This window comes from Larimichthys crocea, chromosome XXIV (assembly GCF_000972845.2).
Source record: "Larimichthys crocea isolate SSNF chromosome XXIV, L_crocea_2.0, whole genome shotgun sequence".
Taxonomy (NCBI): Eukaryota; Metazoa; Chordata; class Actinopteri; family Sciaenidae; genus Larimichthys; species Larimichthys crocea.
The window spans coordinates 12,376,849-12,521,027 of NC_040034.1; the positions used below are offsets into that span (position 1 = coordinate 12,376,849).

The following is a 144,179-nucleotide window of genomic DNA, read 5'->3' on the forward strand; positions in this document are numbered from 1 at the left end:
TAAACCTTAATGTTTGTGTAGTCTTAAACAACACAAACATTTGTACTTCATGAATCCTCTCTGATGGTGAGTGTCTTTAAAAAAATGTAGGTAGTTGAAATAGTAAAGTGAATTTGGTTTAATGTCTTTAAAGTCTGTGTAAAGTAAGAATAAATATTAAGTGTTATTAACCTTCATGACATGACTAACTTTGAAACACTCGAGATGAATTCATGTCTATCTCTCAGGGTGACCTCAGCGTGTCATCGAGCCATCCTTTAGGACCGCCCAGAAAAACCTGGACTGGAAACTGGTCAAAAACTGGTTTGAACCTCTGACTCCATGTTTAAGTAATATATTGTTCAAAGTCTTTTCTCGTGTTTTCAGCAACTATTTTCCAACATTATTAATGTATTTTGCAAGAAATCTCAGAATTGCCTTTACACAGACTTTAAAAAAAAGGCATATCTGAAATCTTCCCAGCAACAAGGTATGCACTTTCTTTAATGATGAGAAGATACCTTTTTAGTGAAATGAACTGAATATCATCAGCTACACGCTGCATGTCTTTTCAGACACTTAAAAGCCTTATTTAAGAGAAGAATCGCATTTAGTAGAATGAGATTTGCCAATTAACGTGAGTTATATGTCTGCAATAATCCGTCTGAGAAGGCTTTATGTGATCATGTTGGCCAGGGATGACATTTATAAATGCTGTGTGTGCACACTCGTCTAAATGGATGCCTCACACAAGACATCCTGCCACGGAAATCAGTCAAAGTGTTGAGACAGAGAGCAACCCACCCCTTCCCCCACATCCGGCTACGTCCGTCGCTGCAGCTTGACCGGGGGGAGTCCAGCAGCACCGCGGACTCTTCCAACACCAGTAATATACACCTGATTGATACGAGCAGCACGATAGTTGAGCTTTGTAATTAAACAAAAAGAAGCTTTTGATAAATACTTTGGTGGTTTCTTTAAGACATATGCCCCTGAACAAGCTGACAAGTATTGACTGTGTAGTGTTTTAAGGAGAGCTTCTTGCCGTTGCCTTATCCGTCAGTCCGTGTTTTGGTGCCAAGGCATTGACAGGGAAAGAAGACGCATCGGTTCAGATATAGTTCCATTAGTATCACAAGGGGAAACACCTCACCTGCCTCTCTGGTAATTAGCAGTCACCATAATGACACCTCAGCCAGACTGTATGCCCCAAAATGATTTTCCAATGGCCAGGAAGTGGAGGAATGGCTTCCGTGCAGCCAGTCAATTGCCCTGTTACAGTTAAGGAATCCAGCAGGCTGGTACTACTCATATTTCATCCCAGGTAAAGATTACCTGTCAGGCCCATGGGAGATGTATTGATCTGTTTTCCTTTTCCGCCAGCAATCACCTGACAAAGGCACCTAGGAGGCGAGTGAATGAGTGATGCCTGGTCTGTCTGCTCCAGCGTGGTGGCTTCTAGTGTCCACTGATGGGTGGAGAGGTGATGAGGAAGAGAAAGAGATAATGCAGTCATAAACTCTGTTTGAACCTCTTCTGTATGCATGCAGGGCAGCCCCCTTGGTCCCCCGGGTCACAGGTCAGTGGGGAATTTGCCTTTTTTCCTTTTTTTGGGTCCTTTCTTGTCAGTGGCATTTGTTCTTGCGGTGTAGTGTGTAGTGATGATAGAAACATATGCAAACGAGGCTCTCTGGTTCCTGCTGACAAATGCATGTTGCGTGTCACCGTAGTTCAACTCACTTTGGGTTTCAAAAGTGATCTGGTTTGATCTGGGCACCCTTCTCTCAATGAAATCCAACCTTGTGTGGTCAGGATTTCCTGCGACTGTCAGTGTGGCGATGCTGCACTTGCAACGATCAATATATTTTACATTATCTCATGTTTTTGTGGCAGCTAAAAGTATTTATATATTAGCCTTGTTCAATGGAATGTCAGACTTGATATTATCGAAGTCATGCATTTAAAGTGATTGCACTGTATAATGTGTAGTATTTATGTGATGCGTAATTATAGGTCCATTAATTGAGGATTTAGGTCTGGGGACATTAAATACATAAATTCAATTTCATGATAGATAGTAGAGTAGATATGTCTCTCTAATTTTTTTACTGTCGTATTTTTTAATTTCATTTACAAGGATTTAAATGTATCTCCCTGATATCAGGGCTCTTAGGCAGCTATCCACATTTGATACGTAGTACAAACAGCATCTTATCTCATAGGCTGTTATCTTATATTTAATAGCAGTGGAGGCATGCCTAATTGCTTTGCAAATGATCTAAAGAGGATTACTCCTCCCTTAGAAAGCCTGCACGGTGTCACTAGATGTTAAGAGAGACATTACAATGGTAAAATTCAATCAAACCTGCAGTGCAGCGCTCATGCACATGCAATGGCTCTGTTTTGTAGGATCATCACATAATGTTGTGTCAAAATAACTGTCAGTATGAGGTTGCTTTAAAATAAACTCTGTGTGAACATGATTATGTACTATTGTGGATAAGAAGCTGTTTAAAGATGTTGTTGTTCTACTTAGGTCATTTGTGTATTTTCAGTTATATAAATAGGTTTTTAAGACGATGTGATGTCTCGCTTTCATTTCATAGGTCATGTTATAATCATTCCTCCATGCCATGAGTATTTATAGAATAAACTGCAGTATGTATTTATTTCAAATGCTGAATTTGTGTGCAATAAATGAGTGACCATGAATGAAATACTGACTTATCTATGCATATTTTTCCTTTTATTTGGTAGTATTATGGTTTATATATATAGGCAGGAAATACTGGTAGAGAGATGGAGTGATTACGTGCAACGAAGGCTGGTGTCAAACTGGCAATGTACCTAAACACTAAGACGACTGGAAGTATTTATTTTTTAAATCTAAAACTATTTTTTAAGACGTGCTGTTGCATGCATATTATTATGCAAATAGTTAGTTAATCAATTAGTACAAATTAATCATCACACATGTTGATTCTTGATCAATCATAGTTCAAAGTCATGGTTTGAGGCTTTTAGGCACTGTGGTGCCTTGAGCTTAATGCAAACTTCAGTGTGCTGGCATGTTCACAATGCTATCGTGCTGATATTAACTTTTGCCATCTTCCCCATCTTTGTTTAGACTTCAAACATTTACAAACTGTTGGAAAATGGAAATGTCTTTAGTTTGGTGCTGAGGGGAACATCTCTGTGCCAAATTTTTAGCAATTCAGCCTCTAGTTGATCCGATAGTTGTTAAGTTATTTCAGTTTGGTATGTCCGACCAACCAACAGGACGACATTCCCATCCATAGAGCTGCCACTGGAGTAACACAGGCCCCGCAAGATTTGACAGTGGTCCTGTTAAATACAAATGTTAGTGTGGCGAACAGAGAAAATACTCCCTCGACCGATGGAGATTATCAGTAGATCCCCCACTGTTAATCTTGGGGCTGGATGCCGAAGACGGCGGTAGTCACTTTGCTGCGTGTTGAGAGTCAGAGCAATTCTCTCCGCTCACCGGTGGTCCACGGTTACAAATCACATCATCAGCTGTCTGAGCACCCACAGCCACCTCTTCTCCACCAGATTGATGGTGAAATGGAGGAAAAATCAATGGCTTCCTCTCGTCAGAAAGAGCCAGCTCTGTCATGTTTGGGAGTTTGATGTTACCCTCTCTTACTCTCTCTCCGCTATGGGAAATTGAAAGCTGAGTTTGAACAAGCTGACAGACGTGAACAGACTGGGGTCTCTCAAGTCAATATAATGACCGATTTCAATCTGGTGCTTTACACGTGAGGTTATCAGTTCTGCCATTAAAAAAAAAACACACTTCTAAACCACTGGAGAAGATCGCGATGATCAGGCTGAGTTTCTATAAAATGATAGTTAGTCTTCAAACTGACTCGTGAGCTCCTGTGTAGGTGACCCTGTGAGTAACAGCAGTCAGTTTTCTTACTAGTCACCCCCTCAGGAGTCCCCCCTCCATCACTTCATCCTTATCATCACTATGACACACTGCAACTGTGAAGCAAGGTTTCCATTCACTGCTTGCTCTGAAATGAGCAAGAATCACTGAGCTTTTTCACTCCGACACATACCCCTCCTCACCCCCTCCACCACCTAATGGGAAATTCAAATATCACATATCAGCTGAATGCAATATTCACTTAGCGAGAGATAACACTCTGCTTGATGTGTCTCATGTATCCGGTTCAGAACAGGCACGGCTCAGTCTCCGACACCAGATCTCACTGTGAAACTTGGTGTATAAATTCTATCTGAAGCTCGTGTGCAGCTTGTTCACTTTGTGCTTTATTGGCGTGCATGTGTTGGTCCTCTTGTGTATTTGAGAGAGAGCAGATTCCAGGGCATCTGTGCTTGTCCTGCCTACTCCTCCTGTGTCTTTACACCAGCACCATCCCTTTTCATTTCTGCTGGCATTCTAATCAGAGCGTTACGAGCTTCAGCGGGTGAAGTACGCAGAAAGTTGTGTTTTCTGACAGCCAATAAAAACCGTATAATCTCCCTGATTCAAGTGGCCCATTTAAAAAAAAATACTAACTAGTGCTATCACTCAGACCACCCCCTTCCCTTTTTCTTTAATGCCCTTTTTTATTTAATATATAGCCCATGAAAAATGAGAGACTCCCGCTTCGCCGTGTAGATATTTTGTTGCTGATGATGCGAGACGAATTTCCATCACAGCTTTGTTTCCAGCGGGTGAGCGGATAATCTTTTACAGCGCAGGGAGGGAGGGCACCACTCCCATCAATCTCCAGGGCTTATAGCTACCGCATGGTTGCCTTACCTGACCAGAACGCCTGCACGGCACCACACTGGTGGCCCACTCAGGGTCAGGAGCCACCAGGAGGACGTGGCCACACCGGAAGATCGCTTACGGAGCAGCCCTTCTTAACCTGCACAACAGTGCTTCACTTCTGTTCCATTATTCCTGTCATTGTTATTATGTCATTTTTCTAACAAGCCGGTCACGTCTGAGAGAGCAGCATTGCCTTCCTGCTGACAGCCCTGTGAAAGTATGTTTGCAGCGACGGCCTCAGCTGCTCCTTTTGTCAACACAAAGCCGCTCCAGAGGCTTCACCCCTCCGTGCTTCTCAGCCATGTGCATTATGTGTTGTAAAGCAAAAGGTTTCAGTTTTAGTTGTGGCATCATGCCCAGGCAGCCTCTTGAGAAGGGCCCCTGGTGGCCCCGTGCTGGTGTAGTGGCTGGCAGGCGTGCAGCTAGCTGCTCTCTGCACCCCGCTGCCCTGGCAATGCACAGCTTCTCCCGTTGAGACGCTGCCGCTCTGATTGACAATAATGGGAAGTGGCAGAATCGATGGGAGACAAGAGAGGGGTGCGCGTGAAATTCTCCTGGAGCTTCCAGTCACAGACCAGGAGCTCAGGCACCACTCACCTGTCATCCCCCCAGCACCAGGAATAGGGCCTGTGACAGCAGGAGCAAGCTGAAGAGAAAGATGCTGTGGTCGTCATCGCCACTGACAGCCTGGAAACGGTGCCTCTTCTGCACACTTAAGACAACATATATGTCTCATTACCCGCCCGACCGAGGCACCACACTGCTCCATGGGATTCCTGTCAGAGTAATATGCAAAAGTGGCAAACATCTTTATCTACAGAGAAGAATCATTCTTATCTCAAAGTGAGACAAGATAAAATTATCCAACACAGGAACAGGAGATGTAGAATATCTGAAAGGAGTGGATGGCAAGACCTCTAATGAGCCATTTAAGTAAGTGCTTTCAAAAAGTATCTCATTTCAAGGATTAAAATAGCAGTTCACCTTGTTCTTCGGCACAGGATGTTTGTGTGTGTGTGTGTGTGTGTGTGTGTGTCTGTCTTTTGGTGTGTGTGCTGCAGCAGCGGATGGAGGGCATGTGTCGTGACAGGAGGGGCACTCCATTCTCTAATTGATCGGCAAAAGATGCACATGAAGAAGACGTTAAAGCAAAATGAAGTCATAACAGTGGATTGAGACATTTATTAAGTCAGACGAAAGGCCCTCAGAAACGTTGAGATTGTTTATTGATTTTTGTGTTTTGGCTGGCTGCGCAGGAGTAATCGCTCGTGCTGCTGCCACGGAGGCTACGGGGCTCGAGTGCAGCCAAATGTTCAGGTGGAGGCGCTGACTTCCTCCTAAAGGAGGCAACTTTAAGCAGTAGAACACAGAGCCTTCATTACAGCTGCAGTTGTTCCATCATTTATATAAGAGGTCCTGACCCGATACGCCGTCAGTCAGTTAGCTGAGAATGACGTGTATTGCTGATATGTTGGCTGGTGCTAATAGTAGTGTGTACTTGACTTATAGAGTGGCAAAGTGTTCCCACATGAGATGTACTGTACATGCACATTTCTTGTCGTATTGACTGCTTTTGTTTTCTTTATAGCCTCAAAAACACCTTTAATGCCGAATAAATATTGCAATTATTGTTGTTTATTTATATAAATGTATCAATACTTTATACTTCTGTCTCACAATCAAAAGGTATAATGCAGACTGTGCCTCGGTGGAGAGCATTAAGTGATTGCTACCCGACTGAAAAAGAAAATGCAAACACAAAATCATTTTTTGTCAATTGGATAAATGTGTAGTCAATAAAAACACAAAAATTTATTATTTCCACGATCTAATAACAATTTAATTTGTTTATCAGGATAAAATCATTATGTTTTTTTGTGTTTTTACATGTAAGATTTTTTTGTAGATGTCACTTTGGGATCTAGAAAATCATCAGAAAATCACTATTTTGGAACATTTTATAGGCCGAATGAATAAACTGATTGTCAAATAATTGACACATTATTTGATAATGCCAATTAATAGTTGCAGCCTAACTGTAAACCACAGTTCCTATAAGTTTTCTCTGTCTGCCTGGAAAGGAAATAAAAATGATTTCACTGCTTCACAACTGTCCCACTCTACACATGTGCCTGTGTGCGTGTGTGTGTGTGTGTGTGTGTGTGCGCGCTGAGGGGTGCTGGTGAGTGTTAGGTAGAGTTCAACCGTACTGGTGACATCAATCTGCCTGTTCTTTATTAGACGGAGCAGTGAGGTGTAACTGACTGCATTGTCCACAGATGGACTGGGGCCCATAGCACACGGGACCCTGGTCAGCCACCCTGACAATACAATCAATAACCACACACTCATTATGGGAGCCCTGCCTGCCTTCTCCTGCCTTCCTGCCCCGTGGAGCCTCCCACCATGCTTCACCCTATCCTTAACTCTGTCCTCCCTTTTCAGTCTCTATTTCAATCTTCCTATGTCCTCCATGTAATCTATCCTTTTTCCTCCATGTGTTACATTTGAGTCCGTATGGCATATTGTTTTATATTACATTATTATATATTATACATTATATCAGAAGATGAAACAGGAACGGACACAGGCTGCGTTATTCAGTACAGATGTCCCAGGTCCAGCTACTCAGGCTGCGTTATTCAGTAGTCAGGCTGGACAGTTGAGGATGACAGTAATCCAGCATGGAGCCTGGGGCCTATAAATGGTAATGCCCTCCACTTGCCTTCCTCATAAAGCATAATAAAAGGACGTTATAAATCCTACCAATTAGCTGCGTCCATCAGTCGCCTTAATTGGAGTGTCGTGACTGGCTAGGGGATGACCTTGTGTGCCAGAGAGCCAAGACAGACGAGAGGGCCAGGGGGAGATCTATGTGGATGTTGAGGACTTGGGCTTCTTTAAATCAACTATATCTAACAGGTCATACTGTAGTTAAGGGTCGAACCATATGGCGGTAAAACGTTTATGCTGACTGGCCGTGTTGGTGTCATCAGTTTAAATGTGTAGGTTTTTTTTTATGTGTATGAATATGCTTCAGGCTAAAAGCTGGTAATAGTTATGAATTTATAATGAAAATAATATTTTTAGGAACGAGTGGACTGAGATGACTATGAAACAAAATGACAAAAATACTGTAGTAAACTATTTACCACTTATACTGGTGTCTGATTATTGCACCTGTATTCAAGTTAGTTGCACAACAAAGGTGTCACTTCTCCCGTTGCTACTGTACACGAATGTCGTTTCAAATAGTTTATGGGCATATAAGACGGATCTATACCTTTAGAAGCACAGACATTGCTTTGATCAGTAAACACAGGTGTTCTGGGTTCAATAGGCTCCACTCATCCTGTAGTGCAGCGCTTGTTCTTTCTTACCCTCAGCGCAGCAGTTAAATCTACCCTCCATCCTCCTGTGGGCCTAGGCCACCACAACTTTCCTCTCAACACCTCAGTCAAGCGCTCTCTGTGGCCACTCAAACCTGAGACCTTAGCTTCCGCTCTTGTTCTGAACATCCACTATCTCATGACACTATTTTCCCCTGAGAGGAAACACTGAACCCGTTTGTCTGTGAAGAGCTCCATGTGCAGACGCTGATGTGTCCTTACACTGCGCTTTCTCTCTCCGCTCCCGTCCCTCCACCTTGGGATTAGGCACTAAAGACCAGTTAACCAAGCGGCTGTTGGAGAAGAGTTTCTCTCCGGCTGACTGAGGGTTGCCGACAGTTGTTTCCTTTCTCTCTTACCGTCCAGAGATAATTCAGTCAACAGGCTTTGAACTTCAGATAAGGGAGGAAGAGGATGATCCCGGGGATGGGCCTGCTCTATATGGGGCAGGGGCAAAAAAAAGTAGAAGGGCAGTGCAGGCAGAGGGAGGGAGGCAGGGGCAGGTGTATGGGAACTGGAGAGGGCCAAGTAAGACAAGACCTGAGACGGACGCAGCTGTCCAAGTTACAGTACACTCACACAGTTTTAAATTGATGTAGATTTTTGTGCTCTCACATGAAAACTTCACTAACTTCACTGCTAGCAGCTATAGCAATCCATTATCACACCAAGTTTGCATTGTCCTGCATACATTTAATGATCACAAGGCACACATCCTTTTTAAACAGACTATGAAACACACAAACAATATCTGAAAAATGATCAGAACCTGAGTTGGCTCTATGAGATATTAATCTAAAATGTGGCATGTTCTGCCAGCGAGGCTTCCTTAATAACCTATCGCATCTCCTGTGACTGCCCATGTCTGAGTGCTGCCCCACATCATCCTGTTCTTTTCCGTCCTGTGTTTTATGAATGCAAAAAAGATGGGGGGAGAGGAAATTAATTTCCAATAAACGCTTGACAGAGTGGCTTTTGTTTTGTCTTGGGCACGTGGTTTTGCATACCTGCCAGGTGTTGTGCATCGTGAACCCCCCCGGGCCTCGTGCTCTGTGGCAAGGTGCACGATGAAAGGCCTCGGGTGGCCCATCAAAGGGCCCATTGAGATCCGGCCACGAACAGGACAGAGGGCCACAGTGTGGACGGTGGAAATTTGACACCCTCTGACAGAAGCTCCATACAGCCCACTCAGGGCCACGCTGACAGCCTTGTTCGCAGGAGATCAGGCGCTCTCTCATTCACTTCTACTGACTCACTACCTGCTGACCCCAGGCTAGAGAGACAGAGAAAGAGATGTTTACAATCAGGGAGAGATGACCTGAAAAGTCCATGGTTACATAGATTATCTTAAGCCTTACAATGTTGTTTATCTTGCATAAAACCACTGATGATCCTTACAGAGTTTTTGAGCGATAAGATGAAAATCTTAGGGAGAACAATTTTTGGAAAAATATATATAATAAATAAAAAGATCAATTGTATTAGAAGCAAAACAATTACAAGCTTTTATTAAAAACACTTACTTTGTTTTTTTTATTAAGTCTATTTTATGAAAGACCTTGACATGTGATTGGACTCATGTGATTTGCTATTTCATACTACAACACAAATTGTCAACACTATGTATTAATCCCCCTCCTATTCTGCAGTTACCAAACAGGAAATTAATATATTTATACAGTTTTATTTTGACAGGGCAATACTTGCCAGACAATTACTCCAGCACTGTATAAATACAGTTTTTATTTTACTTGAGTATTTCATTCGAATTCTACTCTACTACTTTATTAACAGCTCTAGTTACTAGCTTCTTGGCAGCCTCATGTTATTATTCAAAATATAAAACAAGGGATATCCTATTATACTGTAGATTAAAGGTCCAGTGTGTAAGATTTAGAGGGCTTTATTTACAAAATATGGCAGAAATGGAACATGATACACAAATGTTTTCATTAGTGTATAATCACCTGAACATATAAAGTGCTATGTTTTTGTCACCTTAGAATGAGTGTAAATATGCCTCTTAACCATTTTAAAGTCAAGCTTGGCTTGGTTTGTCGTGTCTTTCTGAGCTAGAAATGATGATGATTGGATGAGTACGTGGTGGCCCCAAGCATTCTAAAAACATTTAAGCGAGAAATAGTCAATACAGGAACAAATATTTGATCAGCATTTCCTAGTTTGGCAGTGCCTGGTGAGCCTGGTGTGTTAGATGGATGAACATGTGAATGACTTATCCATCACGAGGTAGCCACGTTCTAAAGTACACCTTGCTTAATCATCAATTTTTTGGTAATTTACAAAATGAATATCATGTTGTATGGAACAAATCAGGTGAGAGGTCATGTTCTCATAAGACTCTATGAGAGAGTCTGTCGTATGGTGTGTGTTCTGCAAACTACAAGAACAGCGCAGTGAGAAAATTACTTAAAGCTTTCCAGACGTCTTTGTTCAACTGAGGTTTGTCACTAACGCATTTACACGCTCATTTCAAAGTTGAGGATCTTTCAGCAGAATGATCTTATTAACCAAGCACCTCCTGAATGTCATTCCTACACAGATAAAAAAAGAAGTGCATTTTAATGAAGTGTAATATAATTTTAACTGTGAGTCTCTCAAATTAGCAGTGGCTGGGTCACGACTGGGCTGCTGCTCTCATCGATGCCCTCAAATAAGCCTCACCTGTCGGGCATTAAAAGAACATGCAGGGTCTTCAATCATCAGCAAGTGAGCAGTGGACAGGTCCCTGTCCTCCAGTCCACAACTACAGGTATTAATAGATACAGGCAGAGACATGACAGACTGATCAACTAATGCAGCACCTGTATGTGTTCTTTTTTTTAAAGTCAGCTTTATAGAAATATAAAGTTGGTTTTGTGCAGTAGATAAAGCGTAACATTGCTTCAGAATATATCAGTTGTTTGCTTTCTAGTTAATCTTCATCCATATGAGGTGAGTAAAACAAATGAATTCAATTTATCAACCCCTCAGTTCTCGTAAATAATGTGTACATTCAAACCCCCAACTTGATTGCACCATCCTAGCCATTCAAGCTCATCACCTTTAAAAGACACAGCCTTAAATAATAAGAGTTGTTCGTGTTGACACCCTGGCTAGTGTTTGTTGCTCAGTAATATATTGCATCGGCAGAGCAGAGCAGTTGTCTGTGCTCTGCACCTGCACCAGCCATTCAGCCTGAAGTCTATAAATCCTAGCGCTGCGAGGAATCACAGAGCTGAAATGTTCCACGGCCTGCTCACTGGACCTTGTGGTTGCCTCTTCTGTCACCTTACACCATGTGAACTTTCAGATATGTGTTTTTTTTTTTTCTCAGCGCATATATGTTTGTCTGTGTGCACTGGAACCTTTGCATGTGGCGGCACTTTGATTAGCTGCCCTCGTCGCACGAGTAAATTCCACCCGTGATCTCCCCTCCTCAACCTTCTTCTATGCCACCCCCAACCCCCAACACCACGTGCCACTGGGCTGTGCATATACAAATCACTACGGCCTTGTTAGCATAGTTTAGTGAAGATGTCAGCTTTACGAGGGCCAGGATGCTTGCTATGCGTGTCAGGGACAGCAGGGGAGGGGCTGACCCACAAGGGGAGTACAGCGGGGCATACAAGCCCTGCACTGTAAATTTAGGTCTGAGGTATGGGAGCTGTGAAATGACAGGCTCTGGACCTCTGTGGAACAGTGTGAACCCACGCCGCATTGTGTGATTTAACAGGGACACAGCAGAGCAGGCAAAATTGAAACCGAGAGAATAATTCTCGCATCAAATAATAAAAAAAAAGCTCCCTGTTTTCTGATATATCATAAATAATAATTTGATCATATATTACTGAAGAAGCCTTTTCCTGTGCTCATAATCAAAGCGACGATAAATGGACATTTGCTCATGAGTATTGTTTTGTGTGTGCATGTGTGTGTGTGTGTGCGGGGGGGTGCTGGCGTCATTAGATTGTTAATCTCATTTCCTTTCTGATGATTGAAAATGGAGAGAGGCTCTGAGTTTATCAGGCAGATAAATGGACGGCCCATCCTCTGAGAAGATCTAATCTGTCATGCGTCAAGGCTTGGGTTCACCTGCCGCCGGATAATAACCATGTCGAAGGGCACTGATGATTTAGGAGAGCCCGGCTCTTTGTTTGCCTTTGCAAACACCTGATGGTTTCATTAATTAACTGGCCACAATTAGCAGCCCACGTTAAGCCAGGTAGACTCCTTCAAGAGAAATATGAGATATTAAAAAGCAGGGAGGAACTCCATTAGAGCTGACCTTTTCTGTGAAATTACTGATATTTGAGATTTAATTCAGAATTCAATGAAAACTTCATTTTTATTCTTATAGCTGAGACCCTTTCTGTCTCCAGTCTGAAATGGGGTCTCCTGCAGCCTGCAGGTCGTTAATTATGATCTTTATAAATTAAATTAAGAGGATGTCACTGCTTGATTTTTTTTTATCTTCCTTTCCTACAGGTTAAAGGGTAGATAAGATATTTATCACCTCTTGACTGATCTCTTACATATTAATTATAAAACGCAGCAAATTCCCAGTTGGTTTTCTGTTATAGTCTGCTTTCAGTTAGCAAGTAAACATTTTTTTATACATTACCAAATGTATTGTGAATATCCTTGTGAGTTCATTGGAACAAATGGTCTTTTTTCATTTTAACGCTAAAAACAATTCCAGCTATTCACCTGATAGTTGGATAAAATATTCAGTGACTGGAGCTGCCTTTGACATGTGACAGATATGGACCCTGGGACAGAAAAGACAATGTAATTCTGAGGGTATCCGTCCTGATAAAAATGCCTTTGGCAAGATGAAGCGCAGTGTATTGTTACCCAGTAATGTTTTAAGATGTGTAATACTCCAGATGATTTTATACTCGCTGAAGGGGAACGGAGAGTACCGTCCTTCCTCTATCCTCTGTCGATATATACATCACGTTTCTATGTTTTGCTCTCTTTTCCATCTCGCTGTCTTTCACATAGTTTTAAACCCAAACACACTAAAGCACAGACGACACTCATCTCTCTAAGTCTCCCATTCCTTTGACTCAGGGCCACTCCAGCTGCCTGCTCTCATCTTATCGCTTCCTCTCACTCTCTTTCTCCCTCTCTCTCACACACACACACACACTTGCATACACAAAAAGACACACACACACACACACACAGTCACTGCCACCCGCATGCATTTATTTATTCGTTATATTTCCTAATTCAGTTTGACGAATGAGTGACAGCTTGACACTTCATTCGGCAAGATTAATAGAACGACACAATATTTACGTGGCAGAGACAGCCAATTATCCCACCATCTATCATCCAGATTATCTTTCTGATTGAAAACTACTCGTCCATGTAATCGGAATTATTTGGAATTAGAAGGGAATTTATGGCTTCTTGTGTCACTTTTCCTGGACGGTGGTAAATTAGAAATATTAGATACATAAAGAGAGTATAGGAAATGGGATAAATAGAGACCCGGAATCAATGTCACACATTTCCATTTTACTTTTTGCCAGTGTGGGTGCCCCCGAATGAACCCCATTTTTGCCTCAACGTTTTACAGGTTATCCTCACAAATTATTAACATATACAGTAGGTTATATATTCAGTTGATAATACTGTATTATTCAAACGTAAGAAGAGTTGTCACAATATTTATCCATTGACAACAGCGTTTTCTTTGCAAAAGGATGTAGATATGTTTGGTTTTGATCAGAAAGCAGAATTAAATGTTCAACTTTCAAGACAGTAATGGATAGATCTTATCAGCTGAGATAGCCTTGTGTGTATTGATCTCTGGCTATGTTTTTAAATGTCCATCTCACTCAAGGCAGAGCCGACATTAGTTTACTCCTTCAACCTCTGTCCTTCAACCTCTGTTGATTAATTCTCCTGACTCGTTCTATCTCACCCTACAATACTTTGTATTCGATTTTCATACATCACCTTTTGGGAGCATTCTCTCCTCAAACTTTCATCACTTGATTAATTTTCCTAATCTTTTGGCTCTGCTTAATGTCTTTGAGTATCTACTTTTCATACACAAACCACATCGTCATTCTACTTTTAATGAAAATCAAAAGAACAGAAACAAATGAAGTGTCCCGGCAGACTGTATAGGTATGCGATGTGGTTGTCAGGCTGTTGTCAGATCAATTGTGACACAATGGATGGACAGGGTTGACAGTAAAGCTGCAGGAATCAATATGCTGCACTTCTGCAGAATCTGAAACTTGTTTTTAAACAGCTATATCGTAAATTAAAATAGACTTATAATGTAATCTGCTGCCAAAGTGGTCAATAGCTGAACCAAAAATAAATGTACCTAATATTTGTTATGGTACATGAATTGACTGAGCATTTTTCACTGTAGGTCTTTAGTAATGAAATTTGGAAAGTGACGTTTCATCCATTTAGTAAATCCTGGCAGTCTAAAAGCCAAGCACTCAGTCATTTCTTGTTTTAGAAATGGTGAAAATTGCCACATATAACAATGTTGCTGGGGTTTGATTTTATTGGCCAGAGTGCGTTCAGACTTGTAAATGGGATTATGCTGTCCGAATATAGTGCCTCAACAACTAGCTTGTTTATTTTTATCCTCTTATTAGGGGAGTTGAATCTTTAAAGGGTGCCAAAATTATCCTGCAAATCGCTGACAGGGAAAAATGAAAGGTCTCTAACGGTTATTATAAGCAATCTGTCTGCATTGAAGCACAATGTGACTGCTGCGCTTGCGATACCAACGAGGTGACCTCAGTGAGATGGGGAGGAGAGACATGTTGAAAGTCAGACACACCGTCTGGATGGGACCACCAGGAATATACACACACCTCGCACGCCGCGTTTCCACTCTCAAAAGGACACTCAACAGTGGACTGTATACGTATTCATATGACTGCATGATACAATATATCCGTTAAACCTTTGTGTGGTACTTTGTCTGAATATTTTGCATATGTAGTTAACAGTGTGTGGGACAGTACACTACATTAAGAATCTTTATAATTGTGAGACAAGCTGTATTCTAAACATAAAATTCCTCTTATGTTTGGTCAGTTCAAGGATGTAGTGACCCAACTATGGATGTACTTGTTTTTCCCAATATTGTTAATAGATTAAAATTCAAATGGTTTACAAGGGAGTCAGGTGGAAACAATTTCTTTGTTTCCACAAGGGACCAGACAGAAAAAGTTTTAATACTTTTATAATATTTTTACAATGAACCAAACACAGGAATTTGTCGAGTTGTCACAAAGGAAAAGGTTGCAGGTAATTCACTTATCCTTCCACAGTCTGACTATCCATTTCACGAAGATGCTCTTTTTCAATTTTTTTTTATTTTTTTATCATTGATGGCTGCAGGCTGCCGGAGGAGTTGGTATTTTGGATATATCTCATGAGTTAGCAGAGCCAGATCACTCTGCTGGTTGACTCCTTGGACCCCAGGGAGCAAATTAACAGTATCGAGCTCTTAGCTTCCCTGTAACCTTTCCTCATCCTGACTGACATTTGTGTTTTCCTTTGCCTTGGGCCTGGGCGTATGGCAGCCTGTGAGAGGATACAGAGATGTTGCATATGTTAAAGCAACTGACTGCATGTGTTAGTGTAGGGTTACGTCTGCGTGTAATGTCTATGCATGTGTATGTGTGAGCCAGTCCAGCTGTTGTGTGGGGGCTTCCTCTGTGAAACTGAAACTCTGTGCAGGAGGCAGCTACAGCGGAGGGGTCGCGACCTCAGAACATGGCACAGATTCACAACACTGACTGGGACGTATCCAGAGACACGCTGATGAAAACAACAGGCTCTGAAGAGAGCTGGTATATTGTTCTCGAGTTGAGAAATCTTGTCATGGTCTTGTCACATTATCATTACACTGCAGCTGGTACTCTGTGTCAGTATGTGATGCATTTCTTCCAGTTATCTTTTATCGCGAGTAGCCTTTTTATACTTATATTTGACATTTGACAGCTATGGTTGATAAGTAATGTGAAGTTAGTTTTCCACACTAAACATGACCATCTACTCTAATATGCCATTCTATATCGTAAACAGTAAGTGAAATAGATCTAGCTCTACCATAATCAGCCATAACAATAAAATGCTTCCCATACATCTGTAATAATAACCCCAAAATATAATACAATAATATAAATCTGACAGGATCCTCTTTGCTGCATAAGGAGTACTTTTTTAAAAGTGTACACTTACATTACTGCTCAAGTAAAAGAACTGAATACTTTGAAGACATCTACCTGCTGTGGACAAAAACATCTATTCAACAAAAACTTATTCTGAAGGTCAAACACAGCCGAGTATGTTTTCTGTGTCTTTTATACAACATAGTTTGTTAAAGCAGCTACAAGCAACTTTCATTTTGTGTTGATTCTGGCGACCCCTGTGGACAAAAGCCATAATGTTTCCACCACATTGTTTTGTCTAAATACGTGGGGAATCCAGTTAAATACGCCCCGGTGGCAGGCATTGCTGTGCATAACTATATAGAAGAAGCCAATCCTCCTGCTGATGCTCTTGTTTATTTATATAAGTCATATAGAGGTATCACTATTAAACTAAAACAGTTTTCAACCAGTTAAAAATCCTTGTGATACCTTTAAATATACAGTATCATGTTTGCAGTTTGTCTGCATTTGTTTTGTTTTTTTCTTTTCCCCTTAAACTATATTTCAGTTGCTTGTATTTACATTGGTGTTAAACTATAAAACTTAGACAATAGTGAAAACCAACAGCCTGGGAAAAATACTATTTTTTGAATCAGAATCTCTTAATGCCCGCGACTGGGTGATAAAACTGCATTTAAACAAGTGTAATTTAACTTTAGAGGAGTGAAGGGGACACTGTGGATTTTAGTTCCCAGGCCAGCTGAAGTGGTGTGGGAGAAGAGGGATGGAAATACGGTTGGTTATATGAACCTTACAGTGGAGCTGTCATGGTGCTAATGGAGGAAGTGGAGCAGAGGGTCAGGAGTCCTCAGCACCTGTGTGGAAGATTAATGACCACAGAGCCATGGGAGGGAAAGACAGACAGAAACAGAGAGAAACTCTGAAACAGGCCTCAGCCTATCTGACTAACTCGAAGGTCAGACCTGCTTGACCTTTGCCAGGGAGCTACGATATTAACTATGTCTGTGCACTACTGTTACAAGTGTTAGTCTTAGAAAATTCTATAAATATAATTCAACAGATATCAAAACTTGCCTTTCTGCATGCAAAGTCTATGACAGAGCAGTGAGATTCATATTCAGCACAAGCTGTTGTCCCTTTAGCTACTCTCAGGCAGTGATGACAGTAGACCTTTATGATTACCTCAGTAGCATGTAGCGACACAGAAAAGAGATATCATCATTATCTCGACACAAAGGCGGCCCTCACATTGTTAAAACAATTTGCTGCTTGCTAATGTAGGCTGTCAGAGCAGCACACGGGTCTAGTTCCAAGAGTTAAGTTGTAGGGGCTTTTTTTCTCCCTCCCTGCCTGCCTGCCTGGGGAATCGCGGCGGGTACGAGGCTCATTTCCTCATCAAACACAGGACGAGTGATTTGGAATATTTATGAGGCTCCCAATTTAAGTTAAACATTTAACAAAAAAGCATCCGATTAAAATGAGACTGCAGAAAGGGTTAAAGTCCCTGTGGGCAGCCAAGGCTAAAAATTAAACATGGGAATGCTGGAGATGAATTAAAGTAGCAGGTATAACACAGATTGCAGCTCAGTGGCATTACTGTATAGAAGCAGTGGTGATATGGTATATGTTGAAACAAGCTTTTCATTGACTGTGACTAGAATACTAATTAGGTATGAAGAGATAATGCTTTGATAAAGTGACTGTGAGATCATTTTTGAATAATTTGCATACTAATGTGAGAATTTCATATAAATGAGACATCACGTACTGAATAACAACACCAAAAAAAATCTATATTTATTTATCTATTTCACAATTTATGAATTAAATTGTGTGAAAACAAGAAATTACAGTGTCAGATTATCATTATGTGATATGGTTCAGTTATAAATGAGTTAATATTTCTCAGTCATATCAATCAAATATGGATAAATTATAACTCTTTTCTCCAATAGTACCATCCCAATACTGATATCAGAGCTAGTAACCCCTGCTTAGGTCAGAGGGCGCATGTAACACAATGCCATATTGACTTTATTGATAATCCATGGCTCCCTTTCATGCTTTCCCTCCTATCTTATAGTCTCTGTAGCAGCAGATCAGTAAGCTGCTGAGAAGGAGGGGTCAGCCAGCTCCTGCTCTGTTCAGTGACTCTTTCTACTTCCTGTTTAATCACCGGTCCCTCAGGGATATTCTGCCATCCATCTATCACACCCAGAAAAAGTTCAGGAGCTCCATATTACTGAGAGATGAAGGACTTGGGTCAGGTGTAAGGGCGTATATGTGTGTCTACCGTATGTGTCCGAACACTGGTTTGTATGAAAAAAACATTGTATATATATATATATATTAGGGCTGTCAATCGATTAAAAAAAATTAACTAATTAATCGCAAAAATTTCTGTAATTAATCGCGATTAATCGCGATTAATCTATCAATAAATGTATCAATAAATTAAATGCATTTTTCTGAGACTGAAGCTTATAATGAATATTTATTTATGTAAAATGATCAAATTAATGTAGAATAAACTCAGATAAAGTATATGAAATTCATTCATGTTATTGGCTTAAGGTGCACATATGCACAGTGCAAACAGAAAAAAGCCAGAATGAGGAAATATACTGAGGAGTGCCACACTCCTGTAGTGTAGACTGGGTGTTTTGCTTTGAGGTGATATGTTAAAGTCGTGTTACTTCTGTGGAATTTAAATTCGGCTTTGCAAACTGTGCAAATTGCCTTGTTTTTGTCCAACGAGCCGTCGGGCAACTTTTTAAAATGAAATGTTCCCCCTAAAAGTCCGTCCTTATCCATCTTTCCGCCATAGACTCTCCTTTAGTTAGGATAGATCATAGACATATACATAGACGCCTCATTGAGCAGGTTGGTCCGTTGCTGCAATACGTTACGCCATATTGGATGTGGCAGATCTGACCATAAACTAAAACAAGCAGGGCCGGTTTTAGCTATGGGCAATGTGGGCGACCGCCCAGGGCGCAGTCTCCGTGAGGGCTTTAAGTTAATGCCTCTTCCATTCACACACACACTAATATATCTGGGAAACAAAGCTCTACTTTGCCACTTCCAAAATGGCGGCGATGTCGACGTACAATTCAGCGCTCAAAAAGGTTATTACCACGCCACCGGAAGTAAACAAAACCGCGTTAATTTCGTTAATTTTTTTTTTACACGTTAATTTTGACAGCACTAATATATATATATGCACAGTGCACTCTTCTGTATATGCAATATGTTTATTTGAAGCTCCACCTAGTAGATTATCTTATTTTTACACAAAGGCTGGAAACGGGGAAACAGCTAGCATGGCTCTGTACAAAGGTAAAAAAAAAAAAAGCTCTACCAGCTACTCTAAATTTTACAAATTAATACATTTTAGCAAATTTTTGTTTAATTCGTACAAAAATTAGTGTTAAACAAGTTGCAGATTTCTGAGGTGGATTATTTCTTGTCTGGGAACAGACACACACTGGCCACAGTGGTGGCCTGGCAACATCATTCTTACGACGTGACTCTTGGCTAAGCTACAGTAAGCGGGCGCTGGCTGTCGCTTCACATTACAGACATGAGACTGATATTTAATTCTGTTTCCTATCACCTTTCTGAACCTGATAGCAAGGTAAGCTTCTTCTTCTGCTAGTTTGTTCTGACTGACATGTTTACATGATTTACATTGCCTGCTCATGTTTGTTTGTTGTTCCCACATAATTCCGCCCATTTAACTTTACTACCAATATTATGTACTTACCTTCTGCAATGCCCACTGAACAGCTTGATAACCACAGTGATCCTGTAAATAAACTAAATCAACATTAATACCTGTTTTATTATTGTCAAGGAAGTTCTGGTAAACTGTTCAATGACTCAGGAAGCGGAAGCATGGCTTGACCCAGGCTGTGTTCAGTCGGGTGGAGAACTGCTGACCTGGACCGGGGATATTGTTGGACGGTGGAAAGAGCACTTTGAGGAACTCCTGAACTCAATCAGTAAGTCCTCGATGGAGGAGGCAGAGCCTGAAGAGGTATGGACGAGAGAAGGCCTTGGTAGTTAGAAAGCTCTTTGGTGGCAAGGCGCCAGGTGTGGATGAGATTCACCCTGAGATGCTGAAGGCTTTGGAAATTGTTGGGCTGTCAAGGCTGACACACCTTTTCAGTTACATGTGGAGGACGGGTACAGTACCTGTGGAGTGGCAGACCGAGGTGGTGGTCCCCATTTCCAATAAAGTGGACCCGAGGGTCTGTTCAAATTATCGGGATATCACACAGAAATTTATTCTAGGGTGCTGGAAAGGAGGCTCCAACCAATTATTGAACCCCAGATTCAGGAGGAGCAATCCGGATTCCATCCTGGCCATGGAACAACAGACCAGCTCTTTACCAGAGTGAGAGCTGTGTCTGTATTCTTGGCACAAAGTCAAATACATTCTCAGTGGGTGTTGTTCTCCACCAAGACTGCATGACTGAATGATGTGGTTCTTTTGGCGGCATCGGACTGTGAGTTAGCACACACTGGAGTGATTTGCAGCCAAGTCTGAAGCAGCTGAGATGAGAGTCAGCACCTCCAAGTCTGAAGCCATGGTTCTCTGCTGGAGAACAGTGGAATGCTTCCTCCGGGTTGGGAGCCAGTTGCTGCCCCAAGTGAAGGAGTTCAAGCATCTCAGGGTCTTGTTCACGGTTGATGGAAAAATGGTGCGGCATCTGCAGTACTGCAGATGTTGTACTGGACCGTTGTGGGAAAGATTTTCCAGTCCATCTATGTTCCAACCCTCACCTATAGTCACGAGCTTTGGGTAGTGACTAAAAGAATGAGATCATGGATACAAGTGGGCGAAATGAGCGTCCTCCACTGGGTGGCTGGGCTCAGCCTTAAAGATAGGGTAAGGAACTCGGACATCCAGAGGGAGCTCGCAGGTGTTCTGGGCACGTCAACTGGAAGCAGACCTCGGGGCAGACCCAGAACCCGCTGGAGGGTCTATATAGCCTATCTAGCCTAGGAACACCTCAGGATCCCCCAGGAGGAACTGGAATGCGCTACTGGGGAGAAGGATGTCTGGAGTGCCCTGCTAAACCTGCTGCCACCACAACCCGACCCTGTATAAGCGGAAAGAAATGGATGGATGGATAGATGGATGGATGGATGGATGGATGGATGGATGGGTGTTTTTTTGAATGCATCCCTGCAGAGGAGGACTGCTGTTTGTTTATGTTTTCAGTGGCAGCCCCGAGGGAAGTGACTCATGCCTCAACCACTGAGACACTGCCTGAGGCCATCATATGTTGCCCTCCAAGCTCTTCCCCAATGCAATCTACATCCACTGGTGTGTGTGGGTGTGTATTCATACAAGATTTAGCAAATTAGAGATGAGATGCAGAGCAGCACACACGTTCTATCTATGTATGTGAATTTTTAAAAAATTATTTCAGGCAATCTCTGGCATGAATGTCATTTTGTGGCAAATTTTCTGTTAAAAAATGACTTTACATGGAAGACCAAAGGTGAATTTTCCCAGACAAACGTTCACCTACTGACATTCTTGTACAGTACAGTAAGCAGTCAGTGTTAACAAAAAAGCAGAACAAAACACTAGACACCAGACTTGTAAACATTTCCAGGGTTGACTGCCATGGTGAAAAAACATTTCAACAGTACAGCTCACACAATGACACAATAAGTTTTTTTATTTTGGCGGCATTGGCATTGTGACATAATAACTAGGTCTTAAAGCATGAATAAGATGTTTTGGGTGAGACAGAGTTGTGATGTCTAATGAAATGGTTGTGACATTTGCACTTTTTGCACAGTTTAGAGAATATTAGCCAAAGCGAAAACAAACAAAATGTATCTAATTTAATTAGATTTATTTATTATTATAATTATTATTTATTTAGTTTGTGTTTATGTGCCTGAATTCAAAGAAGCTGTATCCCTTGAGCAGATTAGATTGTTTACTAACATACACGTTCATAACAAAACACAGAAACCTTCTTTAGCTCTGCAAATGCTAATTACTGACAGTCAGTTAACACCTGTTAGTGCCAGGCATTAAGAAAATGTATCACCGTGTCTGATTTATTATAATATCTCCTTTGTTGATGCAAATGGTTTTTCACTATTATCTTGTAGCCTGGAATGAAGGTCTTCCAAAGGCAGCCCCCCTATAGTGGCGGTGTGATCTCATTTTCTCAGCGCTGAAGCAAACCGCTTGCCTCCCTCTGATCCACCTGGCAGGAGGGAAGTTTGGACTGAGACAGGCTGGCCAGCCCACTGACCTCTGGGTAAAATCTCCTGCTGTGCTGGGCAGGCAGCCGGTGTGGGCCAACGATGGGGCACGAATGACTGAAGCAATAGGGCTGTGATTAGCTGACATGGCGGCTGGGTTTTGCAAGCTGTCCTATTCTTGGGCGTGGGTGGGCAAAGGGGCAGAGCAGCTAAAATGGGAATGAAGGTATTGATCCTGCTGCTGTTATGAGAATGACACGCACAAGCTAATTTTTACAGGAGGGGGAACACATTGCTGGCGAAGGCAAACTGTCTGTGACGTAGATAAGCTCCTAAAGGGTAGATGCACCCAGTCGATGGGAGAAAGATACGGCGTTGTTTTAAAGGAATAGTTCACCATTTTGTAAAATACACTTATTTGCTTTCTTGCCCAGAGTTACAGATGAAGATGTGTACCACGCTCATATTTGTATAGTAAATAAGTAGCTAGACCCAGCAGCCGTTTTGTCTTGTTATTGTTTCTGTCCAAAAACTGAACTGTAAAAATAAAGTTGTAGTTGTACAGCAGGATGTGGTATTGCCTGGCAACCTCACATATTATAGTCAAGAAAGGTAAACCCCCTAAAATCACCATGTGTCGTTCTTAGAGATTTACAGATTTAGTTAGTTTTTTGGACACAGCTGTTTCCCCTTTGGTTGGCTGGTTGCTGGTGGTAGCTTCATATTTACCTCAGACAGACTTGACAGCGGTATCAATCTTCTCGTTGACAGAGAAGGCAGTGTAGTTACACATTGCAACACCATTCCAAGCAAGGAGAAACTATAGTGGCCAGGAAGCATGCAAAATGTGAAACACCCTGTCTAGAGCCAGTGTTTAGTTTGTCCATTTAGGCTACTGTAGAAACATTGCATGGAAGCAGACCTGCAGGGTCTGTAGATATAAATCTAAAAATATAAATACATTTTTATTTTTAGGTGATTATACACTAATGAAAACATAGTTATATATATTTTGTTCAATTTCTGCCCTATAGAGACCCCTGGAACTTTAAGTATAAAATATTTGCAATATGTTCACAGTGTTAAATAAAGCAAAGGTTTAATTGTTCTTTGGGGGATCACTATTCAGTATTAGCACAATGACAATGAATTTATGTAATTATGTAATCATTTTTACAGCCGTGATGTATGAGTGATGACTAGATGGGCAATAAGATCACTGCCACAGTGCTACAAAGCTGTCCTCTGCCATCTCCCCTCCCTCCTCGCTGCCCTTTAGTGCCCATGGGAAGTGAGCTGGTCCTATTGGAATGCTGCAGCCTGCCAACAGCCAGTTCAGAGGAGGCTTATTCTCACTCACGCCACTCACTGAACTCCTCCACTCTTTTTGCATAAAGTAATTGCTGTCAGGGAGTGTGCACTGCAGAGAGTTGCTTGGGTTCCACAAGCACAGAGGCTGAGATTAGGGAATAAAAGAGCGAAGTCAGTGCTACTTAGGCACTCCCAGATCCTGCGTCTGTCATTGTGCTGCCGTGGATGAAGGCTGACAGTGATGAATATTGGCCAAAAGTTGGTATTCCACATGATGATTTTCCCTAATGAGAATTGATGAATGCGGGAGGGTGGGACTCAGGATTGTGTGATGAGAGGAGGGACCACTCATTAGAAGCCAGTCATGCTGAGCTGAGCGGCTTTAAGGTGGGCAAGACTGCTGGGCTGAATATGCCACTCCAGCAGCACTTGAAAAAACATCAGCTGATCATTGATCAATACTGCCTCACACAGAAGAGTGTCAAATGAGATATATCCATAAGAGGGGACAAAAATCAATAAGTAAACTCCTCCCTGTGCACAAACAGCATTTAGCATTACTGTCCACATAGCAGAGTGTTTATTAGTCGTGTGTCAGCTTCCACATATGTTATCACAGATCTATAGCAATCTCTGAATCCATATGCATGAAGCTGTGGTAAACACCTGGGTGTGGGACAGTCACAGGCCACTGCTGTCCCAGCTGCAGCCACATCAGCCGGGGAAGGGGAGCAGGGCCGCTGGTCTAGCAGATGGCAGTGTGGGTTTTGAAAAGCCATGGCCCTGAACGAGCCTCAGGCAGCCCCAGAGGCCAGCGCTCAGCCAAAGCTCCACATGTGGCAAGCCAGGAAGGACATTAAGTGGATAATAGTTAATAGTGAACCAGGTCATTTACTATCATGTGCGTACTTTATGGAGCAAAACCACTAGTGTGTGCAGAAGGGGCCGTGGCTGAGAGAAGGTTTAACTTTTAGATGCAGATAAAAGTGCTAAATGATCGCGCAAAGCCATTTGCAGACTGTCACATTCTTGGATAAACATTGTGCAATACTTCAGGTGCTTTAATAGCTTGCTGTTGGGTTGATGAGAAAGCATATTAGTGCAAATGTTGTTCTTTCAGTCATATGACTGACCACAGAATATGGCCTTGCTCATTTCAACATTTTCCACCCTAGATGTTATTGCCCCTCTCCTTTACAGGGCCCAGGGCCATGTGATGTGTCACTCCATTATGGTTAAGTATAGATGAAGAGATAGCCTCTTTAATATCCAGGAGCTCATTTCACAGTGGCTGGCAGGTCACAGCATGATGACAGCTAAACAAGCCAGTCTACAGGATGGAACATAAGCCACACAGAGCATGTGGACTGAGGCCTGCACTCTCCTGAGTGTACAGAGGATACACTCAAGATGGATTGTTTTTAAGATACAGTTAGTTGTGCGTTTAGTAATTTGCCCTGTTAAACATGTCTGAATTAAGAAAAATGCAGTTTTTAAAGGCAGCACCAGGCAGAACATTTTGAGTTTCTTTGTCTGTAACTTCACTGTTAAGAGCAGTCTGTTTTTTCTTCTTTAGTCACAGTGATGGACTTTGTCATTGGCAGATGCAAAGCAGGGATATCTGGGGACACATAATAGGATTTCCTTGTCTACATTGTATTTTCTACTAAAGTGAATTAGGACATCTCTTTTCTTCACGTGGTGAAATAATGTAACCAATAGGTGCATTCAAAACCATTTAACCACTTTGTGCTGTATTCATAATTGGATTTTAACTGCAGGTTCCTTCAAACATCTAGCCATCACCATCTCCAATATTGGATTTTTCAAATACTTCTATTCATGAGGCCCTCTCTTTATTCCCTTCCTGTTGAAACGACATGGTTTTTAATCAGCCAATGCACAAAATGTCTAACTGCACTGGAGTCATTAAACCTGTCTCTACACAGACACATGCACACATCCCACTGACTGCATAGCCCATTAGAGAGATGGAAGATTATGGCCTAAATGAAGCTATTAGTTACGCAAACCTAATGATCATCTTATTTGTATGTATAACTCTGATGCAATCCCCTTGCTCAATTCAAATATGTCTTCCCTCAGATGATTTTGGAGGAATTGAGTAAAAACAACAGCAGCATCAACAACAAAAACAACATCAGGACCCATAATGAAAGGAGCGGAGGCAAAGGCACTCAGGCGATTGCATCCATTACCCCTCTCCACTATATGGACCCCTTCATAGGGATTACCCCTGGTTCCAGAGAGGTTGATTATTAGACGCTCGCAAAGGTTTCGTTTGAATCGCCCCAGTTAAACGAGAAATTGCAGGCTGAGGAGAGAGGCTAATAACAGTTATTAACCCCGTGCGGGCGGCGGTGTAAAAGAGCGCCACAATAACGAGGTGCACCACCAAGGTTTGAGGCGCAGCGCAGCTAGCACACCCCCGAGGAGAAGCTAACTTATTAAAATAATGAATTAGCCGACCAGATTACTGCAGCCTGCGGCAAAGGCAATTATCCCCCTCCAAATCCCTGGACAGGGCTCCCTAGCGCCACCATAAAACAAGTGCTCAGAAAGCGGGAGCCCTCCGCTCCACACAAATGAATAGTCTGTTAATTAGGATCTCTCCCGCTGCGGGTAGCCTTCCCACTGCCATAACAGAAACCACTTCCACGACAGGGAGAGGAGGAGGGGAAACAGTAATGGAAGGATACTGAGCGGGTGTGAATGCAAAAGATAGTGAAATGTGTAAAAGAGTGATGAGCGAAAGTGAGCGCGAAAAAAGTGAGACTGCGAATAGTTTCAGTCGTGTGAACAAATGCATAGAATGACAGCGCAAGAGCTCGTCTGATTGATGGCGAGACAGCAGGAATCGCTGGTGGCCCTAACTGAAAGCTGTGTGTGAGGCCTCTTTGGAAACAAACAGGGAGTCAATCCCAGCCCAGAGCTGTGTTCTCTGCTGAGCATTTGACGGCTTTATTGTACAAGGTCAGGTCTAGTGAGCTGAAGTGGCTTGAGAATCAGTGCTTTCCTTCAGTAAATAAACCCAGGCAACAGTAATTCTAGGGCCAAACTGTGCACTGCCTTTAAATCCTTTAAACATTTTTAAATAAAAACTAATGAAGATCACCTACAGAAGCTAGGAACCCCTTTAAAGAGTTAAACCCTACCGTAGTAGGGGTTATCGGTCCTGGCGTGAAGAAACAGTCAGACAAGGATGGAAGTGAAGTAGGCCAGTGGCCACCCTGAAAAAGAGCCTGCTGTACTTCATGACATATATACAGCCTCTAATGGTTATAAATACTAAAGTATCACATGGTTGACATCATGAACCAAATCTGGCCACCTTCTGCGATCACCTTCCAACTCCACATCAGTAGAAATCACAAAGTTTTGAAGGCTGGACTCACCTTGTCCTGCATAGCTACACTTACACAGAGTGGGGAGATAACTGTCAAAGTGGAAACTGTGCCAAAGGGATAACTGCTACACATATTGTAGTTCAGCTCCCTATTTACCGTAGAGGTTTTATTGTGCATTCAGTTACAACGTCTGTGTGAAAGATTATATACATGATCAGATTCATCTGGTTTCTACCAAACTGCTTCTTCCACTGCACGTACGTTCATTTTTTATTTTCAGTGTGAATACTGCTCACTCCCTTTAGATTTGTGTGTTTTCTTTGGGAATGTTACATCCTGTTTTGCATTAAACAAAACTGGTTTGTCATGGAAATATTATCTTCCATAATTTCAGGTACCCCTGGGTATAATATGCCACTTTAAATGAGAAAATATTACATTACAGTGATGTGAATTGTTTTTTTCCATACAGCACTGAATTTACTGTATGTATAAATGTACATACAGTCATTTAAAAAAATGAAAAATTAATAGTTTGTTAAGCATACTCTTTAAAGCGTGATTTGCTCCCAAGAGGAGGATTATATAGTTACACAGATATGCAAGGCACGAAACAAGACATTATGCCAGTGTACTGTATGAATATGCCTGCAAGGCTTGACATGAATGCAATTTCATGTAATTTGAATGCCTTTCATGAGGCAAGGACTCTTTTGAACTGTCTTAAAAAGCTCATCCACCGTGGTAGCTGCCAGTGGCCCTGGGTACAGAGGAGTCATGTCGACAGGCCCAATTAATGATGGGGCGTCTGAGAGTGAATGAATGAGGAGCTTTGAGAGGATTCCTCCACCTTAAATCCCCCTGTGCTGCTGCTCCCAGACTGCCTGTGAAGACAATCAAACGGCAGCAACCCCCTCCTATTTATCACTTTAAGACATTAGCCAGACATGGGCCTGAATATTAACCAGCTCCTTTTCCAGGAGAGTTCCTCACCAAAGGCTGCGTGTGGCAACATACATTTTTAATCACAGGGGAAAACGAAGCCTCTCAATCGCTCTCATCTATTACTGTGTGCTTAACTCTCCGCATTTTTTTCTCCAGGGCTCTCCAAACAGGAAACAAGCTATCATTGTTGCTGCTGAGATTTTTGCTTTAATTTGTATATTGTTTAACAACATTGCTACAATCATGATTTTATGCTCAGTTTCTATCTGTGGGTTCTTGGTGGATCCCTGTGAGTCCTTATCTGGTACAAATTGTTTGCAAAGCACAATCCAACTCTCTCAGTGACTATCGTGACTATGCTGACAAAGTTCATTTCCCTGAGTTGACTGTGTGTCTTCCTGCGTAGGACAACTGGGCTGAGGCAGTGGAGCGTGAGCCAAGGCCTCCACAGCTTAATTGGAGTCATGTTCTCCAGAGCCTGGAGCTGCTCCTCTCCCTGCACCGGTCTCTCTGGTGCTGGGCCTGTGGTGGGAGCAGGAAGGGTAGGGCACGGGTACCAAGCATGCAGGGAGATGATCTGTTCACCCCATCCTCTCCCTCTGGGTCCCCCCACTGTGACACATGGCACCCTGGTAACAAGGTCACTCCACTATTGTGGCACCACAGGGGGAGATGGCCTTATTATCAAGAGGGAAGACATTCTTAAGAAGAATCTAAAGGAGAATCTGATCTCCAATCACATTTACTCACACAAGACAAGGTTTTTTATATCCAGGAGGTTTCTTACTAAGTTTTTCAAGGGTAGAAATCTTTATTTAAAGACTTTTATTTTGAAATACTTTCTTTTGCTGCATTGTGTAAGTTTAACTTAATAAAACAGTTATACAACTCACAATACATTTAATTAGATTTTAACAATAATTACAGAGCATATATACGTGCTGCAGTGCATATGAAGCAACTAATGTTGTCATTTTCATTATGTATGTGTCATTTGGTGGTTTTACTAATCTTATGCACTAATGATAAGGCATAATACTACCAGAACTCTTCAAAACGTGAATCATTATTCTCTAAAATAGGATTTTTATAAGACAAGCAGGGCACTAGATTTTTGGTTGAAAGTTAAAAAGCTTTCTTAGCAATTTTTAGTGTCCCATTTGTTTAGGTAACCATTTATTAATCACTGTTTAGTGAGGAAATTACAGAAATCAGTTAAAAGAGGTACACCATGCATGGGCTGGCAATGCACTGCCAGCATTTATCAATCTCAATTTCTTTCACAGTGTTAGAAAGTGAAAACTAAGGAAAGTCATTTTGTGCCCAATGAAAGTTTTCCTTTGGAAATTTTGCCTTCCATTAAGAATCGAATTAAGCACCGGACCAGTGCTTTCTAGAAAGTCCAACCCCCTCGAAATACACACACTCACACACTTCTAATTTGTGATTTATTATGTTCTTGATGTATTAGGAGCATTGGTGTGCTGTTGAGTGAGCGGTGGTTTATCCACTCCAGAATGTGTAGAGAATGTGTGTGTGCATTTTCCAGTGCATATGTGTCACAGGGAGGGGGGAGATGACGAGCGTGTAACCATCATTCACTGCTGTGGGTCAGCCCTCATACGTGACAGCAGGTGACCAGTGTCAGGAAAGGTCACAGGCCTGCAGTCTGCACTCTATCCCAGTTTACAGAGCTTAAAAAATTCTACAGACAACCAGGCAAGATTTGACTCTATAAGACAGATATTTACAGGTTGGAGTGGAGCTCACTTAGCTGGAGACCTCTTTGCCTGGTGCGTTCTCTCTGTCCCACTCTCCTCTCTCACTATTTCACTTTCTTTATTGTACCTTTGTCTCCAGCAGCACGTAGCCTTTCTTCCTGGCTCGTCTGTCTGCATGGACCCTGATGACAGTGAGGTCTGGAGGCAGTGTTTTTGAACATCTTTCAGCCTGGCTACTCTCTGTGGGAGTCCTCTGACTTGAAGGTACTACCTTATTTGTCTAATGCGTGACGCACATTTGACATTCACCTGTGTGTGTGTGTGTGTGTGCATGCCTCTGTGTATGTATGTGTGTTTGTCTAGACCTTATTCTTGTGTTCACAGGCCCATTAGTTAAATAGATAAAATGCATTGTTGCTCTTTCATCTCTGTATGGCCTGAGGGGTGTTTTTCCTTGATTGCATTACAATCACAGTAAGCGTTCCCTCATTAGTGGTGAGCATGTTTTGATTTCTTATTTTAGACAGGGAATTTCACAAACACACATGTATACAAATGCAAATATTTTTAAATATTCTGAGTGCAAGTAGCTAGATTTTAGTTTTCCTAGGTAAAATATTGTGTTGTTTTGGTTTTATTTATCAGGGAGGATAAAATCTGCCGGATGAAGATTAGCTATGAAGTTTTACGTGGGAAACCTTTGTACTAGCCCCTACATTGTGGGAAAAGGGCATTGATAGGAAGGCAGATAGAGCTGATCAATAGGTAGTGCAGTTTTCTCCCCAGGCCTTCTTTCATATCTCTCTCTTGTTTGTGTTTTGAAGGGGTCGGGGGTAGGGTCTGGTAAAGTGGTGGTGTGGGCGGTCTTCTGCCCCTTTATCAATCAGGATTTTAATTACACACGTCTAGGGCGACAGCTAGATTAGAAACCAATCGACGCTATCAGCCACAAAATCTAATTACTGTTTATTGACAGATAAGGGCAGGCCCCCTTCACTTTTCCAAATAAGATAAACCTCCCCCCTCGTACACAATGAAGAGCGGTGCATACTGTCCATGAAAGACTCTATGATAAGTAAACCCACACTGCTGAATTCCTCCATGCTTATGGACAGACGTTACCTCTATGGCCTTCTCTGTTATAGATGACACAGGATCAGCGTGAGGGAGCCAAATTACACCTCTCCTTTAAACTGCATAAGCTTTGTAATAGTAGAAGCCCTATTGCCAAATTTTAGAGCTCATCTCTGTAACCTTTAACCCCATATTTCATAAAGTCGAGTTACTCTTTTTTTTTTTGTAAGTTACTCATAAATCAATGGGGTCTTAATGATGAGTAATGAGTGACCCTTAACCCTGCCGAACACACACAGGTGAACCAGCCCCTCTCCTGCAGACGCACGTCTCCCCAGAGGACAGTCCATCCTCGCCCCTCACTCTGAGCCAGAAAAGCTGCCCCCAACAACCTCCTCAGCCTCACCCATATCAGCCATAGTTTTACAGCCTCCGTCACCGCGCAATGCACTTTGCCTTTAAAGCCGAGAATCTGCCTCAGGTAAATATGGAGTAAATGATTGGATTATTGTTCTTTCATTTGGCTGTGTAGTAATGGCTGGATTATAAACATTGCAGAGTATAGATTTCCTGTCAGATCCTATGAATCAGACATCCTTATCTCATTTCCAGACTGCCGCTCCAGCAAGCGCTGCCATCTCCCAGCCAGGGAGTCTGGGAGAGCGTGGGGAAGCCGTAGACGTGCGCGCGCGCGCACACACACACACACACACACACACACACATACACACACACAGACACACACACACACACACACACACACAGACATAAACATAAACAGACAGACAACCAGACAAGCACACGCATATGGGTTAGAGGGAAAGAGAGAGAGAGAAAGAGAGACAGAGACACTGTTGTCACCCAGCACAGCACAGGCACTCCAAAGTCCATTCGAAGATTTCAAAAACCACTTAGGTCCCCTGTCCATATTTGTTAAGCAAGTAAATCTAAGGGCTACGGCGCACTGAATTCAAAGAGAGAGAAGAGACAGCGATGTAGAGAGCATGAGAGAGAGAGGGGGAAAGGGAGAAAGATGTCTCCTAAATGAAATTTAGGCAAGGGTGGGTGGGTTGGTGGTTGACAGCAGGTGGAGGGAGCGAGGCTTTGGACCCTCTGATTTGGTTTGAATCACGCAAAGAAAAATGTTTGGGTTTGAATTATGCTGCATTTTTGACCAGGACTGGAGATTGATGCCTGATTCATCTGACGCTTGGACATCATATCAGTAGATGTGTCTGCTATGTTTCATGTTTTTCTCTCTCTGCCTGCCTCTTCCTCTTCACTGAATTTCTTTTCACTGGATTACCAACAGTGCAATTGAGTTAGGGAGTTGTGTGGACCAGTAACTGTTGTACGAGCATGCTTTTGTTGGAACCCATCAAAACTCACCGCAGAACTATGGAAAGTCAACAACACGCCAAAAACAAAAATGTAGAGTACATGTATACAACTACATTAAAGGTAACACTGACTCTAAAGCAACAAACAACAAAGAAAAATGTGAACCAGTGTGTGTTGAGAGAGCTTAACTTGTCATGCACCCATTTCAGTCAAGCCATCAATGTACAACAGAGGACAGTAGAAACTATGAGAGAAATTTGCTTTTAAAGGCCACAGTGATGTTGGCCATTATCATAATTTATTTGATGGTGACATTCAGAAAACCATAAGAAAAGAATGAAATTACATTTTATGGGGACAATCAGTTGATTTGAATACTCAAATATATGAATATGTTTTTGTGGATAATATTTCACTGGCAGAGACAAGTACTCTTCTTTTAGGTGAACCGAAATTGATTCAGATTTGAAGTCCGGCTGCAGCTAACAATGACATTTATTATCAATTATTCTGCCGCATTTTGGTTAACTGGCACAATAAAAAAAATGGTCAATAAAATGTCACAAAGTAGTCAAAAATATCTTTTACGATTCCTGAAGCCCAAAGAGGCGTTTTCAGATTGCTTGTTTTGCACGACCAACAGCCTAAAACGTATAGAAGTTTAAAATTCTATAAGGCGAGGAAAGGCCGATCCTCATATTTTTCGAAGCTACAGGATGCTTGAAATGTTTGTATAAAAACTTGATTGGTGATTTAACAATTATTATAACAGCTGCCTACTGATTTTCAGTTGATCCAATAACAGATTCATGGACAAATTGTTTCAACTGTAGTTTAGACAAAACTCCATGGCATTCTTCTATTTAAAAGCACTGAAGCAATATTGGGTTGGGATCACCCAGTACTAAAGTGTAGAAAACCAGAAAAACAGAATGGTTGTCCTGATCCAGTCACCCAACAGTAACACCAATAAAAATAACACAGACACTGGGTCAAAACATCCTGTAGGTCCTGGGTAAAGTTAACCCAGTATTGTGTTGGTCCACGCTGGGTACAATCTGAACCCATTTCCTTTTTTAGTGTGTGACAATATCTCAATGACATTACATATTATAGCCATACATCTTATGGCTCCTACTTTTAAGAGAGAATTGTTTATGTTCGCCGATAAAAAATCACATGTGAATTCATAAATTGAGTGATATTCTCCTTCACAGTCTGGATAATCTTTCTGTGGGTTGTTGAGAGCCGCTCACTGGTAGTTAATACACCTAACAGAGGGAACTGAACAGGACCGCTGTTGTCATTCCTTAGTGCTGAAGCGCTGTGCCATTACATTTATAGATTTTCTCTTTGATGGGATAATTTGGTCTTTATATCTCTCACAAATGAAGTGATCCTCAGTGCTCCTTGTGCAGCTCAATGTGCAGGTCCCATTTTCAAATACAGTTAATTGCATTCGAAAGAATCAATGATACTTTGACGGTGACAATATCATTCTTTTAATGTCACTTAATTTCCTCAGTGAAATGATTACATCAATAGCCTGGAACCCATTTCTATCTTTCAGCATGAATTAATCTATTAAGGACAATAATTACACGTTTGTAATGGATAGGTTTTGTGCTCAGAAGTAAATGCAGTCGAGTCTCCATTGTGCGCCTGGTTGTTGGCACTGTCCTGACTGTCATTCATTCAGTTTATGAATTACACTATCACCCTGGGAAAATAAATAAATAAAAGGTACCTCTGCTGCAGCTCCTTAGTGGCCTTGTTGTGAGATAGCCCTCCCTCTAGTGGAGATGATAGAGTTGGTTACTGCTGTCAGCTGGCTTCATGCTCTGGTCCACAGCTGAGGCAGTCAGTCAATGATGGAGAATGTAAAATGTGTGGCTGAAAACCTTTCACAAGACAGGATACAAACAGAAAATATATCAACATTTCAAATTTTTTACATCACATTTCTTAAATTAAAAAGGCTCCAGAAGTTGTCAGATTAGGTGGACTGCTAGTAAGATGTATCTTTACATTTTTTTTTACATGTTGATATTTCTTCCATATGTGATGTTTTGCCATAATACTGACAGGGGATCCCAGAATAAGGCCAGAGGATCTTCAGAGGTCATGCAGAAAGGTTAGACAAGTTTATTTTCAGTCTTATGTATAATACATGCATTGATCTTTGTTTGTTTTTCATATTATAGTATCTCACTTTCAGAAAACTACATACCAAACTCCATTAGAGAATATACATGTATTTAAATAACCCCTAAAAAAATGAAATCAAATTGAGTGAGTGAAGTTTGTGGACGCCTTTGTTATATGATACAGCGACTGTGATCTCTGCTACAGACGCAACACTGCTATTGTCCTGTTATTTATTCATCAATTGTGGAAACCAGCCGACTGCCGAGTGGCGTTCAACCTTTTCACGTCTGCTGTCACCTGCCGTTTTTCTCTCAGGTGAAAATGTACCCAACACATCTCGCATTCACGCACACGAGCGAGCAGAGAGGCAAAATAAACCAAAATAAGAGCCCCTGACAGACTTCAAACAGCTGGAGAGTGAAATTAGTGAGTTTCCTTACCGGATGTGGTGCCTAGAGAAATTCACGGAGTAGTAAAATAAAATAATAACAGTTGCATAATACGCTTAAAATGTTTTTTATGTTTGTTTTGTTTTTTAACAAACGCAACCTAACAAAAAAAAAGTGGGAGTCAAAGTCACAATACATTTACATTTCTAACTTTCCCCCCCTCTCTTGAATCACGTTTGACCCCGCTCACCCGGAGCTCCTGCTGCCGGTGGAGGTGTTTGGTTTAGCCACAGGGCGCGCAGCCGGAGGAGGAGTTGATAGTGTGGCTGTGGTGTGTGACAGTTAAACGGCGCGCTCAGACACACAGAGCCACACCACCAGCACCGCCACAACCTGGAGACACGACCACGACTACTGTGCGCTGTGCTCAGCCGGGGATGTGACATGACTTGTCCGAGTAAGGTACACTACATATTCATCACCGTATCACATTCGACATACATTGTTTTGTTTTAGTTTTTTTTTTCTTTCCCAGTTTGTGTACTTTAAAAATATATATATATATATCTAATGCTATTTTAAATGTAGCATCGACGCACCTGTGGCTGCTGTAAATTGCATCAGTGTGCACGCGCGGTTTAGCTCTAATTGAGGCATGTAAAGTGCACGCGGACGTGCTTACACTGTACCTTGTCCTCTGGGAATAGTGACTGAATTACGTTATTGATTTGACCATTACTGTATGCATGAAAAGGTTAAATATGGCGACTTTATGAGGCCTGGCTGTCTGTTTATTTCCAGAGAAATTCTGAAAATTGTTGCATTTTTTATTTGTTAAATCTTTGCAAAGGTGCAATTTAAAGCTGTTTAAGAGCTGTTATGCTCTCTTACTCTCTCTCTCCCGGGCTAAACTTGTTTACATCACCAGACTTGAATGATATTTTGTGTAACAGTGACATTTAATCAATTAGAAAGTTGATTAAAGCAACATTATCAGACCATCATGACGCTTCATGTTGTTCTGTAGAAGGTCAGCACTGTGTAATGTTTATTTCATGACACTAATAGATCAAACTAAACAGCATTCAGTTCACTTTAGGTGAACAGTCTGTGACCTACTGTAACTTAAGTCTTACTCACTGTTTTCTCCTTTTTTTCATTGCACCACCCACACATGCACTACATGTAAACAAACAGACTCCCACATACACACGTGAGCTGCACATAGCGAATGATTGCAGATATGTGTGATGCCTCAAATCTCAATCATTTAAGCAAACAAAAAAAAAATCCACTTGTCATATACTCAACACAGTCCTTCTCCTGGTTGTCATACTCTGCTAACTTTGTCATGCCACATGTGATCAAGCGTTTGCCTAGTGAAGCTCTATTCTTTATTTGTATCTGATCCCTTCCTGTCAAATCAACTGTCACATGCCGTGAGTTTTTTTTGTTTTTTTCTTCATAACAGAGCTGATAAGAAGCAACGATAGCAGCAGCAGGGCTTTCATAGCTCACACTACGTGACAAAAGTCTGTGTGGTGTCAGTCGAAAAATCTTGGGAGGCCGAAGGAAAAATATGCAGAAATGTGATTTATCAAGTGAAGGCAGTTATCAACATGAAAGACAGTCCACAGGTTAGATACCAGGATAATACTGCAGTCTGTCACAAGTCTTGACTTAAACCATGCTGGATCAGCTGTTTGTACTGCTAGAATATGTTTTGTGTTTTTGCGCAGTCATAATTGAGTTTTTTTTTTTTTTTGACAGCTCTAAGCTATTCTTGAAATATTTTAAAAGAAGTTTACACCCCATGCGAGTTAGATTGGAGCACCGCAACATGAATAAATAGCTAAAAATATGGATTTAAAAATGTATTATAATTCTAATCAATAATAGAGTACAGTGTATACTGTGTCTTGTTTGTGCTTTGTGAGATGTACAAATATGGACAGGTATTTTCTTGTTTGTCCTGTATTTTGTTTAGGCTTATTGAAGTCTAAGAACTGTGTTTGATAGGGATTTTCTTCCTCTTTAAGGAATTAAACTGACAGGTGTTTGATTTGGCATCAATCTTAATTGGATTTTCATTTATTTAGTCATTTGTTTTTGTCAGAAAAAGAGACCAGATGCTGTGTGATCTATGGAGGCACTATTGCTGCACATCAATAGGCCTGTGATGATCAATAGGGATTGCGTGATGTTTTTGCATTGATTATAGAAACGTGAGCCGATGAATGGAACTGGATTCCTCTCCAAGGGTTATACAGTTCCTGTTCAGTAGACATAACTGGAGAGCAACAGAGCGACCTAACGCACCTTTTTTCATGAATCTGTTGGTGGATCTCGATTCCTCCTCGCTCACTCTTATTTTTACTGAAGTAACTGAAGAGCGTTGTCAGGCACCTTGTGAGTTTTAAAGAAGCTGCTGTTTCTTTCTGCTTGACTTAGCCAAGTGTCAGCCATTGCCGGACTGCTCATTTCTCCAATAAGATGCCATGGTAAGCTCTGTTCTTATAATGTGGGGATACAGTAACATGGAGACCCTCACTGACTGTGAAATGGTATCTGCATTCTCAGCATTCTTACTGAGCTTGATCAACAGTGAAACACAGGCGGTTCTAAAGCTGGGGTTAGAGAAAACAGAGCTGGATTTTCCGCTGCTTTAGAAGCTGATGGGCGTCCAGAATATGAGTTATGGCTTGAGATCATCTCTCACAGGTGGTGAAAGGTTTCACAATGGTACCTCACATGTAACACCGGCAAATGGAGGTAGCGACACAGCTCAATAAATACATTTACTGTCCTTAGTGGTTTGAAAGCTATTGCTTTTTGAAAGTGAAGTGCTGCAGATGCACTCGACTGCTTGTTGGAGTTCCTATAGTGTGGCTTAGGCTAGTGTCAGATTTTACTTTATGGAGTGTTATATAACTGTACATTTTAATATCTTAAAAATGCACAGAGTGGATTACCACTAAGTTTTTTTTTTCGTGATAGTTAAGTTCTGAAATGCCAGCTGCTTGGTAAAGTCGTCTGTCGCTGTCGGGTGAATGCTTTGACTCTGTTTGATTGCAGTGCATATTAATGCAAGCATGCAAACAAGATGTAGAGAAAAAAATTGCAAATTCATAAACAAAATGTTAATACACATGTAAATGTTGCATTTTCTAAAAGTCAGTACAGAAATATTTAAATCAAGCTTTCTCAAATATTTCTTAAATATTCCACAAATGCAAGGTGCACACACTGATAACCCAAACTCTTACTTTTATTTATCATCTTCATTCATGCTTAGATTGGAGTTCTGACCATCCACATTTTCACAACTCTTTTTATTTAACCCAGACACAAACTTTGCTTGTTCACTGTTCTCCTGGCTGAATCTCTGTTGTTCATGTGATAGGTTGTTTTGTCTATGTGTGTGTGAGCCATGTGTGTGTGTGTGTGTGTGTGTTGTACTTCTGCATAGCGGAGTGTGCGAGCGAGTGAGCGTTTGGATCCCTCCTCCTCGGTGCTCCGCCGGCCCCTCTGTCGCTTTAAGTCCTGCCCCTCGGAGCCAGCCAACAGCAGCTGTTCCATATTCATCAAGCCCTTGAGTCTTAAAGAGCCCTATCCCGACCATGGAAAGAGTCATTCCTCTCACTCGCGCTCTCATGCTCTCTCCATCTTAGCGCTCATCCCGCTGCTGCCTGCGCTTCTCTCTCTCTCACTCACCCCCCTTTACCTCTCTTGTCTATCTGTCCCTCCCCCCTTCACTCTCTCACTCTCTCTCTCTCTCTGTCATACACACACACACATTCACTTACATACACTCAGACACTTTCTCTCTCTCTCTGGCTCCCTCTCTCCCACACATATATACATAAACACACACACACACACACACATACACAACACACATGCTCACGCACACACGCGCCCACTCAATCCATCAGAGTCCAACATACCTGTGCAGGCTGGGGGGAGCGGTGCTGGAGGGGGTTTTTCGGCAGCGTTGTCTCTGAGGGTGCTGTGCTATCATTTGGGGGAAGAAGCGGGTCTCAATTGTTTTCTCTTTCCTCTTCCTCTCATTCCTGGAATGCTAAAACTGGACTGATGGACATTTCAGAACTTTGTCTTCCAGACCCTCTCAGCTATCATAACCAGTAGGTGCACCTTGTTTCTTGATTTCCTTCTTTCACGTTTCCCTTTTAACTCCTCTGTTGTGATGCAGTTTTTATTTCTTCACTGTCTTTCTTTTCCCCTTTTTCCTCTCTTCTTTTTTTTTTTTTACCCTTGCTCTTTTAACAGTGTCTGCTCTAGTTTTGTTTCTTGAACCCTACAAGTCTAGGCAGTGAACTTTTTCTTGTTTTCTTTTCTTTCTTGTTAACAGTGATGTACTTTCCCTCTCACACCTACTCACACTCTTAAACATGCACTTTCTCTTGTTCATTGTTTTAAGGGCTCTTAAATCATATAGGACTTGACAGTGTAGAGCAACAGGGCAGGTGGAACTGTGTATGTGTGTAGATTTATTGTGTGAGCACATCATGTATGCCAGTCTTTATAAATTTCATTCAGAGCATGGCTGATTGATTAAGCTTAGCCTCTCTGCAAAGTGCGTATTTTTTTTTCCCCCCCTAAAGAATTTGGGGTACCTGTCCAGTTGGGTTAGGAGGTTGTTTGCTGATGGCTTTGTTCTTAGATCAGGCCGCCTAGGGAGAGTGAGAATAATATTTTAAGGAGATGAGATTAACGTGAATCCGTGGAATTGGAGGGGATAAATTACACACTGTAATATTTGTAGCCAGAGAAAGACGAATGAAAGGACCCTGTAACCTCAGTGAGCTGGCAGGTCTGTCCCAGCCAGCGGCACGCGAGGCAAGCTGCTGTCTCAACAGCTCCTGGCTGCTGGGACAGTCTGAGCTCACAATACCTACCACACTTTCACTTTGTAAATCCTTAGATAACTTACATGCATACAAAATAAACTTCTTAAGTTGTAAAGAATATTTATTTTTTGTTTTATTTTTTTTATTGGAAACAGTTTTATGGTACAATATTAATGTATTTACTTCCCACACGTCCATGTTAATGTATGAAAAACACAGACTGAAACGTTGGCCTCGTGTAAAGATTTGTTTTAATTTCTAGATAATTTTGATATCAATCTTTATTATATCACATATTATACAATGTTTTCAGATATTAATGGTAAAGTAGTATATTATAAAAATGTGGTGACCAATCTTACAGTTGACTGAGACATCAGTGCATTTAAACTTTCATGCATTTTTAATATTTTTTATTTTTATCTGTTTCTTTAAAAACATCCAGTTTAAATTGTGCATTCTTATCATTTGCCCAGATTGAGTTTTCTTGTAACTTTTCATATACTGAACGTTATTTAATTATATCATAATTCAGGAGTTTATTTAATTTGTTAGATTTAAAGAATTGCAAGCACTGAAAATTCTTAACAGAAAACACGTCAGTGTAAAGTTAGAGAGCTGAATCCTGTTAGTGTTTATTGCCTTACTCGACTTCTTTAGTCTGAGCTTTAATCACTGCAAATCCAAAAAGTAATTCTAGGAAACATATTAATATCTTAGACATACGTGCAATAATCTCCTTTGTTTTTCTACTAAAATGGATTTTTCAATTTCAGTTCTCTCTCAGATAGACCTTAACACAAAATTACTCAAACAACAGTAACAGAGAAGATATTTCTTTAACACATCAGGTATCATACCTTCAAGTGTATTTATTATATTTTTTTATTGTAGCATTCCATGAAGGTATTCATAAAATTTAAAGGCAAAACTGCTGTAATTGATGTTTAGTTTTTAAACAGATCTTTACACCACCCCACTACAAATGTGTATTTCAAAATGTTAATATTTGATTATCTTTAAGTCTGATGAGACGTTTTTCATTTTCAAATTATCTTTCTTATACTCTCAAACTCATCATTTACATTGCAACATGGAAAAACATTTCAATTATGTTTGTTTAAAATGTTTTCACTTGACTTTATTTGACTTTGTCTTCTTTTTGGTAATCTGGAAAAAAACAGAAATGTATTTTTAATTTTATTTTACACTCAAATGTCAGTGTATTAGATGTAAAAATATGAAGCTCCTAAATATGTACACACAAAATATGTTTCAGTAATATATTGCAAATGTTTATTTCTTGTTTTTTCCTTGATAACTTGTTGCAGCTACATTATTACAAATTGCAATGTTATTAGAGATTTAACGTTAGTGTGTACTGATTTGCAATGTGTGTATAATAAAAGAAAATACTGATTAATATTTAATGACACTCAACGCAAGAAAGCAGTTTTTGTTACACAAGAAAGCATTTTTGTGCCCCATGTCCATAATATATTCATGTGAATACATTTTAAATAACAGTGAAAAGTGTATTTGCCCTTTCAGAGCTGAGTTGTGTTTCATGTAAAAATAACTTCACCGACTTATTGTAAATTTGTTTAAAATTAGTTTTTATAGATGTAGTAGTTTTTTTTTCTCCCTCCTGAGCTTTACATCTGTCACAATAACATTTTTTTTCCTGGTTACATGTCCACCTACCAACAGTTAGTTATTTGTGAGATCTCACGTTGGCCTACGTGTGCTGCTCATTTTGGTTCAGCAGTGGCTCTCTGCTGCTGATTGTACAGCGGTATTTGCAACCCCTCACTGTGGGCAGGATGTGCCCGTGATGCTTGGGTGAGAGGATTAGTGGGACGTATGTGCTCCATGTAATTAGCACAGCACTGTTGTGGAATCACTGTAGTAATACACTCTATAGATTGACCCGAGGGCATCGCCACTGCCTGGGAATTAGATGGAAACAGTTTTGCCTTCAGAATAGAGAGGCACGTTCCTCTTGTGTCTTTGCACACTGGAGATATTTACAAATGTGGGTTTAGGGATGTTATTATCGCAGGTTATACTGAAAGTTTCATTCTCTGTGATGTGCATTTGCTCCAAATTGGCATTTCTATTGTTTGCAGCCCACTATACGACACAACCTGTTATTTACTCTTGCTTTGCATTTTACTTTTGACTTGTTTGAGTCCAAATATTCTCCTGACTTGCGCGGTGGGACGAGCCACTTACTGTATGAGTCTGACAGGCTTGTTGTTGATCTTGTGTTGCAGTAGCAGTTCGCGCCACTCAGAAGTCAGCCAATACTGAGCGTTGTCAGTGTGAGTTCCTCGGTGCTTGCTAGAAAACACACACAGTCTGAGCGGCAGTGAATTGAGATGTGACTTCTTTCTGCTTCTAAATGTTCCATCAACACCCTCGCTTTCCTTAAGCCCTGGCAGAGCCACTGCTATAAACTAACTAGTCTATCCAATTTCCCTTCATGAAATTAATGTATTTTTTAGAGAAACAGAAAGAAGTTAGCACACAATGATGAATTAGATTTCAATTTATTTGACTTCATTCCCAGCTTGCTGCATTAGAGCCTGCAAACACCCATCTGTAGCAGTCCGTCCGCCTGATTCTTATTAGGTTTCAGAAAACAAGGCGAGGGAATTGCATTAGTGTATCTTAAGTTAAAAGCTCTTTGCTCTTTGACCAAGTGTTTCATTGTTATTGGGTTAATCAGATTTTTGCTGTCTTCATGGAGATGCTATCGCAGGCTAGAGGCAGTGGTGGGTAACCAAAGCAGCCGTGCACAGACACTATCCAGATGGGATCAGCTTACGGTAATTTGGTTTCGGAATACATTACCAGAAGAGGCTTCTGGCCGAGAATGGCCACCCCGCTATGAGCCAGGAGCTGGTGGCCTCTGTAGCTGCAGCGTCCAGCCCCAGCTGACCGGCCAACCCACCTGTCCCACTCCCATACCCACCCTCCTCATCTCCCGGAGTTTTTAGGAGGTGTTGGGATATGTGCCTTTAAAAGAAAACCTAATGTTTTAAAATTCAGTTTGTCACCCAATTCTAAATACTTCTTCCTTGTACCAACAGGGCTTTGTTGTCCAATTCATTAGAGAGATTCCTGAGTCCACTGGCCACGCTGGAGCCCTCTCATTTCTGGTATCTAGTATCATTACCTTCACTGTAAATATGTCACTCAGCTCAGGCTGAGCGGGGGGGAGGGTGGAGCATGTTGTCCCTCTCCAGGCCAAATGGGGATGCAGAGTATATTGACACTCTGGATGTTCACTGTTCTGTAGCTTCAGAGGTATTCAGGTTCATACTTGTTAACGCTTAGGGTGGCTTTTAAGGAGCTGCCACATTAAACTCACCCATTCATTTGTAGTGGTGCTTTATCCCCAGGCTATTAATTGGGAAATTAAGAGTAACAAAAGCATATCCAGATTTGTTCTGTTCTGAAACCTGACCTCGTCTTTTTTTATATTTATTCATCTGGATTCCAGTGCACTCTGTTTAATAATGTGTATCTATATAAATCAGTGTAAAAATATTGTAAGTGAACTTTTTCTGTATAGTGTATTACATTGTATATGTCATATTATTGGTCAATTTAGGAAGCTGTTGCCATGTTATTATAACATGCTGTCTCTTGAGACCCCATCTGATGTTTGGCCTTTACACCTCTCACTGATTAGCTACCATGCCTCTTTGGCTATTTCACAACATCCACCCGCACAGAAGCCGCCAACCGTCACACACCGCATGCGTTCCTCCTGATTTCTCATCCATTGTAACCTTGGACACCTCCACCGCAGTGTGAGAATCTGTTTAAAAATAACCAGGTCCATTAGTCTAGAAGGATAATACTAGCCTACGTGGGCTCTCATGCCCTTGTGGCAAGCAGAGTGCTATCACTGACACGGTGCGTCAGCACTTCTTCCTGTTGCTCCAACATTGAAGGGCTCCTCCTCATTTGCACACACATGCACGCATGCATGTAGGCACGCACACACACCATTTAGATCACAGAAGTTGGGAAAAATAACTGAGTCATTAAAATAACTGTTAATATAGACACACTTGAAAAAATACTGAAAACAGGAGAGTGGTTAATTAGTTTGAAGTTTTCTGTGTTTGTTAAGTTTGCCATGTTTCATACGACGATTAGCATGTGTGTCCTCTGTGATATTAATGCTTCTTATAATGCTGCTGCTTTTCAGCTGATCCACCTTAAATGTAGTGGAGAGAAAATTCTAGGTCCACTAATTCACACTTGGTAAGAAAACGTGATGTAAGGTGGGTAACTATATGGGTGTTTATCAGTGAAGGCTATTGGTATTGAACGGCCAGTTGTTTGAAGGTTATGTTTCGGAGCAGTAATTGAAATGCAAAATAACATTAGGATCGATGCTTAGCTTTGTTTATTTATGAAATCAATATTGAAACCGTCCGTCACAGTTGCAGCTCTGATTCCCACTGACAGCTTCACCAAGTCTCCTCTGCATGGCCCGGTGAGCCTTGCATCCATTACAGCTTTTAGACACCAAGCACTTTTTTTTTTCTTTCTCATCAGTCTTTGGAAAGCTGTGATTAAATGTTAAAACACACAGGGCACGGCTTGATGACATGTTGAAAACTATTAAATTAAAAAGTTCAATGCAGTTTGCACACTACAGTAGCTATTTTGTTATGGGTGTGCTTTCCAGAGAGAGAGAGTGAGAGTGAGAGAGAGAGAGGGTACCACTATTGCTCCTCCCTGATTTGCCCAAGGGAAGTCAAGAGATGTGACCAACAAGCCATTAACATGGCACTGTGCAAAAAGCCAGACACCATAGACCTACTTTTTCTGTGCTGAACAGGAATTTCTATTGACGTATTTGTTTCTCTTGACCCAGGTCAAATATGCTCATATTACAAAAATGGCACACAAAAAAAACAACAGTAGTTTTTAAAAAAACATTTTGGCTTTTAAATTATGTTATAAGAGATTTAGAAGAGCAGGATGAATCGACAAACTTAACAATATAATTAATAAATATTTGGCAGTGTGAAATATAATACAAATATAGAAAATATAAATCATTTTCCAAAGGCCTGAAACACAGAATTAGCAATGCTCTTACAGTATATAACTCCTATAACATTAATGCACACCCTCACCCATTTCACTTTTTGGAAATATTATTTGAATTAATTATTTAAAAAAATAAACACAGTTTTCCTGTGCTGCTTTGACTTTGACAAATCTTTTCAGTGATCCGAGTAAAATAATATGTCCGTTACACAAAACGTTATATTGTAATTCGATCATTTGGTCTGATGAGTGACAGATCTGTTAGTGTAAAAGACTGTTTGATTCTCGTCTCCCTACAAATGATCAAATTATACAACTGTTTGTACTTGACTGTTGGTCACAAAACATGTGCACATTAAAATGCCTGCTTATGAGACCGCCCTTACAGCACTAAGTGCAATCGAATGGTCACACTGAGTGGCTGGCTGTTGAACCTGCCACTTTGAGAGTCCCTCCCTCCCAGTACGTCCGGTGACACCAGACGTGGGAATGTTGAAATGTATGTTTAGATTGCCCCCTGAAGGAGACACATTAATTCAGGAAATATCCCCAAAGTTTAATTATTCCTGAATGGTGTGGTGGTGGACACTACCGTATAAATCAGTTAGACCCACCCGCCTTTTTATTACCAGCACTATTTATGGGGAATGTGTGGCAGCTGGTTGAGATGAGCCTGTAAAAAGCTAGAGGCTATTGCTATGACTGTGTCTGCTGCTGTGGCAGACAGTCACAGCAGCAGTGGTTTGAGCAGTGTCAGTTCAGTTTAGAACAGTTTGAATCGTGTGCTACAAGCAACAATTTAAACGTGAGAAATCAATTTACATTTTTTGACATGATGATCATGTTTTATAATGCACGTTATTTTAATCTTCCCTATGTACCCGGATTACACACTGACTGTGAACCCGTACAAACATTTACACGTCTGATTGCGTCAAAATCATTCTGGACACCTGATAAACCTGCTAATTTTGGCCTGTTAATTCTGCCCTGTGTATGTGTGTGCATGTGTATTTGTCTGTTTATATTTGGCTCTTCTTATGAAGAGGACAATTTATGATGGCAGCAGGATGGGCTCTTTGTTTTAAACAGGTAGAGCCCCCCCACCCCACCCCACCCCCAAACAAGGACGGCCTATCACAGGAAGATTAATGAAGTAATTTCATGCATGACTCTATGCCTCCGTCCTCCTGTACGCACAGTCACTGTGTCTAAACCTGTGATTTACACTGGACTTGTGTTAAATAGCCTTAACCCTTTATAATAATATTTCTTTCTGTTTGTGATACACACACTGCAAAAAAAAAAGAAAAGAAAAAAAAAAGCATGCAACACAATCAAAAATATCCTTCATCTTTCTGATGAAATTAACCAGCATCTTGGATTTCATTTCTCTGACTGTTTGTGCCATAAATATCCTGACGGTGAACACATGACTTGCACTCATTTTACATTTTTTTTCTCAAGTTTCCATCATTCATATTTTATAATCCCCCCTCTTTATTTTACATAAGGAACCCTACTGAGAGTACGTGAGAGGTGTGCTGTGGTTGATATCTGGTGGCTTTCCACATAATTTATGGCAGTTAAACAAAAGCTTGACTTTTGTAGCATAACAGAAATTATATTAGTCTAGACAGGTCAGTTATTTGGGAGCATTTTACCAAGTTTCTTTTTGTTTAGTTTTTTTATAGGAGTGTTTAAATTCTGGTCTTTTCCTCTGACTTTATTGTTTCACTATATTATCATATTACACATGTAAATTCAAATAAATGACTGAGAATCACAGGGTGACTCATGACATACTGTCATGATACGCTGATGATGGCTTGTTGATGCAAGCAAATCTGTGCTAAATAATATCTTGCGAAACATTTATTTACGACTCATGACAGCATCTGTGTAACTGAGAAGGAAACCATGCAGTTCCGCTAAATGTCAGCTCTTCAAAAAGCAGAAATCAAACATATAGTGTATTTATTTCCGTGTATTAGAGTTGTGTAGCTAAAACATGATGAATAAATGTGTCTTTTTAGTAACGCTTTCACATGTTCCGTCATTCAAAAGAGAAAAACAATTCTATGCCTCTAGTAACTATGTCTCAGTATTTCAGGAGAGTGTATTGTGATATTGGCGCCAGTGTATCAGTAACGTATCACACAACACCAGGTTGTGTCTGATGTCATTAACCACACCAGTCTTCTTGTGGCGAGCTTTGGAGGGGACTTTTAATATATAAAACATTGTTTTTTAAGGGTGCCAGCAGGGGACCTTTTCTAGAGAATTACTTTTTCTAGTTATTATGAGCCATTGTAATTTTATGTTGTTAAATTACACCATGGCCATGGCACATAATGGAGGTAATAGAAACTAATCTTTTCTAATGAAAAGGCAGAATTAGAAATTTGATCCCAAATGTACTGCATGGCAGACTAGACTTATCACTGAAATTCTTTTTTACATACAGTATGGTGAGCTGTCCAAATCTGCAGGGAGCTTCCCCAAGTGGGTTCACATGGACGATGGTTAACTCTTCACTCTCCACAGTAGGAGGAAGTTTAGACAAGCGACAACTCTCTCACATCCCCCACTGACAGTAGCTCTATCATTAGCCATTTGCGTCTCTCAACATCCTGAACTCAGCCCCTTATAAGAACTAGATCTGCCCAGTGCGGCCCAGACAGTTTACGTCAGACAAACGGCAGTGCCTGTATCACAAGAGGCCCTCTCTTTCCTGCCAGCAGCATCTCTAGAACAGGAAGGAGCAAGAAGGGGGATCAATAGATGTGATCTGCTTCTTGGCCAGCGCTATCTTGTGGTGCCGCTGGAGCATGGGGCTCATGTTGTCGTAGTGGAGTGAGCTCATGGCTTTATAAAGACTACAGTGACATCGCTGTGGAGCGGCTAAATATAATCCTCTTCTGGAGACTGAAAAACTTAATTGCCCAGGCCACAGAGCAGCACAGTCCCCCCAGTGGTAACCCTGCACGAGCCCCTATCCTACGGACTATTGATCCGGGGCCCTCGCTTTCCACTGGTACGATAAACACAGCTCTCTCTCTGTCCCTTCTCTCCCTTCCCCTCATGTATCGCTTACTTTGTCTTTTCCTGTTTTTCTGTCTTCTCGACTTCCCTTTTGTTTGCCTCCATAGATCTGCACATCATAAATCTTTGTCAGCTTCTCCTGAGTGTCTGGCATATCCGATAATAAAGTGGCCCCTCCCCTCCCTTCAGGTCCACCCCCTCTGCTTCCTCCTCTCTCTGCCAGAACAGGACTAATGAATGAGAAACTCCAAAATTAGGGGCCTCTCCCTCATAGATTAGAATAGGTCCCTATGGAGTGCCGGGCTTGCCTCCAACCAAACCACAGCCGTCAACCAACCCCCCCCACCCCCCCCCCCGCCGTATTTCCATCTTTCATATTCTGTCTGCAACGCAAACACACACTCAGACCTATGAGCACTTAAGCACAGACACACATGCGCATCGCCCCAAGAGTCTTTTGGCCCCTTATTCCCCTGATGGTCATTAACCTGGAGCCAGTTAGACAGGAAGGCATCCTCCATATTTCAACTAACTGTGTTTTGGAATCTCCATTCCCCTCCTTTCTCCCAAAGGGCCTCCCCAACCCCTCCCTGAGCCCCAGTCCTTTTTCATTTACATTTTCCCCTGCGAGAACACACACCGAGCACCCTAGGTGGCATACACATTACGCCATGTATTGCTGCGATTTTAGTGGGGCTCCGCAGAATTTCAGCGTGGCGTTCACTCTCCCAAAAAATGAATCCCAGGCTGTGTGTTGGAGCGGTAAGAGGTGGCAGTGGCCCCTGGAGGAGAGGTCAGCGTGGCAGCTGCCAGTGGGTTCTGGCTGTGGCGGGAGGCTGAGCTGGGCTGAGAGGAGGTCTGTCAGGAGCTAATTGAGTTCGTCCTACCAGCGCTGACTCTGGGGCCAGTGGCTTATCAGGCCACATCGCCTGGGGCCCTCCAGACAGATCTGCCCCTACCGGGGCATCTGATATCACCATCACCCTGCCTGCAGATGTCAACCCCCACCTCCACCACCCACCCCTTCCCCTCCACTTACCCAGTCTGATCAGGTAGCAAGGATGTGACACCAGGGATGAGGGTAGCAAATGTTAGAAAATTGTGTTTTTGGCATCTGGTGGCCTTGAGAGCGAAAAGGACATTAAGCATTTACTCACTGTTTGAGCTGAGCGTCTAGCACGGCTTTGTGCTTGTGATTTACACATGAAACACGAAGAGAGCTGTAGTCACCCAGAGAACAGAGGAGGATGTCACTATCCTCCTGAAGTGAGCAGGAAGCTCTCAGCAGGAATACTTACAAATTGACTCAATTAGATCCTGAATGTACTGCGTTCTTACGACAGTGTCATCCGATGTTCAGAGTTTCGCTTGCAGGCGAGGGGAAGCGTCGAGACGTTAGAGAGCGAGCACTCCTCGGTTCTCCTCTCGGAAGTGGAGGAACAGCGAGTGCGAGACGAGCTGCCAGATCATTAGGCCAGCTAATCCTGGTCACAGCAGCACCAGTGGAATGATATTAGGGATCTGAAATGCTGTTAGGGGGGCCAGGTGGAATCAGATTAAAACCAAACTGCGCAGTGTGCGTTTGCGGGCCCATAACCCACTACTCAGCATGAATTTTGATCGGTACAAAGGGAACAAAAGGAGGGAGAACAGAGAGAGAAAAAGAGAGAGGGAGAGATACTGTATCTTAGACGAGCACTGCTCCTTTGGGCAGCCAGGCAGCAGAATTTGAAATGCTCTTACCTTGAGGAAGGAAGGAAGACAGGACTATAGATTTTATAACATCAAGCCTCAGTTAGTTCAGCAGACCCTTTCCTGTCTGCTCTCTGTGTAGCATACAAGCTAATTAGCACCTGCCCCACATATTGAATTATTTATTACAACTATTGCTGCTGTCAAACTATTTAATGTTCATAATTCATTTTCCCATACAATGGTATTTATAGATTTAAATTGGACCTGTCCCATTAGAGATTACTAATATTTATAGAAATATTTTAGACTGTTTGATTAATACGCCAGGTTCAAGTGGTTAGTATTCCCTCAGTATCATTAATCAATATATGCAGGCTTGTTAAAAACATAAGCATAGCAGTGGTATAATGTGTCATAGCAGAATGAGTTAAGGGTATTCTAGCCAGCACATTTATTATAAATGACCACATTGAGCTGGAGGGGAAACAGTTAAGACACTTATGCAATTATGCTAAGTGTCACCCTGAAGATGGCCTTTGAACCAGGGTTAAGCTTACTCTGAATTTGTGAAATAAAAGCTAAATGGAGTCATCTTGTGCTCCTGCGTTTTAATATATAGCCTTTAATAAGCCAAGTGCAGGTGCCCTATCACACAGGTGCACATATCCATCTGAAACAGAGAACATAAAGCAGATGAACACAGAGCCGTGCATTAATTTATGGGGATGCAATCTGCATTCATTATCAAGAGCGGCAAGTTCTATTTTAGAAAGGCATGAAATGGATTCACTTTTTCAATTTCTGTCTGCAAGGACGTTTAAGAGTACAAGTGGATCATTTTTTAAACAGCAAATCTGAATAACCACCCACAATGCACAGTACCGGCAGTATTAAATGTAATTTTTTGCACTGTTTAAATTAGAAATACAAGAAATACTGTAATTTAGACGGCATATTCTCTATCACAGTCGTAGTTGTGTATCAGTTGTGCATAGCGAAGGCTTTATATTGCAAGAAGAATTCCAGGAGTGCTCAGGCAAAAGGCTTATTTCACAAGGTCAACGGTTTTAACAGGGGGCATTTTTTATTATTTATTTTAGCAGTTAACCTTTTTGTGAATTTCCAGAAGTGGTAGGCACCTGGAGCTCCGATGAATATACATGACAGCAGGGAGGGAAACCTGGGAATGAGATTTAATTTGACATGCTGACCCCCATCTCCACGGGCCCAGGAAGCCAGGGTGAGAAAATCAGGTTGACCTACTGACCCCTGGGCCTGAACTCCTCCGTAACCCACCCTCACAATTAAATCAGCCCGAGAGAGCAAGAGGCAGTCCGGCCGGCCGATAGGGGACACAGTGGAGGCCTCTCGTTTCCTGTTTCCTCTGAAGCACCCCGAGACAGACAGCAGTGATCGTCCAATCAGGCAGATACAGCCCAGTAGGGAACACCCCCCTCTCCCTGTGCTGATGGTAAACTGACATGTCAAATATGTAAACATTACCATTAGTTGGCAATATGCTAATGGAACTAATGTGCTAAGGCACAACTTGGGCTGTCGAGCTGCCACTCACAAGGAGCCCCTGTGTCTGAATTTGCATAAGCCATGCAAGGCTCAATTTTGTTAATGCAGGCAAGTGCAGGTGACCTTTCACCCCTTCCATGGTACCTAATGCAAAGGGGTGTGTGTGTATGTAAGTGTGTGACCTCGCCTTGACCCTAAGAGGTCACTGTGTCTACAATGCATCCCCAATACATTGAGTTATCCATCTCCTCGACCAGACCACTTCTTTAGTTCACTGTATTTTCTGGAGCAAAATAGTGAGTTTAAGTTTTTTTTTCCCACCGTTTTTCTCCCCATGCAATTTCAAGTTAAAGGTTATAGAGCAGGACTGAAATAGATTTTATCACCAAGGAAGGCTTCAGAGTGCATTTTGTGGCCACAGCCAAAAGGCTGCACTTTAGTCTGCACACGTTACCGCATCATATTGCATGTAGTCCAAAATACAGTTATTAGTCAGACAGTGAAAAAGTCAATATCTTGCCATCATGTTTCCTTTTGGTTGACTGCTGACTCGAGGAGACAAGCCAAGGTCCACTCTACTCTCTAAACTATGGAGATGCTCCTGACTTGATGTGCTGTGTTTGTGCGCACTTGTGTGTTAAGTTATTTGAGTGCTCTCTCCCTCTCTCTATCCCTATCCGTCTCCCTCTTTTACTTTCTTCTTGTCTGTTGTGTGTTTGTATTGGTTTGGCACGTGTGCAGCAGTGTGTGGATGTGCGTGTTGTAGTTGTGTGTATTTGTACACGGAAGCGCTTTCATGTGTGCGTGGCCAATGAACCACTTAAGATGGCCTCTGATTCACTGGTATCTGGGCAAGGTTAGGACACATTGTGGTATAGAGAACATAAAATTGGAAAGACGTACCAACCACAGACACAGCAAAAGTAGATATACAATACATTTAAATGTTTGGCTGATTAATTCTGACTGTTTGACCACAACAAACATACCTAATGTCTCATCTCCTATTGTTTCTGCCTCTTGTTGTCTTTATGTAGAAATGTATTTTTCAATTTATCTTCTCTAGAAGCGCATTTGAACTGTGTAGTCTAATACAAGGCTTATCTTTCAGCAATTAAATTACTGTGTATTCATTAACTCCATAAAGTTTACCATGTCTAGTTAAATGAAACAAACAATTGTCTTGTAATCAGCATGAATTTGCCACACAATCATATGTTGTACTTAATATCAATCAAGTATTTTGGTGTTTAGCCATTATCTCACTCAACTGGTTGATGACATTAATTTCTACTCTCTGAAGACCTCTGCTAATCATCTTCCTCTTCTCCTCCTCCCTTTCCCATCACCCCTCTCCCCAAATCCCCAACTCTCTTACCTCATACTTCCCCCAGGCTGCTGAATAGAATGGCCGCTGATGACCGGCACCTACCCTCCAGTTGTGGGTCCTACATCAAGACGGAGCCATCCAGTCCTTCCTCGGTCATCGACACGGTCAGCCACCACAGCCCAAGCGGCAACTCAGATGCCAGCGGTGGCTATGTCAGCGCCATGAATAGCCACTCCAACGGTCTGGACTCTCCACCTATGTTCACCCCCAGCGGGCTTGGAGCCGGCACCTGCCGCAAGCGCTATGACGACTGCTCCAGCACCATCATGGAGGACTCGTCCATAAAGTGCGAATACATGTTGAACTCCCTCCCCAAGAGGCTGTGCCTGGTCTGTGGAGATATAGCCTCGGGGTATCACTATGGGGTGGCCTCTTGTGAGGCCTGCAAAGCCTTTTTTAAAAGGACAATACAAGGTATTTTTTCTCCTCTCACCTCCTCCCCCGACAAACACTCAATACTTACTTCATCCCATGACGCCGCATCACCAGACATAAAAACACCCTCCATACAAGATACCTTTGGCCTCATAACAACACTGACATACTCACATACTCAGCCCATGCGATTTACTATGTAAAAAAAAATCCACTGGAGTGTGAAAGATGTTTCTCTCCCTCCTGAGACCAGCAACCTCCATAGAAATAATCTTTGCTTTTGATATCATCACAGTGTTACCACTATAGGATAAAAAATGCAGTTATTTACTGATCATGAAATAACTGTGCAATTTTAAAATGTTGATTTTCAAAAAAAAAAATAGAAATCAGAAGAAAATTTTGACGGGACAGATCAATAGTGCAGGTATGATTACATCATCTGTCATGGTTGATGGTGTATGGTGGACATGACATCATCACTCAGGGGTCAGATCTGGTGGAGTTGAGGGGCTGTTTGCCCAGATGCCTTGGGGGGCTCAGAGAACGTGGTCTATTATTCCTGTCCTGTTTTGTGTTTGTGTGTGTGTGCGTGCCAGGGTACTAGGGTGCTACTGGCTATCTGCAAGGCATGATGTATCACAGCTTTTCATTAGAGAGGCAATGAAAGGCCCCCCACTGTGAAACTGTGCGCTCCGCTCCAGATTAATCAGGAAGACGGAGATATTGTTGAGCCTGGAAAAAAAAAAGAATCTGCACAACAGGCACAGCTGCCCAGGTCTAAGCTCTGTCGGCTTAGCAGTGCAATAAATGCAGTGGAAAAACGAGATAAAATGGGCAAAATGAGCCAAAGGGTTGGAGTGAAATGAGATGAATAAGAGTGGGAGAAAAACAAGAATTTGACATTTAAACTAAATGAGTCTGACATCTTTTATCCATTGCTTTGAGTACATTTTCATCAACAAATGATTGCAGGCATTATATGGAGAGCAGGCTGTCTGTCTGGATGATAGGTGTTGATTTTGGACCTTACAGCCCTATCAGCTTTAGACAGTCTATGTACCTTTTGCAGGCAAACAAAAGCATTAGGCCAAATCCTCTTGTTTACCCATGCTGCCATCAGCAATCCCGTCTATTGACAAAAGATGAACATTTTCTCTCAAGTAACATAACTGGGCTTTTGTCCCCTCACTAAAAGTACACTGACGGCAACACAATGAAACAGAAAAGAGGCATCAGAGAAGAAAGAGATGTCTTAAGTGGAGCAATGGCCCAAACAATTAAGAGAAAGGTACATGGAAAAAAAAATGAAAGCCCCTCTTCCCCCCCCCTCACTTTGCATTGTCGATTTGAAATCCCTCTCTTTCTCTTCTTGGAGGGCTGCCTGTAATGGAGCTAATCTGCCGTCGTTTGTCCGAGCCACAGGAGTTTTGTCAATAACAATCAGCGTTTGGAAAGTGTAATTAAGGCCGAGGCTTTTCATTAGGAAGAAGGGAGGGGGCCGTCTCCAGGGACAGGCATGCCAATTAGAAACTCAGGCACGCGTCGCCGGGTAATTTCAGGGAAAGGAGGGGAAAAAAACCCAGGACTTCTTTAGATTGGAGAGGGACCCTGCTGCTCTTTCAGAGGAGAGGAGGAGAGGCTTAATGGCATAATAATCAGACAGGGGTCCCAGGCAGAGAAGGCAGGAGGACGCGGGGACTTTTTGGGGGAGGTGAAATCCTTCCGAAATGATAGAAGAAACACATGCAGGATTGCTGGAGGAAAATGGAGGCAGTAAATAGCAGGATGTAGAGCCCTTGAAAGAACGAGAGGGTGCCGTTGATGAGAACTGATTAATTAAAGGAATAACGAGGCAGTCAAGGGTGGAGTGTGAGACGGCCCTCTCTAATGAGAGGAAAACAAAGGAGCTGTCTTTTCCAGCCCTTTATCACATTGTTCTATAGCACTTAGGGCAAACAACACGCTAAGTTAATGTTAACCATGTACATGACAGTTTCTTTATCACCTTGTGCTCACCTTGTGTAAGTCTGTGTATTTTCTGGTGATAGAGCAGCTAAGTCTTGATAGAAAACTTGTAATTCATTTAAAAATATATTACAATATACTCTTTCAATCTAGTTGCATTTAAAACATTTATTCACTGTGTAATATACTTTCTATGTTTCACTTCCCACCCTGGCCTCCACTTCTTCAGCTCATGCCCTTACCTTTTCAACAAAAGCGGATGGAAAATTCATCTTCTGTCACCTGTTCATCCAATGAAAAGCCCCTTGAACTCTTACGCGGAGATAGTTACATTAGTCAAGGCCGGGCCCAAATTAATGTCAACCTGGATCTCCATCCATCCCAGAAATACCCCTGTTCTCATTGCTCTCTAATCATACCTCCATTCCTGCACCTCACGTGCCCCACCAATCAAAAACATAAATCTCTTATTGAACCGTGTTTTCTTCCCATTTTGAACCCAAGTGTAAAATTGCTTGAAAACCAACTGAACTCAGTGGCCCTCTTTTATATGAAGTAATAGACCTTGACAGTAAGCCTGTAAAAGTCAGTTTAGATTTTGATGAGAAATACCTGCCATTTTACTGTAATTTACTTACAAGACCTGACTTTCCCCTCTGTGCCCTGGCATGGGTCCTGAAAAGCCATAAAATAGATTGAGACAGATACTTATCAAGCGAAGAAGGAGGGAAATCTTTTTCTTCTCCCTTCACTCTGTAATGTTATTGGTAACCATACCATAACCTCTCTAAAGACAGATAAACCCGAGCATGGCCCTCGGGTTAAAGGGGTTTCCGCCAGTATGCTTCATTTCTGAAAGTGAAACTGGCCATAGCCTGGATTTCCAGGCATCATCTCTGAATGACAAGGTTACTGTAAAACATTTATTAGGTGAGCCCCTTTTAAAGACAATGTTTCAATCTAAATGTAACTCGAAATTTCCATTTAAATTAAGTTAAATACATATATCTGTTTTCTTTTACTCACTTATCTTGTTCAGAGTCACAAAGTCAGTTAAATCCAGTTCATTTCAGTTTATTTCACATCAGACAGTTTAGTTACATTCAGGTGATCATAGTTTATTCAACCCTCGAGGGGAAAGTTGACATAAATGAAATAAGAAACGACTAAAAGACTGCCACAAACAATGTCATTCATAAACATAAAGACGCAACGACGCAATAGAAATAAAAATAATGAGGACACCCTGTAGTAATAATACCTATTCTGTTCAAAGTAAAACGTTAAATGCATAAGATATAAATATATATTATTACATTTGTATTAATGAACTGTCCAATTAACCATATAAATTACAGTTATATTTTACTATAAATTATTACACTTTTGTTTGTTTATTTACATTTGGAACGTGCCTTTCATTTTAAAATTTCTTGGATAATTTTCTAGATTACTTAAGAGGTGGTAGGCATGTTTTTTCAGTAGGTCCTACTTTATGTACACGGACACTGAAGCCGTCCCTCTCCTAAATATAAACCAAACGTAGAGATGAAAAATTAGTTAATCCACCCTTCTCTCTGCAATGAGCTACGAGAAGCCCCCTTTGACAGAACATCAGACGCACAGAGAGGACTTGACAGGACAGGTGGACCGAGCAGTGTGTGAGCATATGTTTGTTTTAGGTTCTGGAGTGTGTGATATCAAAGGGCTAACTCTCTTAGTTAGCCACCAGGTGCGGTTTATGCACATGTCATGGCACCCCTGAGAAGGGGAAGGGCGGGGAGGAGGAAAGAAAAGTACCGCCATAAACAAAGCGTCCTCAGGGAAACACAGGGGCAACTGTGCTGTGCGAGGAAACCTGCAACACAGCACGTATATTTGCTTTGTTTTTGAATAGTGAATAAAGTGAGAATATTCCACCAGATTTGTAATCAAAAACATGTTTGTTTTTTCAATGTATTTAGTACTTTACATCCCAGAAAATTGCTGATTGGTTAGTGTATAATGGGAACGCAAACCAAAAAGACCTCCATGAATTGATTTCAGCACAGGGTGGCACTGATTGCCTCCCCCCAGCATATGGGAAATGGATAGGATTATTATGGTCTGGTTCTGCTATGACAACAGAGAAAACAGACTGCGAAAAAGACAATCAGAGCTCATCAGCCGCTTCCCTCACACCTTTATTTACCCCAATCCCAAAGAGATGAAGAGAATTAGCATAATGATTTCTAACCCAGATATAAGGCCGAATTTCTAATTATTTATAACATCTTGGGACCCTCCACTTGATCTGTCCAATAATGTTAACATAATTGCATAAGTTGTCAAAGGATGTTGGAGGGCTAGTGGAGGAACGCCAATGGAATATTACACAGCTTTCTGTCTCTCTGTACAGAAATATGAAGCGAGGGTCAGAGCTGTGGAGCAGCTACACGATGTTGGCATGCAATCCTAATGTGTTTGTGTGTTTTGTCCATCAGTAAAAAAAAAAGCTTCATCTGTTAAAGGGCTTCTTGTACAGTATGTGTGTATTTACTAGATTCAACAGAAAGCATATTTACTGACATATTATTTACTTACATGTATTTTAGTGGATTATAGAAAATGCTGAGGTAATTCTAATGATTAAATTAGATTTTACTACTCAACAATTTATTTCACTTTACCGACAAAGACATAAACCCTAGGTTAAAAGAAAAGTTTAAAAAAAATACCAATGTCAAAAGCTTTAAAGCCGAAAGCCCATTCAAAATGAAGATGATTCAAATTCCTAGACCATTATATTGAAACCCTTTATTGAAAACCCCTGAATACAGTAAAATGTAGGGAATCAGACAGAAGCGGAGGAATTGCCTCACATATCCTGCCCTTTCTTTTGCTAATGCTAGAGTAGAGCAGAACCGGCTCTTTTATTGTGTAGCAATGAAACTCTTTTTCATTGCTCCGTCCTGGAATCAGACGCTGCAGTTGAATAATACATAAGGCCTCTTGCCTGTACACTATGTAAATAGTCAACAATGGCAACAGTGGTAACAACAGGTTTGGGTCTGCAGGAGTATTATGTAAAGTGGTCAGGGGCAGCATGTCTGGCTCTCTAGCCTGCTATTGAGGCAGTGGCAGACCCCTCTGAGTGCAGAGGGACATGGCCTGCGCCCGGGGCCCGGAGGGGACACGCGCAGAATTAATGAGGCCAATTTAGTGTTGGACCAGGGTGGCATCTACTGATGGGTCCTCAAGGACTAATGTAGCTTTACCTCCACCCCCCACCCTTTACCTCATACCCTAGCTCAGCTTCTCCTCCTGCCATGGCCCTCACTGCTTGGACGGTCCTGTAATCGCTGGAGAACACCTGAACTACCTGCACACTGCAAAAATGGATTCTGTAGGAACATGGTACATGCCTGCCTTGGAATGATGAAAATGAAAAGATGATTTATTATAGACCATCTGATAGCACAGAGAATACACACTACATCAATAGCAGCGCCAAATTATTTACCATTAGGTTCTCTTTAGTGCCTGCTGAAATGCTTCCGCCTCATGTTATACCCAATATTTATTTTCATAAACCTTTTGTATTAAATGATAATTCATTCATCAGTGATCATCAATCATCTGATTGTATTCTTCTTCTCCTCAGGTAACATAGAATACAGCTGTCCCGCCACAAATGAGTGTGAGATCACAAAACGGAGACGCAAATCATGTCAGGCTTGTCGCTTCATGAAATGCCTCAAAGTGGGGATGCTCAAAGAAGGTAAGAAGAGTAAGAACATTTTTTTATTATTCTACACACACAGATACACATACTGTACGTATTTTGATTTTTAACTTTCATAAACATTCACAAGTAAAGACTGCGAAATTGATCAGATAAAGGAGCTGCAAGTGGAATATCACATTACACACAAGATATTTACACGATAGTTGTTACGCTAAGTCCTAGACTTCATCAGCAACGAGTCCCACAGTATTTCTCTTCTAAAAGCCCAGAGTAAGAGATGCATACAATACAAGTGGTTGGCTTAGACAACAGTTCCCAGCCCCCTTGTCCTCCCCCTAGATACATAGCAGTAAATAATGTGCAGTTGAGCTGGGGACAGAAATATGCTGAATAGGTTGATCCTGCCGTCTGAGTAATAGAAATGTAACAGTATTCCGCCTGGAAAGGCTCAGGCCGGGTCCCTGAGCACACACTCGGCACAGTCTCAGCTCTCCTCGGCATATTGATCCACTAAATGTTTTCCGAACATCTCAGCTCTCTTCCTGTGGATGGTTTTTTTAAAGTCACACCAGCAGGGAATTCAGTGACAATTAAACATGCTTCCGATGGATTTGTCTGGCCGGGTTTCTCCCCCACCCCCCTCTCTCTCTCTATCACCACTGACTGAGCCCACTCTGAGGGTTGGCTGCTCTTCCGGGGGAGACACCTATCCTTTCTCTGTTACCCCATTGCATTAGTGGATGCATTCTCACTGGCCTCTCTTTTTCTCACTTGTTGGTTGCTCTAAAAAGGCCACACAAAATTAATAATGAAAGATGCGTGGCTTGGGGAGTAGCTCAGGGACTCTGTAAGGAAACGTGTTTTCCTCAAGTGTTGATGAGTATGGGTCAGGTAGCACTTGTGTTGTGTAAAGTATTATTGTCCCTTATGGTTATACAGCAGTATAAATACACTATAAATGACTTCTTAGAGCACCATTGCTGTTCTGTTTCTAAGTAGAGGTCTTTGTTACATTTTATTCCCCCTTCCCTCTTTACTCACAATATATTCAATAAAAAATATCTTTAAAAAATCTTCCACTTCTAAGTTCTCTATCGAACTCTGTGCAGTATATACAGTACATATATCCTGCCATTATTCCTCCCATTATTCGTTGGAGAGTGGGATTTATGGATGCATATATATCCAGTCGCCACTTGAAGCCAGAGCCATAGCCCGTATGGATCTCCACACAGTAACAGAATCCCCTGGACTGCATGCAGCCAGATAAAGCCTCAGTGCCAGAAAGACAGAGTAATCGCATTACTATCTGATGAAAAATTTATGCCAATATATCATCTTGGAGAATAAAAGACTACAAAAATATGTAGCCGTGGCTATAAATGAATGACCAGTGTCAGGTCAGAGTAAAAAGAGTGTAAAACTCAAATATGCAGACTTCGGCTAAGCCTGAGATACTAATGCATACTTCTGTGTATTCAGCACATTCCCAGAATAAGAATGACCCTCTTCTTTTACTTAGCGGCTGTCATCATCACACTGCAACTATTGTCACAGACGTATTGAAATCTTGCGCAGGTGTTGTCGTAGATCCCTCTCAAATAACTGGTTTCGGTCACAATAAACATTAATAAACACATTTGCCATGATTAACAGAGACGTGAAGTGCATTTTGTGTAAGCTCTGCCTTGAGGCCCAGCACTTTAAAGTGTCACCAAAATGAAATGGAAAGAGAGACATGTGGTCTGTGTCCACTGTAAGCTCCATGAAGCCACCGGCTCAACGCAATGCTCGGGCCCAGGGTGTGGAGATGGCCACCACTCATGTGACTGAGGTTACCACTTACTTTCATTACTGCAGAAAGGTCACATTGTGTCTCAATGGAAACTCACCTAATTATAACTTTACAGCTCCTACAAAGTACAGTGCTGCCCCCCAATGAAACAGAAGATTAAATCCACCACTGTCTCTGAAAGAATAACAATATTAGACATCCTTTGAGTAAATTAAGCTTAGATGTTTATACTCACAGTAGTAAAATTTATAGGATATCAGTATCTACTGAGCAAGCACAAAAGCTACAATCAGACCAATCATATCTGAGCGTGGTAAGGCATAATGAAAATGGTCTTTGAAGATCAGCAGTCCGATTACAGTAGACCTACCTAAACCCCGTGTTGAGTCGCTGTACTTTCCCTTGACTGTATAAAGGAGGAAGTGATCAATAGAAGAATCAAATGTCAGGGGCAACAGGTTTTTCCTCTGATCAATGAAAACGGATCAGAGCTTAGAGCAGGAGAGAAGACAAGATACTATTGAGAGATTACATTGACATCATTCAGTAGCAGTTGCTCTCTGCACAGACTTCCTCACTCTCTAACACACAGATTCTTCCACATACACACCAGTGCAGAAAACCCCTTTATTCTGTGATGTTACATTTAATTTTATTTTTATCTACACATTTGCAACGCCGACCAAAGACAATAGGTGTTTTGTTCCGTGGTCGTCACTGTGTATACGTGCTGTGTGCGAAGGTAGAAAGTATCCTGTCTTATTGTGAGAGAACACTGTGACAGTCATGAACATTTGCTGAACAAAGGAGCAAAGTGTGTCTGTGTTGATATACAATACACCTCACATTGTGCAGCAGACTGGCATGCAGAGAACAACCACATCCCACAATAGCCCCATCATAGTCACATACAGAACATACACACAAACCACATTCAACTCAACTGTACAGTCCGTGAAATACTAGACATGTAAATGTCCACATGCCTTGCTGGACAACAAATACAGCTTTCAAGACACAGTAATGACAGGAGTAATAATAAAGCTTTTGCTGACATAAAAAGATACTGTAATTTAGATCAATCTAAAGTGTAGTTTAAGTACTATTTGGGCTTTTCAATTAGCATTACAAGCAGAGATCTCAGGTCACAAGGGATATTGTAACTAACCTGTAAATGGAGTATATGTCACTATGGCAGCTCCTGGGGTCAGCAGATGGGGAGGGGGGCAATGCGTGACAATTTTTCCGCTACCCTCGCTCATCACCACTCATGATTAAAAATGCTGCAACACACTTACAAGTATGCAAAGCTGGCAACAGGGGCCCTTTGAAATAGTGCTGACGGCAGTTTAGCGGGGCGGCTTCCTTGAAAGGCAAGGTTCACCATGCCTTGCCATGTGGCCTTCTGATTTTCCCAGCTAAAATAGGGTCCGCCTAAGCCCCCCTTGGCATTGCCAACCATCCCAGACATCCTGACACTTTCCCCAGAGAGAGACACCCAGAACAGGTGAGGGACTCAAAATAAGGGCCCCTACCAGGGCCGGCCACACAAAGTGAGTGAAGACAGGCCCTTTTGTAGGAGTGTGCTCTGAAGGGGATTATTATTGTTTTTGGAGAGAAAGAAGAGCCCTAGGTCAGCTGGCCCAAACCCCCACCCTGAGGCCTGCGTTAATCCGTGCACAAATGCCAGCCGCCTTGGCCAAAAGCCCTTTCCCCCTGCACCCTGCTTTGAAGAGATGATACCCGAGCTCACCCACTGCTACCCTCGCTGCACTGTAGTGGGCCATAAAACAGTGAGATGACTTTGGATGAGATGGTACTCAACTCTCTTCACACATTTATAACACACCTACTGTTTACTTTGGAAGGAGTACAACAGACTGATCAGAGTCAGACCACTTAAAGTTTCGGGTGCCACCAAAGAGACATATGAACCTCACAAAGGCCCCCATAAAGTCCTGATCATAGTGCCCGACAGCATGAGTGAATGAATCCGTCTAGCTGCTCTTAATCACTCTCTCTTCCTCTCTGCCTGTATCTGGCCCTGTTGGACAGTAAAATGAGACAGGTTAGTGCCAAGCTTTAATTCCTGTCAGCATCTGTTAATTATGGCCAGGACTGTTCTAATTAAAAGAGGCACCCATCTACCTTCATCGCTGGCTTTACACTAGCTGACACAGGCACATGACTCAACCGGCAGAGAGGATCATGGAGAGCAGAAACGCAGCCACCTGGCAGCGGCCGAGCTCATCGGGAGAGCCGGAAGAAACCGTAGAAAGGGATGACATCACGTTTGACAATGAGAGGAATTTTCCATCCCTACAGTAGCAACGTTGCCATCTCTGCACAATCTGAAGAAGGTTTTTAAGCACTTATCCGAGCAGAATGTGGAAGGGTGTTTGAAGACTATTCTCAAGACACCTTCACAGAAATGCTACACATAAAAATGAAATTGTTATGGCGTCTGGCTGTGTGTGTATAAAGTACAGGTAGTTGCCATCAGATGATTCCCTCGTGCTTGCTGGGAAGGATGAGGCTCTGTTGGGAATTGGGGGTAATTAGGTTAGTGGGTTGTCAGTGTCAGGAAATTGAAAGACAATCCTAATCAGATTTGTGTTTCTAGGGAATCAAATCATTTATATAAATACAAGAAATCTCTTATGCAGTTCCATGATGATACAGTTTAGTGGACCCCCACACCCCCACACCCCATGCATTGAGTGTGAGGGAGGGGAGCTTTGGCCATGTAATATCAGTGGTGAAAATCAAGGAGATATTTTGCATAAATCCGCTGTTGAATTCCTCTTTGTTAAACGAAGGCTACCACTCCCCCCCACCCCCATTCACCGAGCGACCTCCACTCACAGTGCATGGGACACATCCAAACTCATCCCCTCCAAGAGCACTCGCCGATGGGCAAATTGTATTAGGCTCATTTGCAGTGGCCACACAATGCCTAGGTTTGACACCGTTCTCCCTGTTATAAAGTGATGAAATCATCAAGGAAGTGCTCTGGCTGCGGGTGTTGTTCGCTCAAAGGACGCAGGCAGCTGACAAATTAACTCCTCCTCCACCGCAAGCATTTCATTGAGCCTTTTCTCATCTGCCCTTTAGTATTAAATTTGTATGGGGGGAGGTAGGGGGTTACATTATGCATACAAGGTAAATTGAAGGGATTCTCCCTCTTGACAGGATTAAGATATCAGGGATATTTAGGATGTACGGCAGCAGTGACATGCTGGGCCAAATGCAGGATATAAATGTTTGCATACAATTGCATTAAATAACCAAATACCTGCCCGGTGGTATCAAATAAATAGAACAGCATAGATGAAATATTTTAACTATGTTGAAAATTAATAGAATAGAAAAGACATCCAAATGGAAACATTCTTATCAAATAATGAGATAATAAATAACTTATGTTATGATGAGGCCAGTTTGACATTTACAGTATCAGTGTGCAACCTGGCCCCCCTAGCTGTGGCTGGGGGTGATAAGGCCTTAGTGCTACTCCAGTGAAAGAGGGGTGAAATAAGGGTCTTTTATGAGAAAGCAATACCTAGTTATCTATCTGCAGTATGACAGCGGAGGTTTTGTACAGTGTGTGTGGGACTACGTTGTCGCTTGTAGGCTGGTTAAGTTTCTTTTTCTGGAGCACACACCTGAACTCTCACAGACATTCACACACGAGCAAAGAGGCATGTAGCTGGCAGCTAATTAGTATGCAGTCTGCCTCACCCCAAAAGCTAAATAATTAGAGGGCCAGTCTGTGAGATCATTGACCCTGCGTTAAATATTCATATGTTTAGACCTGCTCTGGGCTCAGCTGTGTCACAGTAGACCAGCCAGGCATGGACCACATATGGGAAGGCAGCCGTGCTTCTGACACATCCGCACGCAGACACACAAGCACGCAAACGGGCGCATGCTCACACACAGACATACACACTTATGCCACTCTGCAGTCCTTTTAAAATGCTTATATACGAGACACAAACCAGCACTCACATTACTGGTTTTACGCATGATCTAACCCATGAGGGTGTAATTTCTGATCACATTTTTGTTCTAGTCTGATAGATGCAGGATTTATTTTGTGTATCTTTGCATCTTAACTGTGCTTAGCCTTTTATGACCTAGTTAATTTTCATGTATTTGATATCCCATAAAATCTAGTCTGGAAAAAAATGCACTTTGTTTATCTTGTGTCCGTCCTGTCGTTTTCTAACCCAGGGGTTCGTCTGGACCGTGTGCGAGGGGGCAGACAGAAGTACAAGCGGAGGTTGGACTCAGAAAACAACCCATACCTGGGCTTGACGCTCCCCCCTCCCACCAAAAAGCCTCGTGAGTACTGCTCCATCACTAACCCATTGTCTCCCACCGCCGCCGCCCCTCCTCTGCCAGGCCAACATGCAGGTAAAACTGATAAAACTGTCTCTCCCGTGTTTGGACAGTTAAGACTTCATTGATCAGAAATATAGGCCAGCTATTGTTCCGGTCAGAGCTGAAATATGATAAGTCTGTGAGCAGATGACCGATACTATAAACAATGACAACGTGCTCGAGGACACTCACATTTTCACACATACATTTTGTTCCACTCGCATGCATTCTGTAGGGATAAGAGCTTTCAGTGCCTTCACTTCACTCATACAATTCAAGCTCCATCCATTAGTTCGTATAATGAGAAAGAGAAAGAAGCTGTGAAAGCGAGACCACCATTCTGCAATTTCAATAAAATGTCCAATGTTTATCAGCACGGTGCATCTTTGTGCCTCACTGAGCTCTGCAGTGATCTGACCTTTGACCTCTGCTTTGCTTTGACACCCACCCACCCCCTCCTTCCTCTTCTATCCTCAGTCACAAAGATAGTGTCTCACCTGTTGGTGGCAGAGCCAGAGAAGATCTATGCCATGCCTGACCCCACCATGCCCGAGAGTGACATCAAGGCTCTGACCACGCTGTGCGACCTGGCTGACCGTGAGCTGGTGGTCATCATCGGCTGGGCCAAGCACATCCCAGGTATGAAACAAATGATTTCTGCCTCCTTGCATCTTTTTTTTTTTTTTTTTTACCTGTCTGCTCTGACTTATTTTAAAGCCAGATTTATTTTCATCTCTCTTTCTCTGTCTCATGTCACACACACACACCCTCTACGAACACGCACACACAAATGTAGATAATTAATGACAGCAGCTCATACAGCCTCAGGGTGTGTGGAGGATAGAGGTGGTGCAAAATGGACAGAGATGTGCAAGAAACAAATCAATAGAGTGCATCTAAAAATCCCTGCATTGAATGGAGAGGGGGACACAGACCCGGTGCCAATGTAGGTTGTAATCACCAGGGAGATTTAGGACAAAGTTGGGGCCTTGCCCAATCAAACAAGACATCATATCACCCACAGACACACACATATATGCACACACGAATGCGCACAAGCACAAGCACACATACATTGAATTATTGATGGGTATAATCATGTTTGTTCCTTGCCCCATAGGCATTCTGATAGACGAGGTGTTAGGTTATAAGAGGCTGTTGAATTAAGGATACAGCACCTCACGTCAGCAGAGATTTTGCTTCCTTCAAGAGTTTTCCTCTGATTTTGACAGAGAACACATTGTTTAGCCGCTCTTTTTTTGCAACCGAGGCAGATTCTCCTTGATCTTGAGCTTGACCCCCATAACTCTATAACATTACAGTGCTGTAGGCATGGAGGGGTAACAAACTAAATGAATGTGTCCCTCAGCGGCACCTCCATAACCTCTTCTTCTCATCAGCATAACTTGGACAAGCACGGAGCTGTCAGCGAGCAGGAAATGTGCGACATCACTACAGCACTGATGCACACGTACAATCTGCCACTCTCTCTCTCACACACACACACACACACACACACACACACATACATACAGGTGTGCCACACTTTGCGTCATATCAGTTAATTCAGAAGATAAATTTTAATCCAAATTCATGGATTAAAATGGTTCATTTATTTTCAGTTAGGTGAATTGGACCCCACCTGACCTCGGGAAGGTGCGTTTTGTACTGAAAAGGTATTAGAGTACTTCTCAGAAGAAGGGGTATTAATCAGGTACAGATCTGATAGTAAGGAGATTAGAGATGGATATGCTCTCAGCCCATGGCCTCAGCCCCGGCCCCTTGCGTGTCTAAACAGTTTGGATCACTCCACACGGGGCCCTGCGTGGTCAGCACACTGAGAGTTTAACAAGGAGCTTAGTCAGGACTGGATCACAACTGACCCGATAACACACTCTCATCGTTGTGACCCAAAAATTACACCAGCGTCCCAGACATGCAGAAAAATGACAGCATTCCCGTGCTGACTGCTGAGTATAAACTGTGCAAACGTGGACGCACCGTTCACTGAGACACACATATGCACAGATACAGCAGAAACAGTGTCTGTCTTTTTTATCTTTAACAGGGGAAAAAAAAAAATAAATAATAATAATAATATTACAATATTTCACAGGTCATCTGAGGCCACTAAGTAACCGGAAGGAGGTGTACTTAATATAACAATCCTGGAGTGCATCATCATTTTAATACTGTATGTGTACACTCCAACTCGGATTTTGTGTGTCATACTGTTAAGGCCACGTTAATCAGATTATACTAACACGTATTGTACAGTCAATCTATCCACTGCACTATACGTGTCAGATTATACTAACACGTATTGCACAGTGGATAGATTCATAACTTTAATGGGATTTGCCCCGCTGATTGCGGGAGAGGACTTGTTATTCCAAATGCGTTGATAATGATCGTTTAACCCAAAACCTGAGGCAGTAAGCCTGAGTCTGTTCCAACTGTGAGCGAGTACCTGGAACTGAACGGATACGATAAACAATGTGCTGCACCTGCGAGATGGTCGACTTTAAGTAGATTATTCTGATCTGCTTCGGTATAAATGCACACAATCACACTTGTACTTTTGTTTTATATTTCGTAATTTTTTTAAAACTTCTATCATAAAATCACACATTTCTTCTTTTTAGATTAAAAAGACAATATGACGAGATAAAGACTTCCACTTTGGCTGAGTGCTCGGTCTGTGTCTGTCCCTTTGGTGGTGTCTGTATTAGGACAGTGAGTGTCCTCTGGCCATGAAATGGCTGCATAATTGAGTTGTACATGGCTGAACCTGATCAGAGACGGTTCACTGGTTGAGCGAGACTCCGTGCACTAACACTCCATGCAACAACGGTACCCCAGGGCAGCCTACTATGCTCGGTTCCTACAATATTTCTCCCTCCATCCGCTCCGGGACAAGAAAGGAACAGGGGGGAAAAACTGCTGATTGCATTCTGATAGATTTTTGCAGCCTCGGGCAATGGAATTAAAAAGATTAACAGTTCATTATGTAGTAGACCACATTGATTAGGCCATTGACAGATGGGCCAATAACTAAAGTCCAAGTGTAACAATTTAAATGTCACGAAAATTGGCACTTACCTTCTCCCAATTGATTTTTAATTTCCCCTATTCTCTGCTAACATTTGAAAACGCGTTTCTAAAGCGGCATAATGTGAAGTAGAGTGGCCCTATTGAGTTTTAATTGGAGGGCGATTGGAGGATATCAAAGCCATCATTAGTGTAGATGGTATCTTTGCCTGACAAGGTCCAATGTCAACTTTGTCATCCCGACTCTATTGAGCATACCATCAGGTCAGTTTTCTGTGCTTTACAGTGTGCTTTCTACAATTTTAGATGGAATAAGAACACAATCAGATCTGGTGCACTTGTTACATTAGTTTAATGAGGTAGACTAAAGGCTGGTGTCACATATCAAGAGCATTTTCACAAGTTTGCCATCGTCAGTCCGCAGCCTTGCCCTCATTCTGAATCTGCCTTTGATTAATTGATAATCACTGTAGAGCTTTCGGACACGAGTGTCACTGCTCCAAATAGCACCATGAAGTCTAACACGGCTGTTGCCTGAGGGGAGTCGGGTCATTAGGAGCAGTGTTAGGGGGATGCTGACAGATGGCTTGTTGCTCCTAAGGTGCTAACAACCTTTGACACACATAGCAGTCCACTGTCCACCCCTCTGGCCCCCTTCCATCCCGTAAAGCTACATTTCACTCTGACCAAGAGGTTTAGGTAGGAACTAAGTTTACTGACAGCTTCAGTACATGAGAACCTGTTTATCACCTTGACATCGCTGCCTTCTTCAGGAGCGGTAGGATACCACTGTGACCCATGTGGCCTCATGCTACTCCGCATCCTTTCCCACCCGCGGTGGGAATGTCATGTGTTCATATGTAAAAACTGCCGTGCATGCTGCTTATACAAGAGGTACTTGTTGTTTGGTGTTTGTCAGCTCCCATCCCAGCTTCCCAGGCCCGAGTGTTTTCAGCTGGGAATTCTCAGAAGGCTAAAGGGCCAAACAAACATTGACTCTCTGCTGCTGCTGTTACTGCTGCTGCTTTGCTCCTGCACAATAAAACATATTTTTGCTCTGGCATGTCATCCAGAGAATGTAAAATATTCAAACAGCATTTGGAACTTGTTTTTATGTCTTAAATTCATTTGGATTTATTTAATATTACTTAAGAAAAAATAAACATCTTCCTCGCGTGTGATTGTATTTTTCAGTGTTAGATTCAGACCAGATTAATCCGATGAAATTGTCTTGTTTGCATTGTTCTGTTCATTACTGGTGTTTGGGGAATATTCATCATCTGTGCTTTATTGGATTTCAGCTCATCAGCTCCACATTTGACAGACAACCGCCTGGCGTGTTAGCTGTTAGCATCGAGGCAGCGATGTTAAAAAGAGATCGCGCCTCTTGTATGTTGTCGTGTTTGTGTCAGCTCAACCCTCCACTATAATCACCCACCCATCAGCCCACCCTCCTCCAGCCCCCTCCGGGCTCCTGTTTTCTCTTTGCCATTAAATTGTGAAATCTACTTACTGTGTTGCCAGCCTGATCCCACTCAAGCTGCGTAATCTCCTTGTAATAGAGTGTGAATACTGCCCGGCAATAAATCAGCACCTCATCAGTGCACTTTATTAAATATAGACACCAACAGACAGCTCTTAGTATATTCAATTTACCCTCTGACGTAGGCTTCAACACAGGAGATAAAGATAGATTGAGCAATCAGGTGGATGCTGAGGCCTGAACCCAGGCAGGAGAGCAGGAGGAAGGCGGAAAAGCTGCAGGGAGATTGAGATGGGGGCGTATTGGAGGCAGACAGGCAGTCAGGAGTATACAAGGCCAGGAAAGGGACATCTGCCAGGCAGGGTGGGGGAGGGCTTTGTTTAGTTACTGTGACACATGAGCAGGTACATTCAGCATCACAATTATGTGCATTGCAATTATGTTTATATTGTCACTAAATCGAATCTGTACAAAATCCTACGTCTGAAGCTGTAGCACCTGTGTAGAAATTTGCGCTATATATTTGAGGTAAAATGTTCAGCAGGAAATTTTATATGCTGATGTGCCTTTAAGTGATCGTCAGCAGAGCGCCATCCCTCATTAAGCAATGTTGCTTGATGGCAGCAGAGATAAATTATGTGTAATTACAGCAATGATTAAAGCCTGATTCGTCCTGGTCTTTGGGGCTATACAGATATATGTATCATCAGGGTTGGGCAGTGGGACCCTGGGGAGGGCTAAAGACTTCTCCGTTAGGGTCAGGAGGTCATAGGGTGCAGATTAAAACAAGGGGATTACTGTATTTAACGTTCTTCAACCTCATAACGTTCACAGGCTACTGGTCAAATCACCCATTCCCAAGCTACTTACAATGGGATAATGGGCTGGTTATCACGTTGAAAAGAGGCAGATAGCGGACTCTCCTGAAAGTGAGCGCTGGAGCTGTAAAAAAAACAAGATTAATTTTCAGTCTGCAACCCCTTTTTAACCGAGTCAATTTAGTTTGTATTGACATGATTTTTTCCAATATAAAAACAGCCTTTGTGTCATCAAATCAGTGTCCAGGGGAAAGCTCGCAGCAAACTGAGCTGTTTGTGTTGTACATGTCGCTGGACTGCAGGTCAAATTATTTATGTCAAGCACAGCAATTTATTACCAAGCTGCTATTGATTGGGTCCTCCTGACGCCGTCATGTAAATTCAAGAAGAGTCATGGTTGGCAGCTGCACACACACACACACACACACACACACACTCTATTATGAAGCTGCTCAAAATGGCCCGTCACTCCTGTATTGGTTATACATTTCACACCATAGCATGTCACTCTGCCAGATCAGAGGACTCCATACAAATCAGAGGTGCATACATTTTTCTCTTGTCCTCTTTCTTTTTTAAAACTGCCATGTAAAATAAAAAGCTTTGATATAAAATAAGCTTATGGCAGCATGATCATTCAGCTCAGTTTGAGGTTAGTAAAAAAAAAAGATGTGCTGAACCCCTGGGGTCCTGTTAGGGGCAGTTTTATTCCAACTGGAGCCCAGAGAGCACTTGACTTGGCTGAGGTGAGATTGCCGCTGGGCAGAAGTCTTCAGGGCCTGCTTGTCCTTCTGATAGCCAGCCATGATAGATCAGCCCGTCCAGCCAGAATTACTCTCTTTCCTCTTTCTATCTGCCTCTTCCTTTCCCCCTCGTGCACCGGTCCTCTTTTCGCTCACTGCTGCCGCTCTCTTTCTCTCTTCCTTATCTCTCTCCTCTCTGGCCCATATCTTCTCCTCTCTTTTATCCTCCATTTCTCTCCCTCTCTCGTGCCATTTTTTCCCCTTCTCTCCCTCCCTCTGTCTGCTCTGTTGTCTGATTGAGGGTGAGTTACGAGGGGGCTGCAGCTGGAGGGGGCCACCGTGCCTCGTAATTACATCTCTTTTTATTACCCGCGCTAATGGCCCTCGGGGAGAGGGAAACAATAATAAATTAATAGAATATGAACTCCAGCTCAACAGAAATCTCCAGCATTTCATTTTGGACCGTCCTGTGCTCTGGCAGATGAAACGACGCTCTGATTAATCTCTGCGAGGGGTTTGAAGCAGCCGTCTGTGGGTTTGGGCTGCCCCCTCCTGCCCACAGCCGAGGGCTTTTGGGAAGATAAAGGGAAAGATGATGGTTTTGGCTTCTGTTGTTGGTCTTTAGTGGTCTTGTTTTCACCCTTTGAGCTATGAATGATGGTGTGCTGATGAAGTTAGTGGTCACTGGGCTGCTCTTTAATGTTGTTTCTTTGTCGCCTATATTTATTTCTGTTCCTTTGTCTAGAATGAACTGGCTTTACATTTTTTAACATCTTGTAATTTGGGAAGTGAAAATCCTTTTGAGATACATGATCTCTATATGAGCAGGGCGCTTTAGTCAAAGTGAACAAAGAAAAACTCTGCATTGTTATTATCTCTGTATTTCTGCCACAAAGACTTTCAGACAGAAATCTACCGGTGCACTCAGCAGTGGAGTGGAAAAGGCCCTTCAAGCGCGTAGACAGGCCTCTTTGATTTGGTCAATATTGTGTCATGTTTGGTCAAACCCCGCCAAGGCAGTGGGCTGGAAATGAAGATGTAAATATTGATATTTCATTAGAGGAAATCACCCACTCCGACGGCACTTAACCGGGCCACCTTCAGAGTGCGGCGGCCGGAGCGCAGTGTGACCTGCGGAGTCGGGAAGTCACTTCATTACTCGATTAAATTGAGTGGAAAAAGGCAAGGCAACGACACGAGATCCCATTTGGAGCGATAATTTAGGCCCTGAAGAGAGAGGATGGAGCAGGGGAAAAACACCACCTCTCCGTCTCACAACACTGGATTAAATTCAAGGACTTTTAGCGTCAAAGGTAATTGTAGGCTGCTGGGCTGCATGTGTGCATATGGCTGAGAGGTGTCTGCTGTATCAGAACAACTCTCCAACAAGCCCTGAACAAGGCCTTCACACGGGCTGTCACATTGGGAGCAGCGCTTTAGTTCCGCTTCAGTCCTCCTTGGCATTAAAAGGCTAGACAAAGCCTTGCCTGTGATTGTGATGCCAACCTGATGCGGCAATCAAGACCGCGTCCACGCTTGCATGACAATTTCCCTCCGGCCAGTCCACATTCTGTCCAACGTAATGGCCATGTATGCAGACAAGGAAATAACACAACAGAAGATTTTAAGATGCGGTCTTGATATGTGTAATGGCAGAGGCCTTTACAAAATATGGCTTATTGCCTCCGCTGATAATAGTCAAGTGTTTTGAGTGCTTTCGGCAGTTTGCTTTGTTGGGTCTAATTTGGGCTCTTCAGACCTCTGACCAGTCCAGCCGGGCACCAGCACCTTTCTGTTAGCACTCTATTCTACTGACTATTGATTCCCCTTCAAAATGTGAAGGCCCTCACATTCTGATCACAATCTGTTAATTAATGTATCCTCCAGCTCTTCCCCTGCAGTGGTCATCACCACGATAAGGGAAATTGAACACTCAGGTACTACTCTCTCTGGTTCTTCTTTTCTCTCTGCCTGTCTCTCTCTCTCTCTTTCTCTCTCTGTCCTGTTTCTTTTTCACTTTCTCTCACGCTTCTCATCATGTCTCTTGTTCTTCTCACATGTGTGCGTGCTCATGGTGTCCTAGCAGCAGGCGATAAACATCAGGCTGGTGGCTGCACCCCAGTGAGATCATTTATATTTAAGAGAAAACGTGGGGTATAGGTGCGGTGAGCGCCCTGGTCAATATTGTAATCTATCGCCTCTTAATCACGCGGTGGCAGGTAGCGTGGCAGCAAACTTGTAAAAGCAATCATATTAATCAGGGGCGGAGCTGAAGAGCCTAATATGCTGTCAGAATGGACCGCCTGCAGGCATGCTGTGCAGGAGGAGGGGAGGTGGGAGATGGAGTGGAAAAAGTGTGTGTGTGTGTGCGGGGGGGTTCATGCAGTTTATTGACAGCTGAAGGGAAGTACGAAGGGAAAAGGGATGAGATGGCTATCTGGCTATCTGTTCCTCACTCTCTCTCTTCCTTTCTCTTTTATGCCTTTACTCTCTTTAATTTGTTTGACTTTCTCACAGCTCATCTTTTGAGGATCGAGCAGTTTGTTTTATTTAATGTTCTATTCTGAGCATATGTAGAGGTGTCGAAGGGGAAATGACAGCGGTGCGATGTGCCCAGGCTCAATCACCTCATCCAGCTGCTGTTGGAGAATGGGGACTTGGGTTTAAGCGGGTCTTCAGGCTGGGCTTGAACCATGCTCTGTGTATGCGCGCACATTTATGTGCTTACGTAGGTGACATGGTCATGTCATGCTTGTTTTTACACGTTTCTGTGGATGTTGCTGTGTGTGTGTGTGTGTGTGTTGCTGTGTGTGTGTTTGTGTGTGTGTGTGTGTGTGTGTGTGTGTGTGTGTGCGTCCCCTTGTCACCTTCTCCCACTACACAGTGCATGTCATGTCCTCAACCCCTCCAACGAGAACGTGTCTCACTGCTAATCCCCATCACACCAATAGAAGTGTGACAGGATACAAGGGGTAACCACATGGCTTTGTGTGTCTCGGACCTTTGCACCGATTTACTGTCCTCACTTACAGTAAAGCCCACTCAAGTGCTCTGACACCGGCTTCAAAGAGGACCTTCCACTGTGCATTTAAAATTAAACACCACTCGCTAACATGTGCCTCGGCATGTACTCCAGACTACCGGGGGCTTGAGAAGACATGTTTGGTTTACCGTTAACTCAAAGAGCTGTCTGTTGTTTTACTTCTTAATACTTTCTAGTAGAAAAAAAACATTTTTTAGATAAATGAATAGGTGAATAATAATGTATAACCACCCATAGATACATGTCCTCATAAAGTTTCCTCCTCTGTCCTTCCAGGCTTTTCCTCTCTCTCTCTGGGAGACCAGATGAGTTTACTGCAGAGCGCCTGGATGGAGATCCTCATCCTCAGCATTGTGTTCCGCTCACTGCCATACGAGGACGAGCTGGTGTACGCCGAGGACTACATCATGGACGAGGAGCACTCGCGGCTGACGGGCCTGCTCGACCTCTACGTCTCCATCCTGCAGCTGGTGCGCAAATGCAAGAAGCTCAAAGTGGAGAAGGAGGAGTTCGTCACCCTCAAGGCCATTGCTCTCGCCAACTCAGGTGAGGTGTCTTCAGCACGCTGACACATCATAAATTACATTCAGCTGTTAGGATTTTAGGAAGCTAATTTTATATACATTTTAATAAAAACTGTATTATGTTTTAAATAAGCGTCACAAAAATTATTGTATTCAGTATTTTAAACATCAGTATTTACACAATAACATAATAATTAAAATCATCACAGAAATATAACTCCTGCTCTAACTGAACAAAAGTCTCCTGATTAACCATAAATGCATACATACATACATGTATATGTAAATCATTTCATTTAACAATATTCATTATAATATTTATAGAGTTACTTTTGCAGTCAATAATTTGGAATACATATAATATTTTTTGTTGTGTGTCTTTGCTTGATATTACCATTGTTTCATTCCATGATTTGATTAGTTTTTGTTTTTAAATTATCTTATATTACCCAGTTTCTCAGTTTTATTAATTAATGTTATAATTATTATTATTGTATGTAGTATATATGTAGATGGAATAGGACCAAAAAAAATATCATTTGTAGATTTTTTTCACAATAAATGGAGACCATTTATTACTTTTAAATAACGATAAGCGAATCCTTTAGTATTTTTTATCTGAAATAACAAAGAACATAATATATGAAAAAAGTTATGGCTTTATTTATTTTTAAAAAATCAAGACTTCACATGAAAATGTTAGAGACATTCTTCCAGTGTATTACTCGCTCATGATATTTCCTGACCGGTCCTCTGAGTAATGCACACTAGACAGTATAATATCCAGAAACAGTAAGGTATTGCCTAACACAGTTTCAGAAATGACATTTCTTAGTTTTTCAGGAGTTTTTCAGTGTAACCTTTAGTTTGCAGCACGAGATGGAGAGATGGAGAGAAGATAAGGGCAGTGTACGGGAAAGAGGGATGGAGGAGTGAGCTTTTTTAATTGAACACCTTCCATGTTGTGGTATTTCTCCAGCGCTCCCTCTCCCCTTTCTTTCTCTATCTCCATAACAGTAGCTGCAGGGCACAGCAGCCACGGGAGATAAATTTAGCATTTCATTAGGAGCACAGGGGCTGTCAATAAAATGTGTTAAGTCGAATGGAATGAGTATCAGGGAGTGATAGGCCTCGTTTGTTCCAATGCCGAGACGGCACGCTGCTATTGACAGGCTCCTTTTGAGGAGGCAGGACCTGTCCCGCTCTGATCAATGCGCGCCTGGGTCACTGGGCCGTTTTTTCCCTTGTTTTGTCCGGGGCTGAAAAATGAAAATGCTGATGGTGGGCCTTTGCTTTCAGACAACAGAGCTTTGGTAGGGAGGTGGGGTGTGGGAGAGAGGAGAGATGGGGGTTGAGGAGAAGAGCGGAGAAGGAGGAGAAGGAGGAGGAGGAGGGTGTCCGGATTGTTGGAACAAGGTCTCTGGGAGATCACTCTCCCGGGAGCCCCTCTGTCTGACAGCTGTGAAAATTCATAGCGATTGATTTTGTAATTAGCAGTTTATCAATCGGATCGACGTGGGCTCACTGATGGATTGCGAGGAAATTGTTTCTTCAAAGTTGTTTTTTTAAGTCTGCCCCTCCTCCAAGGACTACAAGCCGTGAGCTCTCCTGCCCTCTTTTTCTACCCATCTGTTGAGACGTCTCTATCTCTCTCTTTTTTTTATTTTTTCCTCTTTTTTTTCATCCTTGCTGCAAAACATTCAATTATTTCTGGTTCAAATTAGGTTTATTGCTAAAATGTGCATGTTTGTGAGTGTGAAAAATGGAACAAGATATTGGTTTGATTTGTAAAAATGCAGCTTGTTAGGTTGTGAATCCAGCCTCCGTGAAAAGAACAAGAGATAATTATGTCACACCACATCCTCATCTGAGTTTTTTTTTCTTTCTTTCTTTTTTGTCTTTTGTTCTTCCATCCTCCCCCTCTAACCCCCCTCCCTCCCACATTCACTTTACAAAACGACCTACTTCATTTTACCACTGTGGATTTGAAAACCGTCAGGGTGAGAAATGTCTCAAGGTCTTGGGAATACAGTTGTTCCAGTCAATGAATTTGGGGCGAAGTCTGAAATCTGTTTTGCCTTTTATTGTCCCGTGTGGTAAAATATGCACCACCAAGGTGAGACGAGTCAGGCAGCCAATGACATGCCGCCTCCGGAGTGCCAGACACCGGTTAACCAGTGAGAGAAACCACGACCCCGGACTGTCCCTGAGAGAGGCTGGAAGATAGAGACAGAGGCAGAAAAAGGCGAGAATGAGAGGGGAGTGCTGTAACATGATGTACAGTAGGATCAGTAAAAAACGGTGGCAGTGTAGCGAAACAGTATAGGAGCGCTGAACACCGGAGAGAAGCCAGACTGAAACTATAGACGGCTCTAAAACTGGTCAGGACAGGGGAGGGGGGGGTTGGGGCTGACTGAAGCTGAGAGTCACAATATAGTAAGCAGGAGCGTTTTTTCTTTTTTTAAATATAGACAAATAATACAAAAATGTATTTTTTTTTAGATTTCTTACTTAGATGACTGGTTGTTTGTTGCATCTATCAGTAAAATAAACTCATTAGTGTTTGTTTTCCCTCCAATCTGGTGGTCAGAAACTCCTTTGAGGGAGTAGGAAGGGAATTAATTGAGAGGAAGTGTTGTATTCATCTCAGGCTTGTTTATAGCGTCCAATTCTCTAATGGAGCCCCCTTTTTTTTTCTTTTGTTTTCTTGTTCGAAAACAATCTGTCCTTTTGGAACAGTGAGGTGTTTAATGTGTACTCACTCAGCAGAGATTGGGTGCTATTCATGCCATTGTTACTGGAGGATAACATTGATTTTCAGTCTCTCTGGTCAAGGGCCATATGAATGTCCTGCCCAGTCCACCAAAGAATAAATAAATAAATAAAATGAAGCAGATGTTGTTTTTTTTTCTTTTTTATGATCTATTCTTTATCTTGTCAGGGTTTGAGTTATACTGATAATGTGTTCCCTACCTTACTGCTACTGACAGAGCAGTAAAGATCAATCATGACATCTAATTTTGTTTTAGAAAAATCCATTTCCCATCACTCCTGTTATATTACCAGTGTCTCAAAGTTCAAACTACATTTCTTACAAGTTACTTTTCAAATTTGAAAATCCACCAATCTTCATGCTCCTTTCTCTGCTCTCGTCCCCGTCAGACTCAATGCACATAGAGGACATGGAGGCGGTCCAGAAGCTTCAGGACGCTCTCCATGAGGCCCTGCAGGACTACGAGAGCGGCCAGCACGTGGAGGACCCGCGGCGGGCAGGCAAGCTGCTCATGACCCTGCCTCTTCTGCGGCAGACGGCCACCAAGGCTGTGCAGCACTTTTACAGCATCAAGGTGCAGGGAAAGGTGCCCATGCACAAACTCTTCCTGGAGATGCTGGAGGCCAAGGTCTGATCGGAGGGTGGCTGATTGGCCACGGCAATGGCGGAGGGCTGCATTAGCGAATCAGAAAGTGACTTGAACCAAGGCTGAGGGTACTCAGGAGAAGGAGACCCCCCGCTGACTGTGCTAGGCAGGACAGAGGCTGACCTCTCTCACTCCTCCTCCTGGAACCCTGGGACAATAAATAAAAAAGAACAAATGCAAAACTTGGTTATTAGTATAAATATAAAAATGATGCAGATTAATTTAAAATATATAAGAAATACTATGTACAGTAATAATTTTTTTGGTTTTTGTTAATTGTCAGTGGTCATGCTGTATATGAAGAAGGACCCTTCTGCCCCTCAGCATCTTCAGAATAAGTAGTTGCCAGATCTTGATAACAAGATAAAGAGGTTTCTTTTTTTTTTCATAAAACTAAAAGTTCCTTAAATTTGTTCTGAAGACAGCGGAGGTGTCAACAACCATAAACAGACTCACTTGTCTCACATGTGTGTTTTTGCCTGGACTTGACCAGGACATGTATATATTTATTATTGGAAGACTGAGTGTACAGTTCAAAGTCTGGTGACCTTGGTGGCCATTTTCTCTTGTTCTCCTCCTGGAAAAAAAAAAACGAACTAAAATTGTTACCTAAATGTGAACTCTTATCAGTTTAAATGTACTTGGATATACCTCTCCAGAGCAGTAAGCCGTGTGATCTTTGTGGATCTGTCTCAGACTGGAAGACTTGCTGGTCCCATGTTTAACCAAACTAGCATAGGCAGGTACAAGTAGTCCGTCGTCTTATTCTGTAGTAACTCAGCAATAAAGGGAGCTGTGGGGAAGCCGGGTTTAACCTCCTATTTTTCATGTGCTTTTCAATGCTGCTGTTGCTAGAAGACCATGCCTGTGTATCTCACTCCCACCAGTTGGACACACCGCTGTACGCTAGCGTTCTTCCTCTCCTGTAGTAGTTTGTGTCGGTGCTGTTAATGCATCCCATTGAACCCCAAATTTGGTCATTGTTTAAGCCCATGGAAATTGCCTCTTGGCATGCAAATAGATGACCTGATTCGGGCTAGGTGAAAGATGATCAGCGGGTTTGGTGTGGCAGTATCAAAGGATTTATGCCGAGTGGCAGAAGTCCAGGAGATTCCATGTTCAAACAATCAGAGGCCCATATGTCAACCACTCTATTTTAGTCCCCTTTAAACCCATGGCAGAGTCATCCCACACACAGGGAGCAAGGTGCCCAGCATCTGCTCTCGCCATTTTAGACACCTCCCGTCTTTTAATAGCCGTGCCTGCATTTATAGAGCTTCAACCAAACGGAGGTAAATGGCAGGTGCAGAGCGGGAGTGGTGGCACTTCACACTGGGTTTATTTTTAACCCAGCAGGAGGTTCTTGTCTACGTGGCCTCCCTCCAGGAGTACAGCAGACACACGGAGCACTTCTTCTTGACCTCATGTTGACACAATGGCCAGTGCAGAGTAACACCCTTCCCACTGGCCAGGAGGCAGGCAGGCATCTGTGATGAGAGCTCAGGATGCCTAAGCATGCACATGTGAAAAGCTATGCAAGAAACAAAGTGTCAGCATGCTCCAAAGGGTAACAGCAACCCAACAGTGTGTCAGTACAAGGTGTGATCTCTGGTGGGAGAAAGAGATCCTGTGCTCCGTTCTCCCTGTGTTTAGCTACATGTTCTTTGCACTGGGTGTGAGTAATACTGTAGTCCAGTCCAGCAGAGCTGTGCCGCTCGTCTCCATGTGGGAGAAAATGTGTTGGAGGCGAATGCTTATACTACTGAAGGATTTTATGTGATGTGATAAATTGTGGCGCTGTCACAACAATATGATACTGTGATCAAAGGAATCCCTGACATTGCAGCAGGGTAGAGTTGCCGCCATGCTTGCGATATCAATGGCTAGCACTGATCCAGCAGCCGGCATGCCTTTTTTTACAGCAGCCTGATTGGCCACGTAATGGAGGATGCCTACCCACTCCAGCACCCAATCATCCCAACTTGAACTAGCCGCTGTCCAGTTAACAAGCTCCACTGTAGAGGGTGACAATATAACTTGAGTTATTTTACTGTTGTGCAATACAACAGGGACCAATTCTGACTGAAACCATGCTAAAAGCATGCTTTTACTTAGATTTGGGAGAATTTGTATACTGTTAAGTGACATATTCTAAATCCCTCTAATCAGAAACATGTATCCTGTATATCAGAAGAACTATATTTGATTTGCTCCACTGATAAAAGACTTTTGTGCTTGTTTCAATAAAAGTGCAGTATAAATGAAAACTTTTGCAGAAAATCTTTACAACTAGAATTTTGTAGTGGCCCAAGATGATCAGCCATAAGAATCATAATAACGGGAGTCCTCTTATCTCCCTTTCTTTTTTTCTTTTTACCTTGTAATATGGCACTGTGTTAAGTAAAAGAGAACGTCTTACATTACAAGCTGTGTCTAAGTGTGTAAATATATTAGCGTCAATACAGTAGGTTGCCGAAATACCATTGAAAATAAAGTATGCAGCGCCCTGCTGACTACTACCTCATTATCATATTGTCAATATTTCTCTGATTCAACAATTTCTGCTCTTTATCATCCTCACATGTCTGTGACATACCTGAGCCATCCATGTTTTTATCAAAAACTGTTTCTCCCTCAGTGGTCCTGCCAAAATATTTGTAATTGTAGTTATTGATCTTCTCTTCCCATTCATTCTTCATAGATCCGTTTGTAAAGGTAAAGCATGCTTCACGTTGACCACGTGACTTGGCCATCAGTGGGTGTGACCCCCATTTTGGTTACAAAGCGGGTATGTGTTTTTATGAACATCAATGTGTCAGAATTGGTCCCTCGATGATAAATTGCAGACAGGGGCAGGTAACTGATTTCCTGCTTCTGTGCTATGAGTATTTATGGTGTGAAATATATCATTTGGCAATGGTGTACATTGATATCTCTGATCGTTAAATCACCAATATCTGTGTAACTTTTACGTTTTGATTTTCAAAAAGGTAAAGGATCAATGAATTAAATACTCCCTGAACTCTGTGATTCTTTTGTGGTCTAACTGTTGTAACGCAAACTGCAAACATTTTCATAAATCACATTCAGTCAGCGCTATGTTCGTTTAGGTCCATGCTAGCGGCATTGTGAGACTATTGGCATATAATTAGCATCAAATACAAAATACAGTTGAAGCCGATGGGATTTCATTGGGTTTGCAGGTCATTAAGTAGGAAACAAGAATATGTACCAAATTTTATTGCAAACCAATAAATTCAATTTTATTTATATAGCGCCAAATCATAACAAAAGTTATCTCATGAGACTTTCCATACAGAGCAGGCTTTTTATAATATTATTTATGGAGACCGAACAATTCCACCATGATCAAGCACTTGGCGACGAGTCTAATCTAATAGTTACAGTACTGACTAAAGTCATAAGGATACACCATCTCGGAACAATTCATTTCAATAAATTACAAAAATTTGTATCATTCCGTCAGATTTCACAGGATTAGGAAAAACTTTGACCTGGTGGTGGTGCTAGAGGAAAAGTTAGGGGATCCTATATATCATTTGGATTCTTCTTCTGGAAACAAGATAGATATACTTTATTTATCCCAAGCTGGGAAATTACAACAATAAATGATCCATTCAATAGTTCTGGGCAACCTACCGACAGACTGACAGACATTGGCAACTGTAGATTCCTCTAGCATTGGGAAAACAAAGTCTAGTAATTGTAAACGCTATTAAAAATGCTGAGAAATAACTGCTCACATGGTAAGTAAAACACACATTTCACTACAGTGTGTCTACTTAGTCATTCACCCAGTGGAGCAACCCTTTCCCTAACCCTGCCCTCATGCTCAGTGTATTTATTGCACTGTAGCTATGGTCACACTGACTGACGGGGAATTCAGCAAAGGGACAGAACAAAGAGCACACCGTAGCTCCCAGCAGACCGCATATGGAAGGCAGTAAGCGAGGCAAGCCAGTCAAAGATTCACACAGGCCACCCAACCAGCCACCCATCAACCGCAGCCACTGCAGGGCCAGGAGCTGTTGAAAATGGATCCGTCACAGGAAACAGGCAGACAGACACGCTAACGCTGATGGAGGTGGGGGAAGTGAGGGGCTGTAGCTCCATTATTTCAGGAAGCTGATATTCCAGGGAGTTAAAGTATTCCCTTCTCTATATAATTATAAGAGCCAATTTCCCTTTTTGAAATAATGTCTTGCTAACCAATTAATTGTAATAATCCTCTTCGTGGAAACAATGGCATCACAAGACAAGATGACACGAGGATGAAAGGAAAGAAAAAGGAGATCTGGAGGGCCACACAAATAAAATGTAGAGCGCAGTTGCCAAGTGCTGTATTTTTAAAAGCAATGTGCTCCTCGTTTCTCATGCAAATCACCCAGTTGGACCAGATATAGCCATCAATAAGTTTCCCACAGATACAGTAGCAAGGCAATCATTTACCTCCATTGACAGGTCAAAACACCTTTCATTAGAGTTACGAGGCATCTCATCAAGATGCGGCCACGCTCGCAGCTGTATGACTGCTGTGTATTGCTTAAGTGTGTTTCATTATTCCCAAAGCAACGTTGATGATGGTGAGGGAAAGGATTACACGTCAGGGTGAGTGATTGGGTTTGAACAGAGCTGCTGCATACACTTTGTATCAACCCAGGGCTCAAATTACACTTAGGTTGAAAACGGAGCACGCAAATGCCCAGGAGAGCTTGTGGCACAGAAATGAAGAGTGGGCCACCATCTCTCTCTCTCTCTCTCTCTCTCTCTTTCTGTTTCCTTCACACACACATACACACACTTTTCATCTCTTCCTTTGTCAAATTTTCTTTTGACCCCCCCCAGCCCTTCCCTCGTCCCTCCCCCCCTACCCCGCGCTCCGCTCCTTGTTTTTGAGGCACAACCATCCTTTATGGGCATTCTTATTGTTCCACTGATTCTGTTATGTGTATTTATTGCTCCATTTGTGAAATTGGAGGCACCGGCCGACAAGCCTATTACTATTCAATAACAGGAGCTGGGCATTTTCACAACCGTGGGCTATCAATGTCCCAGACAGAAACGTTACGTCACATCAATTTCAAACAACAGACAGATTGCTATATTGTTGTTGTGTATTATATTGGAGAAGAAATTTCGCCCATCTCCACAGAGGAAACCGCGAGTGCCAGCAGTCAACGACATGTCTGATCTTCAACAAAAGGACAATGTAATTGGCTCAAGAGTAGATCTATTTCCTAATAGATCCTGGTTACTGCTGTCCTGTACCTGTCCCACTAGCAGTATCTGAGCCATGCATCCCCACACCTCTGACCCTGCCCAAGACTCTCTTTGGCTGATCAATAGGCTTTCAAAGTGCCTAGCAGGCACACAGACCAGGCCATCTGAGATTTCGCCCTCTCATTGTCCATCTTCACCGTTTTAAGTGCATTTATCAGGTTACACGCCTGCTCTCCTCACCACTTAAGGCATGGCTGAGCTGCTGTCCTAAAAAACCTAATGGCCATCAGCGGACCTTTGTCCCAGTTTGTCAAATTACTCTGGTTACATTTTTCATCAGACCATTATGCAATCACACAGCGAATGCCGAAACATTCGGCATAAGTACAATTTAAATACTCATTTTCTGATCTAATACCAATATTCAGCAGGTGTCAGAGAAAAATCTGAAACAAAAAAAAAGTAATTATATATTATATCAGGTCTTGTATTCCATCAGTATATTTCTGAGCCTGACTGGTCCTTCAGAAGGAGCTGCATGAACAAGCTTCTCTACTTCAGCTGATAAGTGCTATAGAAATTAAGCGAACCCACAAAATCCTCCTGAGAACAAGTCCCAGAGGATCCACCGAGAGAAGCGAACCACCGGGGCGCCGCCACACAGGACGCCTGGTAGGATGAGACCACACTGACCCTCCACCACGGCAGAGAAAATAGTGCTTTTAGCTAAAAAATCAGTGCACTTGCCTCCCCTAACACTTGAACATTGTAGGAACACAAACGTTGAGAGAGCAGGCAGGTTATAAACTGTATACACACACCACACACACACACACACACAAGATAACTGCATGTGAAGGGTTTTGTTCCTTCATTTGAGATTTATTTGCCCGACTGTATCTTTATCTGTGCTGCTCACTGATATGAAGCTGTGGGGGGAGCAGAAATATTTCCAACTATCTGCTCAATGTATCTCCCTCCACCCAAGGAAAACACTGTTGTGGGATGTGGGGGGGCTCTTCTCCCTACTGTTTTATTGCCTCTGCCATGTATTCACACGTTCTTATGGGCTTTTCCAATTTAACCAGTGGTTTGGAAATAATGAAGGGAGATAAGGAACATTGATAAGCATGGATACGTCCATCAAATGGAGAAAAACTCACACAGGGTGCTGTGTGTGCTAACTTCACAGGCGTTTAACACAATTACCGAGTTATTACTGTGCGATGGGCCTGTCTTTTGAATTATATTAAGACATTTGCTTCATCTGAGTGTGAAGCGGTGATCATCATGATTTTTGAGAACGTTTTATATCTTATACTTCAAAGTATACATGTATGTTTGTGATGGCCTAATTCATTTTGTTTAAAGTTGTTTAATCTTTAAAACTAGTGATTTAAGCAGGAACACAAATGTTGTCATATGTCATTTGCTGACTATCTGCACTGTGCTCATCCTGGGCTTTCCTGGGGTCCAAAGGAGCAGGGAGGAAATGGTCAGGCTCAACTCCGGAGGGAAGCCACGGATGGGCCTGACCTTTTCGGCATGTCAAGCAAAGGTTAGAAATCTCCACTGGCCTTAAAGCAAATGCACTTGTTTGCCATAATGGAGGAGGCCCCTGCCTTTTTTCAGCTAGAGACCAGGTCTGGTCCCGAGAGAGTTCCCTCTGATGGAATCCTCTCTCTGCGCGTGCACACACACACACACACACACACACATACGGAGTACTGTCTCCATTGCTGCCTGCTTTGCCATATAATTAAGTTCAAGTAAGTGTCAAGCTTTCTTGTAACAGACAAACCACACTCATCATGTTTTAAAACAATAAATTACACAGAGTGTTTCAGGTCAGAAAATACACCGCAACATGTTCTTCATTGTGATCATCCTTGTTTCCATTTTCACGTCATTTGCACTGCAGAAAGAGATGAACAGGGAGTCAAACAGTCAACAGCATGATGAGTCTGCACGCGATGTGTGAAACAGATCCGTGATCAACCACCTAAGACCGCAGCAAGGAAATCACCCGTCTCTTATCCTCTTACGAGATATACTGTGGAAATCTCATAAATATTGGCAAGACACTCCGTCTATAGGCCTATAGACATATTGTACATCATATAACACATATGACCGCTCGTAATTCACACATTTATATTCACAAATGTGATTTTGTATTTAAAATATGACTCATAAAGCATGATATATGGAAATTGACAGATCATATGTGATTCCTGAATTAAATATCATATAGATCACATGTTTTATGTCCTTTTCTCTCCTCTCTCCTTGCCTGAGAAAGGAGCCTTGACCACGCAGGTAATTTACAGTGTTATGGGATGAGCGCAAAACATGCTGTAAATAAATAAGAGTCGACCCATTTCAGTTTAGGACGGGGGGAGGTTAGCCAGCACCGCACCCCCACTACATGAATGTTACCCCACTCCCACTTTGAAACGGTGATGTCCCTTCACGAGGTGCATCTGTATATCACCCGAAGAAGAGGGGATTGCAAATGGGGCAGCAAGCGACACTATGCAGTCCATTTACTAATTTCAATATGGTGTCCGTCTGTGTGGGTATGGCCTTGGGCATAGTAGCAACCCCCCTCTTAGTTCACCACTGCTTTCCCCGTCTCTCCCCTGCGTCCCTTTGACCTTGCACTCAATCACAAACAGACCCCATATACACACACACACACACATATATTGACTCTATATGAAACTATACACAAATCACGTCCAGCCTTTTGATATGCTTCTGTTTTCACACCGCGCACTCCCAGATCATTTTTTCATCTTACAAAATAATACAAATGTATTCATTTCGATATTCAGTGTCCAGTCATTTCCCCTTTGTAGTGTCACTCTAAAGCAAAATGCGGCGACCCAAAGTGCCTCTAACATTGTCAGTCCATACCTGACGTAAAGGTTGTCGATGCCTGACGAACATCAATACCTTCAGTGTACAGCTGCAGGACTCTTCCTATTGTCTTTGTGTGGTAAAAGCTCACATATTGGCAGGCATTTTAGGACACTTTTCAGTGGAATTAACACTGTCAATGAGCACAGTCAGTGATAGATTATTGTAGAAGTGTGTGTGTGTGTGTGTGTGTGTGTGTGTGTGTGCGTGTGTGTGTTCTATAGCTTGTCTCTTGGCCCTAGCAGCACTAAGATACACTGCATATGGCCGAGTTTGAATTGCTGTGATTTGCTCAATAACTCTCTACAGTGATATGGCTATGATCATTGCCCAGCTGTACAGTGTAATATCAAATTAGCAAATTAAGTGTGCTTTTGTTCTAACACTGTTCTCTCGTGTCACCTCCCCACCTCCAGCTGAACTGTTTTCTCGCACGCAGACCCTCCTCACAAACTTTGAGGAACTATAAAAAAAAAATAATTTGGAAAAACAAAAGAAGAAGCAACTTTATTTTGTCCCCATGCTGCATCCTTTGATCACATAACACTGTCAGTGTTTTGTCCTCACTGCCCAGAAGATCTGACTGACTGCTGTTTAAAGGTTTACTGGCCCATGAATCGTGATTAAAACATCTCCCGTGAAATGTTTTACAGTTGTTGCAGTTTGTGCCTATCCACAACCTCCTAACACATCCGTGTCTGCACGTCTTCCCTCATCCTCCCTCTCATTTTATCTGTGCATGTGTGTGTGTGTGTGTGTGTGTGTGTGTGTGAGCGAGAGTGCATGTGCGTGTGAGGGATAGGTGTTAGAGCAGCAGCAGAGGGAATATTACACAATCCTCTGTGCATTATTGTAATTAGATTTCCCAGGATAGCTCAATTAAGTCATACTGCTCCGGGGACCCGGTGGTTTGTGGTTTGACACTCGCTCACAAGGGGTCCAGTGTGTTAAGTAAGGCAGAGAAAGACAACTATTAAAATGGTCACTATATCATTTTAAGAAAGAATTAAATATATCTCCACATTTCTCCTTCAGTAAGGCAGCATGTTTGTCTTCCAGCAGTCTCTCTCTTTTCTTTTTTTTTTTCTGCTCGCACAGAGGGCAGGTAAAGGTAGAGCCCGTGCTGCAGCTCAGCTCTGTTGCTGTTGAAGAATGAAGGACAGCTCACAGTTACCCGAGGACAGCCTCATAATGTAATGTAATGTACAGCATATTCTAATGAGAAGAGCTCCATCTATGGACCACCTGTTGAACTGCATTCATGATTTTTTAAAAAAACAGCTAAGATGAAGCTTGTTACTCCAGTGTGTTAAAGAAAATGCTCACGGGTGGTAAATAATATTAAAGCTCTATTTTTAGTAGCCACAGGATAAATCTGATGGACACTTAGTATTACTGTAGAGGTCAGCTTTAAAGGGCTGTCCTGGCTTTCTGTGATTATTTATTTGTATGAATGGCAACAAAACGTGAATATATTTGGAGGAATTGCATGTCATGTGTGGTGACAAAGGGAGATTCAGCACTTTTGATGATATGTGGTTACATTACTGGTCTCAAGGCTGGCGCCGAGTTTAAATGCTCCAGTAACATTTCCTTTTATTTATATCCGCAGACCTTGGCTGAAATAAATGAGTTGAGACAAGTGTGAGGGGCCGATGTTACGAACAATTTCTTCCTGACATCGGGAAACGAGTATGCGCAAGACATTCAACTCTTTCACTGCCAGTGGCTGACAGGCCGTCCCGGCTCGGCAGCAGGAGGCCTCTTAAAAAGATTCAATGTCGGCATCAACGTGAAAGTCGTTGTGTCATTATCTTAAATCTTAACTATCCAGCAGGATTAAAGTGTGAGAGACAACCATATCTGTCAGGGGTCGGCAGGAGATGTTTTATTCTCTGTGTACAGTGAGTGCCCCTCTCACACGCTGAGATTAGCAGTCCCAACCGAGGAAGTCACTCCACGAGGGTCATTCTGCAGCCTGCCTTCAATTTACTGCCACTTTTAATATTCTGTCATAGTTAAATTTTTTATTGCCCTCCTTTTATGACCATATCCTTATGTCCCGTGCTTATGAACTTTTCTATGCAAATCACTCACTTGAATCAAAAATGGAGTCCTGTGCTCTTTGTTTTCAGGCAGCTGATGCGTCAAGAAAATCCAAAAAAAAAAAAAAAAACTGCATGCCTTCTTCTACCCTTCGTGTCATCAGACAGTTTTGTTCTGCTGTGCATTTTTTGCTACTGCAAACCTTCAACCCCTTGTTTCTCATTGTGTGTGTGTGGTCCGGTGGATGGAAGGGCACAGCTGTCCAGACCAAACAACTGAAGAAACAGTCTCAGATATTTGGAATTTAAAATGACGTCAGCTCACTGCTGTGTTTTGCACCAAAAGTATTCAGAACAGAGGAAGTTTCTCCATGTGTTAGAAAAGCGGGTGACTGTGAGAACAAACAGCAGATCCTGAGCTGAGTGTAATGATTCTGCCTCGTTTTTTTTTTGTTTTTTTTTTCCTGTAGCACTGCACATGGAGTCACAGGGGACTAGTTTCTCTGAGCTCAACATTTGTACTTGCTTCACCTCGCTGTATTTTCACACTCTTCTTCCTCGCTGACGACTACCATGTTCTTGTTTTCTCTTCCTCTGAGGCTTGACAGGCCAGCGGGCGTTGGCAGAGGGGGAGAGAAAAAGAAAAAGGAGAAGAAGAGCATGAGCCGGAGATTTACGACTGTATGGACCTGCCACTTTGAGGATGAAGTTTATGAATACATTTAGATTTTGTCCTCTGACGCTGGTGTCCTGTGCGCTATAGGTTACAGAGCTCTATGTAAAGACGCAAGAGGGCCGTACCTTTTAATCTGCTGCAGCATGGATCATCCAGCCAGCCAAGTGGGGGAGGAGAGAGGCTGCTGGGAGACTGACCAGTGGCCAGCAGGACTGGACTATTGTCCTGGTGCCATGGTGACTGGGACCAATCAATATTACATTAGTATGGCCACACTATATGGATACAACTATCTTTGTGACTGCCTGTCTTGCTCCCTGTCTGTCTCTCTTTCACACACAAACACACACACATGCACACACACACACAGGCTTTTAATGATAGTTATTTGATTGGGAAAGGTGCATCGAGGAGAGGGCAGACCTGACCGAGGTGATGTGTGGATGTGCAGGGGGCCTCTAAGTGCTCATGAATGGTCCTAATGAGGGTAGAAAATGGAGACATAAAGAGGGAATGGGTACACTTTTCACTTTAGTCTGACATACCGTTGCTGCCCCCCGAAGCCCTTGAGGGGGCATTTGGAGAGGGTGCGACCATGCTTCAAATCCTCCTCCTCCTCGGACTAATTGTTGAGGATATTGACCTTGGGAAGGAGGAGAGAACGGGGGAGGGAGGGAAGATTGGGTGAGGGGTTGAGGTGGCTCACAGTTCATGCCGGTTGCTTGACCTACAGAGAATTTATTCCTTCCTCAAAGCGGCCCACACACACAGTTTACTATAGTCTATATGCAGCATTTTGGAAGTAAGAAGGATCGAAAAGGAAGAGGAGTGCAAATCAAGAGGCATCAATGAACATAGCATCATAACTACTGGAATCAATCACTCCAATTTCAGGCCTCATTTTCACCCCATGTCATTGATTCGGAGCGCACACAGCACTATTGGATCCATGCGGGAGAATGTGGGGGGTCTCACACACACATACACACAAACACACAAACAAACATCCCCATCCCTTGTCCCTTGCCCTGACCCTGATCTGTGTTAGACAAGTTCACCATCCTGTTCTTCCTCAAGTCCCAGTCAATGGGTGTCAATACGGTGGATTGGCCAGAACGACAGGGGGCTGGAAGGGGAGTCGATGAGGGGCTGATAAGCAGCGAGAGGCTGCTTTGTTTTAGTAATGACGGCTTAAACGAACGCCCACTGGCCCTTCCGTTAACCCAAAGCGTCACCTCAAACAACAAGCCTTCATCAATAATGGGACAAACAAACTGTGAACCCTCGCTTAGTTGCATCCAGACACGTCCCACAGCTCCGAGCTTCAGGAAAACTACTCCAAGTTTGTCACCTCATTTGTTTTATTTGAGTGTTTGCTGCAGCTTCAACAACTTCATAGGATCGTCTCAGCATTAGACGATCTGCAGGGACACTCAGTATTGTGAAGAAATCTATAAGTTTTAGAGCAGTAAAACCCTTTTTATTTTTCAAGCTGATTAATTGCCAACTTAATGGCGTTTTATAATGTTACATTAACACTTTTAATGATTTAATACTCTTGGATCTGCAATGTAATAATCAAAGTTCATTAGAAGTAAATCATATCTCATTACTGATGGAGCTGTGGTTATTGAAATTGTAATTCTGATTTATATCTCAACATGTACGTTATATAGTAGAAAATAAGGGATGCACCAAATGTGTGTCTGTGTGTGTGTTGGAGGAGTGGGCGAACACACATCCACATGTATACTTGTTGTATACACACGCACTGGGAAATGTTAGATTACACATGAGGAAGCACAGGACAAAGAAAAGTCAGAATATACTGTATGTTTTGGTCTCCCAAGTTATTGATTCAGACTCTGCTTGTTTTGTCTCTGCTTCCTCATCCCCCTCGCTGCAGACAGGCATGGCTGTATGTTAGTGCGGTAAGCAGAAGCAAGTGAACTGGTCCATTACTCACTGCTCTGCATGCTTTCTTGATTTTAACCAATGGTTTACACCCAGTTTGATCTAATACCACTGCCCAATGTCAAACATCATCTTCCTGCGCTGCAGCTTTCACCAGCTGGCACTTTGAAGGTATGTTTGCACTCCAGTGTCACATCACAGGACCTGCATTATCATTTTATTCCTATGCCTATCATGCATTCCTGCTCACTGTATTAATTTTACAATATGTAGACACGGTTTATAGACATAAAAACACTAAGATAATGTAGATCACAACAATATAAAAGAGAATTGCTGTGATATATGTATTACTTTTAATATGTGAGGTTGTAGAAAATAAAAGAGTCATGTTTTCAATGGATCATTGCCCCTCTTAACATTTAGCATAAAGGCTGTTCCACCATTGCTTTGACCACTTGCTGTACTGTATGACTGCAAACAATAGCCTTTTACTAGAAAGCCCTCCTCCTCTCCTATGACAGGCTTTTATGGCGTGACAGTTGCACTATACCTCCGCAATTACTTTTCAATTAGCGCGATGAACATTTCCAACACTGCGGCGCAATTATTTTATAGCCCAGTGTCTTAGCCCATTAATGGTGCTACCAACAGCACAGGAAGTGATAAACCATCTGGCCAGGCTCCCAAAGAGATAGAGCACACTTAATGGAGTGAAAAAGTAAAAGCAATTAATGTCACATTAATATAATGATAATAATGCCTTCCCTTACAGCTCTGGCAGGCAGAGCAGGGGACTGGGACAGGGCTTTCATAAGCGCCGCTAAGCTGAGAAGAGAGGAACTCTGCTGGGACTCACAGCCCCCCAAACAGCCTGCAGGATGGGGGAAAACAAGCTCACCGCTCCTGCAGCTGTAATGTGAATGGAAACATTACTCCAGCCAGGGAGAAAAAGTCTGAATGGAGGATGAACCAGATATGGGAGCAAATAGTCGATGCTGTCAGACAATTACTGTGTGTACATCTGGACTTGGAAAATGGATGGTGGGTTTAAAAATGGATTCATCATTTACTTTTAACTCTACAAAGGGATAACACAGTTTGTCTTTTTGAATATTCCTGCTGTCATTTTGACAGTCAACAGATAACATTGCCTTGCAGTGTGACAGCTGTCAGCAAATTCTGACACATAGGTTGACATCAGTCGTTGTGTTTTAGCACGTGCACCTGCACATGCTTGTATGGATGGATGGGCAGTGAGTGCATAAATTAGTAAGAAAGTGTTTATGAGTATGCCTGCATGTGCACATGCTCAGAAACATTGTTGTTTGTTTGATTTTATTTGTGTGTGTGTTGGGTGTGTGCGTGTGTGTGTGGCAGCGCCTGTCTCAGGAGTAGCTCCCCTGTCCTATCTCCTGACCCCTCTGTGTTCCCGCCGCCCTGCTCTGTTTGTGTTAATTCCTCTACATCTCCAGGGTGGCTTACATTAGAATATCTTAACCACTGGGCTGCATTAGCATAGTGTGATGGATGCCGCTGAATCTCCATGCCAGATAATGTCCACATTTTGCATTTTAAACTAAGCTACGCTATGGACGTGCTATCCATTTTCACAGGGGGAAATTAGGTCCTGGTGGGAGAGCGCCTGGCACTCTGTCATCCCAAGCAAAGCTCCCTGCCCAGGTTTTATGACACCTCTGGGGCACCATACAGAGACAGGTTGAGGGTCATTGTCTAGCACTGGTCAGCTGTGATGTCACATAAACACTTAGTAAACTTGGGTGTCAGTTTACTCCACTTGTTTTTTAAAAGCTCGCCAAAGTTGGGGATGGAGTGCTCGTGCAGGTCCCTCTTGCAATATTCATGTGTTTCTGTATGTCCACCTGTCTGCTAGTCTTCTTGCAACACACGCTCTATTTCCCTCTCGTGGAGTTACTTTCAAGTAAAGCGTGATAAATCATGCATAATTTCCATTTTAATCCGTATAGTCCGGTAGACGACTTGTGTGCATATGTCTCAGAGCAGGCAGACTGCCTTGGCTGTGAGGGAGTGTTGATTTCCGTTACAAGGCTGTCGCGGCCCCCGGCAGCTGATCAATAGGAATAAATCAGTGGGCTCCTTTATGTGACATGAGATAGTTGTACATTTATAAGCCTCTTTATGAGATAGGATCTCAACACTTGAGCTTGCGTCATACACACTGACACAATTACATGCGGAGCCAGGTCCTGGATGCTTATTAAGCAACAGAATAACAGCATGTCTGCATACTTTGCCCGAGGTGGGATATTCCTCGATAGAGATCTACATACAGGTTATTATTTTTTATCCTTAGTGACAGTGATAACGGTACTCAGATGGGGCATTACCAAGACGAAACCTTTTAAATCTGACTGTGAACTGAAGAAACAAATGAAAATGACAATGATGTTGTACATGTTTTGTGTTACACTAAAAGAACTGGAAGCTTTGCCGTGTAGAAACGCTATCCATATCCGTAGAATGATAGGCTCATTGATTAGTCGTCTCCTTGCTTTCTCTTCACACAAGCATGAAAGGCATTGCTGTGCAGCCTAGTAATTCTGTAATGTTCTGCTAATTACGTTTGACTAATTATGATTCTTTTATGTGGCAATATAAGCTGGGAGTTTCCCCCCTTATTACGATATAGGTCCTTGCTCTGCTTCATTGATCATGATTTGATACCAAGGCCTCCGTTTTCTGTTTATTTTCTAATTAAATATTAGCTTTAACCACTTCGGGGGGGAGATAATTAAACTATTACACCCCCACCCACCCACCCATCCCCTGCACCCCCCCTCCCACCCCCACCCATTGACCGCTCCAGAATGTGATCAAGTGAGACTCAAGCCTTAATTAGATGCTTGGACATTAGTGGGGTTTTTTTTTTCAGGTTAGGAAAACCAGGCAGGATGCTTTCAACACCAAGCACATTGACTGAGCTCAAATTACATCCGCCTTTAAGTAGCGGATTGATTGGGGAAGGAGAGGCTGTCTTTACGAGCTAAGTGTTTCTGAATAGAGCTGCAGCACATACCTCCTCTTCTGTCCTTTCACATGGCCCATAAAGAGAGCTCCCCTGGAATGGAGTGTGGAGTATGTGAAAAACAGGAGGGATAATTTAACAACACACGTGTAGATGAAAAGGAGGGGGCCGAGTACACTGTGGCAAAGACAGGATGTCTCAACAGAGAGAAAGAGAGAGGTGTGTGCTGGGAAAGGTGTGTGTGTGTGTGTGTGTGTGTGTGTGTGCAGGAGGAGGAGGAGGGGGATTGGAGGTGGAAAGCAAAGTGCCACTGCGCTCTCTTTCTATTTCTCCACAGATGATGGATAGCAACAGTGGGGAGAACAAAACCAAGCATTCCTCATGCTGTCACCACAATGAAACAGGGACATAACAGGATTTGGTCACAATGCGAGTGGAGCACTTCAGAGAGATGCCAGGCCATCATGCCACTTCTACTGGAAGTCAAAGACTCCATCCATCACGTATAACGTCCCCTTAGCATTTGACTGGGGCTGGCGCTGCTGTCTTCCCTGGGACTTCCCAGTCTAAGTCGCAAGCCTGTGTGATGAATTTATTGCACTGGCCATTGTTTTGGTGTTGTTATTCGAGAGTGTTGTGAGTGAGGGTGTTGAGCATTTAATATGATGTATGTATTCAGAGAGAAAGCATGTTTGGTTATTTTCTTGTTGTTATAAAAAAAATAGTTTGACATTTTGGAAAACGTGCTGATTTGAGTTAGATTAGCTCAATACCACTCTCATATCTATCTGTCAGATATGCAGTTTACTGTAAAGTCAGGAACAGAAAATGGCCAGCCCGACTTTGGCCAAAGGTAAAAACAAATTCACCTGCAACCAGCTTTAAGGGTCACTAATTAACACGTATTTGGATATTTAGGATGAACAAAAAACAAAAGTGCAGAAACGTCAACGTGCCGTTTTACGACGGGGTGGAGATTAGCCACTGGTGGTTGCCTGGCAACAGCAGCAAAGAGACAAAAAATTATCAAATTTACACTTTTTTTGTACAAATAAAATACATTTTATTAAGAAATTAAAGAATAATTAGTGACATACTGATGGGGAAGTTTTGTAACCACTTGAACAGAGGCAGGCTATTTCCCACGATTTCCAGTCTGCAGCTAAGCTAAGCTAAGCTAAGCTAAGCTAAGCTAGGCTAAGATAAGCTAAGCTAGGATAAACTAAACTAAGCTAAGCTAAGATAAGCTAAGCTAGGCTAAACTAAACTAAGCTAAGATAAGCTAAGCTAGGCTAGGCTAGGCTAAGCTAAGCTAACAGGCGGTACCTTCACATTTAATGCACAGATTTTAAGGTGGTATTGATCTTCTCATGTAAATAATCAGAAAGTGAATCAGTGTATTTCCCAAAATGTCAAACAAAATAAAACGTATAAAAAGATTAATTACTTGAATAGACATATCAGAGGTATGGAGTGTTTATTTTCTTTGCATCAAAGCTGCGATGTTTTAAATGCTGCCTTTTCATTCAGATTTGTGCTCTTTGTGGTGCAGCTTATTTAATTTGTTGTATCGGTGCTCTCAATTGATGGGTCTACATCCAGGGAGCACAGCGCTAGCAGGTGTTTCCCCTGTGTTCAGAGCTAAAAGATCATTTCTATCTATAGTGGTGGGCTGTAACGTGAAGCCCCTCCAGTCACACTACACAAAACCAGGACTAAGGGGGAGGACAGCATTTACAATCAGGCTGAATGTTTGGCACTGGGTGATAAACATGATTGTGTTATGCTCCTGTATGTGATAATGTGAATATTGTGCTCTGAGGAGCAGCAGGGGGGGGTTTGTTGGGGGGTGACTAGAAAATGAGGGATTGGAGGAGGGAGCACCGAAGGGGGAGTTGCATTCTCAAAATTAAAAGTTGTAGCCTATTAGTCTGTGTTTGGTAGCTGAGCACGCGCCCATGCCTAACACGGCTGCTAATAGGAAAAGATGTGTGGAAGTGTATGATTTATGGTTGCACGCAGGCAGGGGTGGAATAATTTGGTGCAGAACGGGTACTTACTGAACGGCAACAACTCGGCTACTTATCCGTACTTTCTGGTGATAAATTAGCTCTTGTTTAAAGTAGCCGGAGACCCATTTTTCATTTTGATTACTACACTTGATATCTCTTTCTTTCTTACTCTCTCTCTTTGTCAGCAGTGGTTCTTAGCATTTTTTGTGTATGGTTTGGTGTATGGTTTATGTGTTTGTGTGTATTCAGCCCAGCAGCTGGTCCTTAACCCCTCAGTGACTGAACACTGCAGCACCTTCCCATGTAAAAACATGGTAACGTTGTTAATTGTGAGGAGACCCAATATGGCCAGAGTGACATGGCTTTACTCATTGACCGTGAGCTGTCCTGCTGCCAGCTGGATGCAGGACTCCTGTCAATCAGCGGCTGACCCCTGCTGGGACCTTACCCTGCTCAGACAAGGTTCCCATTGATCCCTCCGTCGCCCCTCTGACAGGAAGCAGCCTCAGTCGGGGAAATAAGCAGGTGAAATATTAAGTTATAAGTCAGCTTCCAATCAATAAACAGAGCCAGGAGCTGGGAGGGGCAGGGCCAAGTCCCCAAAGCGGGAGCCCCACTAGCCAGGGGGTAATGCGATTGAGGTCTGTGGATCACCCCAAAGACCTGCAGGCAGATCCGAAATCATCTCTCCGCTCTCTGGCTGAGGCCATCACACTGAATCTACTGCCAAGTCCTGCAGTGCTAGCTGGCACCCGATCTTATTGTCCTCTGTTTGGCACTGCCACCCATGCCAGTGCCCGGGCAGAGCTGGACACTCTACAGACAGCATAAATAAAACATATGAGAGCTGTAATGAGAAAAGAGCTGTAGGGCCAACAGAGCCAGAGAGCATTGATAGACACAGCTTAAAAAGAGTCCAGTACAATTACAGTTGTAACAGAAGGCTGTAGAGCCAACAGCTCCACCTTTAGTTCTCGCACAGAGCTGCAGTGTGACATTGATCACACATCATCATCTGTCTCAAGTCCATTGTCCTGAGTAGTTTGTTTGAATTGGTGAGTCTCTGGCCCTGGGGTTGGATAGCTTGGCAGGTGTCAGCGGTTATCTTGGCCTGTCTTCTGTGGACAGGACAACTGAGGAGGTGGTGCCGAGCCCCTGTCAGCCCCCCTCCCTGTTAGGCCTGGAGGGGGCAGGGGTGAGGGGGCAGTAGGGGCAACTTGGAGAAGACCCTTTTCCCTGCAGGGCTGCATCTCCAGGGCCTGCTTCTCCAGCCCCCTCTCCACTCCCCTCCATGCTCGCGCTTCTGACTGACAGCTATCTTCCAGCTGCGGGACATGCACCCCAGCAACCCACCGCTGATAAAATGTTAATGTAATTAACAGATAATGGCTGTTGTTTTTAGCTGTCAATACTCGGACTGGGAAGGGATAAAGGATTGGAGCTGCACAAAGTCACATTCAGATATCTGCCAGCCATTGTAGAATTCAATTATTTCGGCAACACTACCCCCACCTGTCTTCAGCTACTAACCTCCACACCACCATCACAGGCCCCCTCCACCTGCCTTTATTGCATAGAAGCACACATCTAACCGTCTTCATGTGATATCGACAGCCTTTCTCTGTTCGAGCCTGCTGCGGAGGGAACACAGACATGCTCTCTGGCCAGCCATGGTTAACTTTTTCATATTCAGCCATGTCTTCCTGCTTGCTGCTTTGGGATCATAAATCATGTGACTGAGGCAGGCAGCCAAGGGGCTCCTCTCACCTCGGACAGCGCGTCGGACACAGACGCACCCAGCCAGCCAGCCAGCCCGCCATAAGACAAATGTATTTATATTTGTAACCAAAAACACGACGCCTATCAGGACATGGCCAGCGCTGCTTTGGACATCGGCTGCCTGACTATTCTGGTATTTTAATAAGTATCAAGCCCAAACAAGATTAGGCGCTTCCAGTTTACGAAATGTCAGTGAAGGCAGCGCTATCACTCATAATAAATGGGCTTATGCAAACACTGGGGTTTTTGCCATGCATAAGAGCTTGTTTGGTGTGCACCACGGTGATGCTGTATGCTGATATGCAATTATTCTAAAGAGTATCAAAGTTCAGGTGTGAGTGTACCATCTTGTTGTAGCAGTGAGGGGATGCTCTGAGCAGCTACAGATTACCAGAGGAATATTCCATGAATAAAGAGGAAAACTTGGGATGATAAGGGGGAGCCTGAGAGTATGATAAAACACATTCCATAATGGATGATTCTCTGTGTATTCATATTTTGTTTTTCATCCAGCTCCATAGCTGATATGAGTGATAATTCTGTAGCCCTACCCTTAGCTGAATTTAGTCTTAACGATGTCAGACTGGAACTCTGATCAGTCCATCTCAAGTGTTTGTGCTCCTGCTCCTTAATTAACCCAGTTTGTATGTGCTAATGACACCTAATTATCATTTGTGTAACAAGATTGCTCTCATTGCCATAATGAGAAAAACTCCTTCAAATGTTGCTCCGCTTACAAGCGGGTTTCTGCTGTTATTAGCAGAGTGTTTATGCAATCACATCTAATTGAAGTGTTAATTAAATCAGGAATACTATTTTGCTAAACAAAGACGCTGAGTAGTAGGAGTTGTGCTAAAAGCTTAAACACCCTCTTCCCCAACAGCCATCACTGCAGGTACCCTTCAAACCACAACTACCCCCACACCAGACACCACCCCAGCCAGACGCATCCACACCAGAGGAAGAAGAAGAAGAGCCAATCAGGGTTGATTGGCACTTTGACTGGCTAGTGAAATCAGGCCCCTCCCTCCCACTGCTTCAATGTTAATTGCCATGCACAAGAAGGTAGGACGGCTGCTGGCTCTTGACCTTGTCCACTCGTCAATATCCACACAAGTGTGGACGAGGGTGATCTCAGGTGACCAGATACACACAGGACAAAAGGAATTATCAGTAGTCAGCAGGCAGAGAGACGGCACACATTATAATACATCTAGCGTGTGTGCGTTTGTAGCAGGCAAAGATCAACAATAGTTGTGCAGTATTTATTGTACAGTATCATAATATATATTATGACTTATTATGAGAGAAGCTTGACGCAACTGTTTTTGTAGGGTGAGCAGGAACTTGACTCACACTTTATTTTCAATGTGGGATCTTCACTTGAGAACTCTGCTGAAGTCAGAATGAAGCAGATTATAAGTTATGAATTTATATGATATATTAACATTAACGTAAAAATCCTTTTTTTTACTAAATAGTGGCTGAAGATGAAATAATCTGTGTTCTGAGCTACTGATGGACCGGTGGATTTGCAAAGGAAGGATTTATTTATTTATAAGTATGAGTAGAGGTACTGCAGTAATTGTAATTGTTGGCTTTATTATCAACTAAGAACACAAACATAAAAATCATTTTGTAGACACAGGTTTTGTGTAATGTATTTAAAGGCACAAGACTGTCTTTTTATTTGTATCTCTGTTAAATGATCAGATAATAGAAAACTACTCATTTTGTTTTCAAAGAAATTTCTCAAAATGAACACTGTCATGTTGGCTGTTCAACAAAAGGCTCGTGTACCAGCAAAACTACAAAAGTTCAAGAGGCCATGAGAAAAAAAACAATGCTTTATCCAAGTATTTACACATACAGTAACCTAATCCAAAAATATAGTGTAGTGCTCAGTTTGTAGATTTTGAGATGCACTCAACAGACAAACACCGAGCTGAGATCATTAACTGCGCAAAAGAACTTCAGGCACCATTCAGGCATCTTGCCATTGGCTGCTTCCACCATCCCATCATCTTCTTCATCGTCTTTTAGTTTCCTCTGCTGTATAATAGACATTGGCATTCTCTGCACTTTGTTGGAGAGAATATAAAATTATATTGATGAGTGTGCCAAAGTAAAATGATCAAATCACATCTAAAATGTTGTAGTAAATGGACAACAAAGTAACAAAATGTAACAAAATGTGTCAAAATGCAACAGGAATATATCCGAATGAACCAAAAAATGAAAGCTATGTTGTTCTAGATGTCTCCTATTGAGATTACTAAATTAATGCAGTAATTAATGTATCATCCTTAACATTTCACATTTAGTTTAAAAGTACCAAGATCAGTCAAACTCTTACTTATTAATTCTTAATTTAAGCAGACAGTTCTCTATTTCTTTGCATTAGATCTCTTATTTTTTTGTTAACACAAACACAAATGAATGTGTTTCATCTACATTATTAATTTTCTGCTGCTGTAAACAAAAAATGAAATAAATAGATATTGAAATGTGTTCCCTATATCACCCTGTATGTCCAGACAATATTTTAAAACAAAGTGAAAAGAGTAATCCAGTAAGTGGTGGAGCTACATCTGCCGCCCAGTTTGCATACTCATTCCCGTCTCTGCTCTCACCTTTCTCTGCCTCAGTAGGATGATCCATTTCTCTCCTCTGTCTTTACGTTCCATTCCTCCTCCTCTCAATCTCATTTCATACCCCAGTCATTATGTCTCTCCCCCTTCTCCCATCCTGCTCCTGAACGGGACCCATTGGCCCTGATTAATCTGCTGCATTTGACTTAATGAGAGGTCATTCACATATCTGATCACAATGGCTACAGGAATCAATGATAGATGTCCACTTGGCAGAAATACTGAGGGGCTGAAAAAAACCAACTGAATCTGTTAAGACTTTATTAGATATTCCCCCTCTGCACTGTGTACCTGAGAGTGTTGTATTACTGTGTGTAAAATATCTCTTTCCAACCTTTAAAAGACTCTGAGATTGCTTCTTTTTCATTTCTGTGGTATTATAGTCGATGTCTGAAAGTCAAGTAACTCAACTGTGCTATTTAGATTCTCGGGTCAACACTCTGCAGCTGGATAAGGTGAGTGTTGTGACTGAAATGTGTGTTTGTGTGTGTTAAGACTAGATACACAATAGGTCATTCAATAATACAGCATCGTGATACACACATCTGGAAAGAGAGAGATATAGCAGGTATCGGCCCACGCGCACACACGCACACAGAAAAACCTTCAGTTAGGAGATTATGAATTGATTTCTTCCGCCCTATAAAGCCCATGTCTTCCTCACTGAATGCAGTAATGTGTCCACTTGACCTTTCTTGGTGGGCTCTTTTCTGGTGAATTGACTCCTAAGTGTTTGGCCCTGGCCTTTTCAACACCATGAGTGTCCTCCATCTGCAGTGTGGCCTGGCTGGCAGACATCAGCAGCTTGTCAGCACATCAAGCTCGCCGTACAAATGCAGACGCACTCGTTCTCTCTCTCTCACGCACAAACACAAGTGTATGAGACGTAACAAAGAAGGCCTCGATGCAAGCTGCAACAGTGCACGCAGCTGCATTTTGTTCAGACTTGCTGTGTAGGCAGATGGAAGATGAAATGTTGCATGATATCACTGCATGACATTTTTTGTTGCCCTACAGCATGTTTGTAGCCGATTAAACTGTACTGTAGATACAGTTCTACACATCATACTAGCCTGTCAGTGATCCATTCCACCACATTATGCAGAGTGAGACACGTGTATAGAGTATTTGCTGCCATTGAATTTTCTGGTCTTTGTCCAAGTGCCATCTCAGGTCCATGGAGTGTGGTGGCAATGAGACTGGTCAGTGACACCGAGGTCCCGGGCATCTGAACTAGCATCTGTTGCAGACTGGAGCAGCACAGCGGCCGCCCTGTCCTCGCTGTTGGCCCGACACCATCCTGCACTATCCACTGTCTGTCACACCCGGCGCCCTGCAAAGTTAATTGTGAACTGGAGTGGCGCGTTGGGGCCCTCTCGCTAAGCAGCCCCTAATGACAGGCAGAGAGACAGCTACACATGTTCGCTGGCTCTCCCTCTGGAGGAGGCTACAGATAGCGCTCCGGCACAGACACTGACCTGTCACAAAGCTGTCAGCAGCCAGCCTGTCAGCCATGCAGCCCAGCACGCAGCCCAGCTATCCCAGGTGCTCGGCTGACAATCTCCACACCCTGTTCTGTCGGCTGCTCTGCCAAGCCTGCTGCTGCTAAGATTCATTAAGGCTTTATTCAAAGCGGCCTTGGCCACTTCATTATGAACACACCTAAGAGAGTGTGGGACACAAATAAACAGCGCTTTTCATGCTTTGAATTGCTGTCTAGAGTCTTCCAGAGTCGATGTTGTTCAGTCATCTTGTGCACCGGTGTTAAATTTCCAGAAAACTCTCTCTGCCTTGTTCCACTCGGTCTCTCTTGTTAAGATGACTCCTGAGGTGTGCGTTTTGTGTTTATGAAGGATTCTCCTGGTAACGTAATGGAGCTCAGCACAGACGTATGGAACACATGTGCTAATATCTCCTCATAGGAGCCCAAATGAGCCATTACAGGAGCTAATCTGACAGGCATACTGCATTCAGTTCCCCATCTGCCAGCCGCAGTGCTGAGAGCCACAGTGTGTTCCTCCTGAGTGCAGAGCCGGGATGGATGGGCCAGATGGAAAACACCCTACTTTAGAGGCAAGCCACTGACCATGGATGCAGAAAGATGCGTGGTGACACCAGGGGTGGATCGTTGAGGGCATGAAGTTTGGGAAAATCATCATCCAATTCGGCACTTAGTTGTTATGTGCAATCCTTTTCCTAAAAGCTATGGTATCTACTTGAATATGTTGGCCCTTCACCCCTTCTCCTTCCATGCAGCTTCTCGATTTCTTCCACACTCTTAACCCATGGAGCGGAGAAACCGTGGGGGGAACAAAGGGGCAATATAGGCTGCCGCCTACCTCTTGGGGAAGAAGACATATAACATTAATGGTATCCATTAACATCTCCTTAACCCCAATCCCCCTTGCTTGCCGAGCACCTCCCATCCCCTTCTTTTCCCCCTGCAGCCAACCGCAACCCGCTCACAACCCCACCATGGTCCCCTCTACCTCCACCCCCCTCAGGCTCTGCTCCCTGGGGGCCTGTTTGTTTCCCTGCCAGGGGCACAGGCGGCGGAACACTGATGAGGTGCTCAGGCCACCGTGAAATGCGCCATAACCTGCCAGCGCAGGGGCCTGGTGAGATTGCCGTATTTACTTTTTAATCTGGCCGCCTTAATACATGCGATAAAAACTTTGTCACATTAGATGGTGACAGATGGGCCCGGAGATGTTATTACTGGTCGGGGGAGGCAGTGGGGGCGGGCGGGGGGGGGCGATGTTGGGAGGAGAGGGTGTGAGCTGGGGAGCACAGGGCGGCGAGGGGGATGAGAGGGAGAGAGGCAATGCCCCCAATCACGATAATTTTTCATCACCCCAATTACATTGTTGAGTGCGTCTCGGCGGTGGCATGTGCACACCCAGTCCTGCTGCTGGGTAAAGAGCGAGGCAGAGAGACATAAATAAAGATAAAATGAGGTGCCCTAGGTCTTCTATCCCGCTGACTACTCCTCTGCCATCTCTCCAAACTGATGGAGGCCCCGTTTAAATGAAGGCTAAATCTTATTTAGATAAGAGAACTGAACTGCTGCCCGGGACGAGAGCATCATTGTTTGTTACTGATGGCTGGAGAGGAGGAAGAGGAGGAGGAGGAGGAGGAGGAGGAGGAGGTGGGGGAGGGCTCGGGGGGAAAGTGGCTGGTCTTTGCATGTTCTTATGCTATAAGAGAGATTGAATATTGTTTGTGTGTTTGCAGGAGCACAGGCGTACAGGCCACATGCAGAGAATATCAGTCACTATACAGATAGACAGGTATGGTTTTTGTTTTGTAAGTGTGCATTTGTGAACTGAGTCCCATGGTAATAAAATTTCATGGTAGTATATCCATCCTAATGTCGTTTCCTATCTCGGAGCTCTTTGGCTGTGTATTGCATGGAATACAATATCAAAATATATCTGTTGTTTATAGCTTCCCTTTATAGCTGAACATCAAAATGTGTGTTGGTGTGTGTGTGTGTGTGTGTCTGTTTGTTGCACAAACATTTTGTTTGAGCCACTGAGAACACAGCACTCAGCTGCCTCGAGCAGCACAAGTTTAGCAACTGTTTTCCTTTTTTAATTGTTGTGGAAATTAAATAAGAGTGTTTGTGACATGAGTGTTGGAGGTAATGAGAGCCCGAGAGCAGCTGGGAGGCTACGGGCCTGCGTGCGCATCATTAGGAGCTCAGAGGCTCCCAGGCTCCACGCAAGCGTAAGCCGCTAATGAAAAGAATGTAGTCACAGATCTCATTTTTCAGGCAATTCTTGTGTAAACTGGAGATTTTCCAGTGTATGCACAGTGGAACAGGGGCCCCACATAAATCACACAGGCTGGCTGCCTCCAGTGAAAGAAAGAGGGGGTTTGGAGCACATGCTAACCACACAGACATATGCTGCAGGAAACTGGAAATCTGCAGCGGCACAGCTAGAGAGAGAGACACTCACAGCACCTACACCTGTCTACCAGCCACCCCCCCTCCACCCTCCCCATCTCTTCTAGCTCTCTATCCATCTCCACCATGCTGTCCACCAGCCCAACCCCCATCCTCCCCCCACCTCTCTAACATCCCCTCCTACCCGCAGGCAAACCAACCAGCAACGCCTGCATGCAAGCCATTGAAATGGGTCATTTTTTAATTAAATACAATATTAATTACTGCGAGCATCATTACCGATATGTGAGATTTGACTAATTAGTGTAATAGTTTTGGAGTCACGCTCATTAAATATGAAAATTACAGCAGTAGAAAAGATTGGTTCCGTGATCAATCTTGTATGGACAGAGAGGAAATGATTTAGAGAATAGCTTTTATTGTACAATTAACTCCATTACAACCTGCCAGACAAGAATAAAGAGAGCAGGGAATTTGGTCGGTGTAAAGAGTTTCACACAAGTGCTGCCTTCGGCTGCTGGCTCTCCTCATATGCAATCTTTTTGCCTGTAAGTAGATGAGACACTTGCCAAAGCATACAATACCCTCCAGAGAAGCCTTAGCCTCATCACCCACTCAATTAGGACAGCTGCTAAATGGAAGACTTGTTGATCTCTTCTATTTGACACCCTCTGAGTTCATTGTACTTTAGTTTGGCAGCTTTGCACTGAAACAGAAAAGCAGGTCATTGTCAGCTGACAGGACTGAATTGTTCCAGTAAACTGTGATTCATTGTGAACTTCATCTGAGCTCTGGAAATGGTAAGCTGACCCTCTGGCACTGATGTTTCACCGTATCAAATACTACAACAAGAGAGAATTGGTCTAGAGAAGAAGATTTAGTTATAACATTCAGCTATAAAATGGCTGTTAAAAAAGAGTACAGGCATTATTGCACAAAATGAACAGTCCTAATGCTGGAAATATGGATGATCTCCAAGGTGGCAAGTGGGCACTGAGCTCCACTGTTGTTTGTGTGTATCAGGGTCTCTCTCCATTGCTTTGGTAAACACATTACATAGGACCACAGCCAGTGCATAAGAGCTGAACAGAGCTCCTCTATGTCCTCACCATGTGTATGACTAAACACTGAGCAACAGAAATTGGCCCCTTTGCTGGAGTGGGTTTTGTGTGTTTAGCATATCAAAGCTGTGAAAATAACCATGTTTGCATTGCCTCTTCTCTTTCCAGGTGGTCTGTCATATCTGGGCCCTCAGACCGGATGGCACACAATGTGTGTGTTGATCACTAACGGCATCTGGGTAAGGGGAACACCCCTGGCTGGCACCGCAAGTTTGTTAGTTTCAATACAAGTGATGGCAGCCATGACAAAGCAAACAAGACACAAACCTCATTCCAAATCTTCTTACGCAAATGTGAAAATGGTGATAGACGAATGCCATCGGGTACAGTGTAGAGCATGAATTATTATTTCATAAATTATGAATGCAGTCATTCACCAAATGAATTGATAATCATATTAATTATTAAAATAATGTATGCACTGCATTGATTCCTCCTTATGGCATTTATAAACACTCTTTACATGGATTAAAATATCATTCTTGTAAAGCATATAAATATTTTTAACAGTTTTGTTCTTTATTAATATCCGCCCCGTAGTGAAACTCTCCATTGCTTATGACCTTGTACCTTGAATGTCTTTGTGAACCTCTGCTTCTATACGTATGTACCATAAACATTTCCCCTCTTTGAATATATGCAATAATCCTATCTCCAGCCACATGAATACTGGCCCTCCATATTATTGTAATGCTAACCTCCAGACTGCATGCCTGATAGCCAATACTTTATCACAGCTTTGCCTTTTTTATGGGTCTGGTGTCTCTTTAAAATGATTGCCCCTGTTTTGATCTGATTAATTTTGTGTGAGCACAAACAATTACTTTTCATCTTTATCTGCTCAAGGAATCACCCCTTTTTATGGGTATCATTTATTACAGGTGGACAGCTACTTGTTTATTAGAATTTCAAGCAGCCTATCGCTGCCGAGATCTCCCGCGGTCTATATTTACATTTCAACTTCAGCTAAACAGGCATGACAAACACATAGCAAAGGACCAGCCGCGGCCACACTTCATTTTCATATTGCCTCGTCGCAGGCCAGACGGACTGGACTTAATGCAAAAGTTCCTGACATGGTGGCAGAAGGTGCTGAGCAGGAGGGAGATGAAAAAAGGAGAGATGGGAGAGAAACTGAAAGAGAGAAGAAGAGAGAAAGAGAGAGAGATGGGGAAGGTGGTGGGATGGCGAGAGCAGGTTGACTGAGTATGTATTTGAGCTTTCAGGTGAGTGTCCATCATTCAGGGAAAGAGGATGGGTTCATGGCCTCTGAAATCCATCCATGGCAAGGGGGTCTTCACAGTGAATATAAATATATGTGTGTGTGCCATGGCCAGGGCCACTCTTGACAAGCCAACAGCTGTTAATTATGAATTGGCCTGCAGAGAGGGAGACAGGCTGGTGAATATGCAGAGCTGAAGGAACGCGCAGAGCCCATGCAACACAAGTGTCAGACCCCCACTGCACCCGGAGTGGCAGGGGTTGACCTGGGTGTCAATCACTAGCAACCAGCCAAGCAACAGGACAGGGAATGTTTGGAATTGACCCAAAAAACTGTACTTTGACTCACACGGAAATTAACTTTTTTATTTGATTGCGGCACAAGAAAGTTAAGTATCTTCTCTTCCTGACAAATATTGTGAAAATAAAGGCTGGAGGGTTTGTTACAAGGCAAAATGGAAACCACTTAACTTCTATACAGTCTCCAATGTCCTGAATACCATTTTCAAGGGAATTTGGGGTGTTTGGGTTATAATTTCCCATGGCTATAGTTGATCCCAATCACAAGTAGTGACTGCAGGCATGTCAATCATTGTCCGAACACCTAAGACATCTTGGAACCGCAAGTTGATTTATATTGCACCTTTCTAGAGCGTCACAATATAAGACAAAAGCAACAAACATGAAATACATGCACGATTTTTAAGATTAAAGATTTATGTAGAATAGTGGTGCTTTGAGCTAAGTGCTGACGTTAGCATGCTAATATAGTCACAATAACAATGCTAACATGTTGATGTTGAGGTTGATCACCATCTTAATTTAGTATGTTAACTAACATTTGCTAATTTGACCATTTGACCTTCTTATATGATATGATATGATATGATATGATATGATATGATATGATATGATATTGGGCTGTAGTGGCTCTCTAATGTAAACTGACCATTGACTAAAAATTGACATAAAAATGTTGAACTGTATTCAGAATGTGATTGTGATCTAGTACAAAGACACCATGTAGGGGAAATACCTGTACAAATAAAAAGAGTTTCAGCACACGTAATAACCCTTGTTAACGGAGGAATTCTTAAAGCTTTGTCATCCTTAAAAACCCCATATATCTCCTTCCAGTCAGTGTAGGGAGCCCCAGTGTGTACACACTAGCCATTCACAGTAGGACCAGGGTTAACAGGGCCTGTGCCTTTAATGACAGGAATATCTCCAGGAATTTTAATTAATTTTCCACTCTTAGCAGCTGAATCTGCGTTAATTTTCCCCTCAAGGACTTTTATAAATTTCATCATTAATAAAATCAGACATTCAATTAGTCCTAAAATCCAGATTGCCAACTGTTTCATAACAGTCCGGGTCTGATTTTCCCTTTTTTATTAGGTTGGGTGGGAAAAAAAGTTAAAACTAATTTCATTAATCTAATTGTCATAACTTCGAACCATCTCTTAATTAGTTCAAATTAATATGATTAATCACAATAATGACAAAAACTCATTCAATTACAGGATTTCAATGGCAAGTGGATGTGTTGGGGGTGATAGGGGCATAAAGGATGAGGGCGGGAAGCAGAGCCGGCTGCGAAAGACGGGATTGGTCGTGATTATTCCGATGACTGACAGGTTATCAATCATGCCACACTTTTAATAAAGGCTGCTGGAACTTCAGTGGAAGGCCTGGCTCAGTTGTCTTCTTTCTTGTTTTATTTCTTCAAAATCCTTTGGAACTCTCCTTATTCCTCTATGAAATATGATCCTTCTTTGAATGACTTGAGCTGCACATTTTAATGAAGAGAGTGGTGTGCATAAAAACAAAAATGGTCTCATCCATATGTAAATAAAATGATGGCAGCGCATATGATCATCTCCACTACCCCATTATTGCAGAAAATTGCATACGTTTATGCACTGGAATGATATCACTTTATTTTCATTTGTCTGAGCGTTCGCTAAAGCTGCAGATGAGTCTGCCCCCTCTCTGCAGACATATGGATCTGAGCGATGCCTGCTGCGTTGTTTTCAATCAGGGCCACCGATCTAACAAAGCAGGGGAGCAGAAGCATGTCACCATTTGTCACATGCCACTGGGGCACAAGCTGAGCAGCAGGCACACCCTCGGGTGTGTTAGGCCAGGAGGGAGTGCTGCAGCTGCCAGTCTCAGGCAGGTTCCCTCTTGTCTCATGCTGTCCCCCTGGGACCAGCCACCCAAATGTCCCAAGCCAGTTGTCTGGGACTATTTGACCTGTGATCCACCCATCTGGATAGAGGGCTGCTTAGCTTCCAATCACCCTGAGGAAGGAGTCTGATGATCTGGTGGCCCATCTGGGGATAGAGATCCCCCCTGGAGAGTCCGAATCTTGGGAGTCCTAAAGACACCCGTTCACCGTACCTCTCATGCTTGCTCATCCTCTGCACTGTCACCGCTGCTTTGATCCTCTCACTCCTGAGCTGTGACACCAAACAGGGGAATTCACCTGCCACCCCCAGGTAAAATCAACCAAAGCCTGCTGGAGTGTTAAGCAAAGCATAGCATAGATACATATGTTATGTCTCTGTCACAGTGCTTATCATGCAGCTCAAGGGCTCCCATCCTTTACCCAATGGTTATATCTCACACAGCATTGGATCCATGTCCGATGCATATCTTGGTTGACAGCATAGTTGAAAGCCTGGAGCATGACAGACATGTAAAAGTGTACATTGTACACCCAAGTGCACTGAGCATTGTATGCAGCGGCGTTTAAGTTCCTATACTCTCCCATGGCATGTGTTTACCAGTGGCATTGTTTGTAGAGCCCAGTGATTAGAGGCTATTGGAAGTGATGCAGAACCAGACAGTGAGCTGTGCCATACTTTCAGGATGCTGTGACCACATGGGGCAGCATATGGAGCCATTTCCTCTTCTCTCTCCAGGTCCTTTTTAGACATGTCAGTTGGGCCTTAATCATGCATTTTTCTGCATGACGGGAGAACTGGAGTATCTGTGCCGAGCTGGCTTCTATGCCCTGCAGTCCTCCACCAACCCAGTCAATCAATAGTGCCCATGCACCACTGTGTACACAGCATACACACAAGCACACAAAGACAGACACGTGCAAAGAGTTTTCCTCGGACCCATTCATGAGCCTGTGCTTATTCTGTCCATTATTCAGGCCAACATGCTTTAGACCATTTCCTTATTGTCATCATGTTTTTTAATTAGAGGAGAGTGGGAACTGGTGGATGGGGGACCATACCTCAATAGTTCAGCCTTCCAGAGACTCAGGGACAAAAGGGGCATTTTTCAAGGTCTAAACCCACCCTCCCCTCATATGCACAGCCATCTCTAAGTCCCCAGCCACCCTTGAGAGGGAAGCACAGCCTTCCATGTGCATAAAGTTGAAATAAACTGCAGTCTGTATTTTCATTGGGGAAAGTGAACCCAATTTACACGCTGCTCCATTGGAGATGAGCACTCTAGCGTACCCTAGCTGGTAATCTTGCCCAGATTCCCCCTTTGTGTCCTGCATTATTGTTGAAATAAATAACCTTTCACTGCAATCAGCGTGGGGATCTTCACTTAAATTATCGCCCCACAGATAGCTCACTCATGATCTGCTTCTATATCCATTAACTATCCGGGAAAGTGATTTATTGGTGAAGGGTAAGAAAAAAGGAATGGAGAGGAAGGCAATGGAGCCAGTTTGGTTAGACAATAGTGCCCTCTACTGTGTGCAAAGTGGACTGATTTCACAGAGAGGACGCTGTGGAAACTGGCATTGATAACATCTTTAACACTTATTGTGCTGATGAAGTTTTGGAAAAGAATCCTGTATGTCTTCTAACCTAAGACCAGCTCATGTGAACCATAACCATCTTTAATTACAATGACCAAACTGAAGAAAGGGACAATTTGAGCAATAAAAGTCAAATCCAGATCCAGAATAAAGCATCAGAAAAGCAAATTTAAACAATTGTTCACCCTAAAAAAAAAGCCCAGATCTTACAGTACAGTTCAGATTGAAGCATGCCCTCTCTCAGTGGCAATTCAAGCCAGGGCTCCAGTACCTAACCCCCCTTTTCATCCCTCCATCCCCTCCTCCGCAGTCCCTCCTTCCCCACACTCCTGTGATGTGTCGTTACACGCTCGGCTGGCTCCTCTTCCATGACAGACTGTTACTTCCTGGAGCGGAAACGCATTTGATTGTTAACATCTGGGCCATTACAATTGCAAACTAGGGCTCTGTACATCAATCAGGAAGTGATTTCAAAACAAAGAGACCGTCCTCCAATCAATCTATTGGGAAGCGGGGGCATTACATGCTCCTGTAATCCCGGCTAATTAGCGGGATAATGGGAATGAGATTTATGAATCTGCTGAGGAGAGTGGAGGTGCGAGGGCACACTCAAATTAGCAGGGATGCACGCCAGCCAGGGCTGCAATAAGGAGGATGTGCTGTTGGTTTTTATCAACTTCTTGCTGCCTGGCCACCTTTGGCTCGGTGTCACTGTGAAGGGAGCATCACACCCTAATGTACAGCCACTATGTAAGGCACTGTTACAGTAGTTGAACTTTATGTTAACAGTCACCAGAGGAGCATTTTCAGTTTCCCGGTGCTTCTATTAAACATCTGGTATTTCACAAAGAAAGAATATATGGTGCATCATCACAATACAAAGGTAGAGCATTAGAAGGTCCTTTAAACAGCAGACACATTAGATGTATATATACACATTTACACCAAAATTGACACCATGCATATCTGTTGTAAAGATTTATTTATAATAACACACTAATACATCAACTTTAAACATCAATGTAGGCCGATAATGTAGGGCTATCCTCAATGTGTCAGAAAAAAAAAGAAATCATCAGTTGTATGTTATGTTGCTGAACATGAAATAAATAATTAAAGGTGAAGATAATGAAGAGAGGTATGTGTTTTTCTTCTTCTTGTTTTTCATGTTTGCCAGAGGTGAGAAAATCAGCTCACACAGATCTGATGCTGGGAACAGCAATAGCCAGGGTTTATGCAGTTGAATATGGATGGACAAAATGGAAATCAAAAAGTCTTGGTCCATTCTCATCGCACCCACTTTGAAACCACTCAGTGTTGACGTGAAGATAAAGGAGCTCTTAGTTCCTTGAATGTTATGCAGCATCCTGATGACTTGGTTGTCCTGAACATTACCATCCTTCTCCACAGACAAGGCACAATGGCCAAAAAACAATAGATAAATAGTATAGAGAAAAACATTTTGAAAGCCCAACCAGAATCACCTGAATATCTCTAAGGTATTTTCAACAATATGACAGAATCTGACAAGGATCTTCACTTTCCCAGAGTTATTTGTAGACTCAGATGAGTGTATGTACAATGCTGACTGTGTGGCAGTGTGTGTGAGGCAGTGTATCCCTGGTGGTGGCTGCCTCGGTGCCACCCTGAAGCCTCTTCATCCCCAGCGGCCTCAGGCCTGACCTTGCCCGCTGGTGGGGGACATCTCCCATTAAAGCAGCGCATTGTGATAAGGCCATTTCTTTTCCTTCAGCATCCCTTTAATGTCATCCCTGAAATATGAAGTCATTAAGCGATATTAAAACAGTGCTGACAAACTAATTAACAGAAGACATTATACGGGATGGGCTCGATTAATCCGCTTTAATTGCTCTTTTAAATGGGGGCTCCAATTAAAATTAATAAAGATTTACTGGTGATCACACCAAACTACACCAAGAAGTGGTTGTCTGAAGGGCAGCCTAAAGTCAGCGGCCTCCATTCTCAAGTTGCACTCCCCTTTGCTCCCTGCACCCTCCCAGTGTGAGCCTGCCAAAAAGCCCCCGTATCTATGAGCAGGAGATTAAACACAGGGACTCTCCCAGTGCCCCCAATCCCACAGGATCAAACATCCCTGAGGTAGCTCAGGGATGTTTGATCCTGCCTTTGTCTTTCCAGGATCCTGCTAAGGAGACACTGGCACATTTTTCCATTAATATTACACCACACACACACACACACACACACACACATGCACACACACACACACGGTCGCTGCACAAACAGCTTTTCTAACTCACAAATGTACAAAATGTGAGGTTGACAATTATAAAAGATTTCACAGTGTACTCCCTGAAGTCCTCGTTGAGCTGTGTTAAAGAATCCAGCAAACTGCAGTTCAGTTTCTAAACAGTGACAAGTGCACCCCTCTGTGGAGATTTTTGTACACAACAGAATCTGACATTGCATATTAAACAGCTTAAAACACAAAATAATAGTGCAAATTTGATTTTAAAAGAACGCTATTGATTGGATAAAATGTTAAAAACAATTTACACACACTGGGGAATATCATACATACACTGACGGAGATAAATGAGTTGACTCTGAGGCGAGCTGAGCTGTCTGTATTACAGCAGAGATTCACTAGATGATGCTGTTACTCTTTTCTGTTCATCCACCTCCAAGAACGAAGTGACTGGCTCTGATTTAAATTTATTTTCTCTCTTTCAGTGTGAGAAAACTACAGCTTCATTAAAATCTATATTTTGTATAAATGTGCCTTTCCAGGAGGTTAAACGTGTAGCACAAAGCATCTGCTCACGCACAGTGTTTTCATTTGAATTTGATCACGTCGTGTTGCCTTTTGCTTTTCATTTCATCTTCATTACAAAGCATGCTTTGCTTTATCTCACACTCTAATACAGAAACAGTAATTTCATCTCGCGCCGTTTAAGTTGAGGCCTTGTCAGCCAGAGGCGGTTTAAACAACTGAAGGTATTTTCTTTGTTTTCTTTCATTATATCAGAGGTGACCAAGTCTTGTTCAGAAAATGTTACACAACAAATTAATTTGAGCAGAGCACTTTGGTTCAACCAGAGGCATTTTAATTGAGTTGAGAATGTAAATCAATTTACTGAAGAAGAAGACAGATCTAATTGAAAAGAAATGTCTATTAAAAGATTAGTGAGGTTTATTGTCTCCAGTCTTTGTCATCAACCAATCCAACTAATGTTTTAATTTCCTTAATGTTATCATTTCTGATGTAATTGGTGCTTGGGTGCCTAACAGGTTTTCCAATTAAATGTTTTGGTTTTGGGCACTGACAATGTAATCTCACACTTTCATAGAAGTGGACTGTGCTGTTCTGCACGATGCATTTCTTTATTCTTTTATTTCAAAGTCACCATGTTGCTTTTTTTAAGCATAAAATGATCTGTAAACATACAATAATAGTATTTATGTGTTGAATATTTCACCACTCTTCATTCACGGTGAAATGATTGGAATTAGATTTTATCACATCAAATTAACTGCTGTGATTTCATGATTTATGTTAAAGGCATCAAAAGTAGCTCATTTGTGATTTTTGTGACATCACCAAACTTGTGCATTTGGGTGTGTGTGTGTGTGTGTGTGTGTTTGTGATCAGTGTGCTTTGAGCGTATGCCTGGAAGAAAGCGTCAACGGTTTTGTGGAATTTTGCTTTGGTGGCACAACTGCGATATGAGGTCACCTCGGGCATTAGTCATTAGGAGGGAATGCATTGTGCCTGTTTTTAAGACATGGCAGCATCCGCAGCGGCCACACAATGAATGCAGGCCTTAGAAAGTTGACTTGAATTGGCTTCGGTGAACAATGTGAACAGCATAGTTTGGGGGACATTTAACAGCTGGCTGCTGGACGTGGATTAGAGGCACCTTAGGGGCTCAGCAGCGGCACACAGTATTTTCATAGGGAGAGTTAAACATTAGAACAAAAAACAAAGCATTTACCTGGTGTGCCTAGTTTCATAACGAGGTTAATGTAATGATTATTGTAAAAAAAAAACAACATAGCACTTTTTTATATTATAATTTAGTGCATCTTTAATTTCAATAATCATCCAATACAGTGTCTGTGACTGAAATATCTGAAAATGATTGTACTTTACATGACCTTTATACATGATAATCAAAACCCATGACAGTCACTTGCATTATTGTCACATGCACATTCTGTCAAGCTAATAGTTTACAACATAATTATAGAACATTATGCAACATACAACAGCAGCGCATGTACATTTACACAACTCGCACAGCTATGAAAAGAAATGGAATCAAAATCAAAGAAATACTGACGGTAACTGCCAAAAAAAAGAAAAAAACTCTTTCAGTTCAACTTAATCAGGCTACACTATAGTTTAATAATATTGATAAGCATGATTACACTTTGTAAACATTTACACACCTACAAACTCAGTAACTCTCTAAATGTGTTGAGGCAGATTAGATAAGTAAACACTAAACAATAGAATAAACCACAAGAGCATTAATATTCATCTGCTTGTTGATAAAAGTAGAACATACAGCATTTTTGACTATCGATAAAATGGTGTGTGTGAGGGTGGAAGAGTGTGTGTGGGTTTTGTTGTGTGTGTGTCTTTGTGTGTTTTGTTGTGTTTTTTTCTTTTTTACAGATCAACAAAATGATTAATTATCCAACATCTACATTTCACCTCACTAAAATGCACTACAAGAAAGGATGAAATAATACTGTCAAGTGACTAACTTCAACTCCTTCACTGTTATAACTCTTCACTTTGGCCTATAAATAGGACGATGTCTTAAACTCCTCGGGGACGTCGCTGTCCAGTTTACAGATCACCTTGTATATGGCCTTTTTCCAAGAGGGGTCTGAATCTTTGGTTGCGGAAATGGCATTGTAAAACTCATGCAAGGTGATTTCAGCAACTTCCAGGAATCTGTCTGGAACCTGTAAAAGACAGAAAGTGGAAACTTATGAAGTCAATCTAGTTAAAACCTTATTCTAATATTGAAAAAGCACTTCATGTGTTGCTGTGTTACAATCTTCTCAGAGTGCAAAATATATTAAAAGATGTCTAGCGCAATTCTTCAAAACTTCAAACACTCAAGCTGATGAAAGTGAGCTCTTTGTTCTCTGCAAACATACAATAAGTGCAATACTGCGATCATTAACTTTCATTGAGACGCCTCTTTGATTAGCTTGCCTTGTTTCCTTGAACCTAAACTAACCACTAGAGAGCCTTTTTTTTTTTTTCCAGGGATTTGACGGGACCAGTCAACAAAGCATGTTTAGATCTGAAGATCAGAATGATTTGAGATGGTTAGATTTAGGTGTAACCTTACAGAAAATTGTTGCTGAGTAAGGATTTGGTGTGGCTAAAGTCGGGGAACGAGTCTAGGAGCGACCCTTAACTACAGCAGGATCCATAAAAAGTCAAAGTGCAAGGGATGCTGGGAGAAAATCACCCTGCAGCACTTGTTTCCCATCCACTGACCGGTTAGCACAACAGTTGTTGGCATAAGTTATTTTTCTTTCCCCTCATCTCCTGACACAAAAGCATCCCTGGGAAAGGAATGTCTTGGTTGCAAGGTAAAGAAAACCGTCTCGTCCCTTTCCCACCAAACGGCCTTCTCCCTCGGAATCCGCAGCGTCTTTCTCAGCATTCCGCATCAGTAGCAATCTCAGTCTCGCTCAGGCGTACTGGTCCTCTAATCCTGAGTTGTTTTAGTGGGATTTTGCGGCTTCCTCTTCCCACAGTTTGATAAAGCATCACTCTGGAGTTTAGATAATGGCTGTAAAGGCTGCCCAGCCACAGGTGCAGTGTGACAAACAGGTCAGCGCACGGACATACATGACCGCAGCTACATGCTGACAGGAGGACATGCTTTAGCAGGTTAGTAACTGCTGTGATGGATGTGTCACCTCCAGTGCTTTAAAGGACGAGTTCAGCATTTTGGGAAATCAACGCTTATTCACCTATTAGCTACGTCAACCAGTTAGTTAGCTTCATATATTATATAATATCTGAAAGCACTAGTTGAGCGTATAAATGAATGTGTTGTGTCTCATTTATTTTTCCATACAAAAACTGAAGTGAAAAACAATTCATGTTTGCCTGGAAACTGCTAAGCATTTTTTTAAAAAACAACAACAATATATAACATGTTAATTAGTGAGCTTTAGAGGTGCTGGAATTTGGACAAAGCCAGGCTAGCTGTTTCCCCCTGTTTCCAGTCTTTGTGCTAAGCTACGCTTTAGGCTAAGTTAAGATTTAGTGACATCTAGTGGTATAGTGAATAATTGCAACCGCCTCACCTCACCCTTCTGTTCCAGGTACAAACTACCACGGCTACAAAAAAGGTGAAAAACGTCTGTAGTTAAAAAGGCTCTTTCTAACAATTCTTATTTTCAGGTGATTATACACTAATGAAAACACAGTTTATTATATTCAGTTTCTGCTGAATCTTAAACACTGGACCTTTAATGGGCAGATTTAGGAGTGTAGTATCAATAATATCAATCTTCTCATCTAACTCTACATCAGAATAAGGGTAATTCCCAAAATGTCAAACTGCTCCTTTTGCCACATTCATTACAGCAGTTCAGTAGTTTCATATTGATTGCATATTTCATAAAATATCAAGCAATCTAATTTGCTTTAAGATATAGCATATGACTAAAATAACTCCTGTAATTATGTAGAGGTTTGAAAACTGAATTGAAAGTATGTTCTTCTAACTTGATAAAACCGTGTTAATCTGCCCCCACAGTGTATGAACAGAATGAGAGCAGCACCTCTTTTGACAAAACCTCAGAAGCAAAAACTCAGCCAGAATGATCTCGATGCTAACAATACAAACTGCAGCATAAAAGAATGAATGACTAATGAGTGACACTTACATGAAAGTCATTGGCTTTATTGTAGTGCATGTTCAGTGCCCGGAACAGCTCGGAGTCTCTGCTAACTGTAATGTCTTTGACATCACTGATGCCGTCAACAATGGCCTGGCGAGCAAACTTCTCCATCTGGATGTAGTAGAACTCCCTGAAGTTACTAAACCACTTGATCAGCTGAGAGGTGATGCAGCGGTTGAACTGGAAATGGACAGAGGGGGAAAAAAAAGGATTAAAGAGACCGCCCTGCTCATGTGAAACCTGTCCGTGAGCAAAACAATGAATCCCCAGCAGCTCCAAAGTTGCTTTTCTGACCTGTGACATAGACAAATGAAAGCAGGATAAATGAAATATGTAATATGTAATTCAAGAATTTAATTTCAGACTTCAACGAGAGCACGCTCAAATCTAAAAATATTAATCTCCTTGCTTTTCAATTAAAAATCAATTGGCTACTCTTTCCATAATTGACTGAAAACCTGCATTTGGTACCTGTAGGGCAAAATGCCACCAAATGGCCTGTTACTCTACGCAACATTAATTGCTCTGATCCTTTCCCACCAATGTCCAGGGTGAAAAAACATCTGTCAGGGCTCTGTATTTCTAAACTCAGTCTTGACATTAGTCCTGTTATTCTATCTCCTCATCCAGAAAGACAGAAAAAAATGCCTAAGGGCTGGGCAGGCATCAAAGACGCTTCTTCTCTCTGGTGTGGTGGGTGAGAAAGCGGCAGCATAAGGACAGAAGGAAGCTTCCCTCTCATTGACTCGGGCTGATAGGATGGAATCAGACACTGGGATTAGGTGCTCTTTTGTTCAGTGCCACTTCCCACCACAGGATTGTAAGCAAGGAGGAGACGTTCGCAGGGCTGCAGCAACAGCATCCTCCCCCCTGACCCCGGGGGTCAGAGCAGATCGGGAGGCAGGGGCCCACGCCGGTTTAGAGAATCAGGGCCGTGGTGGAAGGTGAGGAGATAGGAGAGGGGATGGGAGAGAAACTCGAGAGGTGTTTGAGGTAAACTAGAAGGGAGGTACGAGTGGGAGCCTGTGCTATAAGCAGGAAGGATGTTCCTATTGGAAACGACTAAAAAGAAGGGAGTGGGGATAAATGGGATGAATGAGAAGAGCTAACAACAGGACATAGATAAGGAGACAAGAGAGAAGACAAAAGGAGGAGATAGAAGAGGAGGATGACACGAGACCAAGGCCAAAATACACAGGATGTTGTGTTTAGGGCCAGCTCACCGCCGCCTGGTTGCTGCCGCACAAGTCTCTAATACCAACTCTCTGTTGACACTCAATAGCAATGCCTTGCCTACAGAGTCCTTTGTCACTCCATTTGCTGACTGGAGTGGCTTTTTTAAAGAGAGAATGCCCCTGTATCTCCCTCTGCCCCCAGGACATACTAGCAGCTCAGTGGCTTTGTTATTTAAACCCTCTGCGTTTTTGTTTCTCTCCTCCGACACGCTGCTGAATTTTTCTGTTCCAAACACACACTGACAAGTCGATACCGGGGAATTAAACACAGGACAAACAACTCTGCAGGTTGTTTGACACGTTCAATAATAAGCAATATTTTTTATTTGTAAAAAAAAAAAAAAACATACCTTGACGTCAGGGAAGAAGGTTTTCAGCACATTGGAGCTGGGGTAGCGGGTGTAGAAGAACATCAGCTTTGCCTTCTTCAGATGGCTCGGGGTGAGACCCTCCTGGATGTTCACATTTACGTTAAGGCAGAAAGGCTGACAATTAAATATAACACACAGCATACAGTCCTCGTGCAAAGTGATAGTTGACCAGAGTATTGTGTTGCCTCAATCTTCAGCTAAATTGAATTTCCCTAAAGAACAGCTCGGCATTAACCAGGGAGTCAATAATGACCCTAACATGTGCTTATTGGCAAAACAGAATTACGAATTAGATTAGGGATTTTTAATTAGAGAGCGAAGCACTTCATGCCTGGCAGTTAAGACAGTTTGTTTTGAAATATTTTGAAAAAGGAGCTGACTTGATTTAAAGACGGCATATGTTGCCATATATATTTTCCTTCGGGAAAAAAACCCTGCAAAAATGGGAAATTTTGTAAAATTTTAGAAAAAAGTCAAACGTAACACATCATATGTGAGCTATTTTGAATCTATATATAATATGTGGTATATTTAGAATAATTTAAAAGGCATAAAATGTGTTCAACATATCACGCCATATTTTTCCTTTATTGCAAATGTGAATAAATTCAATACCTTCTCAAGTTTTTCCCCTATGGCAATGAAGATGGTCAGGAGCATTTCCTCTGTAGTCCACCACCATGCCTTAGGTCATAATATTTCCTTATCAGGTCACCACACCATACATTTTATTAGGGAACTCTAGCTTTGAAATAAGGAATTTGGGATGAAAGATTTATGTGGTATTGTTCAAAGAGAAGCAGAGCTCTTTGCACTGTAAAGATAAAGCGAATCCTGAGAGGCCCCACATAATATTCCTCTCTAATGCCTTGACTAATTTTTTATATTTAACAGTGGTGAAATGATTTATTTCAGTTAATTAAAGAACGCTGAAGAATGTAGATATTATTCTAGTAATATTGATTGTGGACGTTGGCATCCACATAATTATTATTTTATTTTTAGTTATTTTAGTTTTCAAACCAGGGATTTTTTTTTCTGAATAGAAATTCTTTTTTGAATAGAACCTTAAAGAATCATTTTCTTAGTGATTTTCTTGCACTCTATTTCAATCATGTACATTCTAACAAAGGTATCCAACAACAAATGCTCAAGACAAGAGCTCAAGTGTTATGGTTGGGAGGCACTTTTGATTTCCACCAGCACTCAGATGTGACCTTTTAGATGCACCCCTATCACTCTGATGATGGAGAAATATATCCTGCACCTTTTCAAGTCTAAAAAAACGACGCTTCCTGAAACAGACACCGATGCTTTCTCTCCCTTTGAAAAATTGGCTTTTGTTCCTGGCAATTCTTATCAAAGCCTTGTATTCCTTTTTATTTGTCTTTTTCTAAACTTAAAGTCATTACTCTGCTCAGATTAAAGAAGATGCTATAATTTTCTATGGGGTTAGCAAGATCAAAGAAAAAATTCTCCTTGAAGTTTGTTACTGGAACTGCCCATGCTGCAATGAAGCTCAACCAGCCATTGTTCAGATGGAAGAGCTGAAATGAAGTTTATATAGAATAAAAAGGCAAATGCAGTATATATAAGATATTATCAAACATAATGAGGGCAGTACAAAATAGTATAACATGACATCAAGGTTTTCACTGCTATTTTTCTTTTTAAATTTGCGCAGGTAGATTTCTTTAGTCTAAATTTTAAATAAAATGTAGTCATTTTGTAAAAGCGGTGTGCACTTTCAACCCACAAATGTCAGAAACAAATATCTGATCATTGTCTACATTTGTTTTATCATTATTAAATATAGTTCTTAAGCCTGAATCAAGAAGAAGAAAACAAAGAAAAAGAAAAAAGGAAAGCAAAGCTGCTTTAGCTCCAAATACTAAAGTGAAAGGATATGTTGAGCGACATGTAGGGGTTTCGTTCAGCCATGCTCTGCAGTTCACCACACTCGATCTTGACGTGAGGGAGACACAGATTGTCAACTGTCACTGCCCCCAGGGCAGAGGGACGAGGATGGTGGCCGAGGTGGCTGGATGTCACCTTGGACCTCATGGTGATGGCTTCCCAGGGGAGGTCCACTGAGTCTGGGGAGGTCCTGTCCATTGATGGGGGCATACAAGGGAGACCCCCAAAGTTGGAATGGGGCCCGTACTTAAGAAGATGCTCTAGGATCTGGCTGTCATGCAGAGGGGTGCTGTAATTGAACTGAAATGGTGTCTGGTGCACAGGATAGGGCCTCTTCACTGTTGGGGTGACTGAGCTCAGAGGGGTCACTGCTGGTTTGCGGACCACCAGCGACAGTGCTTCTGTCTGGTCCTGTGGGCTTTGAGCCTCGGAGCTTTCATAATACTCCAAAGAGCGCGGTCTCACTGCAGCCTCCTCAGCCTGGGGCTGTTCCTGGGTGGAGCCGGCCTGCTGGCTCTTCCTGTCTGCACTAACACAGATCTGAATCTCTGGAGATGAGCACATGCGCTGCTGATGGGGCAGATCGAGCCCTGTGGAGGACACATTCTTGAACACCCTGTCCACACAGTCATTCACAGCCCTGGAGAGTTCCTGCTTCAGGGTTTCCTGTAGGTTCTGGCTTTCTCTTTGGTTTCCCAGATAACCAACTACTTTAATTCTGTCCTTAAACTCTGCAGTCCCTCTGCTGTTCTTCCTCTCAAAATCATCCTCAGTGCTTTTGTACTGTGACACCATGCTTTCTCCATGCTCAACAGTGACTTCTGTCTCATCTCTGTCGTGTTCAGCGTCTTCCTGTTTGTAAACTTGAAGGAACTTTTCCTGGAGCTGGCGCAGTAGCCTTTGCATACTGTGGAGCTGCTCTTTCAGCTTGTGGCACTCCTCATCCTTATCACAGCTGCTGCTGCGCCCAGATCTTCTATTTGCCGGCCCTCCAACACTGTGTTCTTGATGCTGAGGCAACCTCTGTTTACGTTTGTTCTCCCTGTATGCTTCCCTGGCCTCTCTGGTGTCTCTGGCGTCTGTGTCAGACCTCTCACTTTCTCCATGCTGCCTACTGTTGGGAGATCCAGTCATAACCCTGATAATGTTCTCCACTCTGGCTCTTTTGGCCTGCAGGTGGTCAGTCATGGGATGCTCCCCTTCCGGGCTGGTTCCCGTAGAAACATGAGCGACAGGAGAGGCAGCTTCCACCGTGCTGTCCTTTGAGGAGACGCTGCTCTGGTCCTCCTGACCGGAATCAGCAGCAGTGGAGCTGGAAAGGTAGAACTGGCTCTCATCTAGTGCCCTCTTGTTGTGGATTGTCTTGCGGAGGAGTTGAGAGATGATGGATCCGTTGGAGTATGAGGCCAGAGGCTCGTCATACATGTTTCTGCGGAAGCAAGGCAACATGACATCAGACTTATCATCCTCTAGGCAGCCTTCACTGGAGCTGTGCATGTTCTGGTCAGGATGACTGAGGTTCATCCTCACTGAGAGGCTTCGGCTACACACGTTGCAGACTAGTTATGGGAATTGCAAGAATCTGAAATGACAGAAAAATGGAAAACACACATTTAAAATAAGATCAAATTCATAGCCTTTTATTGTTTATAAATCCTATATGTGTTAATTTTTAGATTATATTTTGTCTTTTACAAATTACACTTAATGTTTTTTTTGTGAAATTGGCTGTTTGATGAATAGTGGCATTTAAAATAAACAGGTATGACAATAGCATGTAATGTCTGATAAGGTAATGATAAAGTATATTCATTTGTAATAGAAAATTATTACATTAATATAATAGATACAACATTCATTTTGTTCATAAACCTCAAATTTACACTTTCAATTTGTTTAAATTATTACATTAGCAAGCAAATGTTGAATGACTATGAAAAGAAAATGAAAGAACTCTGCATTATCTGAAGCTCCTCAGTTCTGTAAAAACAAAAAATCATTGATCTTAAACATAAAGGCAGTGCGGTCTTTTGTATCATCTCATCTTAGGTCTGCAATAACGGTTAAGACAAACGATAAAAAGAAAAATTGTTATATACCCATGAAAGGTAAATTTAAGCTTATGACCATGCATAAAAAACAGCTCTGTGTATACATTATTTACAAGAGAAAATATCATGAAGTCCTCTTTATTTTTCATGGTTTTCATCTTAAAGAACAATCAAGAGACAATCTTCAGTGCTATAAATAAAAAGCTGAATAGCCTTGTTCCGTTTCATTCCCTCACTGAGCATTGTGAAATTAATGAAAAACACTCATATATGAATGGAACCGATGGACGTTGAAAGGACAGATTCTATCTACAATGAATTGACTGTCAATTCATTATTTTTCCTACCTTAAATATAAAAAAAACAGTCAATCAGAAAGGCTAAACTGCTTCAGGAGAATATGTAAATACAAAGAGTTATTTCACAAAGCAAAGTTTGAGAACATCTAATTCTCTAATCATTTGTGATCTCTGTACAGCTTTTGTTCAGTTTTCCTGCAATATAACAGGCTGTAGACCCACTGTTCATAGATAAATTGTGAATTAGATGAGAAGCACTGCCAGGAAAAGAACACACAATTTACAGTTGAATATGTTTTAAACTATTCAAAATGTACTTGCTATATGAAACTATATCAAGTGAAAGTACAGACTGGTTTGAATGTCTACAAATGATTTAAAAAATATTTTAAATTCATTTATAGGCTATATAAAGCTGTATCAAAGGTGCAGACTGGTTTGAATGTCTACCTTTACATGCAATACAAGATATATATTAATCCCAATAAGTAAATCAAACATGTTTGACTTATAAAAACTGAAACATGAACACAACACACACTTACTAAAAACTCACCAAACATATGATCATAGTTGGCAGCCGTATAAAACCATGCGTGACAGTTTCAAAGAACACCCACCAGTGCAAATCTCTCTCATGAAAAACCACTAAAGTGAAGAGATGAGGATTTTGAAGCGAGCTGAGCTGCGGGCATGCACTTTGTCACACTCCTACAGTGCTGCAGTTTAACCGCGGCTCGCAGACACACACAATGATGGGACCTTACCTGTTGCTGCTGGGACGTGGAGGCGAGCAGATGGCCTGTGTAGACTGTGAGTTGAACGGCAGCAGTGCAGGAGAGTCGATGTATCAAAAGCTGGGGCGTGGCCATGTGAAAGCAATGAGGTGGTCGCACATCATCCACATAATGTCAAGAGGAGGAAAGTTATTGTGAGGAGTTTGTAGTGAGGTGGAAAGATGGGATTTTAAACTGATGGGACTGAAGCCTGAATTACAAAAAGTAATAGTGGGTGATGGTGTTTAGAAATATGCATTAATAATTATCTCCCAATAATATTATTATAACCAGAATGATGTAAATACATACATGACGTATCCCTACATAAATCAATATAGATCATGCTATTGTTTAATCAGTCACTTTATTTGTCTTATTGGTGCCCAGAAGTGAAACAGAGACAGGATTTTTTTAAAGAAAGAAAAAAAAAAGAAAAGCACACATAAACACAAAGATGATAAGGGTGAAAAACAGAGTACACAAGGTGAAAAAGCAAAAAATATGAATAAAAATGTTACTGTGCACTGCATGTTTGAAGAGAATAGCTTACTGAGATTGGCTTTTGATTATATTATATTATATTTTATTATATTAGTTAGAGCAGGTCAGAGGGGTCCACATTGAGGACTCCCCCCTCCCCCCCTCCGCGCGGCTCACTTGGTTTATCCCACGCTACTTCCTCGGTTCCTGCGCGTGCCTCCGGTCGGTGTGACCGTAGTTTCCGCTGGGCAGGCTGCCGTCACACAGCCACCATGTTATCCCATTCCCGGTGTCTCACCAGGAATTTTGGCCGTTCCCTCTCTACCATCCGCCAGGTAGGCAACACAAAAACAAATGAGACTCTGTGGCTCGACCGGACTCCTCGCGCTGCCTCGGGGCTGTCGGTGAAGCTCGAGCACGGCTAGCGTCATTAGCGTTAGCTGTGTAGGCCACGGGACAGGCCGTGACGAGCCAAGGACAGTGTGACACCTCACCCTGCTGCAGCCTGCATTAAAGCTGAATGTTTCCCGTGTTTTGATTTGGTCGCACGCTTTCACACGAGTGTTTAAAAAAAGGTGTTTGACCTCAGTCACAGTTAAACTTACAGCGAGAACACGCTGGATACACTGAGCTGATTGGTGTGTGTGTGTGTGTGTGTCACACTGAGGTCACACTGTGGATAAGTTAATGCCAGTAATAAGTTAATGTGCTTTGCTTTATTTACAGTGTAACTCTTTGTAGCTGCCTTTAGAAGTTCATATTAAACCATCAAATGTCAGTGAAGTCCTGGCTCACTGATTGAATAGAAATCACTGAGCTTCAGTGCAAATGATGAAATACAAATAACTTTTTTTTTAAATGTGTTTGCTGGATCAGTTCTCGTTTAAAACCACACAAGCCTCCTGTTTGACAGATACCAGTATTGATCATGTCAAAGGTCATAGTCTAGCTTGCAGGAGTGACCTTTGACCGGCAGCACTGACTCCTCTCAGTGTTGTTGACTGCAGCTGTCATGGATTATCACCCTTGGACATACTTGTTGAACTAGTCAGTGCTGATTTTATGAGTGCATGCATTTTAAGCTTTGTTGTTGTGCACGGTGCATGAAAAAAAGCTGCATACGTTTTACAAAGAGTGACTCTACCTTTTTTTTCCACAGGGGAATAATGTGCTCGCTCGTCGGGCCACTGCAGGTATGTGTGCTTACTGTGTCTCTGCTTTAGGAGAGTGCTGCTGCAAGACGTTAATAACGCATTTGTCGTGTCCGGTTTTTCCCCACAGCTCTATCGGTTAGCCATTCTCTCCCTTTCAACAACAGCGTGTAAGTATAGTAACTCGTAAAAAAAACACTTGATCTAGATCTGATGAGTGAGTTATTTCGGACGTAGTCTTCAGCCCATCGGTCGTCTGTGTCATAACTTTGCCACAGATGAAGCTATTTTCCAATTTCTGTCAGTTAATTCAAATGGATGTATGATTTTTTTTTTGTTAAATTTTAGGTTATTTTTTCTGTTTTCTTCAGAAAATCTGATCCCCGGTCCAGTGTCTTCCAAATCCAGTACTTCAGGACATCTGTAGCCTACAGTACGTTTGAGCCTGCACGCCTTTTCTGAATATGAAGCACAACCACCCATGTGGAGTGAAGAAATGCATTTCCTTTCACTTGTCTTTTCCAGGAGATGAAGTTGTCACAGTTAAGACCCCTGCGTTCGCAGAATCTGTCACAGAGGGGGATGTGAGGTGGGAAAAAGGTAACGACTTTTCTTTTTTAAATTAACATACATTACTTGTTTCTGATACAATCACAGCCAAACTTTGATTTGAGCTAAAAGAGTTTTCTCCTTACAGCTGTTGGAGACACTGTCACAGAGGATGAGGTGGTGTGCGAAATTGAGACTGATAAGGTAAAACTAAAGTTCTTCAAATGTTTGTTTGCTGGTAATTGTACAAAAGTGAAAGCCTTCAGAGTGAAACATTTGCTGGTAATTGTACAAAAGTGAAAGCCTTCAGAGTGAAACATGAAGTAAAGAATTTAGGGCATGATGTTTTTGTTGTTGTTGTTGTTGTTGTTTTTCCAAAAATGGCGTTCTACTTGACCCTTAAAATATCTTTATTTTTTGGACCAAAAAGGCCTAATCGTTACTGAAATGTGTCTTTTTCTATAAATATTCCTGACATATTTCAGAAATGGTTTATAAAGCTGTAGCAAAAATACAGAATTTGTGACGACAGTTAAATTTACACAATATATACGCTTTTAGAAAATATCCTAGAACTTTTCTGTTTTAAAATATTATGAACTATTTTTTTTTTTCATTTAAAAAAAAATTCTGCTCCTTGCTTTCAGACATCAGTGCAGGTTCCCTCTCCTGCTTCTGGAGTGATCGAGGAGCTTTTGGTCCCTGATGGAGGGAAGGTCGAGGGAGGAACTCCACTCTTTAAGCTTCGAAAAGGAGGTCTTAAATATTGTATTTTTTTCTATTGGAAAAAATGTACAAAAAAATTGAAGTCAGTTTTATCCTAACTGTTCACCTCTGTGTCTTCAGCTGGTGCTCCCAAAGCGGCCGAAGCTCCAAAGGCCGAGGCCCCGGCCGCTGCAGCCCCCCCACCACCTTCTGCTGCACCACCTCCCCCTCCTCCCACCTCAGCCGTGGGCCCCATTCCCACCACTATGCCCCCTGTGCCACCTGTGCCAGCACATGCTATGGACGCCAAACCAGGTTAGCTGTAATGAGACAGACGGTCTGTCATGTGAGAACCGTTTTGCTTGACATCTGTGCTCTTGACCTCTAGCTTAAATGATTAATCATTGTTCGGCTTTCTGCGGACATTGGCTTTCGCCGTTTCCACTAAACTGATGTCTAGAGATACTAACTGCTTCTTTATGTCCCTTTCGTAGTTTCAGCCATCAAACCCACTGCGGCTCCAGTTGCACCAGCAGCCCAAGCTGAGGGTGGCGCAAAAGGAGCCAGGACAGAAAGCAGGGTAAAGTGCTTAATAATATTCTGGTGTATCCGATAACTGTTAGATTTGTTGAATTGTGTAGTAGCATGGAGTCAGAGTTGTAAATTGTTTACCGAATCTGATAATTCTTGTTTTTTTATTTTTTTTATTTTAGGTTAAGATGAACCGCATGAGACTGAGAATTGCCCAGAGACTGAAAGAAGCCCAAAACACCTGCGCTATGTTGACTACGTTTAATGAGGTCGACATGAGGTAGGAAATTCTAAATTAGTTGACCTACATTATTAAGCCCCCAATGCTATTTTTTGATATTAAATGTGAAATGTGCTCTGCTACTTTAACACACAGAAACAGAAGCCATCGAGGGGAAAAGACTTTGCAGAGTGTACGACTCGAAATCTGTACAGATATTTCTAAGCATGTTTGTGCATTCGTATGCAGTACGCGTACAGTATACATACTGTATATATGTGGTGTTAAAAAGCAAAACAACACTTTCACAAATGGTTATAGATTGGAATCTGCCCAATAGGAAAAGCTTTTTGAAACCTGATATCCTCTTAAACGCTGGAATGTAAATATTTGGTCGTAATGCCATCTAAAACGAAGATAAGAATTGTTAAAACAGGTTTTATTAATTTACAAGGAAATGTTATTGTCTGCACTTGCCCCCTGTGCTGAAGAGGACACTTTGAGGATTTCTTTTCCCCGCAAATGTGTGGTGTCAGCTTTCGGCTATTCAGGGTTTTCTATGTATCCTAATTAGATTGACATTGACGGTCTGGAGGAAGACTTCCCAGGCTAGGGCTCATCTGGAGCCGAAGGAGCTAGTCAGAGCAGGAGGCTGGAGCATCTGTAGGGGCCCACAGAGACCTGCGCTCTGAGTGGAAGAGCTGCCTCAACCGATATGGGCTTTTATGACAGCCCAATAAGATTTACAGGCTCTAGAAAGTGAAGATTTTTATCGCTTCTTCTCTCCTTTCTCGGAGAGTCTGTGTCTTGGGAGGGGCTAATTATGTTAGTGGAGAAACCCTAGAGCTTCAACAGGGTTAGAGACAGGAAAACAAACAATTAAAAAGAGAGATACAAGAGAAAAATGAGCAATGGTGAAACGATTAGCAGGCCAATTTCAATAGCTTTAATTCACCACGATCTGTAACAGCATTCTTTTATAGCCATAAAATTGCATATATTTTTTTTCCCCTTTTAAAAGGATTTCTGACTTTTTATAACATGGTCATGATATTTGAAAAAAACATTTTTCAATTCAGTTTCTATTATCTCCGTTGCTGCTTCTACTGTATCTTAGAGTTTAGTATCCCTTAAGGCTTCGATTTAAATGCATGTTAACCTGTATCAAACAAAAGACATGGATTTTAACTAAAATATCGTTTTTTTTTTAAATTATTTAATGAATTGCGGCTCTCTTTATTGTACATACAGAGACAAAGCAGTAGCCAACTTTCAAACCCGTCATGCACGCTGAAAAAGATTTTTAATCTGTAACGTAAAAACAGTTGTCTGTCTAAAACTGCAGCCATCATCAGTTCTAAGAAACACAGACAGGAATGACATGTTGAGAATAAAATTTGTGTTTTTTGTGTTTTAAAAGCAGTCTTTAATAAATGACTACAATAAGCACCTCTGTACTTTACATGTTTTTGTACCATCGTGTAATACAAATACCCAAGTTTTGCTTTTATTTTAGCCCTACGGATTTTCTCATTCGAATCCACTCTCCTGTGGGTTTTAACGCTGCATGTCGTCTTAATACCAAACTGATGAGTTTCTGTTTCCCCGCAGCAACATCACAGAGATGAGGAAGTCTTACAAAGATGCCTTCTTGAAGAAGCACAACATCAAGTTGGGCTTCATGTCTGCATTTGTGAAGGCTGCTGCCTACGCTCTGTCCGACCAACCTGCGGTTAATGCCGGTACGGTTTTTACATTAAAATACAGAGGGACTTCACTTTGTGGCGCCGGTTTGACTCTGAAATGAAGTCACAGCAAGTGTGTGTGTAGTGAAGAAAATGATTTAGGTTTCAGTATACTCATTGCCTAACCTCAAAACCAACACTAACTTATTTACTGACTTTAGACCACCCTGACCTATTTAGATAGACCACAATGAAGCAGGCATGGTCTGTATTGCTGGCTTTTAAAAATTCTAAATAGTCTGTGGGTTTCACCTTCCGCGACTTTACTTACACGGAACAGGGTAGCACATAAAAAGGAAATGAATCTTGGTAGCAAATGTCACAATGATTTACAGTTTTTATTTATCTTATTTTCCATGTACAGTGTTAATGCTTTCTTTGTGTTTTCAGTAATCGATGACACGACCAAAGAGATTGTGTACAGGGACTACGTCGACATCAGTGTGGCTGTGGCCACGCCAAAGGTAAGACAAGTGCATTATATTGTAATGCTAAGTGCAAGTGCTTCATAGTCCACTTGTCTCTAATGTGAAGGGCAGAAAATTCAGTAATACGACTTCTCTCTCAGGGTCTGGTGGTTCCTGTAATCCGAAGCGTAGAGGGAATGAATTTTGCTGATATTGAGAAGGCCATCAATTTGTTGGGAGAGAAGGTAATATTTTATATTATGACACATTTTAAGTCATAGTTGTTCGTTCTTTGTTTGTTTACTCTTGTGAACGTAAACATGATGCGTTTTATAGTGATTGACATGCGTTTGCAGGCCCGCAAGAATGAGCTGGCTGTCGAGGACATGGACGGAGGAACCTTCACCATCAGCAACGGTGGCGTGTTCGGCTCCATGTTCGGCACACCTATAATCAATCCACCACAGTCTGCTATCTTAGGCATGCATGGCATCTTTGACAGGCCTGTTGCAGTCGGTGGCAAGGTGTGTTACACAAGTGTTCAACGTGTAAATACATGACTGTGTACAAGAATAAGACACGTTTAGCAATACAGTGGTCACAAATGGAAAATTAATATCTTTAGTATTTTTTAAAATGAAAACTAATTAAATTAATACATTTTTCAACAAAAATGATTAGATTAAAACATACTTGGCAGAAGCAGATTAAAATAATAATTGACTAGTTTGACTTTGACAGTTATAGCCCTTAAGCATTCACTGTTGTGAGTATTTCTAATCTTACATGCATTGACTCACCCAGTGACAGTCAGTTTTCTATAATTTTTTTGACACTTGTTCTTTTTTTCACAATTCTGTGTCCAAGTTTGTTTTTCCCTAAGGGAAATATATTGGCTATTCTAGGTCAGCTCATCAGTGGTTACTCATATCTGACTTAGAATTTCCAAGCTGACCGGTGTGATGCTAAATATTCTTACACCAATGGAAATATTGCACAATAATATTAGATACAGAGGTTTTAATAATAGACTCATTAAACCAAGCTTGTCTAAGCTTGCATTAGAATTTAGTCTCAGTGATTTTTATTGATTTTTATTTTTTAGGTGGAGATCCGTCCCATGATGTATGTTGCCCTGACGTACGACCATCGTCTGATTGATGGAAGAGAGGCCGTCACTTTCCTGCGCAAGATCAAGTCAGTGGTAGAGGACCCCAGGGTGCTGCTTCTTGACATGTGAACCCTTGTGAACTCCAGGCCCAACCAAACAAACCACCCTACACAAACAGTGGCTGTACTCACCTGATGAACATTACCGTAACTGCAGTTGATGTATTGTTATGTTGGTTAACTAGAAAACACAGAACAGTTGGGTTGTGCAATGGACTTTTGTCTGGCTGGCAGTGATTAAAATGGTTTGGTGCTGCTGTGGAGAAATGTTGGGGGTCTGGGGTTTCTGTGGTGCTGGTCTCTAGATCAAAAAAAAAAAAGGATATTCTATAACTCATGTGCGCCATGTCATTTTCTACACACAACTGAAACATTTTCAACTTATTGTGAGATGAATGGCAAACATAGCTAAACTGCATATTATCATTTCATAGTTTTGGTTGAAAGAAGAACAATGAGCACATGTTGGGCCAAAAACCAAGAAACACTATGTTTTAAAAAATGTCCAAAATTAAGAAATCCTCTGAGTTTATGCCATCTAGTTCACAAAAATGAGGAAGTTCTCTTCTCTTATGCTCTGTTCGAATGACTATTTAAGGAAAAAAGAGTTTTAAACAATAAAAGATGCATACTCGACTGTCGTCTTTGGCCTTTTTTTTGTTTTGTCATTAAATATGTTGGAAAGTAGTTGCTGAAAACATGTGAAAAGACTTTGAACGATATATTACTGAAATGTGGAGTTAGAGGTTAAAAGTTTTCAGTCCAGGGTTTTTTAGGCGGTCTTAAAGGGTGGCTCGATGACACACTGAGGCCACCCTGAGCATAACCCTGCACCCTGAGCAGAGAGCTAAAGATTATTAATCTTGAGTGTTTCAAAATTAGTCATGTCATTTTCTGAACTCATCTGACACGTTTCAGTCGCTTCAAAATTGCTGCTTGACTGCTCCCACGAGTGAGCGTGCCTTCACCACAGTCACCAGACACGCCGCCACAGTCCTGAAGCTGAGCTGCTCTGGGCTGGGCTGCTTTTGACACCTAGTTTTTTTAAACATACTCAAATTTATCTGGGTGGTTAATAACACTTTCTTTGATCTGACAAACTCAGAACACAAATGTATTCTTACTTTACACAGACGTTCAGGTTTTTCTTATTTCTTATCTTGTCTTTATATAAGTGGGTTGTGGAATATTGGCTGATAACTAATGAGATAAAAAGGTCCTGCTATCTTAAATAGAAGTCCCACCCTCATGTTTCATATTAAGGAAATCTCTGTCAGGCTAAACAGCAGAGACCAATATGTGATATCTTTGACGCTGAGAAGAAAAGTCTCAATCACCCTAACAAAAACTGAAAATAATCTCTCTGAATCTCTCTCAGTCCTCTTTGGGACCATGTAGCCCATTGATCAGTTATGTGATTAAAATGCTAGGGATAGAGAAGAGGTAATATTTTATTGCCTAACATCTTTGTCTTTCTACAATATTTGATAACAGAGTCCAAACATTTGTAATTATCACTCTCAGAAGTTCAAATATTATTATTCATAATAATATCAATTTGTTTCACGGTTCAGTTTTGTTCATGTTTTATTTTTTATTACGTCATTTTTTCTTTGGGAAGCACAAAATGCAAAGGAATCCAGGATCTGGTGCTGCATCCATTTTGGCCACATGAGGATGCTTGGATTCAGGTGTTTGTTCTTCTTCCACTTCCATTGCAGGACCATCAGGATCAGAGGTACCAGCAGCTACACCTGCTAGCAGCTCAGAGCTTTCCAGGAGATGCTGCTGAAGAAGGGATGACACTTGATGTCGCTCACACCTCCACCTCCAGAGCCCAAGCGATAGCCAGCGTCAAACTGAAGCAACTGTGGGGTAGCACAGTGGAAAGTGGAAACACTGTAAGATTAAATTACGCTGTGTTGCATTTTAGTGTCAGTGAGGATAAGACTTGTGAGCCTTAAATCTGACCTCAGTGAGCAGAGACGCAGCTGCAGTACTCAGGTGGTCGGGGATGAGCAGCTGGGTGTGGGAGTGGATTCCTGCTGGATGAAGCTGCCACAGTGGCTGGAGGCACAGTGAACACAGTGTGTGAGAAACTCAATGACAACGTTAACACGGATGGTGTTAAAATGACGGTGTTGCAGACTGAACATGCTTGAATGGTTACCATTCCAGTTAGGAGTTCAAACAACAAAGCCCCAAGACTCCACCAATCACATGCCTCTGTAACCCTGGACACGCCACCAATTTCTGCCAAAACACAATGAGTTGAGTTTAGTTGTATTAATTTCTTTATATTCCAAAATAAAGTTTTTTCCAGAATACGGTGGACTAACTGAATCTTGCCACTAGGTGGCAGGTTACACCAAGGAACAACCTCTGGTTTCAGTTTACAGTCATGCTTATTTTTACCTGGAGCACAGTACATCTGTTCCATGGCTTTAAAGCAAATCTCTGACTGAACCTCACTCCACTGGCCGAAAAATGTCAAACACACCTTTCCTGTGAAAATATTAAAACCTTTTGATCAAAAACAAAAGCTTTTCAAGGTTCCACGTTCAATCTTTTACAGGAGGTGCTAGATGAACTCACCGTTGCTAGTGAGCAGAACATTTCTGGGGTTGAGGTCTCGACACAGGATGCCTTGCTGATGAAGACTCTCCAGGGCCAGCAGGATCTGAGCCCCCCAGACGCGCACCTCAGCCTCAGGAAGCCCCCAGCAGGTCTGCATGGCCTTATCTGCTGGGGAGGATTTGACAGGGAACCGAGGCAGATGGCACCAGCCATCCACCTCTATTATCTGGTCTTCCCCCTGACCCTCCGATCCATCTGATTTAAGGAAAGCACCCGAGTCCTCTCTTGTCCTGTTGGGTGGAGCTTCAGGAGGGCCAGAGGAGAACCAGCTCACAAAAGATCGCTCTTTTGCTGGTGCCACCGTTTCTCTAGGACTCAATTCGCAGGCCACCTCTACACCCTCTCTAGCCACACTAGAAAGAGTTTCCTCTTTGTACTTTCCCCCTGAGTTGTCCAGGGGGGCACCTGAAAAGAGGGAAGCAGGGGAAGGCCAGGAGCTTTCTGAGGTTTTCCTTGTGTCTGTGTGGTCAGAAAATACTGCTCTGTCTGAGCTCCTGATGACTACCATTCCATTTCTTTCCTCTGTGGTGGGACTGCCGCTGTCCTGCTTTGTGTCTGTAACCATATCTACAGAGTTACCGCTCAAAACAGATACTTGTTGAGAGCCATTGGTATCCCATGATGCCCTGCCACGGATCTGGGTTTGGCAATGCAGAGGAAGATGCAAAATGGCAGGGGACGAACTCAAACCATTATTTTCACTGTTTGGTGATCCTGCTTTTATAAATGAGGTCTGAATTGTATGAGGTGGCGTTTGTCCTAGTGTGCGATGTGAATGACTGTCAGTCACTGCATAGGGGTTTATTTTCTCACCGTTTTGCGCTGGATCGGCAGCTTTCCAAGCCACTTCAAACTCGGAGCTGCACTCTGTCAATCCCATTACAGCTTTCTTTGTATGGAGTTCTGACATGACATCGAGAGCTTGACTGACACGGGCGCAAGAGAGAGGAAGAGCAGGCTGTTCCTGAGTTTCACTGGAGTGCAAACACAAACTAGGAGCTGGTGGATGTATGCAGGTGTTGACCTGTGTCCTTGTGGAGCCAGAATGCAGAGTTAGCCGATCCAGCTTGTTATAAAATGACGCTGCAGAGCGCGTGTTCTGCAGACAACCCGTCTCCTCAATGTAGGAGTGAGTCCCGCAGCTCTCCAGTCGCTGCTGAGTCTCGTCCCATGAATTGGGAAAGTCTGTATCTGTGTTTTCATCGTTTAATTTCTCTGGAATCACTCCCGTGCTCCCTCTGCTGTTGTGCTGGTAGTCTGTGCTGATTGTGGGTGAGGTGTAGCTGGTCTTCAGCTTGACGCTGTGCTGGCCAGAAGTGAAGCATTCTGGGTGTTCATTGGCCTTTTCTGTCCTCAGCTTGTGCAGCTTGGAGAAGAGCCTCCCACCTTGGACAACAGGGGAAGAAACACAAGATCAGACATTGGGGCAAAGATAGAAGTAATGTCGTTTTTATTGTTGTTAATGCTACAGTGTGACACTGCACACAAAATATGGTCAATCCATCCAACGTTGTCCCAGCAGCAGTGAGAACAGAGCAGTTGATGACAGCTCACCTTTGACATGCTCAAGATGCAGGTACACAGCATCCTCGCTGACGTAATATCTTAGCAGCTTAACCATGTATGGCACCCCCTGAGGAATGATGGTTGGCCGGTCCCTGCTCTCCCAGCTCGACTTGACCAGACTCTGCAAGAACATGTAGACATAATAAATGGTCTTTTTTAGAAAGGGAAAAAAATAATGTATTAATATGCAAAAAATAAATAAATAAATAAATAATGAGACATGGTTGAAAGAAAAAGAGACTAACTACTCTTGGATTGCCCCTTTAAAGAATAGTGTCTGTCTGTTACCACGTCCCTCTGTTCCTCTGAAATTTGAGGTGCACTTGCACTGACTAAAAGGGTGAGAGCTTTCAGGCAGATCAATGCTGGATGATGCTCAGGGAGACAGGATGGAGAGAGCTCCCATCGACTGGCCTGCCGCACAATATAAGGGCTGGCTTGTTGCCAGATGGCAACCGCCAAAACATCTCTCCTATCAGGGAACCTATCTTTAATTTACATGTATTATTATATAGAGCAATCTTTTTTTTTTACTCTGGAATGTGCATCTGATTTTTTTCAGTGTACTATACCTGTGAAAGAAAACCTGAATACTCACCTTCACAACAAATGTCTCCTTATTGACCATACTTTGGACAATCAGGACCTTTGGAATGAAAAACAAGGCGCGTCAACACACAAAACCAATGCTGATACTGACACACAGGTAAAAGTCCCAAAATGTTTATCTTACCTTATCCGTCACTCCCACCACTTTACACATCTCCAGGTCCTCCACAGGTGAACTCAAGTGTCTGATTGGACGAAATCTCAGACTGCTGTAACCCTGGTGATGAAAGCCACAGAAGATATTAGCGACAGCACAATGAAAGCATATTACAAGCAAGAAGTGCGTTTTTCTACAATATCTGAGATGAATCAAGCTCAAGGTAAGATGGGGTGGAGGGTTTATGATCTTATCAACTTATCAAATATTAGACTTGTGTGAAGAACACTAAATATGTACACTGGAATTATATTTACTGTATATTTAGAGCAAATTAGTGACATTTTGAAGTCCTCAACAAATCAAATCAGATTTATTTAGAGATTGGCTCCATTTTGTGAAATGTGAAGTTAGCGACCATAATCAAATGCATCCCTGAGGCCAGAGCAGCAAACACTGAATCAAATTTGAAACTGCTGGCTAAACATAAATATAGTAAGATTTTTATTCACGCCAGTGGAAATGACACCCAATAACGCCAATCAGAGGTCACTAAAATTAATGTGGAATCAGTGTGTACATATGCCAAAACTATGTTGGACTCTGTAGCATTCTCTGGAAAAACTCAGACAAAACCAAAGTTTTTGTAATTGGACCCCAACACTTCAAAAACTCTCTTTCTAAAGATACAGTTACTCTTGATGGGATTACCCTGGCCTCCAGCTCCACCGTAAAGAATCAATCATCTTTGATCAGGATGGGGCCTTTAACATCCACATAAAACAAATTTCAAGGACTGCCTTTTTTTCACCTACGTAACATTGAAAAATCAGGCGGATACAGAAAAACTAATCCACACATTTGTTACTTCTAGGTTGCATTATAGTAACTCCTTGTTATCAGGCTGCTCCAACAAGTGCCTCAGGACTTTGCAGTTGATTCAGGCACCATCTTATCTTAAAGAGCTCATATTTTTTTTATTATTATTATTATTATTATTATTATTATATTGCCCCAGTAGAACACTGCACTCCCAAAATACAGGGTTCCTTGTGGTTCATAAAATCTTACCCCTAAGTGAGAGCTTCCCTTCCCAAGGTTGTCCTGTAGATGTGTTATGAAGATTTCTTCAGCTCTCTTAAGATACTGGGTTGTCTTCCTCTTCACTGCCTCCCTACGATCCTTGTTTGGGTCCACTGTAAAACAGTTAAGCTCTATCAGACACAAATAAAAAAAGAAAAATATAGCAGACAAGACCCTGTCCTGACTGAACCTTGGATAAGGATTAGGAACATGCAGCCAAGCACTGACACTGTAGGGAAACTGTGACTTCCTGTTTTTATCTTGGTTCACATGTTCCTGTCACATGCCTTGTGCAAACATGCCTCATGATATTCTCCATTCATTCATTATCACAGACCTTTAAATACGCATCCACTTACATTGAACCCCATTCAGCAGCAAGTCCACCCCATTCTTATAGTAACTGAAAGCTGCCTCATAGTCCTCATTGACCTCGCTGTCCAGTGCCATGCGGATTTGCTTGGCCGCCTCTACCAGGTAATCTCTCTTTGCCATCGCTGCCTTGTTTCGGACCAGTCAAGGACCAGATGGACCTGAGACAGCATAAAAACATAGACTTAGACATAGAAATGACTTTTCAGATGGACTAAATTCAGCCATGGCAGATAGTTGAGGTTAAACAAGCTGCTTTATTAAAATAGAAACAGAAACTGAATCTTAAGCTGTTGTAAGTCAATCATACTGCTGCTGTTCCGCTCTGAAAGAGACTCACCTTTGCTCCTTGATCTCATCAATAGCGGGACACATCTCTATCTGTTGTCACCGGGCTTGGTGTGTATCTGCCCCCAGTGACTCCAAGGCTCAAGTCTTTGCAGCAGAGCATGTTCATCTGAGCCAGTGGAAGAACAAAGGGTTAACTTCCAGACCAGCACAGGAAGTGAGTACAACTATTTCTAATGAATGGAAAAAAGCAGCATTGCAAATGTCCAAAGATGACTCAGAGCACTGAGGCACACTGTCTTCGATAAGTTACGCAGTCATTTATCCCTAGAGGATGGTGGATGATCTAAAGATTACCCTGGAAAAGGTTCTGACGGCAAAATCTTACTGTATTATCCCGAATTTATGCTGCAAATAACATGTGTCTATGTATTACACTACACTACACACACTGGTCTAAGACATCAACCAGTGCACTTACACAAATCACATGAAATGGATTATTTCCAAGGGGCAAATTCATTATTCTGTGTTTTTTCTAAATCACCATTAGTATGCAATTAATCATTGTTGCATTATATGAATACATCAGCAGTCAGATAGTGAGTAAAAAACGTCCCATTGATGTTAAAATATAACATTTCTTTCCCCTAAAAAGACAGAAAAAGACAAACAGCACACACATACACACCCTATCCTGGTTACAGTCATGGAGGCGACATCATCTAAGGAGTGTTATGAAACACAAAAAGCCATCTTCATTCTCCTCCATCATCATTCATCATCTCCTCAACATGCACTTCCATAGCTAATGATTTAGCAATCCACCACGATAAATAAGTGAACAAACGGTACATACATCATGCTCAAATACACACCCTGTACCTGATGTAAGGCGAGCATGCCTTGGACCCTCCACCCCAGCAGCATCAGCATCAGCATCAGCAGCAGCAGCCCGTGTCTTCAGCACCCTGGACACACTCATCCCAGGAGAAATGGGAGGAGGGGAGAGCTCAGGCGAGGCTGCTGATTGGCTGAGCATGATGTCACTTTAGGGTACCATTTCACGCAAGGCGCTCACTTCCCCCCTCTCATCCTGACAGATGCTGGCCGATTTAAAGAGACAGTACTGTTTTTGTGTGGACTGACTGAAGGCCATTTTCAACCCTGACTTCCAAATATGGATTGTCTTTTTTGCTGCTTGCGTCGACTATTGATAAATGATGTGGAAAAATGCTCAGTTTAGAAAACTGTTATGAATTACAGTAATTTAATGTATCCCATTCAGTATGAATGGAAGGATCACCATAGTCTACTGGCTCTCGGTACCAGATGGAGACAGGCTCCAACCACAACACAAAGGAGAGTCGTTACCCCCCTAAGGGAGGGCCGGCTTACAGAGGGTGAAAGTTTCAGCATGGGGTAGGGTGATAGGAGAGGAGGGAGGCTCAAGATGTATCAGATGCTGCAACCTTATCCAAAAAACAGAAGGGGAGGGGTCTGATTTACCACATAGGTTTATGATTACTTTACATCCACTCTAAAATGTTCATCTCTATTCATATTCACTTAAATCAAAACAAGACAGGACACTTATTGAATGCTCAATTATGATTTTATTCCAGAAAACAAAAGTGTAGTTTCTAATCGTCACACAGATGAGAAAGAACACAGAGAATGAGAAAGTCGGTGAAGATCATTTGTATCAATCACAATACAGCAGATCAAGAACAAGAGGCATTATTCTTTGTTGAATCTCACATTGTAGGACACATAATAGCCATTGTTGTACATGTAAAGCCTCTGATCAGTGGGATTGTAGTGCAGGTTAACAAACTTCTCCTGGAATTTCTGAAGGGGGATACTCATGTATTTCTCCTCTCCAGTCTTAGTGTTATAGGAGTAATAGATTTCCTCTGTCTGCAGATCTCCTGGCCTGGTGGCATACATAACTCCACACACCATAAAAGCATTCCCTGCCAGAGGCTTGAACGCATTAGTGGTCCACTCACCCTTAATACCGAATGATTTCTCGTCTATCTTAGCAACAACAATTTTACCCATGGACTCCTCTGTGGCATACATTACCCACAATCCTTTCTCATCAGCTGAAAAGTCCAGGTATTGTTTTGGGGAATAAGTGTAGGAGAATCTTTCGCTTGCTTTTGTGATTTGTCTGTGACTATAAACAGAAGAAGTAAGATTTAATTTGGACATTCTGAATGGGTTGTCAGCCTGGTAATACACAGTGTTTCCATGAACAACGTAGTTGTTACCAGTGCCTTCATACCCTTGTGGCAGACCATGGTGTGTGAAGGAAGATCTCTGAATGAGTTTGTCATAATTAGAGTACAAATAGAATTCATATACAGAAGGAGTGCTGTATGCACCATACCAGTGCATTGACTCGTAGCCTCGAACAGGTTTGGAGTCTTTTCCCCAGCCCCCATACTGGTATCCTGCGTTCAAATGAGCATTAATTTGGATGACTGTAGGCTTGCTGATGCTCATTATTCCTGTGTGATTGCAGTTTCCTGAGAAAAAAACAAACAAAAAAAGTTAATATAACTGTCACGTGCTGACCAGCTACTGCAAAGAAAACAGGCGGATGGCCTTACCGATATCTGGCTTGATGAACTCCATCTCCTTCTGGCACTCCTCCAGTTTCTTCTGCAGTTTAGCAAACTCAATGCGGATCACTTCCAGGTTGTTCTTGTCGATAGTCTCCAGTTGGTTCACAATGAGGGTCATGTTGTGGATCTGGCACAAATAATCATAGTTACTTTATAACCAATAAAAACGTGAATAAGTGAAACTGAGCCTTGAACTTGTCGTCTTACCTCAGTATACAGACTGTCAAACATGGGCGAGGAGGAGTTGAGGGAGTCTTTGAGCTGAGACACCAGAGCCTCAAACTCTCTGAGCTCGATCCTGAGCAGCTCAAAGTCCAGTTTGATGTAATCGTCAGCACTGCCCTCCATCATGGCCACTCTCACTGTCAGGTCCATCAGTTCTCCTAAGAAGATATCCAGTTTGCCTCTGTAGTGGACAAGCTAAAAGACACACTAATACTTTAGTATTAGTAATTACTTTCATTCAGTTGCATTTAATAATATATCTTTAACAACACATGTTACATTAGAGCCTCAAACAAGAGAGCATAGTTGTGCAAATGATGCTGGAATAAATACTGAATATACGTTAATTTTATGCAAAGGTGGTGTAATGATGGATATAGTAATGTATGCACAGAATAAGATAAGATGAGTAGTCACTATAAGAGTTCATAAATGGCCATGGTCACCGGAAATGTTACTAACAATTGTAAACATGTTGGTATTTACTTTCTTTTGCGTTTCAATATTCTCGTTTTTAATAGAACGTATATGGATTGTATATAGTGCTAGTTATGAACAGCATCTATACACATATCTGATTGTACCAACACGAATGCATAACATGCCTGTACCACTTTCATACAATATTAGTTATTAGTTAACAATAACATTATTAACATTACTTTAGATTCACAGTCACTGCTATATCTACTTTACTTTAAATGTGAAAAACATACAGGAAATTGTTTCATACTTACTTTATTCATCTGGATCTCCACCTCCAGCTTCAGATCGATGGTAACTTGCTGCATGTGTTGCACTCGGTCAGCAGGAAAGGTGCTGTCGGGCAGGAACACACTGCAAAAACACTCCAGTCCATCAGCAGACGTGGTCACATTTCCTGATTCCCAGTCTTCCATTGGCTGCAAGCAAACACAGTTATTTTATTTAGATATTCAACAGAATACTACTAAATTGTATTAAATAAGGACAGTGATCTTTAAAACTTACGAGCCAAGCCAGTGCAGGGCTCAGTATGGGAAAGAACAGCAGCAGAGTCAGAGGCATCATGTTTAAAAGCTGTCTGATGTGATTGCTAGTCATATCTTTGGGTTTTAAACCTCTTATCAGCCTAGCTAAAGCATGTGACATCATTACACACTCATAACTCATAACGTATATCTTATTTGCATCCTTGAGATCAGTGCAGGTGTGCATATTATACACACCATTCTGGGATTACTGTGGTTTTATGATTGGGTTTTTCCTTTAGGTCATTTAGTCATAAAACTCATCAGCACATGGCAAGTGTAAACACTGTCACAACACAGGACCTGAAGAAAACATTGTACACTCAGTATAAAGAAATAAAACACAAAGGCAACGCCTTTACAAATTTAACACAAAAATAGAATCGTGATAGAAGAAGGTCTTAACAAAATATGATGGCGAGTGCTTAAATGTGTCCTGAAATGACAAGAAAGCAAACTCACTGAGCAGAGGTTCAACGTTTCCGAGATTAATTTACTTCAACACAGGAGCAAATTACAAAAGGACCACTAACTTCCATTAGACATGTGTTATTTGATTGTCAATTTTCTCTTTTCAGTCAGTTTGTATTTTGATTAGTTGGGGCTATAGGGTTATTGGAGAAAAACTGAAAACGTAATTAGAGTCTAACAAAATGACCTATTCTTGAATTTCCTCTAGATTGGAAAAGAAGTCATTAACATAAGCCTTGTGTCTCTTGTCACTCTCTTGGGTGATCTTAAAAGATATAGCGATTAATTATACCTGTCTGTACGTTTTGTACTTGATTATATATGTGCAACATACTGTATATATTTCTATTATTTTGATTCTGGTGTGGGTCTAATGTATTGGTGTGTAGCACATGGACATCTCTGGAAATTCCATCGTTAAGTTTGATTTAAAATCCTGTTCGACCTCCCAATGACAAATGTACACCAATATTTTCAATTGACACATAAGGATTTGTGTTGTCTTTGTTCATTTATAAGAGGATACAGTGTATCATAATATTTTCTTATGAAATGTAATCTGGATTGCATCAAATAATTTGAAGCCAACAATGACTATTAGTGAATTTAGTGTTTGTTTGTTTGGTTATTTATTTATGTTGGGTTGAACCCACTAGTTCTTACTCTTACATTTTTCTTTTTTATATGTATAAAAAAATGACACAATTTGAATGCTTCAGATTGATTTTATTGTGGAAAAAAACAGTAAAAAGTCCATGCATTACAGTACATAGCCTTATAGAGCTCCAGAGACAAAGTGAGTAAATACAGATCAATCGTATCAATCACAATACGGCGGATCACAAAGAGGAGGGATCATTCTTTGTTAAACTTTACATTGTAGGCCACATAATAGCCATTATTGTACATGTAGAGCTTCTGATCAGTGGGATTGTAGTCCAGGTTGGTGTATTTCTCCTGGAACTTCTGGAAGGGGATGCTGACATGTTTCCCCTCATTGGTCTTAGTGTCAAATGCATAGAAGATCTCTTCTGTGTTCAGATCCACTGACCTGGTTGCATACATGACTCCACAGGCCATGAAAGCATTTCCAGCCAACTGTTTGAACACATTAGTGTTCCACTCATGCTCAATACCAAAAGATTTCTCATCTATTTTAGCAAGGATCATTTTACCTTTGCTCCCCTCTGAGGCATACATTACCCACAATCCGGTTTCATCAGCTGCAAAGTCCAAGTTCTGATTTTCCGAGTAACTGTATGAGAACTTAGTACTAGCAGCTGAGATCACTCTGTAGTCATATTTGGAACTGGTCAGATTGAGTTTGGACATACTGAAAGGTGTGTTGTGCTGGTAATAAATGGTGTTACCGTGAACAATGTAATTGTTTCCGGTACCTTCCCACCCATTTGGTAGGTGAAAGTTTTTGAATGAAGACCTCAAAATGAGATTTTCATAGTTAGAGTACAAATAGAAGTCATACACAGCGGAAGTGGTGTGTGCACCATAGTAGTACATTGATTCATAGCCTCTAACAGGTTTGGAGTCTTTCCCCCAGCCCCCATATTGATAACTTGAACTCAAATGAGCATTCAGTTGGACCACCATTGGCTTGCTGAGACTCATGATTCCTGTGTGATTGCAGTTGCCTGGAAAGAAAAGAAAAATGTTAACATTGGATGGCGAAATCTGATTTTAAAAACCACTACCTGCAATCTTCTGACTATTATCTTACCAATATCTGGCTTGATGATCTCCTGGTCCTCCTGGCACTGCTCCAGCTTCTTCTGCAGCTTAGCGAACTCAATGCGGATCACTTCCAGGTTGCTTCTGTCGAAAGTCTCCAGTTGGTTCACAATGAGGGTCATGTTGTGGATCTGGGAATAAACACATGAATCAAATTGAAATCTGATATCCTAACTATGAAGAAAACCACATTATTTGCAAGTAGGTTAAAAAACATCTTTTCCACCTCAGTAAACAGACTGTCAAACATGGGCGAGGAGGAGTTGAGGGAGTCTTTAAGCTGAGACACCAGAGCCTCAAACTCCCTGAGCTCGATCCTGAGCAGCTCAAAGTCCAGTTTGATGTAATTGTCACCACTGCTCTCCATCATGGCCACTCTCACTGTCAGGTCCATCAGTTCCTTCAAATAGACCTCCAACTTACCCTCATAGCTCACCATCTGAAAGAGTAAAAAAGCGTGAATGAGCTGAACCAATGTCGCACAAAAAATTATGTAATAATGCTGTGAATCTGTACAGACTTTAATGAGCACCTTGTTCATTTGAATTTTCACTTCCAGGATCAGATCCTTGCTGACTTGCTGCATGTGCTCAACACGGTCGGCAGGGAAGGTGGTATCCGGTAGATACACATGACAAAGGCACTGACCTGACTCACCAACTGACGCAGTCACATTGCCAGACTCCCAGTCTTCCACTGGCTGAAAAAGAAAATACCACCATTTAAGTCCATTATAATAAAAAAACAAATGGTGCACCTGAATGTTTTAACAGGAAATAAGAGTCACTTACAATCCAAGCCAAAGCAGG

The 144,179-nt window shown here is 42.2% G+C and overlaps 7 protein-coding genes across 16 annotated transcripts in view; 3 read left to right on the top strand and 4 right to left on the bottom strand.

The window, feature by feature from the left end:
• Nucleotides 1–2,696, top strand: part of LOC104921348 (G patch domain-containing protein 2-like) — a 24,768-nt gene extending 22,072 nt beyond the window's left edge. For all 4 annotated transcript variants that reach the window (XM_027274850.1, XM_010733851.3, XM_019273088.2 and 1 more), the window contains one exon: nt 1–2,696. This exon is cut by the window's left edge and continues 1,203 nt beyond it. The gene's annotated coding sequence lies outside the window, so the exon portion shown is untranslated.
• A 32,443-nt stretch (nt 2,697–35,139) lies between these two features.
• esrrb (estrogen-related receptor beta) lies at nt 35,140–80,821 on the top strand. Of its 6 annotated transcripts, none has more exons than XM_019272335.2 (8): nt 38,725–39,019; nt 42,841–42,909; nt 52,483–52,892; nt 58,465–58,590; nt 64,580–64,690; nt 65,207–65,368; nt 74,144–74,413; nt 77,554–80,821. In XM_019272335.2, exons 1-8 carry the CDS (start codon nt 38,970–38,972, stop codon nt 77,796–77,798), a joined length of 1,443 nt encoding a protein of 480 aa, XP_019127880.1. In that variant the 5' UTR covers nt 38,725–38,969; the 3' UTR covers nt 77,799–80,821.
• Nucleotides 80,822–114,165: 33,344 nt separating this feature from the next.
• Nucleotides 114,166–124,427, bottom strand: prox2 (prospero homeobox 2). Its single transcript, XM_019272909.2, has 6 exons — nt 124,333–124,427; nt 123,664–123,753; nt 120,538–122,128; nt 118,609–118,716; nt 117,009–117,203; nt 114,166–115,055 (listed from the first exon to the last, which is right to left on the bottom strand). The coding sequence occupies exons 3-6, from the start codon at nt 122,068–122,070 to the stop codon at nt 114,888–114,890; spliced, it is 2,004 nt and encodes a 667-aa protein (XP_019128454.1). The 5' UTR covers nt 122,071–122,128; nt 123,664–123,753; nt 124,333–124,427; the 3' UTR covers nt 114,166–114,887.
• Nucleotides 124,339–131,273, top strand: dlst (dihydrolipoamide S-succinyltransferase). Its single transcript, XM_010733848.3, has 15 exons — nt 124,339–124,490; nt 125,315–125,348; nt 125,437–125,476; nt 125,678–125,739; nt 125,832–125,906; nt 126,004–126,059; nt 126,503–126,611; nt 126,702–126,875; nt 127,055–127,140; nt 127,274–127,371; nt 128,923–129,053; nt 129,447–129,520; nt 129,625–129,708; nt 129,820–129,987; nt 130,569–131,273. Exons 1-15 carry the CDS (start codon nt 124,428–124,430, stop codon nt 130,701–130,703), a joined length of 1,389 nt encoding a protein of 462 aa, XP_010732150.2. The 5' UTR covers nt 124,339–124,427; the 3' UTR covers nt 130,704–131,273.
• Nucleotides 131,274–132,194: 921 nt separating this feature from the next.
• rps6kl1 (ribosomal protein S6 kinase-like 1) lies at nt 132,195–138,276 on the bottom strand. Of its 2 annotated transcripts, none has more exons than XM_010733934.3 (12): nt 138,171–138,276; nt 137,338–137,454; nt 136,985–137,158; nt 136,614–136,738; nt 135,570–135,662; nt 135,435–135,482; nt 134,825–134,957; nt 133,229–134,656; nt 133,049–133,138; nt 132,804–132,886; nt 132,605–132,700; nt 132,195–132,501 (listed from the first exon to the last, which is right to left on the bottom strand). In XM_010733934.3, exons 3-12 carry the CDS (start codon nt 137,118–137,120, stop codon nt 132,391–132,393), a joined length of 2,343 nt encoding a protein of 780 aa, XP_010732236.3. In that variant the 5' UTR covers nt 137,121–137,158; nt 137,338–137,454; nt 138,171–138,276; the 3' UTR covers nt 132,195–132,390. The 2 variants fall into 2 exon arrangements, with proteins under 2 accessions (XP_010732236.3, XP_019127989.2); XM_019272444.2 differs by having other exon boundaries at nt 138,164–138,273.
• Nucleotides 138,277–138,893: 617 nt separating this feature from the next.
• Nucleotides 138,894–141,199, bottom strand: LOC104921409 (olfactomedin-4). Its single transcript, XM_010733933.3, has 5 exons — nt 141,134–141,199; nt 140,881–141,045; nt 140,126–140,338; nt 139,904–140,045; nt 138,894–139,819 (listed from the first exon to the last, which is right to left on the bottom strand). The coding sequence occupies exons 1-5, from the start codon at nt 141,191–141,193 to the stop codon at nt 139,026–139,028; spliced, it is 1,374 nt and encodes a 457-aa protein (XP_010732235.3). The 5' UTR covers nt 141,194–141,199; the 3' UTR covers nt 138,894–139,025.
• Nucleotides 141,200–142,344: 1,145 nt separating this feature from the next.
• LOC104921344 (olfactomedin-4) overlaps nt 142,345–144,179 on the bottom strand; it is a 1,913-nt gene continuing 78 nt past the window's right edge. The window contains exons 1-5 of the mRNA XM_010733847.3: nt 144,162–144,179; nt 143,903–144,070; nt 143,597–143,809; nt 143,360–143,501; nt 142,345–143,273 (exon numbers count right to left, since the gene is read on the bottom strand). The exon at nt 144,162–144,179 is cut by the window's right edge and continues 78 nt beyond it. Of these exons, the coding sequence (XP_010732149.3) occupies nt 142,480–143,273; nt 143,360–143,501; nt 143,597–143,809; nt 143,903–144,070; nt 144,162–144,179 (1,335 nt within the window). The 3' untranslated portion in view covers nt 142,345–142,479. The remainder of the gene's footprint in view (nt 143,274–143,359; nt 143,502–143,596; nt 143,810–143,902; nt 144,071–144,161) is intronic.

What these genes read in the sequence shown, in the direction of transcription:
- dlst (XM_010733848.3), top strand. Translation starts at nt 124,428, where the DNA reads ATGTTATCCCATTCCCGGTGTCTCACCAGGAATTTTGGCCGTTCCCTC. An exon ending in CCCTCTCTACCATCCGCCAG is followed by an intron (nt 124,491 to 125,314) that starts GTAGGCAACACA and finishes TTTTTTCCACAG; the next exon opens with GGGAATAATGTGCTCGCTCG. An exon ending in CGCTCGTCGGGCCACTGCAG is followed by an intron (nt 125,349 to 125,436) that starts GTATGTGTGCTT and finishes TTTTCCCCACAG; the next exon opens with CTCTATCGGTTAGCCATTCT.
- rps6kl1 (XM_010733934.3), bottom strand. Translation starts at nt 137,120, where the DNA reads ATGGCAAAGAGAGATTACCTGGTAGAGGCGGCCAAGCAAATCCGCATG. An exon ending in GCATCTTGAGCATGTCAAAG is followed by an intron (nt 134,657 to 134,824) that starts GTGAGCTGTCAT and finishes CTGTTGTCCAAG; the next exon opens with GTGGGAGGCTCTTCTCCAAG. An exon ending in TTGAACTCCTAACTGGAATG is followed by an intron (nt 132,701 to 132,803) that starts GTAACCATTCAA and finishes CTGTGCCTCCAG; the next exon opens with CCACTGTGGCAGCTTCATCC.
- prox2 (XM_019272909.2), bottom strand. Translation starts at nt 122,070, where the DNA reads ATGAACCTCAGTCATCCTGACCAGAACATGCACAGCTCCAGTGAAGGC. An exon ending in CCTTCTTCCCTGACGTCAAG is followed by an intron (nt 117,204 to 118,608) that starts GTATGTTTTTTT and finishes GTCCATTTCCAG; the next exon opens with TTCAACCGCTGCATCACCTC. An exon ending in ATAAAGCCAATGACTTTCAT is followed by an intron (nt 115,056 to 117,008) that starts GTAAGTGTCACT and finishes TGTCTTTTACAG; the next exon opens with GTTCCAGACAGATTCCTGGA.
- esrrb (XM_027274494.1), top strand. Translation starts at nt 38,970, where the DNA reads ATGGACATTTCAGAACTTTGTCTTCCAGACCCTCTCAGCTATCATAAC. An exon ending in TTTTAAAAGGACAATACAAG is followed by an intron (nt 52,893 to 58,464) that starts GTATTTTTTCTC and finishes TCTTCTCCTCAG; the next exon opens with GTAACATAGAATACAGCTGT. An exon ending in TCTGCCAGGCCAACATGCAG is followed by an intron (nt 64,763 to 65,206) that starts GTAAAACTGATA and finishes TTCTATCCTCAG; the next exon opens with TCACAAAGATAGTGTCTCAC.
- LOC104921409 (XM_010733933.3), bottom strand. Translation starts at nt 141,193, where the DNA reads ATGATGCCTCTGACTCTGCTGCTGTTCTTTCCCATACTGAGCCCTGCA. An exon ending in GCCCTGCACTGGCTTGGCTC is followed by an intron (nt 141,046 to 141,133) that starts GTAAGTTTTAAA and finishes GTTTGCTTGCAG; the next exon opens with CCAATGGAAGACTGGGAATC. An exon ending in GTTCATCAAGCCAGATATCG is followed by an intron (nt 139,820 to 139,903) that starts GTAAGGCCATCC and finishes TTTTTTTCTCAG; the next exon opens with GAAACTGCAATCACACAGGA.